Source organism: Camelus ferus, chromosome 3, assembly GCF_009834535.1.
Source record: "Camelus ferus isolate YT-003-E chromosome 3, BCGSAC_Cfer_1.0, whole genome shotgun sequence".
NCBI classification, from domain to species: domain Eukaryota; kingdom Metazoa; phylum Chordata; class Mammalia; order Artiodactyla; family Camelidae; genus Camelus; species Camelus ferus.
Window position 1 is genome coordinate 3,669,380 of NC_045698.1, and position 144,179 is coordinate 3,813,558.

The 144,179-nt window shown below is 46.2% G+C and overlaps 1 protein-coding gene across 1 annotated transcript; it reads left to right on the forward strand.

Annotated features, from left to right (window-relative positions):
* The first annotated feature begins 7,156 nt into the window (after positions 1 to 7,156).
* ICE1 (interactor of little elongation complex ELL subunit 1) lies at positions 7,157 to 55,348 on the forward strand. Its single transcript, XM_032469711.1, has 19 exons — positions 7,157 to 7,480; positions 17,085 to 17,143; positions 17,732 to 17,766; positions 19,994 to 20,012; positions 20,753 to 20,864; positions 22,305 to 22,381; positions 23,399 to 23,436; positions 25,341 to 25,423; positions 25,608 to 25,647; positions 25,736 to 25,792; positions 32,571 to 32,657; positions 34,382 to 34,770; positions 36,971 to 41,707; positions 42,832 to 43,000; positions 43,809 to 43,969; positions 46,821 to 47,011; positions 48,807 to 48,913; positions 52,232 to 52,330; positions 54,321 to 55,348. The coding sequence occupies exons 1-19, from the start codon at positions 7,397 to 7,399 to the stop codon at positions 54,500 to 54,502; spliced, it is 6,726 nt and encodes a 2,241-aa protein (XP_032325602.1). The 5' UTR covers positions 7,157 to 7,396; the 3' UTR covers positions 54,503 to 55,348.
* Positions 55,349 to 144,179: the final 88,831 nt, after the last annotated feature.

The window sequence follows — 144,179 nt, forward strand, 5'->3', positions numbered from 1 at the left end:
AGCCTTGAATAATTCTGCCTACTTGAAAGTTTGCATGATTGTTTATATTTCTGCAAAGGAAAAGGAAGCATTCTTATCATTCCCCCTTTCCCTTTCCTTCCACATAAACTTCAGGTTTCCTAGTTCGAACAAGGATGGACTTAACAGCTGCAATTCCCATTTCCAGAGATCGATGGGGTGTGTCCTGTCTTCACAACAGCCCTTCTCAGACCTTACTTCTGAATATTCAAAGAGATTCCAACCTATGCTTAAAGAGTTATTTAATTTTTTTTTCTTCAACAACCATAAAATTCCTTACTGGATAGAAAAACTCCTCTTTTTAATAGAAATTCAAAATACAACCACCAATTCAACAGGACATCTTCAAGAGGCATGTAGGGTTCATACTTTCTTATTTTTTAACAAACAACATTAAGCTAAGATACATATTTTTTCACTCTAGTGTAACTTAAATGATTGTCTTCAAGGCCTGGACTTCCACCACATACCTGGAACATATTGTTCAAGTTTATTACCATTTTTTCTTCATGTCAGGGATTGAGGATGAGGCCAAAAGAAAATTTCTGACCAAAGACGTTTGGTATCATTTTATCTAAAATTCAAACAATTGCTAGACACTTATTCTAAACGAAAGACTTTTTTTTTTTTTAATTTCCTTGGAAATCATTTGCTGCGTGGATAAATTACAGAATGTTCTATATTCTCATGATGTTAGAATAAAACCATCCCAATTCACAATCTGAACCTCCAATTTCAGAAATAAGGAAGTTTTGAGAATCATGACTTCTTAAGGCCAGTAAGAAGCTCAAAACCTTACTTTTCAAAAACTTTTTGTCATTCTGGGGCCCAGATAATTTTATTGTGTGATCTTTCCTCGTGAAATCCATAAACACTTCTTTTAAGTTACGTACGTCTTTGAAGCCACACATCCTTGATTTCCTGTCCAAAGTTGACGCTTCTTTACCAATTCAGGAAGTGACAGCCAGTCTCCTAGTGTATTTCCATGTGACAGCCAGAATGAAAAGTTTTTCATGTGAATCAGATCAGCCCACCCCATTTCTTAAAAGCGTTAATGGCTTAAAATCCAAACATTTCTACCCTGGCTTATAAGACCTGTATGATCTGACCCGTGCCCACCTCCTCAGCTCAGCGAATACCACCCCGGCTTGCTCACTACACTCCAGACACCCTGGGCTGATTGCTGCTGCTTTAACATGTGAAGTTGACTCCTAACTTGGAGACTTTCTATTATCATCCTACTGCCTGCCATTCTTTTAATAGACTTTAATTTTTAGAATAGTTTTAGATTCTCAGCAAAATGGAGTGGAAAGCACAGATTTTCCCCTTGTCCTCACACCTGCACAGCCCCCCTCATCATCAACAGCCCACCGCCTGGGACATTGGTTACAGCAGATGAAGCTACATTGACACATCATGATCACCCGAAGTCCACAGTTTACGTTACGGTTCACTCGTGGTGGTGTATATTCTATGGATTTGGAAAAACATGAGACGCGTACCCATCATTGTAACACCACGCAGAATATTTCCACTGCTCTAAAAATCCTCTGTGCTCCGCCTGTCCATCTCCCCGCCCCCGTGCCTGGCAACCACTGTCTTTAATGTCTCCATAGTCCTGTGTTTTCCAGAATGTCACAGAGTTGCAGTCACACAGGATATAGCCTTTTTATATTGCCTCCTTTCACTCAGAAATGTTTAATTAAGGTTCCTCCATGTCTTTTCATGGCTTGAGAACTCATTCCTTTTTAGTGTCAAATAGAATTCCACTGACGGGATGTACCCCAGTTTATTTAACTATTCACCTACTGAAGATCATCTTAGTTGCTTTCAAGTTTTGGCCATTACCAATAAAGCTGTTACAAACATTTGCATGCAGGTTTTCATGTAGACATAAGTTTTCAGCTCCTTTGGACCACATACTCAGACACAAAGGAAGCCTCATCAAATTTAAGAGGATAGAAACTATTTCAAACATCTTTGCTGACCACAATGGCATGAAACTAGAAATCAACTACAGAAGAACAAATGAGAAAAAAATGACTGCATGGAGACTAAACAACATGCTACTAAGGAAACCAATGGGTCAACAATGAAATCAAAGAAGAAACTGAACAATACCTTGAGACAAAAGTTTTCAGCTCCTTTGGGTAAACATCAAGCAGCATGGCTGCCGGAGCTCTTGGTTTTCAGTCTCACTAACTTGGATTTTTTATCCAGATAAATATTCAAGCATTAACTCACTCATTGATTCTTTCAGCCCTGAGACTTGTTGAATGATTTCCCTGTGTGAGGCATGCTCTTGGGGACACAGAATGAATAAACAGCATGTCTCTCCTCCATGAAGCGCCCATTCTAATGGAGGGAAGCCATCAGCAAAGAAACAGATCACACCAGGTGGTGATGAGAGCTCAGAGGACAGGGTGCACAGACTGACAATAATGCTACTCTGGATGGATGTGTCAGGCAGGCCCTCTGGTCGGGTGGCCCCGAAGCAGAGTCCTGCATGAGGTGAAGGAGGGGAGCCAGCAGATGTTGGGGGAAGGAAGAGCCTCGCAAAGACCCTGGGGTCGAGGTGCCTGCCACCAAGCTGCAACCTGGAGACCTGGAACTGGGGCAGGGTGAGTGGGGGTGAGGGGGGAAATGTTGAGGGGGACGGTGAGGACACAGAGGCAGCAGGCCTTCCAAGGAAGACTGCGACTTTACTCATTCTTGGTCCAAGGAGGAATCTGATACGACTGATGTGTGAAAACATCCTTGGGCTGAGTATATGGACAGACATGGGGGTGTGCGGATGGGAGGTCGGGAGGGAGGTGGGTGTGACACGGAGCCTGGGAGCTGCATGTGCTCTGACTGCACAGCTGACCAGCTGCCCACAAGGTGGACGTGGGTGAGAGAGGGAAAGGTCCTCCTCGGCCTCGGGCCTGTAACTGGGAAGGCGCAGCAGTTAACCTGGGGGAGACAGTACAGATGCCCCTTACCCAGCTGCCAGGTGAGAGCGTGTGTGCTTGAACACGCGCTCCTAGAATTCAGGCCAGAGGCCCAGGCTGGATGGTGTCAGCCGGCACTTAGAGCCGGGGGCTGGGGAAAGCTGGATGGAGAGCGAACGGGGAGGAAGAGGAGGAGGAGGACATGGCAGCTGCTTCTTTAATTTTCTGGTGGCTGGAAAGGAAAACATGGAGGTGGGGGAGAGATGTTTTAAAGGTGGGGGATGCGTATCTCAGCAAGGTGTCCTCATCTTGCACAACTGTTGTCACAGCTGCCTATCACCCTTTCCTCCTTCACCTGGGTCTTCCCAGGGTTCGGGCATGCTCTCTCTGGATGGCCCCCATCCCCCTGGCCGCACCCTGCAGAGTGTAAGTGTGGGCGGCCCACCCCTCGGGGTGAGCAAGGCTCAGAGCAGGTCTGGTTAGAAACAACCCCAAGAAGATTTTCCAGAGGAGGCGGACTTGAACGGGCCTTGAGCTGGTAGGATTCAGTATCTGGGATGGCAGGTGGGTGTCATTTGCAGGTCACGTGCAACCATTCAGAGTGAATGGCTGGAGCAGCATGTGTGCAGGGTGGGGAGCCAGGCACACTCCAAATGGCTGGTGTCCACGGAGATGGGTGAAGGAGGGTGTGGGCAGGGTGGTGGTGAACGGACGAGGCGTCTGTAACTGTGGAGGGCAGCACTGAGCAGGGCCGCTCTGAAGCCACTCGGCTGACTGACTTTTTAATCACCATGTCTGTGCAACTTCCTCTCTGGGAGCTCTGTCACCCTGGGTGACATCTGGGGCGCGCGGCCTTTGGAGTTATCTCAGGCACCACCACTACTTTACTCCTGGCTGCCTGCTTCCTCTCAGCCTTGCCCTGGGCTTCTGGAACACCTGCAAGGCACTTTTTCTCCTCCTGGGTCCCTGGACCGCTCCCACGGAGAGGCCCAAGGTTTCTAGTGGACAGAAAACCCCTACGTTGTCCAACGCTGGTTAAAGTGCGCTCACTCCCAGCCCATCCCACTTCCCCCAGCCCCGGGCATTACTGATCTGATGGCCTCTGGCCTTCCACTGTCCCTGGACCACTCCTGGGCACACAGTCTAGCTCTGAGGGGTTCACTCGACGGCTAGTCACTGACCTGAGGCGAGGGGGAGACACCTTCCTCCCTCTCCTATTCTCTTCTATGGGGTGGGTGGGACGTGCTTTGGCATACCAGTTCCCTGACAATATCCTCTCCCATCCCTGGTGAAGAATCAAAACCTCACTATGACCTAGGACAGTAGGAAACACTGGGGCAAAGGCAGCTTAGCACCAAGCATGGTGGACGTGAATGGGCAGATGGCAAGTTGGTTCCTACAAAGCACCTCCACACCGGATTTCCCCAGAAGATGGCCTTTCTACTATGCTGAGAAAGGGCTGATGTGTCATAAATATGGCTGGAAATTCCCTTTGGGTCTAAAACACAGCTAGGGAAAGACAGACATCTTGTGGGCTTCTGTTAGCATTACATCACAGCTCTGGAAACTAATACAACTCAATCAGGTCATGTCACTGAATTGGAGACTGCGAGAGTTGTCAGCTACTCCATAAAATCTCTCTCAGGGTTTTCAAAGAAAGGAGAAACATAGCTTATTTTTCTTATGGTATAATTCATCAAATGAAAGAATAGTTTTTCATAAAGCAAAATACAAGAACGTTCAAAGAACAAATAGCTTTCTATTGAGTTCTTCTGATAAAAGCCTTGACTTTGAGATAAAATCTATTAGCCATTTCAGTGGAATCATATGCTAATAAATTAAACGATCAGTTTAATTAACCTCATAACTATGCTATATTCTAAAGTTTTAATTCTGAGAAGTTACTGAGTGTCTGGTCCTGAGTAGCTGGCAATGAGGGGTGGAGCGAGAACTGACACTTTTGTAGTTGAACCCTCTAAATAACTGGACTCCACAGGCACAGGGGAGACGCAGAATCTAGGCCAGAATCTAGACATCCCCCAGGTCTTAGTGCACTCTGACAGAAAAACACAAAGTTTTTCTTTGAAGTTTGAGAATTAAAATGTTAAAAAAAAAAAGACACAAAACCCCTCAAACAAACCCTCTCTTTGTATGAGCAGGCTTGAGATAAATTTATCTATTTTCCAAAATCGATAATGCCATCAAGAAACTGTTAACACGTCCTGTCTCTACAGTAGATCCTGTGGACTTGGCCCTGTCCTTGTCATTTTACATTTAAATTATAGCCAGTCCTCTGCAAGGAAATACCAGCTCAAATAGGTCACTTGTTTGAGTATTCACAGCCAAGCGTGTGGTTCCAAAGCCACTGCTCACTACTGCAGTGTAGACATCTGCTTCTTTGATTCCATCAAACAGGACAAAATAGGTGTGGCCCATCACATGGGAAAGAGGAAAAATGTCACTTTTATCATTCCTTATCTAGTGGTCTACACTGATTTCCATTATTAATCAGAATCACACTTGTTTTTGTACAGCCTCCAAGGTGAGAATGATTTTTACATCTTGAGAGGGTTCTTCAAAAAACAAAAAAATGAGAAGACATACGGTAGAGACCTGTATGGCCCCCCCAAAGCCTAAAATATTTACTGTGTGGCTTTTTACAGAAAGTTTACAGAAAGGGGGTAAGTTACACTCTACGTTACGTAAACCAGGCTTTTTTTTCTTTAAACATCTTATAGAGTTCCCAGTTCCAGCAAGGGTAGGTGTGTGGTGTGTTGTGTGTGTGTGGGTGGACAGGAGAAAATGCTGGAGGGTTAGTTGGTGCCTCCTCCACTAAGGTACTCTGGGGAAAAACACTCGTTTGGGAAACCTTAAAAAGGAAGTTACTGTTAAGACCTATTTGTCTGGGATCAGAGACCAGAAATGGAACGTCATCAGGACCACAAGGATCTCCTCTCCCCTTTCTCCAAGACACACGGTCTGTCATGGAAGGTACACCTGCTTCCCCGCTGTGCATTTGCTCTCTTCTCCTTTCCCTTTTAACCTTTGTTTTCTGTGCGTCCCACGGCACTTTCGTGGACAAGTACCGGCCTGTCCTAAGTGTCTGAGACATGCAATCTAGCAGTCTACAGTCCCTCACGTGGTGTATACCTGAGAGCTAAGATATTTGGAGAAGAACCCAGGCTACTTTCTGGGAAGGGGTGTTTTCAACTGCAATTTCCATCCTTAAGATTTAGGAAGGAGTCGGTAAGGTCTGGACATCTCAACACACACAATGCTTGTACTGGACCCTAAGAATTTGGACTTTATAACCAGACGTTTGGAAACCATGGAAGTCTTCTGAGCAAGGTAGCGATGGCAACAATCTATGATAATTAAAAAGGTTCTGGTAGCGGTGGATATTGAAATAGAGAGGGGAAAACCTCCGCTCAAACAAGAGGATCAAGGCCTGAATTTATCCAGGAATTGCGGTCAGGTGAGGATTTCTTTTCCTTTATCCCTTCCCAAGAGATTTTAAAAATAAGACTTGGCAGTGGCTGGCTATTGACCGCTGGCGGGGTCGCCGAGGATTCGGCCATGCGCCGTGCTTGGCACCTGGCTTCACGGACGCGGCGGGGACCGGTCTGGAAAGACATGGAGGAGCGCTGGGTCCGACGGCAAGTGGACACAGGGGGCAGGCCGAGCTGCCGGGAAGAAAGACAGACGTTCCCAGAGGAAGGACAGGTCACTGCAGGCCACGGCCAAGGCGAGGCGCCGCAGCGCACCGAGCGCGGCCGGAGGAACCGCTCGGGCTGCGCCCGCCGCGAGGGGCAGCGGGAACCGTAGTCCTCACGTCTCCTCCTGGGACCGGCCGGACCGGGGCAGCGCGGTTCCCCGCAGCTATAAATCGCGCACTAGCCCGTCTGGTGCGGGGTCCTTCAGGGCCAGGAGGCGCCTGAGTGACGTCATCCCCAGGTCGCCGCCCCTCTGTCGAAGGCTTTAGGTGTCTAAAGAAACCGTGCCACACAGCAAGCCGGCAACGAAAGATGAAACCCTAAACGGTGGGAGAGGGGTCCTCCATTGCCTCTTCTCTCTTCGGCTCTTCCTTCGCGCGCGTCTTCCCTGCCGCACCTGCGCGGCCTCACTCCCTGCTTTGCTCAGGCAGCGCTTCAGGCAGCCCCGCTCCGAGGCGAGGGGCGGGGCGAGCCAGGGCGGGGCGGGGTCCTGGCTGGGCTGCGTCGCGCTCGGGGGCCGCGCCGGGTAGCGTTTCTTTCTAGTGCTGGAGGCGGCTCTGGCTAGGAGAGCCCTTCGCCGGCTCCACGGGGACCTCTGTGCACGGATGGACCCGCCCGGACCCGGCGGGAAGCGGCCTGGCAGGCGGCGGCCCCGGCGGCGTCAGCAGAGGCAGGGCAGGGCCGAGGCCACGGGTCCCTGAGGCGCGCGGGCCCACCGGGCCCGGCGGCGGCACCATGATGCCGGGCGAGACCCACTCGGCGGCGCCCGGGACGGCGGCGGACCTCTCGCGCTGTCAGGGCTGCGCCTCCCTGCAGCAGGTGCGGCGTCTCCCCTGGGCTGAGAATGTGGAGGGGCTGGGTCGACCGTCCATGGCGCGGCGCTGGGGGTCTGGCTGCGCGGGCGACCCCTCCGCGCCGTGCTCCCGCCCCTGGGCTGAAGCTCCCCCTCCTCCCTTTCGTCTAACCTTCTCCTGCAGTCGATTTGGGAGTGGTTTGCGTTGTTTAGCTTTGGGATCCAGGATTCGTTTAATGGGATGCGGTGGTGGGGCGGGGGAGCAAACGAGTTCTGGAGGGCCCTCTCCACTTACCCAGTCTCGTATTCCCCAAGGCTCACTTTTGATGAGTCGTGGTCAAAATGACAAGGGACGCTGCTTCTTCAAGGATAAAGTTTTTTGTTGTGCTGGCTCATCTTAAAATATTTCTTGCCTGGGGGCAGGATCTTTTGCGGCCTACGGTTGGCTAGGAGGTTCATTCATCATTAAAGGCACGCGGATACTGGAGGTTTTTAACAGTAGCGTGGACTGTTCGCTACAGTGACAGCAGAGGAGTTGCAAGTGTCTGGCCCTGGATCTTGCGGAATAGTAGGAATAGTCTCGAATACTCTTTTCCAGCTGGACTCTCCCAGCTGTCTGGTGTCGGGAGTCTCTCTTCAGTATCTTCAATGGTAAAGTGGAGCCATCCACGGCCGTACAAAGGTGTAATTAGATTATCGCTTATTCTACTGAGGGTTCTAGGCAGTAGGGACATGGTAGTGAACAAAATAGGTAAAAAATTGCTTTCATAAGTAAGATCTATGCCTGCAAATAAGACTTTGGAAGGTCTGAAGTGTTAGGAGAAAAAGGAGGAGTCAGAGTGGTGGTCTTGGCTCTTGGCTGGGGTGCAGGCAGGGTATTTTTGAGGAGGTGACATTTGAATGATGAGAAGGAGCAGACTAGAAAAGGTGTGGGAAGAGCTTTCTAGGAGGAGCCTTCTAGCTTCCTAGGTAGGGGCATTAGCAGGTGAATGGCTGTTGAGGTGAGAAGGAGCACATGAGGAGCAGAATAAGGGCTGGTTGGTGTGAAAGCAGTGCAGAGGGGAGAGTTCTGATGAAACCAGAAAAGAATGTAGGCCAGACAGGCCATCAGGAGAAGTTTAGTTTTTTTTTTCTTTCTTTTTTTCCCCCTCCAAACTGCATTGCCTATGAACTGATCCCAAACGTTTTAAGGCTGAACGCAGGGGAGGGAGAAAGTCTCCCTCTTTGTCGTGGGCCGGCACTCTGGAATAGGAGGGCTAATAGTAACATCGTTGCCTGTGCTGAGCTGCCTCTTATAAACATTGTTTATAATCTGCTTTTATGTTTTCCCCTCAAAACCTAGGAACATGAGCAAAGTTCTTTTAAATCTTTAGTAAGTTATATTTCTTCCTTGGGCCAGTTTATTCCCTCAACAAATGTTTACTGATCACCTGTTGTGTTTTAGGCAGTACAGTTACTACTGGGGGAGAGACAAATATTCTTGATCTCTTGGAGCTTCCATTTTAGGAGGTGGGGGGAGGAGGTAGGATAAAACAAGTTACGTGGGAAGGTAGTAAATACATTGGAGATGAGATGGGCAGAAAAGGGGGAGAACAGAAGGGCAAGGAAGGAGCCGGTTGGTGGAATTAAGGCAGAAGTCCTGGGAGGCCTCACAGAGCTTGTGTTTGAGAAAAGGGGGTGAGGTAAGCTCTGTAGACGGCTTGGGAGGAAGGCATCCCAGACAGTGGGAAGATGAGGTGCGGCTGACGCAGGAGCTTGTTTGGTGTGCTTGGGAAGAGAAGGGGGCCACTAGCTGGGGTGGCGTGACCGTTTGGGGCTGTTGTAACGAAGTACCATAAACTGGGTGGCTTTTGAGGCAATAGGAATTTTATTTCTCACAGGTATGGTGGCTGGGAAGTCCAAGATCAAGGGGCTGGCAAACTTGGTATCTGATGAGAGCAAGATTCCTGGTTCATGCTTTCTTCTTGTTGTGTCCTCACATGGCTGAAGGGGAAAGACAGCTCTCTGGAGTCTCTTTTACAAGAGCACTCATTCCATCCACGAGGGTTCTGCCCTTAGGACCTCCTCACCTCTCAAAGGCCCAGCCTCCGAATAGCTATCACGTTGGAGACGATATTTCCACATGTGAACGTCGCAGGGGCACATGTGGCCTGCAGCAGTCAGGGAGTTTGAAGTCAGAAGAGAGAGCCTGATTGTGGGAGCCCTTAGAGACTATTGTAAGGGTTTTGGCTTTTACTCTGAAAGGTTTGTGAATCGTGGGAGGCTTTTGTGCGGGAGAACAACTGCTGTAAACTGTGCTTTTCAGTTGTTGATCTGATTTTCCTTCAAAATCCTGTATACCCGTAGTGGTCCCCATCCTGCTTCAAAGTAGCAACTGTTTGCTTCTGGTTGCTTAGGCCAGAAACTAGGTGTCATCCTTGGTTCCTCACTTCTCTCTCACAACCTGCATCCAGTCCGTCAGCTGATTCTGCTGGCTCCGTCCTTGTTATCCCCCACTGTCTTGCCGTTCCCACTGCTCCCACCCTTGGTGAGCCAGCATGATCTCTGGCCTAGAGGTTATCTCAGTAGCTTCCTAGGACGCCCTCCTTCCACCCTTGTCACGTTCCCCCTCTAGGTTCTGAGAACAGCAGTAGGAGCAATCCTGCTAAGTCTCTGAGTCCAAGGGTCTGCAGGCCTTTTCTGTAAGGGATAAAGTGATAGATATTTAGGTGTCGCGGTCTTGTTCACAGCTCCCCAACTCTGCCTGTGTAGTGTAAGCACAGCCACAGTCATACGGGAGGAATGGGCGTGGTTATGCTCCCTGGAACCCTGCTTTGGAAAAACAGGCAGAGGGCCTTTGCAGACCTCTTTCCTAGACTGTAGCACTCCATTGTATTTGGGTTTTCTGTTGCCTGAAATGCTTTTTTAGCGGAAGGGGATGGTTAGATGTGAGTGGAGTCTCTGAAACAAATCTTTAATATTGCAAAGTAAAGCTGGAAGAAGAGATTCCATGCAGATTGTGGAGGACCTTGAATGGGAACCTGCCTGGAAGTTCTGTACTTACTTCCGTTCGCAGTGCGGAGCAGCAAAGGGCTTGGTGTGGTACCGCACAAGGGCCATGCTGTGGTAGAAATCACCCGTGCTGCGTGCAGGCCTCAGGAGGGGGTAGATTACTTCACTAGCGCATGCTGATAAATGTGTGGCTTCACTGAAGGGTCTTGGAAATGGGACAGCGAAGAAAAAGGTTCTGAGTGTGAGAAACTGCAGAGTGGACAGATCTCAAGCCGGGAAAATAGAAGCTTCAGGGAGTCAAAGCCCTGGTGAGTGTGAGGACGGTGGTAGAGGTAGGAGAACGCGGGCCCCAAGAGGGAAGAGATGTTGGAAACGTGGGCCCGAAGTTTTGGAATGAATGATTTCAGCACTGGGGGTTTTCAGCTGTTTCACATTGTGTGTGGAGCCAAGTGCCTCCAAGGAAATAGAGAAGCAGCAGGTTAGATGGACACCGAGTTCCTTGTAAGAGTTTTGCTTGGGGAGGGGTGGGGAGAGGACAGTGGGGGAATGTGTCCTGTCACTTCAAAGGAACTTTGTAAACCTTGGTGGTAATTAGTGAGACTGCCTGCCATCATGAGGGGTCAGCGAAGAAAACCCACCAGCTCATGACTCAGGGCTACGGCAGGGGGAAAGGGATACACAGGAAGCGGGTAGGAAGTCAGGATGGGGAAGGAGGACTGAGAACAGGCGATGCACGTACCCGTGGAGAGGACGTTTCTGCAGGGTTACACAGCATCACAGCAAGTTCTGTATTTCAGCTAAAATTGTGCCCGAGAGACGAGGCTCCGTACACGGAGAAGGGGTCCGGCTGTGCAGTTTGAACACACTGAACCTCCTGGACTTGCAGAACATTTATGAGCATTTAACAAGCATCCGGCCACACCTCCACGGGAGGCTGGCTGTCCCGGGTGGCCCAGCAGTTCGCCTGGACTGCGGGTCTTCCTTCGTGCCTCAGTCCTCCCTGTGCTTTTTCTCTTTAGTGGGTGCAGAGGTACACTGCCTTTGCTGAGATCATTGCTTCGTTCAGACATTTGTAGATTGACCGCATCTTTTTTCGTGGTCTCACAGATCCTCTCATCTCTGTTTTCATCCTGTTGGCTATAATGGTTCATCACTGGTCTGTAGCTTAGTGTCCATGTGGGTTGCCAAACTTGAGGAGTCCTGAACCACTGGATCCTCAATCTGGTGATGTTATGCTGACCCCAGGCCACCTGGAGTTGGAGGAACAACAGCTCAGACCCCACCTCCTTCCCTAGGGGCCGGGCAGTAGTGGGGCACAGTGTGTGCACCCCTAAAGGAACGTGAGTCAGGGCCCTCAGTGCCCTCTGCCTGGGCGCAGCCGCTCTGCACTCACGGTCCTGAGACTCCTGAGTTAGAGACCTTGGTTGCTACCGACATAATCGGATAGAAGGAAGAAGAGTCTTTATTGTGATACTGCAGTTGCCGACCAGAACTGAGCTGCCGCGCAACCAGGCCATCGGGAAATAGTGAGGGACTAGCGTGCTGTAGGAAACCAAGAAGTTGTCTTCACTTCGTTTCATTTTCCCGTGTAATTCCCCATTTTGTAATTGTAAGTTTTTAAAATCAGAGTTAGACATGAGCATAGCTTGGAGACACAGCTGGATATGCAGCTTGTTAAGCCCCTGCCAGCCTAGCCCGCTTCCCAGGGGACCCCGCTGCGTTTGCACTCTGCTGTGTCTCAGGTTGTGAAGTAATAGACGTGTGTTGCTACTTCTTGTTTTCCAGTTTTAGGCATATTGTTCAGTTTCTGACTTTGGAAGGTGAAGACTGAGCTGTCTTTCTGCCCTGCACCCCAGCACGCCTTAGTCTCCCCTCACCCCCCAAAATCCTCTCCGCGTGGCTATGACTTCCCTTAGGTCACTATTTGGAGGTGACATTATTATGGTGGTTTGTTTTAGAGCCAAACTCTGGAGTCCATTTCAGTTACTTTTCCTTTCCTGTGTGTTTTCTTGTTTCCCCTGGTGAATGATTGTATTCTTAATTCAATGTATTCATCTTGAAAATGTTAACAAATGCTTATTATAAGTCAGAGACAAAGTTAAATACTTATACGGCTCATTCTGTTTAATCCTGGCCAGTTAGGGACCCCCCGCCCCGCCAGCACACCATAAACCAATGTTTCAGTCTCCTTATCTGCAGCGTGGGAAGTGGTACTGAGGCAGGGGTCAGTGAGGTCAGTGTGCCCATGGTGCGCATCCGCAGGGTGCTGGAACAGGACCGTGAACCCAGCTGTGCCTGACTCAAGCCTGAGCTTTCTGGAATGTCTCTGGCGGGGGACTTGACATCACAGAATGGCATCTGGAGGCAAGACTGGGAAGATGAGATGGACTCGCAAAAACTCCAAAGAGAACGGGAAAAAAAAGAGGTTCTTTAAAAAAACAATCAATTTAAATGCGTGATGGAGCCACATTTGCTTGCCCTTCTCTGCCAGTCACGTAGAAATACCACCTTAACGCTTTCATTCCACCCGGTGCTCTGTCGTTTTATTAGGGGAGAACTTCCCCCCAAGCCTTTAGACCGGCTCTAACCTGCACGTGCGAGGCTGCCTCCCAGATTCTCTAGTGCTCTGTTTTGTGTCCCACATTGTCCTCCCTGGATTCACTCCACGATTTGGGTGGAACGTGTTCACGTGCTCGTGTACCTCCCTGAGCAAGGGTGTCTGGGAAGTTTGCGGAGACTACAGATTTGAGAATGCCTTCTAGCATCATGATTGGTTGGTAGCTTGTATGGAATTTTCCTCTGGGATCATTTTCCTGTAGGCTTTTGAAGGCTTGCTTTCTGGTCTCTAGGGTTCTAGGTCTCTGGATTATTGTTTAAGTCTGAAGCCATTCTGACTCCAGGTTCTTTGTGACTTTTAAAAAAAATTTTTCTCTCATTCTTACAGGATCTTTGCTTTGTCTCTGATGATCTGAAGTTTTGTGCTGATGTTTCATGGTTTGGATCCTGTTTGTATCCATTTGCTGGGCTCTTTCTGGAAACTTCTGGCTTCAGTTCTGGGGTTTTCTTCTTGAATACCAGCAGTGTTTCTTTAGCGACCGCCCCATCTCTTCCATCTCTCTCTCTCTCTCTCTCTCTCTCTCTCTCTCTCTCTCTCTCTCTCTGTCTCGCAGGGCGCAGGAGACTCCTTGCGCTGACACTCCGATTGTTTCTATTTTTGCTCTTCCCCTGTCTGTTTTACTTTATTTTGCAGGGCTTTTTTTTTTTCAACTTTACCATCAAATGTTCTGAGTCTTTTATTTTGCTTTCCTGTTTTTAATTTAGTTATAATAAACAGTTTTACTGAAGTATAATTCACATGCCATAAACTTTATACTCTTAAGATGTACAACTCAGTAGTTTTTAGTATTTGCACAGTCAAGCAACCCAGTCAGCAGTGTGTAATTATAAACCATGTTTATCCTGCCCCTGTGCCCCCGCCAAGAAACCCCTTAAGTTTCGGCAGTCATTCCCTCCCCCGGCGCCCAAGTCCTGGGCAGTCGCTTACCTGCTTCCTGGCTCTCTGGATTTGCCTGCTGTGGATGGTTCATATGGATGGGGTCATACAGGAGCCTTTTGTGACTGGCTTCTTTTGCTTAGTGTGTTTTCAAGGTCCATCCATATTGTAGCTCGTGCCATCCATTCCTGTTCATCATCGGTCAGTCCCGTCGTGTGGCTATCTGACGTTTTGTGTATCTGTCCGTCAGCTGCTGACCCACCCCTTTATCAGTTGACACTTAATTGATTTCCACTTTTTGGCTGGTGTGAGGAAATGCTGCCATGAACCAGAGTGGACGAGTTTACGGGCAAGTGTTTCCACTTCTCCTGGGTGTATACCTGGGAATGAAATTGCTTCTTGTATAGTTAGCTGTTTACCACTTTTTGTTTGTTTGTTTACCATTTTGAAGAGCTGCCAGATTATTTTCCACAGCAGTTGCACCTTTCATATTCCACTGGCAGTGTATGAGGGGTCCAGTTTCTCCACGGCTTCATTTTGATTTTAGCCATCCTAGTGGGTGTTTGTTTTTAATTTAAAAAAGATTTCTAAGAACTCTGAATATTTCTTTTAAAGACAGCTGCTGTTCTTGTTTCTTGAATATAACATTTATCTCAGATCATATTAATATTTTTAAAGTTATGTTTTAAGTTTTTATTTCGTCTGAGTGCTTTGGCTCATTTTGTTTTGGTCTCTCATGCTACAGGGTTTCTCTCTGATGTTTGGAAATCCTTGATTGTTTGTTCTCATTAGAAGCAGTGGCTAATACAGTGGTTGGAGACACCTAGTGTGTGGGGCTTTGGGGCCCTGAGCTTCACGTCAGTACCTTTAGATCTTGTCTCCAGGCTGGTCAGATTTCTTCAGAAAACCTGCTTCTAAGTGTCCCGCCTTGAGGGCAAAAGGGTTGGCTGGCACTGTCTGGGAGCTGAATGGTCAGTGTCAGGGCGTGTGCGTGGGTGTACCTTGTCCCTCTGTCTTTGGTGCATTCCACCTGCCCCATGTGTTCACAGTGTCCCAGGCAGAGAACTTCAGAAACAGACCTTCTGCTGCATGAGGGAGGAGCAGTTTCCTAGAGGCAAAGCAGAGGCAGGCATTTGAGGATTAAACGCTTTTACCAAAAAGCTTGCAACTAGTTGCCATTTTAGTGCCCACCTTCCCCGCCTCCCGCCTTTCCAAGGAACCTGTTTCTTCCACTCTTGTTGAAGTTTTTTGCAGTATAAACTGAGAATTGACTGGTTTGTCATCGTCCCCCACCTGCCCCACCCCTGGTTCTCCTGGGTCTGCTAAATCAGTATTCTCAGATCTGCTTTCCTGTTTCCATTTCTGTTTTATCCTGTTCTCATCCTTTGGGGGAAAATAAATCCTGACTTTAGTTTTAGGTGGTTTTAGGGAGGGAGTAAAAACAGTTGCATTATTACCCTCTCTGGTTAGAAATCTGCTATGTAGAATTTATTATGTACATAATGAAAGATTTTTTTTTATGTGGAAAGCCAGATACACTAAAGCTATTGAATAGTCCATTCATTGCCCTTTTCACATACATTGTTCAGAGTCCCTACTGTACACAAGAATAAATTCTAGAATAAAGATAGGAATTTAAAAAGGCATAAAAGTAATAGAATTAACATATAGAAGAATCCTTATATTTTAGCATCTTAGGTGGGGCAGAACTTTCTAAATATATCAGGAAACCAACATTTAAAAAATTAACTATGTAAATATTTAAAACTTCTGTATTCATATGTGGTTTTATTTTAATGACCACTTGACAAACATGCACATATATTTGTATATATGTATATTAGTAACATTTGACAAGATGTTACTATCCCTCATATACTGTAGCTAATAAAAAAAGTACAGCCACACCAATGAGCAAATCATACCAAGGGGCTATTACTGCAAGAAAAACTGTGACTGGTCAGAAGAGATAAGGATGGTTTCTCAGTCTTGTGAAGAAATACGAGTGAAAAATATGGCTCTAAGATTATCAAAGCTCCCAACCATCACCAGTGCAGGGAACCTATTTGGACTTTATCCTAAGGAAAAATAAAAGTGTCTCCCAGAGGATCGGGCAAGGAATGCATTGCCTGTTGTTAGTAAAGGCTGAACAGGATCTAAATGGTCTTTGGTGGAGAGTTGGTGAATTAAGTACATCCAAATGTATTTTCAATATGCAGTAACAGTTCTGAAAGGATATATGCAAAAAGTATGAGTGATTTTTGACAGGTGATGGGATCATAAGAGCATATACTTCTTACTTTATATGCTTTAATGTGTAGATTATTTTCTCAACAAATAACGTTACATGTATGACTGCAAAGAAAATGCACATATTACCATGAAGGGAAGTATCTGTATAATTCTCAAAATCAATCAGATTATCTAGTAAAAGATATTTTGGGAATAACTAGTGAAAAATAAGTTCTTATTTCTGAAGTATTTAACAGTGAAAAAAGGAGGCATTCAAGGGAAAAGTCACTTAAAAGAGAAAAAAAATCTGTTCATTTTTAAATTTTAGGAGCATTTTGAACAATGTAACTAATGTTTTCCCTGTCAAGTTGGTAGCAGTAATTTGGAGCCCAATTTGTAGTTGGTCCCTGAAGTGTAGTATAGCTCTTTATAAAATAAGTTTTTCACTTAATTACAACCCCTTTTTAATATGCCCTTTTGTCTTTCCCATGTTATTTTTATCTTTGCTGGTTTTTTTTTTTAATAATTTGTGTGTCTTTCTGGATTGTCTGAAATCCGTCCAGAAATGATGAGGGTTGACGTGTAGACTGATGGTTAGTAGCAGGGAGTGAACTAGAGTCGTGAGTGTTTGCTGAGCGCTCGCTGTGAAGAAGCGCGTGCAGTCAGGGCGTCTGTGTCGCTGACTGCCTTGTTGGAGCGTCATTCGGATGAAGATTCAGAGAGGGACAGCCTGGGCTCGGGGCTGCACAGAATACGTCTGAGTTTACACACAACATAAATGTTAGATTTACGTATTTCTGTGTTTAATGTAGTGAGTAGTATGTTTATATTTTATAATAAATGTTCCATAAAAATTACATATAAAGTAATTTATATTATAAAAGCAAATAGCTAACTGTATTTTTTTCTTTCAGAATTTAAATGAATATGTTGAAGCATTAATTACCTTGAAGCAAAAAATCATTAATACAGAGTGAGTATGTTTTCATGTGTTTGGCTGGACTCCACGAACCCGACATACCGGCGGGAGCAGGTGGTGGTGGTAGAGCCTCGGGCTGAAAGGGGGACTGGGGTTGCTCACCTGGGGCCTGGGTGGTGTGGGTTCGAGTGAAACCACTCTGGGGCCACCTGCGCAGGAGCCCCTGGTCTTGGTGCTCAGGCTTTACAAGGCTCAGGGTTAGGACGTGATTTTTGCTAAACTGTAATTTTTTTTTTAAACTGTTGTCTATCTTTAAAGTCTTCTTAGCTTTAGGACTGGACCTCAGATTTCCTTGTAGTACTTCATGGCCTTGGTATGAGGGTGTTTTTATTTTAATCCTATAAAAGTCAAAGGAATTTATAGGCTAAGATATTATTTAGATCAAAGGTATTTTAAATTAAAAGCTCATATATCAGTGCAGTGCTTTAAAGGAATTTAACATGATACATGTTACATTAATTAAACATAAATTTGTTGCAGGAAACTTGGGATGAAAGGAGCCTGGCACATTTTGAAACATGATTTTAACACAGTATATTTTCAGGATTAAGAAAAGTAACATAAATCTTTTCTTTGTTGCAGTAATTTGTTAACAGAATATCAGAAGAAATGTGATGATATCCTTTTACTGGCTTTTCCTTTGAAGTTTTAAGAATTCATAGAAATGTGAGAATTTTCATGGTCATCTTTCCAAAGGCAGTGTTTTCAGGCTTAATGTAGGAAGTCCCTCTTGCAGGCACAGTAAGCAGCTGGTTTTCTGTTAACACGTGTTAATGATAAAGGCTGTTCTACGGTGCATTTTGTTTTTGTCTTTGATTTGATTTTTTTTAAGGACTCATAAGCTTTTTAAAGAGCAATTTTTGTTTGTTTGGTTTTTTGTATTGCAGATGTGACTGTTCTTCAGGGTTAGGAATAATGTTAGACTGAATATGGTGCTGTGAGACAGTTAGGGATCTCTGAAGTGCATTGTAGAAGTATTCAAGATGTTTGAAAATTAACTTTTGTTAATCAGTTTTGTAATTGTGGAGAATTAACGAGTATATCCAAATCACAGTGTAGTTTCTCATCCATACAACGGCCCCGGGGCTCAGTCGGCGTTCGTTGAGTTTGGCTGTGTGGAGCCCCTGTAGTGCAGCAGGCCTCTGTGTTTTCCTGGTGGAGTGAAAACTGGGTGTGTAATTGCTTCTTCCTCACCTTGTGGTGATGCGTACCTGAATTAAATCTCTCCCGTAACAGTAAACATACATTTTTAGGGATTTTAGGAACAAGCTGACTTGCAGCTCCAGCTTCGTATTACAGCCCCCTGTGCTATTCACTTGGGCGGTAGCCTGAGGCCTGCTTCAGTGTGATTTCTGGCGCCCTTAAACTTACTTACATGCGATCACCAGTCATCGGTGTTGGTACCATCGTATCTAATTTGTGTGATTAGAGTAATAAAATCAAGATGTAGCATGTAGATTTATCTTTAGTATCTGAATTTTTACATTCAAAAAAATAGGTCATTGAAAATCTCTCGTGCTTTGTTTGTTGAAACTGCCAGTCTGTTTAATTATAAGTGCATGTTACTGCAAGAGTAATAGTTTTGATTTTGAAAGCTGTACAGAAGTAGTTCTTAGAAACATTTTTAATTAGCTAAACAGGGAAATAGATAAACAGTTAAGAGAATATGTGTTCATTATATCCTCTTGGAATAAATAGTATGAATGTTTTAAGGTAATTACACCTGTAATCTGGCAGGGAAACCTTTGATTTACTTTGCTAAAATGTGACTGCAAAATCTTAAAGTCAGAATTATTAGAATAATTTATTACAAATTGCCAAAACATTTTGATTATTCTTGAATTCTCATTCTGTAATGTGGTCATCTATTTTAGCTTCAACTGCAAGTAAATACTGATTTTTTTCTAAATACAGTTGGCTTTTGCCCACCATATGTGTTTGTTGTACCTCAAGCGTGCGGTTGTTTGCTCTACATCCTGAGGTGCTGGCGCTGAGGGTTAACGTGGCTTCTTATGTGAATTGATTTCTCACTCTTATGTAATTCTGACGTGTTTATTAGTTCTTCTTTCTTCAGGACAGAGTATATTTTATTTTGTCAGATTTTTTTTTAACTTTTCTTCCTTGCAAAGACTGCAGGGATGTGGGATGAGCAAAATAGACTCCTTAACCCTGAGAAGTTTACATTCTATGGAGGCGGGTTCAGGTGTGCTGTGACCAACAGACAGCTGTCTCCTGCGACATGAGTAGGGTTGTATAGGAGAGGAAGCTTAAAGGAATGGTTTTTTGCCGCCTTAGAACATTTTACTGGCAGCATGATGAGAAATGAAGTTTTATCAGATTGTGCAAACTGTACAAGTAAAAGGTTGTCTAGATTTTATGTTCTCTCTGTTATTTATTTTCTCGTTGCTCATTAAATGTAGATGTATATGGTTTTAGTGAATACATAACTCTTTTCTGCTGAAATTACGCTGTGGACTGAGAAATGAAGGGTGGGTTGTTTGGGTATTCTGATGTATACAGGATTCAAGGTAGTTTCCACCGGTTGCATATTACTTTGTCTTTATTCTTGGAATTTACTATTAATCATATATTTGACCAAGACTTTCTTAACTTAGAGAAATAGATATTTTGACTTTTGGTACATGTTATGATAAATAGGGGTAACTCAGTAAGAAGCTTTATTGCTATGTTACAGATGGAACTTTGAATGTTGTTTTTTAGGAATTATGATCTTGCCTGTATGTGTATTTAACACAGATTATTACAGATGGTTTTAAGTGGGTTTTTTCTTCAGAACAAATTCCAGCAGATTAAACTATCAGAGTTTTCTTTAACAAGTTTTACAGCTGCAGTTTGCAAGAAGGTAAGCTACCTGTTTTCATAGTCGATTTGGGGGAGATGTTTACAGACTAGGTTTTTACAGAGATTCAACAAAGTGCCACATAGAATTGACCCAATGTTTAGGATGTTTCTTTGATGCTCATAATAAAACAAGATTCACATTTTCCTTACTATTAAATTGTCCAGGTGAATTTCTCACTAAGGTCTTAAATTGCTAGCCTAGAGTTTTACCTTTCAGTAACTTACTGACGTGTGGCCTTTGGGGTGAAGCTTATTGCTGTCTCTGAATTCAGCTCTTTAATGTAGCTGTTTTTTGTGCATATTTTAAACAATTTAAAAGTTCCTGTGTAGAATTCAGTAGTGTTTTATACTCTGATTGCATTTATCACTTAGAAGGCAAAACATGGTTATAAACTGAATCACAAAATTGCCCGTCATTTAATTTGAATCAGTGGTTGGAAGAGCCAAATTACCTTGGCAGATTGTTCTTCAATGTATTTTTCAGCAGATTGAGAATCTATTGTATTTGTTTCTCAAGTGGCTTTTTGATGTACTTTTATTAGAAACAGAATATAATGACAAAGAAATAAAGAGGGATATGCAAATCATTTTGGTATAGAGAGGATGCCTTGAAAAAGAGAGATTCTTTTCTTTCTTTTTTGTTTTCAGGTAGAAATAAAATCCAAACTCACCAGTAGATGTATTTGATAACTCACTGGAGGTACTTTTGTAGTGTAACGTTAATGTATTGTCCATTTCTAGAGAGAATAGTACTCTGCATCACCAAGTGGAACAGATGCTTCAAAAAATTTCTCCTCTGCAGAAATGTCAGGAAGAACTAGGATCTTTAAAAGCAGAGCTAGAAGAGAAAAAGGTACCTAAAGTAATTTTTCTACAAAGGATTATCTTCAATAAATTACAGTCTACTTATTTATTATAATTGGGATAAGGGGACGTTCTACAGTCTTAACAAAGGGAGTAAACGATAGGACTCTGTGTATTACTATACTTAGAGAATATTGAACTGGTTGAAATGGCTTGGTTCTTGCAGGAATTATTAGCTCTGTAATGCTGTATTAGTTGCTTACGCTTTTTGAGAGGTTCGGTAGAGGAACCTCTCAGCAGTGAATTTTTATGACTCTGTGTCCTGTATCAGTTGCCTTTTCACGCTTTTCTTCCTCTAAGTGTAAAATGACATGCGGAAGTGCAAACTTGAAGTTAGAGACATCGTGTTCTACATTTCAAAATCAAGTCACTGTGAAACAGTTATTTTAAATGCTGTAAACTTATTTTTTAAATATAAATTTTGGTTTTCTCTTTACTGGAATTCTTTAAGGAGAATTCATGGCTTTTGTAGTTTTAAAAAAAAAATTCTGAAGCCAATAAAGTTAGGTAGTTTGCATGAGACAAGTCATAGCCAAGCTGGAATGATTCCTGGCTTCTCGACCTATTTTCTGAGCTCTTTTCATGATAGTATTTGTGCTTCTCATCTTCAAATTGTGCCATTTTAGTAATGCCATGGACATCTCTGAGGCTTAAATACTTTAGCAGGGGTTGATTTTCCTGTTTCTGTAGAAAGTCTTTATTGTATATTTAACTCTACAGTAAAAGTTACAGAAACAATCACAATGTTGAATTTTATTTACTTCTGATTATAAAATAATCTTACCAGCCATACCTGAGAGCAAGCATGAACATTGGAGTCAGACTTGAAAGACTGTCAGTCCTTCACTGTGACTTTCAAAGAATAAGTCAGCTTCTGAATCCTCAGACCCCTCATCTGTAAAAGGGGGTCATAATTAAAGCCCTTTTCTCAGAGCTGTGGCGACTGAAGAACTGTCATGTCACAAGACACTGTCATAGGCTCCCCGAGTGTCCTTCCTGTTCCACAGGGGCCGCAGGGTGTACATACTGATTGGTGTTAACGGGTAATGATTTGTTTTATATTTTTGCATAGTAGTGATATTATTTATTAAGCTGTGAAATTTCTTTAGGTTTTGTTGAATTGTAATTGGTTGCGACAAAAATATTAGCTATTCAATATTATGAAGATTTGGAGTTACCTTGTGATTAGTGTATTTTAAGTTTTACAGCTCTGTTTGATTAGACTGTTAGTCATACTACCTCTGTTAAGGATCTGGTTATATCCAGTCGTTCAGTGAATTATACTTTGGCTTCCTGCCTAATCATGTTTATTCATTTGGTTAATTTCATAGTGTTAAGTTATAATAATTTAGCCTTTTCAGGTCATAACCAGTTATCACTGATGATGAGTGGCTTTTAAGTTGATAATACACATTTCTTCCTTTTTCAGAGTTCTCTGAAGTTGTACCAGAACACTCATCAGGAATATGCTCGTGTGAAAGAGGAATGCTTGAAAACTGATGCTCAGTGAGGATTTTTAAAATTATTGTGGAAATAATTTTCATCTTTGAAAATGTCTAATCCTTAAATCAGTAGTGTTTCTCTTTTCTCTGTTTTTGGGTTGGTTGTTTGCAATTAATTAACTGGGTGATCTTGACCTAGTCTCTCAGTATTGGATTCCACATCTGTGAAATGGGAACTGTACCTACATTGAAGGATCAATAGGAGAGTTAAATAAAGCATGTGTTAAAGAGCTGCTCACAGGAAGGACTGCATAAAAGCTTTTCTGTCTGAATGCCTGCGCGCACGTGTGTCTGTATTATGTTTTCCTAGAGAAAACAGTTATCTCCTGTCTCTGTACCAGTCCTTTAACAGATGTCATTTGAAATGGGTGTCTTTGTCCCATTAATAAACAGGGCTGTTCAGAAGAAGTCAGTTGATTGTTTTGCAGTTTAATGCTGTATTCACATTATTTATAGAACTTGTGAGTGACGTGTGCAGTGGTTTAACGCAGGTGTGATGACACGGTAACTCAGAAACTTTCTCAGGGCTTCTTACCTTCTCTGGCTCAGAAATCTGTCCTAAAACAAGGGCAGTGTTCCAGCCACTGCCTCCTGTAGAATGGTGGTGTGAACCCTCCCACCCTGTGTGCTCCTAAAAGTAACTTCACCTAATCAGATGCCAGACTGACTCCGGGAGACCATCTGGACGCATCAGCTTGGCTCAGAGATGGGGCCACAGCAATTCAGGAAAAGGCCCAGACGTGGCATGTCAGAAAAATGCAGATTTCTGTGATCCACTTTGTGAACATGTCGCCCTGAACAGCGTGCTGCTCTTTGTGGGGTTCACTCTCCCCTCAGAGCAGTTGCTGGTAATTGTAGTGCTTGTGTGTGATGCTTCATTGTGGCTGACATTTTCTTTGTTATGTAAATCCCAGTAGTTTTTAAAAAATATGTCCTGGAAATTGTAACATTGAGATTTTTTTTCCTGTTAATTTTTTTTCTTTCTTCTATACCATTTTAATTTGTAAAATTGTATTCTCAGGAAGAAGAAACTAGAAGCCAAGGTGAAGAAGCTGGAAGGTAATTGGCCCTCTGGTTGTCCATCTAATGGAATTGGTTGTCTCTGTACACATGGTTGGTAACTGCTGGTAACTGCACAGGATTATAGTGCTTGGTCAGGCTGAGTCCTGGACTGTGGTGGGGCAGCCCTGGGTGAGTGCATTAGGGCACTGTTAGGAAGAAGTTTGAATACTATTCTCCTCTTGGTTCCTGGATAGTAACGTGGAAATGGTAGAAATGTGGCAAATCCTGAAGTGTTTGTTCAAAATAATAACAGCCCCTACTTTTACTGTAAAAAGCAGCAACCGATAAAAGGATTGAATTTTAAAAGTTGAGTCTCATGGGGCATTCTCATTTTTTCCTAAAGAAGTAAGTGGTTAGTAGAAAAGGTTACTGCTTTTGTACTGAGGAGCTGATGTATTTGGATGGTCATGACGCACTCGTGGAGGGAGTCCCCGGGGACTCCCCACACCCAGGTCGCCGCTTTGTCCCTGGCCCTCTCCCGGCCCCAGCCCTCGGTCAGGGGCTGCTGGCGCACCCTGAGCAGGCAGAGTGTCTGCTCAGTCCTCCTGGGGCAGCCCAGAGCCCTTCAGGAGCTGACCTCAAGATCCTGTCTTCTGTTTAACCATCTTCGTTGAGCGGTTGTGACGTGGAAACAGCATCACGCGGAGACGAGCGGGGCCCGGCCGGCCTCCCAGCTGCTCGCCCTCTCCCTGCGGCCTGGGCTTCAGCGCCCTGCCGCTGCCCCTGCTTCCCGAGCCTGCCCCCTGCACGCGGGCTCCCGGCTGCGCTCGGCCTCCTCTGGAGGAGGGAAGGCTCGGTTCTTCTCAGTTCCGGTGTGAAGTAAGAACTTAAACGAAAGTTGCTGAATATATTTTTAGTCATTAACCTGCCTAGATTCAGCCCAGCTTTTCAGACTTAAACTGTAAATATTTTGCTAACAGCTTTCCCTCTGACTTGCTCGTCGTGCAGCCTGGGCAGGGCAGTGAGCACTCATGGTGCTCTGTCTAAGGGCTGCCTTCTCTTGCTAGTGTGTGGAGAGAAGTGTCTATTTAAGGTCATTTTTTAAAGGGATCTAAAATGCCTGTGAGACTATATGAATCTTTTAGAGCAGACTTCCTTTCCAAGTGTGTTTTCCATGTGACAAAAATATTTTCCTCCAGTAAGTGATGGGACGTGATAATCGGGTGAAGAAATGCCCGAGCTTGTTAGAGGAGTCAGGAGAGGGCTGTTACTGTGGTGTTCGTGGGGATTTTGCTTTTCACAGCAATTGTAATGAACGTATTCAGATAAAGTCAGTACTGCTCAGATTCTTAATAGTATATTTGAACCATTCAGTGCCTCAGAACCAAAAACTCGAGTTAAGAATTTGCTGTAGACCCACAGAAAGGTTATGCAAATAGCTGAACGGTAGACCTGCAATAAAGACACTGGGACTTGGGACTGTTGGCTTAGGGAGAGGGAGTGCCAGGCAGAAGGAGCAGCAGTATAGAAGCATCCAGAAGACCGCCCCTGCCCCAGATGAAGGGGCCAGTGTGAGCTGTACTCAAGGTGAAACCTGGTCCAAGTCTCTGAAACTTCAGTGCTGCTGAGCGTTAAAGAGCAAGGGACCGCGGCCTCTCCCGCTCAAGGCCTGGGCGGCGGGCTGTTGCCTGACTAGAGTCTGGCTGGCTGGGGTTAGGACTGGAGCAGGTTCTCAGGGCCTGCGGCCGTTCTCTGGTCTCACAGGTAGTGGCCTGGACACACACGCTCCTGCACTTCTCCGTGACTCTGACAGTACTGAAGGGACAGCACCTTTTTACAAAACGTGTTTCAATTTCAAGAAACAAAAGCTCTCAGTAGATTATTTATTTTGAGCATTTCGTTGACAGTAGTTGTAAATTTGGTAATGATTTTTCTCTCTTCACTGCACGCTTTAAATAAAGAGGCTGCCGTCAAGCAAACTCAGGACTTCAAGCAACTGAGGAATGAAAAGAAAATACTTGAAAAGGAATTTAAGAAGACACAGGTAATAGCTAGCAGGGGTGCACACGTGTGCCCGGTTCCTGGCCCCAGGGCCCCCTCACGCCCCGGTTGTGCGGGGGTCCGAGCGAGGCCCCGGCGAGGACAGCGGCGCCCTCCCCTCTCGCGCCCTGTCTGGAGCGCTGCATCCTGCACCCGCTGCAGACCCTGCTGGTGTTTTGTTTTCGCAGGAAAGGCTGGATGAATTTTCTAAACAGAAAAATGAAAAGGGTGAGTGTTCAGTTAATACTTATTTAAAAGTTCTATTTTGACCTGCAGTTTTGTTTTTTTTTAAACTGTTATTTCCCCACATTTTTAGAATTGAGACACATTGGAACACAGATTTCAAGTGATTCTTACGGAAGTATCGATAAGAGTGAGTACATTACGAGTTTAGGTTTAATCTCTGTGCGTTACTTTAGTGGTTTGGGAGGCTGCTTGTTGCTCTTACCTGTAATTGTGTGAATTCCAGGGTTTGTCCATGTGTTTTGTTAGAAGAAGCCATGTCCTCTTTCCTGTCTTCATCAGCTCCGTGTTTGTTATCACCACCTTGCTGTCTGATAGAATAATACAGTGAATGAAAAAGTCAAAAAGCAGTATTGTTTGGGAAAGAAAAATCATAAAAGGTATAATTTCCATAGTCTTCAATAAATAAGTGTAGTTTTCTCTTTAGATTACAATTTATCAAGTTAATGTATTAAATTTCTTAGGTGCCAAATACATAAAAATGGTGAAATTCAGGGAGGCAAACTGTGGAGCCAAAGCCGGATGGTGTTTCTGGAAGACAGGAGGGTCAGGGAAGGCCCCTTGCAGCTGCAGGGAGCGGGGCAGTGGTGGCAGGGCGGGGCGTCCCCGGCGCTCCGGAGCGCGTGGGGCGGCAGGGCCGTGCAGATGGGCGGGTGTGGCTCCGCGTGGGGGCTGGAGTTTTCACAGGGGTGTTTCTGTTTGTTGTGTGACCCTGGCCAGCGGCTTCCCTTCTTTGTGTTTTCATTCCTGATGTTGGAAAGGAGATGATGAATTTCTGCTCTGCCTATCTTGCACATTTTTGGTAGAGATCGATTCAAAATGGTAAAGAAGTAAATGATGGCATTTTCATGTCACTCATGTTTTCTCCAAATGGAAGTTATTAAAACCACTTACATTGTTTTGTGCGGGTACGTAGTGTCCCTTCAGAAATCTCCTTCACTTTCAGCTTCTTTTCCTTCGTTTTTTTTTTTTTTTTTTTTTTTTCCTTTCTTTTCCCCGTGGCCCAAGGCTTAAGACTTGGACAGTTCACACCTGTCAGTTGCCTGGGCCCTGATTCTCTGTTGATCGCTGTCCCTGATACATAATTCCATGTGCTTTTGACTCTTCTTCCTACTCTTGTGTGTGGAAAGTGAGACTTTGAGAAATAGAGGACTTGGCTTTCCCAACTCACAGTCAGCTGTTGAGTGTAACCACCTCTGCACAGACAGGTTTGCTTCAGGGTTTGGCGCTTCTCCGGCTTCCCTGTTAAAACAGAGCCCTACCCCTCCGTAGTCTGTCTCTAGCCTTACATTCTGTTTCATTTTCTTCAAAGAACTAGTTACTGTCTCAAGTAAAATCTCTCTCCTTTTTTTTTTTTTTAAATCTACCCTCAGTGTGAGAGAGTGGATATTCTTTATTGTACATTTTACTTTTTCCAAATAAATGAATGAAGTCTTTAGGAATCTGTTGATTATTTAGCTGTGGGCCTTGGTGGGTTTAATTCCTAATTCTTGTGTATATCTTTAACACTTTTCTCTGTTAATGCCTGACTTCTGAATGAGATTTAAAGTGAGGCAGAAAGAGTGTTGGGTTGGCTTCACTTTTAAAAAGACTGCCTAAGTGCTATGTTTGTCTGCCTGCTTTCCTTTCAGATTCCAATAAAAAAATGGCAGAAGATTTTTTTAAAAAAGAATAGCTCTCCTTTATCCTTAAAAAGTGCTAGAAATTAATGAGGAAGATGTAAAGCAGAATGATGTCAGCTGGTGATGAAACCCAAATTACAGAGAAAACAGCAGCCCTCAGAAAGCAGGTTTTCACTGCAGGAGCCTGTGTCTCCCCAAATCTGAGGTGGCAGGAGTGGGGAGGGAGCAGGGCCTTAGCAGTTTGCCCTGGATTGATTGATTAGGGGGTCAAAAATCTATAGCCTTATGGTTTCAGGAACAGTTTCTGGTGAGTCCTACAGGGTGTGGCCCGACATTTAGTTCTCTGAAGTGTTAGGACGTGAGGGGGCCCAGAGTGGGTGTGGATGTCAGGAAATTGTATTAATTATATGGCTGCTTTGAGGGATAGCCTCTTGTGTTCATTCCTAGAAAATGGGACATTTGTGTGTGTGTGCTGTCAGTCCTCACAGCTGCCTTTGCCCTGCTCCCCTCCTCCTGAAGGCAGGGTCCCATAGGTTTCATCTAGAACCGAGAAAAAGCAGGGACGGGAAAGAAAGGCGCCAGACTCAAGAAAAAACTGGTCTCTGAAGAGGTGATATCCTTAGAGAGTGTCTAGGAACATACCTGTAGGCTCTGCTGTGAAATCTGAGTTGGGGGTCCTCAAATACTAACCATACGATTGTAGAAATAAACCCACTAGAAAGGCTGGATTGTTGAGTGGACAAATAGAAGATTGCTGCAGTGAACCAAGAGATTTAGTCGTGGTCGTCTCTGAGAAAGTGCTGTAAAACGACAAGGTAAGGAAAGGTATAAGGGAAAATCTGAGACTGGAGTCATGCAGCCAGGTGTTGTAATTGTTATCTCGGACTTTTCAGAGGTGAGGACAGGGTGTAAGGAGAGAATGTGATCGAGAAATAATAGAAAGAAACCTCCCCGAGCAGAACGCGGGTGTAATGCTTCGTTAGAAAATCCTCCAGCCATAGAGCGTGTTTGTTACGTGCAGCCTCCACCTGATCTTGTCATAGGAAATGCATTTCAGATCAAGTGAAGCAGAAAGATTGAATATAGGGGGATAGGAAAAAAAAATTCCAAGCAGATACTAACTTGAAAGTAGTAATAAAGGCAAAAAAATTCAAGCCTAGAAATGAATTTCCGGGGATTAAAAGGAAATGTCTAGACTGAGTAAAGGTGCAGTTCATCCAGAAGCTGCTGCTCTCATGCCCTTCGAGCGTGAAGCTGCATCCAGTGACATGCTTGGACGTTCTGGGGGGCGTAGCCTGATCTGTTTTCACGGGAGGCCTCCGTGTGTTTCTCAGAATATAGAATAAAAGCAGACAAAGTAAGGGATAGAATTGGACTCCTAATTACACAATGGAAGATTTACATACAGCTCTTTTAAACCACAGACTTTGACGTCTTTAAAATACTTTTCAAACATGTGAAAGATGACTATTTACTAGGCAACAAGAAGCTACAATCTAATACGAGATACTAAGATACTGATAAGTCATAAAATAGTAATAAAAATCTTTCCCACCTGCCCCCCAAGAGACCTGATAACTGAACACACATAAACACAAACAAACCCCTCTTGGGCAACAACAACAACAACAAAAAGAACCTAAAATACCAAGCTGTTTTAGAAATAAAAGTAGGGCAATATTTACTAAAATCCTTGAGGTACTGCCAATATGGGATTCAATGAATGGTTTTGATCTTAGGCTATTATTTTGGAAAGCAGGAATTACGGAAAATGAATGACTAAGAAGATAGGAAAATGCAACAGAAACGTAAGCGAAGTAGGAAGAGGGAATTGGTGAAGGGGAAAACGTAGTATGCTACTGAAATAGAAAAGAAAGCAGTTGGTTTGGGACCATTAAACGTATCAGCTGGGTCTTCACACTGCTGGTGAGACTGACAACCCTCTAGCAAATCGGACTAAGAGAGGAAGGAACAAAAAGCCAGTAGCACCAAGACTGAGAAGGCTATGAAACTACATTTGGAGAATTTCTTAATTTAGAAATTTATATTCAAATTTGATCATGTTCATAAAATGGCTCATTTTGTAGGAAAACATACTCAAATTGACACAGACAATCCTGAACAGAAAAATAACCCAGAATAAATTTTAAAAAATAGGTAAAGACCCAGCACCATGGAAGATGCAGGTGGCTTGCAGGTGAGCAAACCTTCAGTGAAAAACTGATGTCTTTATTATTATTTTGCTTGTTTAAGAACTTACAAGAATATGGAATGCTGTCATTCTCCTTAGACTAGTGTAACCCTGTACCAAAGCCAATTAAGAATAACATGCATACGTATCTTCAAGACTCACAACTCTGTCACCTAGGATTAAAGCTGCAAAAATACTAAATAAAATCTTGAGAATATGAGTTTATGAGTAATTTAGAATATGGACAAATTATGGCTTAAGGATTTATCACAGGAATACTGTAGCAACTGGTCAAAAGAAAATGATACGATCATCTCAATTCAGTACCCGTTCCTCATTAAAAAAAAAAATTGGTGCGGTAATAATAGAAAAAACCACTTTGAACTTGAGAGAGCATAGTGGGTGCTGTCAGAAAGAAGGCAGACCTGCCACGTTCCGTCCCTCTGCGTGCTGGAGACCTGAGCAGCGCGACGGAGCGGATGCAAAGCAGGTGCTGCGTGTGCTAGTAGGGAGAGTCCAACTGTCATTCTTTTAAACCATGTCTGTGTAGAAAGTGGGATTCAGAAGTCCACAAATGACAAATGCTGGAGAGGCGGTGGAGAAAGGGGAACCCTCCTACACTGCTGGTGGGAATGCAGTTTGGTGCAGCCACTGTGGAAAACAGGATGGAGATTCCTCAAAAGACTGGAAATAAACTTACCGTGTGACCCAGGAATCCCGCTTCTGGGCATATATCCAGAAGGAACCCTACTTCAGGATGACACCTGCACCCCAATGTTCATAGCAGCTCTCTTTACATTAGCCAAGACATGGAAACAGCCTAAATGTCCATCAACAGATGACTGGATAAAGAAAATTTGGTACATTTACACAATGGAATACTATTCAGCTGTAAAAACGACAACGTAACGCCATTTGCAGCAACATGGATGTTACTGGAGAATGTCATTCTAAGTGAAGTAAGCCAGAAAGAGAGAGAAAAATACCGTATGAGATCACTCATATGGAATCTAAAAAGAAAAAAAAAAAGAACATAAATACGGAACAGAAACAGACTCGTAGACATAGAATACAAACTTGTGGTTGCCAAGGGTGCGGGGGGTGGGAAGGGACAGACTGGGATTTCAAAATCTGTAGATATTGACAGGCATATGCAGAATAGATAAACAAGATTATACTGTATAGCACAGGGAAATATATACAAGATCTTGTGGTAGCTCACAGAGGAAAAATTGTGACAATATATGTATGTTCATGTATAACTGAAAAATTGTGCTCTACACTGGAATCTGACATAACATAACTCAATAAAAAAAGTTAAAAAATTATAAAACTGTCGTGATTAAGGAAGCATGCTTTTCATGTGGAAACTGACAAATCAGTGGAGTAGGAAAGTCTAGAAATACTGCACTCATAGATTTCTAGATTTTGATAAAGGAGGCATTTTAAGGAATTGGGGGAGGCCTGTGGTTCAGCTGAGAGATTTTCGCAACTAAGTAATGATGCCACAATGAAGTGGTTTTTTTGTTTTGTTTTTGTTTTTTCTGCTTTGCTGAGAATGGATAGCTCTTTTTTGTCAGATTGGAAGTAATGAACGAGTGCTTGGTTAGAGTAAGCATAGCTCTGGTTAACAGACTCCGTAAGGGCAGAAAAGTAACTTTTTTTCTTTTCTTTTAAGGTTCCTTGTTTGCTGCTTTGGGTATACGTAATAAGCAGGGATCCCGGTCAGGTCATTTAAGCAAAGGGGATTACAGTATTTGGAAGCAGGCTTTTGGGTAGGTTAAATCACAACGTAGATAAACTACTTGGTCATAGAATTTTTAAACTCTAAAACTAATGCACCTCACACACACAGTGACAGTGGCTGACATGGCTCAGGAGAGGTTGGAAATGTCCAACTTTTCAAACGTCTCTGTTATTGTGTCCCCATGGGTCCTGGCCTCTTTCTCTGGACTTCACTTCTTGGAGTGATGTAATTTGCCATCTTAAATAGGGCTGACTTATTCTAAAATCTGTGATTCCTTAGAGATATTTTGGTTTAAAAGGTTGGTCTTTTTAGCCTCTCTACAACTGGATTAAAGATTTCAGTATTTTCAATAAATGATTCTGTTTAATTTAAGAACTTTAAGTAAACTGTGATAGAACTTTGAGGTAGCCTGAAATTACCTAATACTTACTGCTATTTTTAGTTTAATGAGTGTGGATTGCCTTTTAAATGTATTATTTGACATAAACTATTGATCTTTATAGTTTTATGAATTTTTTTTTTTTTTTTTTTGCTTTGGAAGGTTTTTGGGAATTTGTGTTCTTAATGTTAAATTTGCTCTAAACCCATAGCATACTGTTCTTAAATGTAACGTGACTTTGATTAGGCCTGTCTTGGTTACAGTTGCCCTTTGCCTTTCAACTTGAACCAGTGGTTCTTAAGCATTTTAGGAATTCAGACCCCTTTGAAAAATCTTTATAAAAATTCTCAAGCTTTCACTTTCCTTACAGAAGCATATGCTTCTTTCTGTGTGTCTGCTCATGTGTGTGATTCTCTCTCCCTGTCCTTAAGTTCCTACACACGCATTTTTGTCTCCCTTCATTTTCCCTTAAGGCCATTAAAGAATTTTCCAAGATCTGTGAAGCCCCTAGGTTAATTACAGCTTTTCTGATAACCTCCTGGAACTGAGGAAATACCTCTCTACTGTTCTGGAATCTCTTATATTCGTCGTTACCCCTGTGCTTCTCCCCACCCCCAAATTTCATATCACTGTAGAAAATATGTAGACCAGAAACTTACCTATCCCATGCATACTTAAAGGTGATCAAAGCTTCTAGCAACAAATAGATTTGGTCTTCTGAGTCCTAATGCTGTCTGCACCGCCCACCCCACCCGCCCCCAGTAGAAGACCCAAGCTTGTGTTCAGCCTTCAATCAGTAGACCTTTCCATCAATAGCTTAACCAAATTGTCTGCAAGGGTTGAATTTGGGAAAGATGTTTAAGTCACCTAGTATTCTAAATTCCTAATAAATCCTGATTTCACCAGAGTAGTTTTGGCCTTGTATAGAATGGCCAAATGACATGACTTTACTATTTTACTCTTTCGCAGGAAAAGTAAAACTGCTTCTGAAGGAACTCTGGCTCTGTGTAAACACAACACGCAGACTTCCTGGTGAAGGCAGAGGATGTGTCCCAGGTGAGAGAGAAGCTTCTGGAAGGACATTTCATACATGCAGTAGGAATGTTTACCGTGGACACTGTATGCCTTTAATTTTTCACATCTCTTGAATCTTGCATTGAAAGACTGAGATAAACTAGGATGTACTTTTAACCATACAAAGCTCTGTTTCCTTCAGCATGACTTCCAGGCTCAGTGAATGCATTTGGTTTTTAATTTAATAGTAGCTTTCATCAGGGAACATTTATGGGATCCAGAAGGACACTTGGGGGAGGCGTATATGGCAGGCGTATGTAGAGCCACGTGTGTCGTTTCCCATCCCAGGACCCACTTTGCATTTAGTGGTCATTCTTCGTTTCCTTCCCCCTACCCCGGGTCTGGCGGTTCATCAGTCTTTCCTTGTCTCAGGTTTTCGACGCTTTTGGAGAATACGAGTCATTTGGTAGAAAGCCTGTTTGCTTAGCTGATGTTTTCTCGTGTTCGAGTGAGTCTGTGTTGTTGGCCAGAGTTCCCCAGCGGGATACTGGGGAAGGGATGTGTCTGTGCGTTACTGCTGGGGATGTTAACCTTGACTGACTGTTTAAGGTGGTGTTGGCCAGGTTTCTCCGATGTGAAGTTACTCTTCCTTATTCGTCGATTAACTATCTTGAGGGAGATTCTTTGACACTGCAGATGTTCTGTTTCTCCCCAGCTCGAGCCCTCCAATTTTGTCACCTGTGGATGCATCCTGTCTGCTACGACTGCTGCTTTGTCTAATAGTGGTTTTTACATTTCCCTCCTACGTGGCAGTTGGAGCTCTGTGAGGAAGAGCTGTACTTTTTCACCATTTATTTATTCATTCACTTATTTCTGTCAGTGTAGTCTTACAGATACCTGTTTTATTCTAAACGCTGTAATTCAGTACTTACGTTATTTCATTATTCAGATTGTACCAGACTTGGTTAGTGGGAGCGTCTTCAGTTTGGCTCTTTGGCTCCTGGGTCTTCCTGCGTTTCTGTCTGTTCGGGCTTTTTTACCCCCGGTCCTGCAGGGTGTTTCAGGCTCAGCTTGTGTTTTCCCCTCCCCAGTTCTGTGATCAGCCACTTCTCCAAGGAGCCCTGAGTTCTTCTGTGAAGTGTGTTTTTACAGCTTTCAAATATGACAAATGGTTATTTCTGGTTATTTCCCAGGACACGGTGTTTTTGCTAGCAGTTAGCACTGCTGCAGTTTACCAAAATCAGACCCCAAAGGGTTTTTGGTGATCTTCCCGCTACGCCTTAATGCAGAGCATTTGGGTGGCCTAGTCAAGTCCCTTAGTTAGAGCACTGCACAAATACGGTCACGGGCAGGCGTGATACAAGTGGATTTTACACAGAGACAGCAGCATTCCCTGTCCACACTCGTGCAGAGAGCCGCTCCTCCCGAGCACGCCTGGCTGGGCGGGAAGATGCCCCAAGAGAAAGAGCGCGTCCTTGAGGCCCGTTACCGGCTGGGATGGAGGCCGCTCCACCCGCGCCCCCACTGCTGACGGGGCCTCCGTCCCTCCGCCTGCCTGCTCGTGGGCTTGTCGTGGGGGAGGCACACTTAGGTGGAACGTGTTCAGGTCTTAGAGAATAATCTTTGGGTGGGGATTGGTTGCCTTTTAAAAACATTACTACTTGGACTTAATATTGCAAGCATTTTTAACTGTTAGAATAAGGTAGTTTTTTTTTTAAGTTCTCTCGATATTGTAAATAATTTGATACTCACTTTTTTCCCCACAGAAAAATCTGCCATAGAAAACCCCAGAGCCATCGAGCCTGGGGGAGACGGTGCACCCCCTCCCGCAGGGGCTGGCCCTCTCGGCACCTCTGCCGTGCAGACTTGCCTGGCGGAGCTGTCCACGGAGGTAGAAGGCCGCTTCCCCCCGCGTGAGGGGCCAGGTGGGGCCGCGTCCCGGGACGGCGGTGGTTTCAAAGAGGACCGCAATCCAGGGGCCTTGCCGCAGAGGAATGACAGCTCTGCTGACGTTCCTGATCACGACCGATGCTTTGATGAGGATCTGCAGGCCGCAGTTGACTTCTTCAAGCTCCCCCCTCCTCTTCTGTCTCCGGTGCCATCACCCCCTTTGGTGTCACCACACCCGGGTGCCCTGCGTTCTTCGCTCGTGTCCGTGAGTTGGCGCTTTAGATTCGCGTGACCGAGTGGCCACATTGTCCGTGTCCGCTGTGCTCGAGGAACGGCCGTGGTACTCAGAGAAGACTGAGTTAGGGAGGAACCTGGGCGCTAACAAGGCGCGCCGCGCCCTCCGGGCCCACGTCTGTGAGGCTTTCCATTTTGCATCGCTCATCTGTATTTGTCTTTATCTACGACGGTTCATAAGCCTCTTGTGGGAGGACTGTTTCTTAATTGTTTACTTTTATCTTTAGTGCCTGGCACAGAACAGATAAGGAACGAGTGAATTAAACAAGTATTTTTAGAGATAGGAACTCCATGTATATAGCACACAGGCCTGTTAACTTCTGTCACTGATTCGCCACCTTCATGTGATGAATTCATCATGTTTTTGTGTTTGCAGGTGGTTTATTATAATTTCTTAGTAAGTCAGACTTGACAGAGCATATTTGTGTGTTTTTTGGCTAAGGAACAGATCAGACTCCTTCGAGTCCCTTCATTCAGGAAACATGACGCAAGCCTGTTCGGTTCTAGACACGGGGCTAGGACCGGGGAGTGCAGTGGTGACATAGGATACGGTTGTCTGTGGTTGGATCTTGTGTGGTGGTGGGACTGTTGGGGAGCACTGTGGTGCCAAGACGTGTACCTGCTGGGAAGGGCCTGGACAGAGGCCGGGTGGAGCGGGGCTGGGAGGTGCTCAGGGAGCTCGCATCCCAGCTGGGGGATTAAGGAGGGAGGGAGGTGCTTCAGGTAGAGGAGCGAACCTCATGCTGGGGAATGGTCAGGCAGACCAGGTCCCCAAGGGACGTGTGTCTGAGAACTTTCAGTTTACCCTGAAGGCAGTGAGAATTCCCGATGGATCCAAAGAAGTGGGCCTAATGCTAGAGTTTCACTTTGAAGTCTCAGGGGTGTCCCAGCATGAGTGGGTAGGGAATGAGGATAGTGGAGAAAGAGGCAAGAATGGAGCCAGGAAATCGTTTAATCAGCAGTTTCCTTCTCTCGACACCTGAACCCAGTAGTAACATTGGGGTTAAGGAGGTAGGGACTGGCTTGGAAAAGGTTATGAGGTTGAATAAACAGCATGTCTGTTAGGATTTGTAGTGTGATTGTTAGAGGACACAGGGCATCAAGGATGTTGGAAACTAGAATTACGGGAAGAACCCGCTTGGGAGGAGGATGACATAGGAAGTGTGCGGGATTTCCAGCGGTTCATGTGCAGGGTGCGTTTCCCATCCTCGGGCATGGTGCTTGCAGGTGGGCTGCGGTGGGCGCAGACGCTGGGGTGCAGCGGGAGCCATGGGAGTGTGTGATGTCATTCCATCCAAATGTGTAGAAGAAGAGAGTAGGGTCCCAGACAGAATCCCGGGGAGCTGTCAGTGCCTACATGGCTGATTAGATAAAGAGGAAGAGGAAAAGAGGTTGAAAACAGCGTCAGGACAGTAGAGGGACCAGGAGGTGATGGTGCTCTGGAACCCAAGGGAGGAAAACATTTTCCCAGTAGGAGTCAGTCTGTGTCCACGGTCCCCTGAACGGGGCAGGGTGGTGCATGGATTGGCTCTCCCGGGGGCCACGTGACGACGGGTTCACTCAAGATGGGAGGGGCTGGTTGGGGGTCATGGAGGGTTCCTGGAGCAGAGACGGGGAGCCGGGCTGTGCATGTCTGTTGATAACAGCTGGGTTGCACCTGTTGCTGTGAGGGAACGAGGCAAGAGACATCCACGGGGTGACCTGCAGAGCCGGGATGCAGAGCCGTGGCCGGGCTCGGTGCTGGGGAGCTGCTGTTCTGGCCACGGGCCAGACGCTTGGGGAGGTGGAGGAACACGGCGCTGGGCAGCTAGAGCCAAAAGCCATTTTACCAGAGAATGAGGAAGTCAGAGTTGAGAAGGACTGTTTAGAAGTCAGGAGAACAAAGGTAGCCCATGGCCGCACGTGGAGTGGAGCTGGGAAGTGTCACTGATTCGGGAAAAGCAGGGCGAACGTGGGCCTCTGGGCAGCGGCGGCTTCCGTGAGCGGCAGCGAAGCAGCGCTGTGCCCCACGAGACCTCCCTGCCCCTCCGAGGCCAGGGTGCAGACCACCCTTGCCTCAGACCCTTCAGGAAGCATGTACTTTTTTAAAAGATGCATTTAATTGATAGTTATGTTTAGTTGGTTGAATTGGTATATAACTGACTAAGTAGTATAATTCATTTATTTTTAAGGAAGCCTACTTTGAAGAGTGTACAGATTCCAGTGACAACGACGTAGCCCCACATAGAGTTTCTGCTGAGTCCGTTTCAGAAGATGATGCACCTGAATCACGGGATTCTTTTAACTCACCTGGAAAAAGTAAAGGAAGTGGGCCATGGGAGGAAACACTCAGATCGCACGAAGCCACCCAAGCTCCAAATGCACTGGAAGTCAGTGAAGTGACCGCTGTCGGGCTTGGGACATTTACAGCAACCCTGGGAGAGCCTTCAGCCACCGTCTCCTTCGCTCGTGAGGAGCGCTGGGCCGTGTCATCCGAGTTCATGAGCCGTAGAGGAAGGGGCGTTTTAGGTGAGGTGACGAGGCAGAGAGAGGGTCGGGAGATGGACTGGTCGGTGCACCCAGAGAAGACCCACCATAACCCCCCGGGCAGCGAGCGTGTGGAGAAGCTGTTGGGCAGCCTGGCTCGAGAGGAGGGAGCGGCGCTCGGGACGGCAGGCCTGCGTCGTTCTCCCCTTGGCTCGAGGCTGTGGAATGAGCCCAGCACATCTGGAGGAAACACCCTGGGGCCCAGAGTGCTAGGGTCACCCACGCCCGGGTGGACCAAGTGGACGCTGGCGGATGGCGTCCCTTCTCAGCCCGGCCGCCTGTCAGTCTCTGGCCGTCCTCAGGGCCTGTGTAGAGGACTGGAGGAGCAGAGAGAAGGCTCGCGAGAGCTCGTCTCAGGAGTCGCCCCTGCACCCGGGGCGGCGGGGGCCGCGCTGCTGGCAGCGGGGCTCGGTGTCGAAGACGAGGTGTCTTCCTCCTCAGCCTCTATAGCCTCGTCTCTCTGCGGTCACCTTGGGTCTCCCTGTGATTTGGAGGATGTCGATGACACCTGTCTTCCCACTGAGGTGGACCTTCCCGAGCTGCGTCCATCCGAACAAAGATTACAGGCCGCCACGTTAAACACGTTCCAGGTGCGTCCTGAGCCCCCGGAGTGTCCCAGAGGAGACGGCGCTCTGGAGAACAGCTTCCGAGCTTTCAGTCCGGTGTCGCGGGCACCTGATTTTCACGGCCAAAGGAGCGATGAGGTAGGATGTGCGACCCTCTTAAAAGGCACGAACGAAGTCTGCTCCCTTCCTCAGTTGGGATTCATGGGAGCCATGAGAGGCGGACTGTGTGAGAGTCGAAGTCCAAGGGCCGCGCTCACGCCGAGTCGGTCAGACTTGACGTTGTTGGCAGGACCTCAGTCTGGCTCGATGGGGAGTGGCCTCGGCTTCGTTAAAAACACTTCGTGGCGCCACAACGATCTGTTACGGCGAAGTGGCACAGAAAGACTGAGTGCTTCGCCTGAACATGAACAGGCCAGACGCCAGTTACAGGAGGTGGTGTCCCCCCCAGAGAACAGGACGTCGGCATCCGAGCCGGAACGCACTGCAGAGGGTCGCAGTCCTGTGGCATTCAGGGCCACAGCGCCCTTGTTGCCGAACCAGGTGTCAGTAATCACAAAGCAGACACGGCCTGAGACCACGCAGAGTGCTGGATGGGAGCCCATGAGACCAGCTCGGACGGAGCCTCCCCTGGCAGCAGATGCTGCCGGTGGGGCTGGTCGTGTGTCACCCCGAGCACGACGCGGAGGGAGTGAGCTCACAGCACAGGAAAGCAGGGAGGCAGCTGCCACAGAGAGAACCTCACCAGGCGTTTCCACCTCCTTGAGGAAATTAGATTTTAATTCTCTGAGTGGTTCTTTACCAGTAGAAAATCCTTGTTGTCCCGCAAATAGTAAATTATCTTTCACTTCTGAAAACATCCCGGTCCCAAACCAAGACATGGTGACGGAAGCCAGGGGGCAAGAGGAGGTGCAGAAGCAGAGTCCGCATCTTCCTGCCCCAAGTGTGGACTCACCCAGGCTGGATGTGCAGAAAATTCCAGCCGCAGAGGTGACACTATCAAGAGCTTTTCCTGGTAGAGAAATACCCACTGGAGACGCAGTCAGGTCTGGCGGGGAGGCCCCGGCCGTCTCAAAGGACCCGCCTGCTGTGCGGCACTGCCCGCAGGAGAGTCTGCCGGCTCAGACCCCTGGTGGTGCTTCTCCTGATGGTGTGGGCGCCGCAGATCCTGCTTTTTCCCCAGTATTCGGCAGGAGAGGTGAAGAGAAATGCTCTGTCCCCCAGAGCAGCCTTCCTGGTACCCTGTGCTGTTACACGGGCATCCGGGAGGTGGCAGGTGGCGACACTGAGGTGGAGGAGAGTGAGGCGCCCAGCTGCAGCGAGGGCGAGAATGAGCCTGAGGCCGCAGTGGAGCAGGGGCGGCCAGAGTTAGCAGCTCCGGGGGCCGCTGCGGCCGTGCCCAGACCTTCCACGGAGGTGGGCTATCTGACCTCAGCTCTGCGGGACTTTAACATCAGCGCTCTCTCCGAGATGGACAGACTTTCCACGTCAGAGGTCGTGATGTTTCTTGAAAGTTGTCAGCTAAGAGATTATAGTTCAGGGGACTCTGTTTCAGAATGTTCTAGCAAAGGAACCCGAAATAAAGGACTGAACAATGAATTAAAGCAAAGCGAACCATCAGGAGACACGTACGGAAAGCAACTCTGTGAAGAAGAAACGCTCGAGACTTCTGAGGAGTGGGTCGAATCCGAGGAGGAGGACGGTCCTTTGAGGAGCCCCAGTCGGCTGGCGCAGTGCTCCTTGGAGACGCTGTCCGAGGTGCTCACTAGGATGGGGCGGGAGCTGCAGACTCCCTGCGAGGATGCTGACGAGGGAGACGCTGCTGAGGTGCTGCTCTTAAATGTGCATGACAGTGTGACAGCAGAGCATGAGGAAGAGCCGGTTCCGCCTCAGGAAACCGCCAGCTTGTCCCCACAGCCTTCAGCTGCGCCCCCACCAGGGGCCGGCTCAGACTCCTCGGGCCCTTCTCCCACCAGCGGCGGAGCTGACCACAAAAACGCCCGAGGCAGATCCGAGGGCCACTTGGATGTGATCAGGTCGGTGGACGGTGGGGAGGAGGTCCCGCCGGAACCCACGGACCCCCTGCTCCTGTGCACTGACTCCGGAGCGGGGGAGGGGGAAGCGGCGTTTCAGTGTCAGATCTCTACGGTGACCTCCGAAATTATCAACGTGCTGATAAATAAGGATCACAACCTCGTCATTGAAAAGGGGGACAACTGGACCATCATCAATGGCGTGGCTCTCATGCCGAACGTGGACCAGGTTATACTGTGTGATGCTCTTGAAGACGCCCCTGTCTCCCCGGATCCAGAGGGGCAGGGGGCTGGCTTCATTTCAGTTCCTTCTGCAGAGCAGTCCCCCGAGACCGGGCACCCTGGCCCTCCCTTTCCGGAGCTCCAGGGTGGCAGTCACGTGCCAGGTACCCAGGAGGACATTTCAAGCAGTGGGCAGAATACTAACTTTGATAAAAGTCGTTTGCGGAATAGACCTGTTAAACCTAGCGTAAGGATTAGCTCTGAGATATACGATCAAAACTTTGACTCTCAGACCGTTCAGTCTGATCACACTTACTATAACTCGAAACTAGAGCCATTCAGCAAAAATAAGAATCGATCAAAGGTTTCTAACAAAGATCAGTCAAACAAACCAGTGAAGACTTCAGCATCAAGCCGGGTTGAAACTACTCAAAGTGAAGATGCTCCACCGTTTTCAGGGGAAAGAGGCAATGCAAAGGCTCCGAGGAGTCAGACGCAGACCATTCTGGCCAACGCTGACACCTCCACGCCTGCAGACTGCGGTGCTGAGACGCTGAGTAAAATACGTCAGGAGGTGGGGCCTCCCCTGCCCCCGTTGCTTGCTCCTTTGATAGCCACGCCTCCAAGGGCCTCACTGCCGGCCTCCCCGCTGATTTCAAGCTCCAGCCCTTCCTCTCCCCTCTCTCCTGCTGGCCAGGCCTCTCCCCTGGCTGAGATCCCGGCGCCTCCTGTGATGTCCCCTCTGCCGGAGGAGCCGGGGCGCCCCTCTCCTCCCCGCACGTCCCCGTCCCCATCCACTGCACTGGCCAGTGAGAGGGTCTTGTCATCTCCTCTGCAGTTTTGTGCTGCGACCCCAAAGCATGCCCTCCCCGTGCCTGGCCGCCTCCCCGCCTTCGCACCTGCCCACCCTGTGGCGGCAGCGCCCTCGGAGAATTCTGTGAAGATCCTGGACACCATGTACCCAGAGCTGTCCGCCCGCGCCCGCACCCTCAGCATCCTAAAGGGGAACGTCCAGCTTGCTCGGGGGCCCCCGGCCGACGGCAGGAGCGGCCCCGGGCCTGTCAGCGCCATCGCGGGCTTCAAAGCGATCACTTCTGCCTCAACCGCCTTTGTTAAAACGGGGGGCAGCGCTGGAGCTGACTGTAAGTACGGTCAGCCGAGGGACGTGGGGCAGGATTCCGGCGGGAAGAGGACTCTGTCGGCGCCCTCACTGAGAAGCGCTAAAAGGCTGCGCCTGGACGGCGTGTCCCCCGAACCGGAACCCACCGCAGAAGGAGTCAGCGGGGACCCCCGAGAGGACCTCTCTCAGGCTGAAGCTGTGAGGACGGAGGAGGAGAGTTCTCTCCCAGCCGCCAGTACGGCTTCACAGGTACCTCTGAACCCCAAAGAAACCGTGGAGTCCCACGACCGAGCCATAGCCGACGCCCTGAGGAAGATCGCAGAGTCATCCTTTGACCTGCTACCTGTCATTCGCAGTCACGTGTATGTGGGGAACATCTCCAAAAAGCCTGTGATGAGAGATCAAGAGAAGGACGTTGTTTATGAATTCAGCACAACCAAAAAGGTACGTGGCTGCTTTTCTCTGAGAGCGTGGGGACTGCAGGTCCCCAGACAACAGGCTGTTTCCCGCGGGCGGAGTGGCAAGTTTAAGCTGACACAAGTTTAATCTCAAAGGTGGGCAGCTGGCCACGTAAACATATATTTCTCGCCAGCGTTTTACCCATTTGAGAAATGATAGGACACTGGAGATTTGATAATGTGCGTTCATCAGATAACTTAAAATTTTAAAGGAAAAAAAAAGCATCAGGACTTAAGATGCAGATCTCCCATTGATCCCGGCGTGTTTAAAGGCTCAGTGATTTGCTTTGAAGTGTCAGATTGCTATGCAATGGAGCCTTCTTTTCTGTGAATAGTGTTGTCCACACATCTGAGAGTTTTGAGAGTCAGAAAAATACATTGTGTGGGTTTCTCCCCTCGCTCCCTTAATGTGTGTCACAAATCAAACAGGAGCAGATACCTAGTTTCAAAAAGGGGCGGGGGAGGATTGTGCAGATTTACATACACGGTTTATTAGGACTTTCATAGGTTTTTAATTTACAAACATTCAAGTTGATACTGTGGAAGACTTCCAGTTTTCCATGGATTTTACTTTATTGGCTGTCTGTGCATCCTTGGAATCATGATGGTGTAAATATTTATTTTTCTTAGAATGCTTACCTTCAGAAAGCATAGAGAGCAGTACAGTTAACTTTGAAAAGATGTTTATTTTCAAATGACTGCATGTATGAAATTATTTAATGCTCCTTTTCCTGAGCAAGGAAAGCGCTGCCCAGTATACCCAGTATTTTAAGATCTAAACAGGATAAATGCGCAGAGTACATTGGAGTTCAGAAGACAGGAATGGGAGTAGAATTAGAGTGGGTTTAACGCACACACTCACACACAGATTATTTCACTGAAAACCAAGAAGTTGTCACGTGTTGGAGTGGCGGTGGTGCCCGGGCGCCACCAGGCGTGCATGGAGCTGCCGTCTGGGCCCCGCGGCACCACTGGCCTCGGCAGCTGCGGGCCCGCTCATACCCTGGGGCCAAAGGCACTTGAGTTTGTAACTTAGCTGTCCTTCAGTAGGTTGAAGATAAATACCAGTGAGCATTGCTTTTTTATTTTCTCTTCTTTTTCCCCATCCAGCATTTAGCAGAGTGCTTGCTTCACTCTATTCTCTCAGAACTGAAAACTCAGAAGACTTCCGTGGAGCACAGCTACATCCATGCCCTCTGCAGGGTGTACGTGGGCATCTGCCGGCAGCTGGGGGACTTGGAGAGGGCGCGCTTGTTTTGCTACAGCCTGCTCAAGGAGGGTATGTTTACAGGGTGGCCTGCTTGTGTCAGGAACGTATTACTGCGTTTTTGTCTGCATCTGTACTTCCAGTTAAGTTATTGCTGTGTGTCTTTTACAGTCATGTTGTTTTGTGCATTTGCCAGAGGAGCCTTAGCCACAAACCCAGCTGGGCCTGATTTCCAGCAGGAGTTTCTGTGGCTGCAGCTCGCTTACGTCTGCGCAGGCATTCCCGCGGGTGTGTGCTCGTCCCTCTCGTTGCCGCTCTGGCTTCGTTCCTTGTGCAGCTGCTTTAGAGTCAGTGACGGCCGACCCAAGATAAGGGAATGGTTTTTAAGTGACAGACCACTCTGCTGTGTCACCAGCTGGAAAGGGAAAAACTCAGTTGGATTCATAAGCTCATGAAGAGTTGCGAGGAGAAATGGAAGGGAGGCTGTCCTTTGATGCTCTTCCTTTCCCTGCTGTTTCTTCAGTCTTCCAGTGAGCTCTGTGTGGTAAATGCACAAAACATGGCCTGAAACGACACTCACCACATGGAGGGTCCTGGGCTCGGGGGTCTAGAGACGGGAGGTTTGTCTTCTCTTCTGCTTTGGGGTTTATTGCCCTTTTCATGTATACTTGCGTGTTGTGTTTCAAATCCTATTAAAGAAAGTTTGCCCAAAGAAAAGGGTGAGTTGGGGTTGGGGAGAAGCAGATTTAAAACGACAGGGCGGGACTCAGCCTGCTCTCTCCCGTCAGGGTGGGTCCCCTCGCATCACACAAGGGGAAATTGTTCATACTTCACTCACCTCATCAGACATAAAGATTTATTATCTTGTTTTCCTTCTCAGATTTTCCAGAGTCTGAAAAGTTGACTTTGTTCATCGCGAACATGTGGCATGATGTGTTTATCTCTCAGTCGGTGATCAACAAGGCGATGCAGTTAGTGGCCAGGCAGCGCGCGAAGGGGGAGGTTCTGAACTGCTTGAGAGCCTTCCTCAACTGGGAAAAGGTGAGGTTTCTGTCTGCTTTCTGTAATACTGCACTTGCAGGTCTTACGTAAATGTTAGCGTTTAGTTTTGTTAAGTTTAGTCTTGTATTACCTCATGAGCATTTTAGAGATAGTATTCTTCATAACAGATCCTTTAAAATGCCATTTTAGTCTAAGCTTATGCATTTTGCTCATTAACTGTGCAATGAGACTCTTTGGGAAGAATTGTAGACCTATGTACTGTGTTAACTGAACAGAGTTTATTTGTGTACTAATTACGGCTGATGGAATCCATACACACAAGTGTGTATGTGTGGGCTGAGAGGAGATGTAAATCGTCTGCTTCTACAGTAGGTAGGAAGGTGAAAAAAATGGCATCTCAGCTCCTCCCTGTTGTGATTTTTCTGAATCTAATGTTCTGTGTTTTTCTTTCCAGTTGGTGGAATTTGTCTTTGTTCTAAATATTGTGTTTCTTGTTTCCTTTTAGCATTTTGATTTGTTTAGTAACAGATGTGCTAATTTAGTACCTAGACTGGTGTTCTTTCATTCATAGATTTCTCCAGCGAGAGTCTCTGGATGCCAGGTGGATAGTGGTAAACTTTAAGAAGAGGTACTGACATCAGTGAGGGGTTGACTTTCATTTTGTTCTACCCTCTTCTAGTGATTGTATGACTTCCCTCTTTTAAAAAAACTCTGGCCATGCGTGTTGTAGAATTTCATATGCCACTTTGCTTCCCTTTAGTACTTTTTGATGTTTAATATTCATTAGACTTTTATTTTCTTATGAAAAGAAAAGCAAAGGGCTATTGGTGGACAGAAGTTAGGGGAATGTTAAAAAGCAAGTTTGTAATCTCTTCATCAGTCCATCTGGACAAACCAGAGTGTGTCCGTGTGAGGTTCCATCACAGTCCGGTCAGTCACTTAGAAGAGCACTCCTGTGTCCTGCCGGCAGCCGCCTGCTGCCACCCGCCACACACACCCTCCCCCACCACGAGGGGACCTGCAGGGCCGCTTCTGCCCCTGCCTGGTCCTCCTGCTTGTACAGGGGAGCCATCTCCTGGGGCCCATTCAGAATGAAGCCAGATGTGGTTTGATGATAAAAGACATGATTTATGAAGAAGGTAGAATTTTAATAAATGTATTTAGCCTATATCAAATAAAAATATAAAGTCAAAGCTGTAAAAACAATGAGGAATACTTGGGGGAAAATACCATTATAGTTCAGTTCTCTTTTATAGAATTCAACAGATGTCCTAGACAAAAATAAGTCAACAGACAGTGAAATTCAATCATATAGAAAGTAAACTTGAATGAAGGCTGTATTTATTCGTATGTCTATGGCATTTACAAAGACCAATCATGATTCTGGCCACACAAAAACCTTAATTTTTAAAAAGTGAAGAGTCTACCCTCAAAATTCTCTAGTAAATTGGTAAAAATTCAGTCAAATTAGACATAAGTAATGAAGAGATTTCATTAAAATTCCCTGGAAATTGAGATGCACAGTCTCAGACAATCTGTGAATGAAGAGAAACTGAAGAGTAAAATCAATTTTTTAAGTCATTGATGTGGAAAACCCTTCATACCAAAGATCTCTCGTTTTTGGAAAACTTTACATTCATTAAAATAGTTTAAATGTTTCCATTATTAAACTTATAATAAAGCTGGCTGATAATCTTATAAATTAAAAATTTGAGAAGGAATCTAGGAAAAAAGAATATAGTTTAAAAGGTAATAGTAATGAAGTAGAGAACAAAAAAAAACTTCCTTTAAAAAGTACTAGTGAAACAGGTAACTCAGTTCAGATTAATGAGAAAAGAGGAAAACAATAATAGTCAGGGTTTCGCAGTGAGAGCGGGTGTAAGCGGGCACAGGATGGAGAGTGAGAGGACTGCCACCTGCAGCTTCACAGCGACAGACGTGGGAACACAGGATGGTTTCTTAGCAACATAAAAATGATGAAGGCTGGTTTTAGGGGCAGAGCACTTGAATAAACCAGTTGTTTTCAATTATAAAAAGTAGAAAAGATGATAAAAAATTTAGTATACAAGACATATGTATAGGTTCCACCTGAATTTTATCTAATCTTTAAAGAACCAACTAATTCCAGTCTTTTTCAGATTATAAGAGAAGATTGAAAGCTGTCTTCATTTTTAATAACAAAACCCGGTAAAAAATAACACGAGGAAAAAGGGGACCCAGGGGAAGTCAAATTTATGTCCACCAGAAGGCTTATCCATGAGTGTTCACAGCAGCAGTACTCATCACAGCCTAAAGCTGGAAGTAACCCAGACGACTGTCAGCACCGGGTGGGCAGGCGAACCGCGGCACGCCCACCTGGTGGGCTGCTACCCAGCAGTCAGAAGGCACGTTCAGACCGCCTGTGCGCGCAGGCGCGTGGAGCCGTGTCAGAGAACGCGCACACGCACTATGGAAGCCAGACGAGGGAGTCCCGTACCGGCGATGCACTTTTATCAGTTTCTAGAAAAAGCAGATTGATATCTAGGGTTAGAAAAATGACAGAATTTTAAAATTTCTTTAAAAATTAAGAAATTTTTTATTATATCTTAACTTTATAACTCATTCTCTGATCTGAATTAAAGGAGGCCTGCATTCCTATCTGGATTGCAGTGTCTTCTTCACGTGACTGGATCCTGCATTCTGCTGGACTGTTTTTGTCTGGCCTGTCAGCTGCCAGGCCAGGTATTAGAACCAAGGTAAACATAGCTCCTTGCGCAACACAGCTTTCAAAAGGTGTCTTTTAAAGGTAAATGATTATTCAGCGAGTGCTCGTCATACTCTGAGATGATGCCCATAAGGTATGTTATATTTGAAACTCTACGTTTTCTTTTTCTCTTTTTCTCTTTGCTAGAATGCACCTATAGACGTTGGCATCATGGTTTCGAAGCTGCTTTTGACCATACAGTTATGTCCAAAGACGGAATTTCAGACCAGTGAGCGGTTTGGGGAAGACCTGAGTGATAACACATGGGAGTACATCTGTGCCATCGACCTGCTCTGCTGCCATCAGAAGTGGATCTGGACCCACGACAACATCATAAGGTGCAGGGCCACCGGGCTGGCTGGCAGTGGGGCTCCCTGGGTCGCAGGGTCTGTTCAGTGACAGCTGAGTTGTGGTTTGAATGTGTTTGCTGTTGAAGGCGGCTGAAACATTTCCAGGTGACGTTTTCATTTGGGTAAGAGTTAACAGAACTGCCCTTTAGGGTACCCGCATCAGTGTCCCGTCCCCTTGCTTCATTTTTTTTTGTGATGCCTTCACTGCTTTTCGTCATACCTGTTTATTACCGTCTCCCAAGGAGGAAGTGAGTCTCAGGCAGGGGGGACTCGGGCTCACTGGCACCCCCCTAGCGTGTGGAGGGAGCAGCGCCCACACAAGTGGGTGGTCGGCATATCTCAACGTGCAGATGCTCTGAAAGAGCCCACAGGAACGGAAATACTCAGACTCTGGGCTAGCCGCCCTTCTCCCTGGGGCTCCGGGAGAGAACCGAGCCTGACGCGCTCGGGCCTCCGTCTTAGGAATGAATGGACGTGTCTGCGGCATCTATCTGGGTTGCATCTTTGGAGAATGGAGAAACAGTCAAACAATGTTCTGGAGTTCTTAATTTTCTTACACCCCTGACTGAGAAGGGCTGATTTAAAGGAATTTATGACTTTGAAAAGGATTCACCGAAGGATTGCACGTCTCTGTCTTTGAGATGCCTGCCAAATATATTCTGTGGAAATCTGTTCTTTCTCTTTTTTTTTTCTCTCAACACTAGAGAATGATACATCTAAATGTCAAATAATAGGTAATTGAATTATGGAGCATCTTTATAATGAGATGCAGCCATATTAGAATAAATAGCTATGCACAGATTTTTCTGTGTTGACATGAAAGCATTTTGCAGTCTGTTACTGAGGAAGTGACAGGACAGTGTATTCAGTGCTGTCTGTGTCATGGTGTGTGGGTGGCCACCCTGGCCTCATCTTCCTGGGAGCACAGGAGACAGCGGCCCTTCCGTCCCAGTGACAGATGAGACCATGGGGGATGGTGCCAGTCAGAGATGCTTTGGCCAAGGTCCCTCTGCTGGTGGTGTGGACAGTGTTGAATCTCAGGATCTCTGCCTAAGCGGCTCTAGACTCTGATTCCTAAGCACTGTGGTCACTTTGACCATGTCTTCTGCACACGTGCACACACCAAGGATGTGGCAAGAAAAGCTCAAAATTAGAAGAGTGGTAGTTATCTGAGAATGTGTTATTTGGAGTGCTTTTAATTTACATTTTTGTTTGTATTTAACTTTCTACTATTATAAATACTGTATAAGAAGTTAGTACGTATTATTTTCGAAAGACGAAACAGAGGAACTGCCACTGTTCCCAGTCAGTAGAAGGTGATTTAATCCGTGTAGGTGTGGTTCACTCCCCGGTTTAGTTCTTCCTACAGATACAGCTGTTTGTCCCTGAGCCTCCCAGGGAAACTCAGCTTCTGGAGCACAGGTGTTGCGTTAGTGTGGATGGTCCACCTCCAGTGCTGTGACTTGGGGATGTTATTCAGCATCTCAGCGCAAAGCACTGTAAACAGTTAAAACAGAATAAAAGTGCAAGCATGGGAGTCTGTAGCCTCTTTTCCGCCAGCATGGGCACGGAGATCCTCCACAGCTGGAGGGTGCGTGAGCTCCAGTGTCTGTTGTCGTGTTAACCTGAGAAGCCACATCTGCAGAAGTTCCTCCTCTTCCCTAATTGTCTGTCTCTTATGGACCATTTTTAAGATAAGTTCTCGGTGTTTGAGTGATGGCGGGTGTGCAGACTTTCATACACGTGCATACGTACATATGTGTGTGTTACTGTTGTCTTACAGTAAGGAGCTGTGGCCTGTGATGGACAAGTGGATAAAATACAGGAAAGGCCATGCAAACATCGCCTACACTCCGGATATTATAATAGCATCGATCCTGAGGCTCATTGGTGAGTGGTCTGTGCTGTTACATTTGTTCTCGTTCTTGATGATGTCTTGGTGGAAGGATAAGTGTATAATAATATATGGTGACTGAGACTTCACTGTGGTAACTGATTTTACAGCCATCACAGCAGGTGCTTTTGCACTAAATTCATTTTCATTACTCATACTCTTTCTTTAAAAATCAGTGCTTTATTCGACTCTGCCATAGATTAAGACTTCTGATGTTAGAACATTTTATTGATAATTGAACTCTTGATTCTCAGACATTAATTTTAATACGCATGCATGCACACACTTACATATACACACCAGGGTCCATAAACTGCTATAAATTACATTATAGTCTAATGTGATTTATAAAGTAAGTGTATCTTTCCTTGTTCATACCCAGGTTTTTTCCTACTTGCTCAGTAAGGGTAACATAACTGTACTTTCATAATTGGAAACTAGTTTCATGTTGTTTCTGTATTTTCTAAGCTGAATATAGAAAAACTAAAATCATTGTTTAAAAATATTTTAAATGTTTAAATATTTTAAATATTTTAATTGTTTAAATATTTTAAATATTTTGATCTCCCAGCCTCCCTCCCCAGGCCCTCCGGAGTGTGGAGCGTATTGTCTGACACTGAGGTTAGCTCCGCGTTTCTCATTTGAGCTGTCATGTGGCTGAGCTGCCCTGGACTCACTCACTCTCCTCCTGGAGGGGGACTGCTCTTCCCATCTGTTTAGCAGATTTTTCCCTCATTTTGTCAAGTCATCACATATGTGTCTTTTTACCCAAACCATGTACTACTTCAGATTCATGATTTTCTCTTATTTTATCTCTGATAGCTCTGTCAACTTAGGTAGCTTATAGAACCTAACCCATTAAGCATTTTTAATTAAAAGGAAGGGAGCCATTACACAGTCATATATCATCTGGAAGCACGTGCGTTTCCCACAGCCCAGTGATCCCGTAGCTGCGTTAGGCATACGCCCTGTCCCTTTCTCTGCAGTTATTCGTGTGCTGAGTACTCCTAACAGATGGTCTCAGATGACAGGTCTGGTGGCATGCAGTTAGCACTTTGATCTAATGGCAGGGAGTTACTTAAGAGTGATCAGTACCTTGAAATTTCTGATCTCTGAAGTACGTTTCTTTTTAACCTCAGTGCAAGACTTCCTGGGGGATTGTCCAGATGTTTACAGCTTCATCCTGGATTAGGAATTATCCAGGGAGTCACTAATCAGTAGGAATTTACTGAATGAAATGCCTGCTGTCTGCTGACTAACACTAAGCTCGTTCCTTTAGGGGCTACAGAGAACTAAAAGTCCTTTAGTGTCCCCATGCCTCGGTGTCTCCATAGTCAGCCCAGAGATGAGGTGGACGGACAGGTGTACGTCAACCTGTGGGGGGTCTGTAGTGTTGAGAATGTGGACACGCACAGTGGGCCTGTGAGATGAGGCTGCCCTAAAGCATGGGACGAGGACTTGGATAAAACTGCACCCAGGCTCTGTCCTGGAGTCCTGCCCGGAGTCCTCCCAGGGGCAGGAGGGCGTGAGGCTGACCTTGAGCGATGGTGGGGAGAGGCTTCTGCTCTGAAGCAGGCTGGGGCCCCCAGGGCTGTTCGGCAAAGGAAGGCCCAGATGGCTGGGGTTGAAGGGAGAGGGGCTGTCCCATCTGGGTCCCCTGGAGAGACCCCAGGAGGGCTTTGTGCGCCACGTTTCCTGTGTCATTTATTGTTGTATCAGATGTGAAAACTGGGCCTTGGAAAAAATAGTTATTCATTTGAAATTAATAATAATAAACTCATGTTAACATAATTGATATTTTTAATGGAAAATAACTATTTTGAAAGCAAAAAGAAAAGAAGAATGGAACGTTTTCTTGTGGCCGGCCTCTTCAGTGTCTGGGTGAGTGGAAGGGCTGGTTTCCTGTTGTTGCACTGCCTTCTGTCTCTGGCTGCCTGTTGTTTTGATTGAAGTGTTTGAGGAGAATCCAGTCTCGTGCAGATGTGTAGTTGATTTGGGGTACTTCAATAGCCTTTTCAGGCAACTGTGGATATTCTTCTTCCATTCAACAGTGGAACTCAACAAGTGATAATTTCTTAAAGGCTGGTGGCAGTGTGCAAGCTGAAACCTCGTCGGCGGACTTTGCTCCTTTGTTGTCCGAAAACCCACTGGTCTAGCTGACACCGAGGAGATCTCTGCCCACTCAGGGCCTTGTAACGTGCGCTGCTCTCGTGAGAAGTACTGATTTGCACAGATCTTCTGAACGTCAGCAATGTCAGAACAGACGTTAACATCTTCACCGATCTCATCAGAGAGATCTTAAGTATTTGAAGCTGTCAAGCTTAGGGGAGCTGATGGAACTTTTTCCAAAATTCTAATCTTGCTTGAGAGCTCAGATTTTATCATTGACAGCAGTGATGCATTTCCTGCAATGACAGGTTCACTTTACTCGTTTTTGAGAAAATGTCTTTCTCGGTCTAGGTAGCCATGTTGTCCGTCGTTCTTTCAGTGGAAGTGGGTGTTTGAGGGAAGGAGCAGCCAGTTCCCCCCACAGCGAGGCAGCCGCACAGGGGCTGACCTGGAGACAGCCAGTGCTCTGCTTTGCCTGCCCGTCCACAGAAGACGGCAGTCGTGTGCCTGGGGGTCTGGAGTGGGTAAGAACCGCTGTCACTGCTTCGTCAAGGACAGTCCACGTGGACTCAGCTTTTTTGACCGTGAGCTCCTGGCAGCGGAGAGTGACCCGCATGCAGCATTGGTGCCACGGCCCTGATGCCGCCTTCGCGCCGTCAGTCCACATCTCGGCGTGGGGAGGAAGCACGTAACTGCTGAGCATCCTGGAGGAGCAGCTCTGACCTCAAGGGCTCCCGGGTCCGTAGGCAGCTGAGAGCTGCTGCCCTGCAGGGGGTGGCGGCTGTGTCGGCCCTGCTGCAGCAGCGCGCAGTCTGTGATGGGCCACGTCTTGCATTTCGTCTCCCCACCCCGCAGACGTTAGTCATTTCACACTGAGCCTGCTGAAACCATTCATTCTGCTGAATTCCATTAATTATATGACACCTGGGAAAGCAACACACTGTGTGTCGTGTTTGTGTGAAAAACAGAAGCGGTGGTGAGTCGTGTAGCCAGCAAGCCCCCGCCCAGGACAAACGGAGCCCTGCTGGGTCCTGACGCTTTACCTTAATCTGTTTTCAAGCATAGGTACCCACTTTAACTTCGGTTCATCGTGAAGCTTAATGTACCTAATGTTATATGAAGGAAAATGTAAGTTTTAAATTCCTATGAGAAGTTAACATTTAACCAAAGGTCGTTTACATTTTGGTTTATTTTTTTCCCTCTAGGTCGTTTAGGCCAATTGGGTTTGAAGGAAGGGTTTCCATCTGCTGTGAAAAATATTAGTGCGGTTATTGGTATGTTTATACAGCATGCCCAGGATGAAGGTAAAACTTTTGTTTATTATTTTTAAATCATTTGTGTTCCTCTTGCTGAACCTCTTTTTGAGTTCCTACTGTGGCCCTGCTCTGCTGTGCCCTGCTCGTGCGTCTCTGCTGGGGGTGAGGAGTGGGTGATTGTGGGAGCGGCGGTCTGTCTGCGTCCTCGGCGCTGGCATCTGACTGTGTGTGGGTTTCCTGTGGTGTCAGTGTGGCCGCGTGCCCCATGGGGCAGCGCCTCCCCGAGGAGGTGGGCTCACTGGCCGTCCAGCGCTGACCTCCTGTCTCAGCATGTCGGTACTCTCTTCCTGCTGCCCCGTGAACCCCGAAGGGTGACTGGACCTCAGCCACCTGCAGGGGCCCAGCTGAAGCTGCGTCGCGATGACCAAACGAGGTCACGTGTGGAGTGCACGGCAGCCCCAGTGCAGTGCCAGCGGTCATTGCTCAGCATCGGGAGGGAGCGGGGACCTGGATGCCTTGTGAGGCGGCCTTCATGGTGGTGGCGTCCTCTGCTTCGTGTACCGCACGGCATGTGCTCTTACACGCTTACTCTTCTGTGGGAAGAGCTTAAAACTCAAAGTAACCCCTCAAAGTGATGAGTCTTTTATTTGAATGTTATGCGATCCAGGAGTGATGCAGTTACCCTCTTCCTTTCAGAGACACATGGGCACACCTGAAATTTAATGCCAGGTGCTCCTCCCGTGGGAAGTTCTTTGTCTTCCGCTTTCAGGGCGAGGCTTGGCAGGTCGAGCTGATGAGAACTGCTTTCTCTTTGACTTTAGCAGAGCTGCTGAGGGTGCGCGTGACAGTGCCCCCTTTCATGGGCTCAACCGTGTATCACCGTCAGAGAGCAGCCAGCAGAGCGAGCGGCTGACGGGTGTCTTCCCGCCGCGCTGTGGGCGCCCCTCTCGGCAGCGTGGCCCCGCTCCCAGGAGCCAGGGCCTCGCGCTGGGTTAGGCCCTGTGCTGGGCCCTGCCCCACAGCGCAGCCCGGGAGCCCCAGGACGACTGTCCGAGGGGTGGTCTTGACTTGTTTTATGCACAGGAAACAAGCCCCAGGAGAAGAGGGCTTAAGGCCTGGGGCGGTCAGCGCCGCCAGCCCGCGGCCGGGCTCCCCGCGCCCAGCGCGCAGCCCTGCACGGGGCGCGCGCCCCCGCCGGCTGCAGTCGTCGTGAATTGCTGCTTCTCTTACCGTTAGACCCGGGTCTCTGTCTGCACCGCGTGCCGGCCCTGTGCTGCTCTCGCTGCCCTGCAGATTAGGGGAGGGCAGCTTTATATTTGCATGTGTGGGTTTTGTGACGGCGTCTCTTCGCTTTTAAATAGTAGTAGTTTGCCCTGTAGGGTATTGCATCACTAACAGTATATACTTAATAATAAATTTTAATGAAATAACTCCGAAAATTAAAAAAATTAAATTTGAATTAAGTAACTGCTAAATACACTTACGAGAGTCTAAATGAGAACTCTATACCGTAACCTCTAACCCAGTCTACAGTTAAATGCCATGATCTGTAATCTAGTGTGTGAAGGTGTGGTGTGAGAATAGCTTCTCGTTTGCTCTTACTTTGCTGGTTTCCGTTTCCAAAGTCCACTTACAAATACTTCCGGTGGGTATTTAATGGAGTCATTTACCTGATAATGCTCTGGGGCCCGCATTTTGTCAGAACTTAACCGTGTGGGGTGTGATCCTTCCAGAACTGGCTGGCAAGCCTGGTCACGAGAGGACGCAGCTTCAGGCTGTGCCCTCCACCCCGGCTCTCACTGCCCTCGGGGCGACCCTAGGAACCTGTATCCAGCTGCTCTGGTTTGGGGATTTTTTCTCTATCTATAGAAGGGACTTAAATGAATTTTTTCATTGTCGAATTTATTTTTAATTTTTGGTTTTCATTGCTGGTAGATATTATTCTGTATTTGAGTAGTATTTCAGTAGATTAACAACATAAAACATTTTGAATAACGAAGATTTTCTCCTTGTTGACTGACATGAAAACTCTTTTCAGATATACCGTGGGGTATACAGCTGGCAGCCGTGTACGCTCTGTGTGACCTGAGTCCCAGCAATCCCGCGGAAATATCCAAGATCCTGGAAGCCTGGCGCAGAGAGACGGCGCACAGCGTGCCCTCGGCCGTGGTCGGCTACCTGCAGGAGGTCAGCGCGCTGTGCGCCGACGAGCTGGCCTGACCCGGCTCGCGCCTGGAGAAGTGCCTTCCCGCGTCCCAGCGGGAGCAGATCAGTCCGCGTCAGGATGCAGACCAAGGTTGCAGAGAGCGAGACCTGAGGGAGAAAAAGGCGCCGAGAGGCTCTCCTCTCTGTGGCAGAGGCAGGGGAGCGCGCAGAGGCTGTTTTCCCCCAGACCACATACATCTCATCAGTGATCTTGTGACGTATGCATTGTGTTTCGTTGTGTCTTGGTCAAACAACAAAAACTTGAACTTAGCCCTTTTTTTGCTGCAGAAAGTGTCCTTTTAGTCGCTTTTTAAAATTGAGTGGCATTTTGTAATGAATTTAATATAAAAACATTGATTTGGTTCCTGAGCCAATTTTGGACTTTGTGCCCAAATGACTGACTAGGAAAAAATGAGGTGGCCCAAAAGCTGGGAGGCCCGTCTGCTGTCTTAGCTGGAAATGGGCTGCAGAGTTCCCCTCCAGGTGTCGTGCACAGCTGATCAGAGTAAATAAAACAGGGAGAGCCTTTAGAAACCCACGTTAGTGCATTTCTTCGTATCTCTAAAGTCCTTAAAAATATTTAACTACGTGTCAGTAAAAGGAGCAGAGCAGACGTCTCCGCGGGCGCCTGCGTGAGCGTGTGCAGACAGGCGCGGGCGGGCGCGCCCCTGCGCGCGCCGTGTGCACGTGAGCAGCTATGATGTGTCTCACATTTGATGGTGTTCCACTTTCGGAATTTTAGTGTTTGTACATAGAAATGGGTTTAATAACTCACCATGGTCCTGATTGTCGTATTTTCATCATTTCTTAAAACTCTTGTATGTGTTTTTTATAATAAAAAATAAAAGTAAGCCATGCACATTATTGTCCTGATGAGTAGAGTCGCACATGGCCTTACTTCTGTTCCAACCAAAGTTGAAGAGAAAACCCTGCACTAAAGCAAAGCCACAGAGCAGCGGCCTCCAGAGGAGACCCCCCGGGTAGAGGCGCGGTCACTGCCAGTACTTAGCTGATTTTCCGTGTTCTCCCGCGGGCTCTTAGTGATAGCAGACACCGCTGGCCCTCCGTCCTTGGTTTGTCCGTCTAACTGCAGTCACTGCCCTTTGACAATTGTGTTGTCACTCCCTCCTCCTGTTTTTAAGTGATTATCACGAACAGATTTATAAACAGCTCTGCCTTGCCCTTTGCACGCTGTAGTTGGTGTGTTGCTTCTTTCTGCCACTGCTTAGTGAGCACGTGCTCTGAGCCAAGGCCTTGCTGAGAGGAGCTGGTGATCAGCTGGTAGAGAAGAACCCTGCCCAGGCACCCTGATCAGTGAACAGTCAACAATGTCAGTAAGTGCAGTGAGGGAGACATGGGGGTCTGTGGTAGGAGAGTGGGAGACCCCTCTCTGTCTCTTTTGGCTAAGGAGGGTCCCTCTGAGGCAAAGGGACCTGCCTGGAAAGGAGGGCACCCTGACAGGTGTCCGGGACAGGTGTGCACGGCTCTGCTCTGAGAGGGCAAGAGCCTGCCATGCGTGGGCAAGAGGCTGGTGTGGGCAGAACATGCTATGTAAGGGGGCGAGCTTCCTTTGTTCGGTGACACGGGTAAACCGCCAGTCACTGGGACCTGGGCAGCCCTGGGCTTGGTCACACTCGCTGGTCGGGAGGTTTGAGCAGAGGCGTCAGATGAGCACAGCTCACCAGGCTGCTCTGTGACGGGGAAGGGGGGCGAGGCGTGGAGCAGGCCTATCCAGGAGTCAGCGCTCATCGTGCTGGTGGCTGTGCAGACCATCGGGGTGGGTGTCACATGGGTCTTGGAGGTGGAATCAGTGTTGAGTTTGTGGCCTGGGGGTGAGGGACAGGTGGGAATCAAGATTGCCAGGGTGTTGATTTCGGCACCTGGGCTTGGGGACACAAACCCTAGGTATATGTTTGGGACATGATACATCCAAGTGGAGGTGACAGGGAGCCTTTACTGGCAAAAGGCTGGAGTTCAGGCAAGAAGGGGCAAAAGTTAGGGAGTGGGTAAGAGCTTGGAGGCTGTTTAAAGCTGGGAGTGCGTGCGCATGCGTGCGTGGTAACCTAGGGAGAAGGGTAACTTCCTGGCTCAGCACCTCTGTGGTTTGAAGCTGTGTGGGAGAGGGAGGAGGAGGAGACCCCCCAGGGCAGGAGGTGGCCGTGCAGCACCTTGGCTGCTCCCTTGCCCCATCCTGGAAGGCCAGAGGTAGGCAGCCGACCGCCGGAGCCGCCAGTGGAGGAGCGGGGCGGTGGGTGGCCTCTGCTTCCTGCGGGGGTGGTGAGCCCGTGGGCATTTCCCAGGGAAGACGGGCTTAGAGAATGCTGCCGGGTCAGAGGGGTGAGGGAGAGAGCGGGTCTGCAGACTCAGTTTTGGGGAAGATGCTCCCAGAGAACAGGTGTATCACATGGTTCAAACGTTAGTTTAAGCTCAACAGTTGCACGCGTTCTCACTGGGGGTGAGGTGCACCTGACAGCCCCCCCGGGGTGCGGAAGCCCCTCGTCAGCACGGCGCTGACTCCACAGGCCTGAGCCTGCTCAGGGTCTCCCTCAGAGGGTGAAGCAGTTTTAAGCTGTTGTTAAGTTTAGTTTCTGGTCCCCAGGCAGAAGTTGTAGAGTTTTATCGTTTAAAAAAGCTGAATAAACACGAAAAGGTGGGTAAGCCTGTGAGCCTGGAGTTGGGCGGGGCTTCAGGCCGGCGTCGGCCTGTGGGCCCGGGAGGTGCACGGGGCCAGGGGCTCGGGCTGGCCCTGCAGGCAGCCCGGACGGGGCGCAGGGGGGCCTGGCCCGCCCTGCCTGCAGCCGTGCGGCTAGGGCAGGTGACAGCAGTGTTCTTAGTGGACGTCTGGGCCTTGTCCTCATGCACATTCCTAGGGAGGTCCCCGCTTTTCACTACAAGCACAAAATCAGCCTGTAGGTGACACTTCAGGCTGTGATCCCCGCCGCCCCCCAAGAATACCAGGTCACACTGCTTGCTTTGTTTATTAAGGTGGGATGTGGCCACATCTCTCAGATTTTCACTGTAGCGACGCTGTGTCCTTGGACGCGGCGGCCGTTAGGGGGCGCCATGGCCCCACTGTGAACAGCAGCGTCGGGCGCACAAAGGGCCCCTCGGGCTGCAGTTTGCTCTACGGGAGCCTTTCCGTTTGTATTTTGAGCCTTGAAGAGAGTGAGCTTTACTGCCTTGGCCCATTATGTCCAGAAGCAAGTAGGAAAAACAGGTGGAAAGAGTAACATGTGGACTCAGTGGTATTCGAGGTAATAGCCCCCCTGCCCCCACCCCGAATAAGTAGAAGCAAATACTTTCCCTGTTTGGTCAGATTCTTTCCTGGGCATTTTTTAATGATCCTAAAGCAAAATGCTTTGACCAAAAAAAAAAAGTGCCAGGTGTGAGAGTGACGGTGGGAGGACGGTTCTGTGACACGCTGGATGGCGTGGGTCCCCTGCCCACAGGGACGCATCAGCTGCTTTCACACCGCACCCCGACACCTGCTGTCCTGCAGGGCCACGGCACGGACTCCGTGGTGCGCACGGCTCGGTCTGACCAGCCCGCCTCACTGCGACTGAGGACCCAAGGGTCTCCCTGAGGGGTGTTCCAGAAATTTGAGGGACTTCGGAAAGTAAGACAGAGCCATTAACTTAAACGCTTTCCTCTCTTCATCTCTTCATTTGCCTGACACTTTCTCAGAGAAATTCAGTGTGCTCGTTTTGCTTGTGAAGCAAACGAGAAGTCCCTTTTCTTGCCTCTAAAGAGAATTTTAGGGAAGACCTGCTTTAACGGCGTGACATCTGCCTTCGTGTGCTCCCGTTACTGTTATGAACTAAAGAGCCGCCGCCGTACTGTAGTCAGTTTGTTCAGCGAAAGCATTGTGACCATGTAGCCAAAGACAGAATGGTGAGTGAGAAGCTGTGAGACAGGGTTCAACCCAGTTTTATGAAGATGGAAGCATCCATTTATGAAGGACTTCAGGTCTGGGGAAGGACTGTAGGACCAGGGCTTCCTGCCCGTGCTTGGCACCGGCCCTCTGCGGGGCTCTGCTTCTGCTGGGAACCGTGGTGCTGCCCGGGCACCTGTCCAGGGGCTGGATCCTGGGGACAAGGCGGGATGTGAGGCGGGCTGACCCCCAGACCAGCGGTTCTCACAGGGCACGGCCTCACCCGGGGGCTGTCCGGTGTGTGCAAGCCTCCAGGTGAGACGCGTGCTCCCTGCAGCGGGGGAGCCCTGTCCTGCCCTGGGCACCACCTGTTCTCCCGGGCCCCTCTGTGTTCAGGTCAGATCCCCGCTGTCCAGGTAGCCGGGCCCCTGTCCCCTTCCTGACCCGTGTCAGTGGGAATTTGGGAGAAGATGAGGTGTGCACATTAACTGCCTTCCACCCTCTGGAACTGAATCTAGTCCCTGTCTCTTGTTTTTCATTTTTTTATGTCATCTTTAAGAATGTTATTTTTCCCTAACAAATAGCCATTGATTGCTGCTCGGGAGATAATTTCACCCTAAATCGTGAGCGTTCAACTGACAAAACTCCACAGAGGAGGAAACGGGGGGTGGGAGAAGTGAACCCCGACCCTGGCCCCACCACCCTTGGCTTTCACAGAAGGGCCACTCTTGGCTGCCGTGTTCTTATATATAAATTTGTATTATTAAATATCCATTTTAATGGTTTAAGTTTCAATTCAACGTGTTTTATTATTTGATTTAATCTTTTCATCCTAGTTTTGTGTGCATGTAGTGAATGAAATGTCAAAACAGGTCACACACTGGAATGTCTGTCCCTGTCACTCAGGCCCTGATTTCCCAGGCAGCTCTGTGACCAGGCTGTGGGCTTCCTTCCAGAGACCCCAGGTCCACAGAGGTGAGGGTCCTGTGCCCACCCCCAGCTCCTTCCGATGGAGGCAGAACCTAAGGGCCTCACCTGCTCTGCTCCCCTCCTGAGGTCCCTGGAGGGTAGCAACAGACTCAGACACTTCCCCCGTCTCCCACCTGCTTTTCCACTGGGGAAGTTGTCCCCAAGGGTGGAAGGCGCGGGCAAGGGAGCACTTCGGGTCAACTGAGCAGCCGATCCTGCCAGGAGGTCAGGTCTGGAGGGCTGTCCCTCTGCTCTGCCCCTCTCCCCGGGGCTGCTGTCCTCTTGTCCCCCGAGGGAGGAGAGCCCCACATGCCCACACCTCGCCTCTGCTCCCCACTGACTTGGGGGGCAGGCGAGTGTTGCGGGGTCTCCACCCAGCTGCCACCCCAGGCAGCACGAACACCGCAGCTCCTGACTCCAAGGACGTTTGTTTGTGTTCCCTAAACTCCAGGCCAACCTCAGTTAGCTTCTTCAAAGCAGCCTTAATAGAGACGCAGCAAAGCCTGAGAGGAGGTGACCATTCTGATTTCTGAATAAAAACCGCGTTTCATGTTTCGTGACAGTTCTTAAAGGAAAAGAGCGCCTGTGCTGTCTCGGGGGCTGGCTTTTAGAGGCAGCCGGCGCCTTTATGATGAGGTCACCTTGTGCCGCGCACGGGTGAGCCTGCGTCACCGTGCCCATTCACACCTGCTCCGCTCCTGCTGTGCTGAAGGCGCCTTGGTCACTCGGACTCAGGAGGGGCCTGGAGCTGGGAGGTGACTGACAAGGTGGTGAAGCCCCAAACACGAGTGCCCGGCACTGCCCTGCCCTGCCGGGACTCCTTGCCCGGCGTGGCCCTCGGTGGGGGGACCTGGCCCACCTGCCTCCTCCGGCCTGTCTGTCAGGTGCCTGCGGATAACTGGGGGCTTTTTAAGAGAAAACCACGGTCATGTTTGCAAGTGTTTGGACAGTCCAAATCCGACCTCCAGGAGCGGCCTTCGTAGGAAGACCTGGGGCGTCAGTGTGCTTCTGCAGGAGGGAGATCTGCTGACCTATATCCCTCTATTTTTTTCAACCATTGCTTCACCTTTGGAGAAAAAATAGTAAGTTTCTGGAGAAAGAGGAGTGAGTTCTCACAGAGGCATTTAGCCTGCAGGGGCTTCTTTTTCTGAGTGGAGTCCCCTGCCCCCACTGTCCTGACCCTGCAGAGGAGGGCCAAGGTCACGTGACCCCAAGGCACCATCCCTTTGGGGAGCGCCCATCGGTCGTTGATCCAGAGGCCAGCAGGACTTCAGCTCAGGCTTCTGCTCCCACATCACCCAGAGGAGAACCTGCCAGTGTGGGGCGTTTCCTGCCTCTGGAGTCTTGTTCGCATGCAAATATCTAGAAAAGTGTATGTGGAATCTAAACAATGATACAAATGAATTTATTTTCAAAACAGAGAGAGACTCATAGACACAGAAAACAAATTTATGGTTACCAAATGGGAAAAGGAGAGTAGGGTAACTTAGGAGTTTGGGATTAACAGTTACACTTCACTGTATGTAAAATAAAGAACAAGAACCTCCCGTACAGCACAGGGAACTGTATTGAAAGCTTGTAATAGCCTATAATGAGAAAGAATCTGAAAAATTATATATATATATATATACACACACACATACATATATGTGTGTGTGTATATATAGACAATCTGAATCACCTTGCTGTACACCTGAAATTAACACAACATTGTAAATCAACTATACTTCAATTAAAAAGAAAAGAAAAGAAGAGCATAGTTGGGTTCTGTTGTGGTGACAGTTGCGCCCCAGAGTCATGCTGTCAGTTGCGGAGCCATGTTATCGAGCAAGGGTGGACCAGGAGAACCAAACATGACCCATGTGCCGCCTTAAAAGCTGAAGAAGTGCTTTATGCTCAACATCATTCGTCATGAGAGAAATGCAAATTTAAGCCACGGGCACTAATCTGCCTTTTGATGGCTAATGTTGAAAAGACACATCTTGCCAAATGCTGGCAAAGTGATGCTGAGCATTTTCATGCGTTTTTGTCATCATACATCTTTCTTTGCTAAAATGTCTGTTCAAATCTGTTGCCCACTTTTTTATTGAGTCAGTTTTTGCCTTTTTACCATAGAATTTGAGAGTTCTTTTTATATTGTGGATACAAGTTCTTTATCAGCATGTGATTTGTGCTTTTCCTTACCCTGAAGAGGAAATGAGTTTTCTGGATTTTCATGCAATTTTAAAATGCATAACTTTTAATTTCTAAATAGAAATATTGGCATCAAAAAAGCTACAATTTCATAAACTGTAAGTTCACTTTTTTTCTGGCTTTCTTTAGCTGTACATCCCATTTTTAAAACACTTAAGAAAAGGAAATCTGATTGTGAAGGCTTTGTTTTTTTTCATACGTTGAGCTTTGCATTTTGTCCTGTGAATGAAAAATATTGCAGCCATGTAGTAAACAAAGGACGCTGTCCTCAGCTGCTACCGCCACCCCCGACAGCAAGGGGAGGGGAGGGAACTCAGGATGGAGGCCAGCAGGCAGCCGGGCCTCTGCTGTCGCCCCCACGGTGCCCCCTGAGGGGCCTCAGGATGGGAATGAACAGGACACCAGCCCCGGACACCTCGGTGCACATCAAAGGAGAGGTTTCAGTGAGCGCAGACTGTTGTATCTTCCCGTACATAGAAAAGCACCAAATTCCGTAACTTGAGATACCTTGTTTTCTTTAACAGAAATCTGATGTCCCAACTACCTGATCTGTGTTGCAAAAACTCCTATATATCCTGGATCCTCCCTGGCCTCTTCGGAGCAGCCCCTCAGAGCCATCTAAAAGGCTACACCTCAGGCTTAAGTCCTCAGGAATTCCCCCAAGTAAAGTATAACTCTCAACTTCTAGGTTGTGCATTGTTTTCAGTTGACAGTCCTCGCCTGGCATTCCTTTCCACTCAGTTCCCACCATCTGACCGAGTGCAGGGAAAGGAGAGAGAAAAAGCCATCTTAAGAAAACCCTTGTGCCTGCTGTCTCAAGTTGAGTTTTTTTTTTTTAAATCCCACGCAAGTGCGTTTCAATGTTGACCTCAGTTCCCTTCCTCTCCTCGGAGCTGGGGCCTGCAGTCACCTGGCCTTCCCGGCAGGGGGCGCTCTGCACCTTGGTCGTGAGCCCAGAACCATCCACTGGTCCGGAGACCCTCCTACACCCAGACACATAAACACAGGCTCAGGAGAGAGAAGAGACAAAAGGACGCAGAGGTGTATTTCACATGAACCTACTGCTTTCTTTTTTCCAAACATGCTCCCGGTGTGTTCTAAGGAGGAAACGTCCATGGAGCAAAGACTGCGTCAGCTGGTGGTGGCCGCGCTCTGGAGGACCTGGGAGGGAGCGTCCTGCGCAGAGGTTTTGAGCGAGTGTTGTGCAGTTACACCGTTACCTTTCGGCCTGGTCGCACACCGCAGCTCACCTGGAGCTACAGCGGTGGGGCTGGGGGGCGCGGGGCGGGGCTGGGGCAACGCCGCGTCAGTCGACCTGTCTTCCTTTGTGACTTCACGTGGCTCTTTGCACCCCTGGGCCTCGTCTTCTGTCTTAGTGTAGCAATGATGAAACAAGCCGTGCAGATACCATAAATATTTTTATGGGTCACCCCGGAAATCTTGGTGGGGCTCAAAACTTTTTTCTCTAGAAAATACAAATAACGCGCCAGAAGAAATCCGCTGCAGACACTGAGAATCTGCGCGCAGGAGATGTTCAGCCTTGGCGACGTGTCTTTGTGTTGGCAAAGGCCACGTTTCAGTCTGTGACCCCAGTGGGGTCCTGGTCGTTTGTCAGTGGACACCGTTAGTGTTTGCTCACCATCGGAATGAAATTCCTGTGATTGCTTTATTTGCCTTTGTTGTTTTCCTGTTGTTGTTTCTGTTGTTTTTCTTTTCTTTTTTTTTTTTTTTTTTTGGACGGGGGGTGTTGGGAGAGTGGGGGTTTGCTTTCAATGTGCCAAGTTCCTGCACAGGTATCACAATATTCTTTGTTAACTATCAGCAATTACGTGCCACTGATTTCAACTGATTAACTTTTTATAGATTTTTCTTGGTAGTTTGTCAAGACAAACTACTGTTTTTTAACATAGAGGACTGCTGTATCTCTGTCTTCCTCGGAGCCTGCTGGAAATCAGGCACTGCTGTGATCCCCGCGGGCTTCCCACGCCGGGCCGGGCGGCGAGGTGACCTCAGTGCCGGCGGAATGTGGCTCGCGAAGAACACTGAGTGGAGCCGAAGAGACCTGCGGCCGCGGCTGGCCTCCCGGGCGGTGCGCCGTGCCGGGCGTGAGGCGCGCTTCCCGTCCAGAGCCTGCGTTTCGCCGCGTCAGGCTGAGCAGATGGGGAAAGTGGCAGAAAGGCCAGACGTGGTTTACAGCCACTTCCCTTGTCTCTTGAAAGAAGATAGATGGGGGCCTGGTGCTCCCCGCCTTTAGAGCAGGACGGCCAGCCGACTGCTCGAGGCAGAGGACACGCGGTGGCCCAGAGCGCGATCAGCCCCGGCTGCTCCCCGGCCCCAGCGGCCGTCCCCGCGGCCGCCCTCCGCGGTCACCTCAGCACCGATCGGGCGCCAGCCAGGTGCGAGCGCCCGGGGGCGGCGAGGAGCTCGGGGCAGGGCTGGCGAGGCAGAGGCCAGGCGCAAGCTAGGCCTCAGGCTCCCGTGCGGAGCCGGCTCCCCGCCCCGTGTGTGTGTCCTCGGGGCAGGCTTCCTCTCCTCTGCAGAAAGGGAGAAGCCAGCACGTATCAGGAACCTCACAGTCACCTCCACTCTGTCGGATGAATTTACCCCGGACTCGCTCACAACGTGTGTGTGGGAGTCCAGATTTGACGATGCATTTCCCTTCTCAGTTATTAATCTTGCACAGATTTATTCAACATTTTACTCACAAAAGCCTCTGAGAGCAATTAACAGCAGCTTTTTGTCATTATTTAAAATACATGTTTCTGCCCAACAATTAATTTAAAATTAGAAGTAACTTAAGTATTGTCCTTTATGTCATAAGGGCTTATTTGAGATTTAAAACAGTAACTTCGTAGTAGTGACACATTTACTTTTAAACTTAGTAAAGTATCTACTTTCATGTCGGCGTTCACAGCTACCAGACGAAAGGCTACCGTGACGCTCACTTTAACGCGGCGTTTGTGAAGCCGCAGTGGGCCAGCAGCCAGGGGAGGGGGCAGGCTCTGCCCTGGGGAAGCTCTGCACAGCGCACACCCACCTGAGTGTGTAGCTACCTCGTCCCAGGACACACACTTCCGCCCACGCACCCAAACCCTGAGGTGTGCTTTAAAAATATGCCTCCGGGGGCCCCTGGAACCTGTGAACACGCCCACCCGTGGTCAGGAGAGCAGGGCGGAAATGGGAGCTAAAGGGGGGACCCTGCAGAGGTGCACACAGAGAGCACAGCTGAAAATGCTGGATAAAATATTTACAATATAATGCACAGTTGAGCCCACAGAAAATAAGGGACTCTCCCACAGGGAAGAAAGGACAAGGAAACTGGAATCCACAGTGGGAGGGATCACAGGCCTGGACGGGAACGGAAGGGAGGAAACGGGTCTTGGATGGCAAACAGGTTGAGGTTTAACGGCCTTCCTGTTGAGGACGGTCACAGGAGACAAGGCCTTGGGCCAGAAGAACATGTTCTCATCACCGACAACTCCGCCCCATAAACTCATAAACCCCTGGGTCAAGCCAAGAAAAAATCCACAGAAGGAGAAGGCAGGTACGGGAACACCTGCACCTCCCTCCATCCTAGCTGTGGGCAAAGCTAGAAAAACTACACACACACACACACGCACACACGCACACACACATGCACACACACTCACCAGTATCTTGCATGAGAATTTCTACCCGAAGTCCCGTACTCATGGGAGCCTGGGCAGGAATGACACCACCTACGTGGCCCCAATCTCTCCAAATTAGTTTACAGGGCCCCCAATTCAGCAGCACTAATGCCCCCAGGAAAGGCAAGTGCACATCCTCGTCAGAGAAAAGCTCTTTCTAAACCGTCTTTGAAGAATCACTACAGATAAAGTTCCAAGGAGCATGAATTCATACCCATACCCACCAAATTATTAAACAGATGAGAAATAAACCCAGAAACAACAAACTGTTGTCAGATTTATGGGATTTGTATATGTTTTATTTATGTGGTTTAGAATACATAAAATAATTGTCTTTAATTTGTTTTAAAAATAGTAGGGGAATATGAAAGTGTGACAAAAGAATAAGAGATTGTAAAAATTTATGAGACAGCAGATTTGAAGAAGAACAAAGTAGAACTTCTAAAAACAAAAAAGATACAGATACGCCCACACACGTTTATTTCCAAGTATGAAGCCAAGGGACAGGATAAGAGCAAATTAGTTTCAAATGATGAGATATTGGTATAAAATTTCTCTGGCAGTAATTACCCAGAAAACAACTCAGAGAGACAAAATGAGAGAAAACAGAGAGAAGGTAAGAGATGCAGACGATGTCTTTTTGGTTAGAATGTAGAAAATAAGAGACTGTTGCTCTCAGGAACCCAAACAAGGTGGATGAGCCGCAAAACCATGGTCTTTCTAAACCAGAGAGCTGATGCAGCAGCCACGAAAGGGGGGAGAATCAGAGTGTGAGAACTGAGACAGGGCAGCCAAAGACTGCCTGGAATTGCAGCTGCCACGACAGGGCACCAGCAGGAGGCCCGGGCGTCCTCCCCCCGCCCTCCCCCAACACTTCAGGGTCCCCACTGACCTCGCTGCAGGAGGGGCAGGAGCGCTGAAAGGGACCCCTCCAAGGCCGGCCAAGCAGAACCAGGCCTTCACACGGGTCCAGGGCCTGGGGCCAGCCGGGAAAGCGAAGAGAGCGCTCCAACAGCCTACCATGCTGTCGGTCAAGTCGTAAGTCAGAAGGCAAGCTATCATGGTGTGGAAAGCATGAATCGATTCGGAGAATCTTGCTGGCGTTCACGCCAAAATTACCGCAGAATGGAAATCCTGAGCCCACCCTCAAAATACTTGCAGCTAGCAGTGAACTTAAACCAGCTAAGCTTGCCCAAAAGTTCAGACCCAGCTTAATTATAGAACAAGATGACTCAGTCACTCCAGGCCAGTGACCTGACACAAGAAAGAAAGCTCTTTTCTAAAGGAAAACATTTACTTCAGCCTCTCCTGTTCTGACATCTCATGAGGAAGGAAGAAGACAGTTAATAGAAGCAGAACTGTAGGGAGACCAGATACTGGAATTATTCGAGAGGAGCTTTAAAATACCTAGGAATTTGCTAAATGATCGACTAGAAATTGTGTACAGTATGGATGAGGAGATGGTGAATTTCAGCAGATACAAAGCAATTACAAAAATAAACCAAGCAGAAGTTCTAGAAATGAGAAATACAATATCAGAAATACATATTTTATTGGGTCTAATAGCACAATGACTCAGCAGAGGAAATAAGGCATGAACCTGAGGATGAGGACAGGTGAACTGAAATCATTCAGACTAAAATGCAAAGAGGAAAAAATAACAAACAAAAAAAATAAACCAGACCAAAACAAAACAGAATAGATAAGTATGTCTTAACCTATGGGACAGTATCACATGGCCCAATATATCTGTAATTGAAGCCCCAAGAAGGAGAAAACAGAAGAAATATAAATATTTAATGAGATATTTGCTGAGAATGGTCTAAAATTGATGAAAAACATCAACCCACAAATCCAAAAAGCTCAGAAAACACCATTCAGGAAAAATACAAAGGACACGCATGTGTGCACACACACACACATCCCATACATACACAAACAAACGTCAACCTAGAGTTCCATATGCTACAAGAATAGCCTTACAAGTAAAGGTAAGCCAATCTCAAACTGTTACATGTTGTATAATTTCATTCTTGAAATGGCAAAATTATAAAATGGGAGACAGATTAGTGGTTACTAGGGGTCATCGATGGGGGGAGAGGAGAGAGGGCAACATGAGAGATCCTTTCAGTGTCGGAAGTTCCACTGGCATTGCATCTGTGCCAACATCCTGGCAATGTTGCACATGGTTCTATAAGGCGTAAGGTGTTATCGCTGGAGGAAACTAACGAGTAAAGGATACATGGACTCTCTGTATTTCTTAACCTTACATGTGAGTCTGCTATTGTCCCAAAGTAAAAAGATAAATTTAAAAATTGGAGGCAAAATAAATACATTTTTAGAGATGAAAGCTGGGAGAATCTCTCTCCATCAAAATTTCTCTTCAAGAAACACTGAAATAATTTCTGCGGGCTAAAGAAAAATTATATCGGATTCAACCCTGAATCTGTAGGAAGCAATGAAGATCACCAGAAAAGGTGCATATTTGTATAAATTTAAAAGACCTTATCAATGTGTGTGTATTCTTGAAACTGCACATATATATCTTTGAATAGTAAATTCCAAAATTTTAGAGTAGGAAGGGAAAGAAACCAAGAGAGGTAATGGCATCTGGAGACGGTCACACCTGCTACGCCGCACGCAGGAGGGGAGAAAAGAAGTGCTGTTCTGACGGCAGGAGACGGACAGTGATAAACGAACGTGGTTGGAAAGTCAGAGTGGCCTTGCTCCTGCTGCAGAGGAGCTTAAAATGCAAGAGGAGGAGTTGCATCTTGTGAGGTCATCCAGTGCCCCCAGGTGTATCAAAGCCAGTTGTCAAAACTTGTGTGAAGAATCAAACTGAGGAAAGATTATATTGTTGCTCTATATTAATACCCTGTAAGCCAGGTTTTAAAATGTGCTTGTTTGAGTTTCATTAAAAATAAAAAAAAACCTCAGTCACTAATTCACTCCAAATGAAAATCTATTTGAGATAAACTGTAGACCTAAATGTAGAGACTAAAACAAAAAATACATAGAAGAATGTATTTGTGATCTTGAGGCAAGAAAAGCTTTCTTGTGAGGCAAAGGTATGATCATAAAATCAAAAATGATAGATTAGACTTCATCCAATACAAAAAGGTGATAAAGGACCACAAAGCATTATCAATAAAATAAACAGGCAAGTCACAGACTGAGGATGTGTTCATAAAGCAAAGTATTTGTATCCAGAATACATAAAGAACTCCTGAAACCCAATAACAAGAAGACAGCCCAATTTGGGGCAAAGGCACACAAGTACGTCACGAAAGAAGACACATAAACAGTCAGTAAGCACGTGAAATACTGCTCAACATCATTAATCATCAAGAAAATGCATACTTAAAACCCAGTGAGGAGTCACTACATTCTCCACTGGAGTGTCCAAACTTGACCGGAGCCAGCGCTGGAGAGCCCTGGGGCAGCCGGACCCTCACGTGTTGCTGGGGGGAGTGTGAAATGGAACGACCACTCGGCAAAGTGTCGGTTTCTTGGAGTGTTAAATCTACTTATCTGATGACCCAGTAATTCCATTCCACTTAGGTATTTGTCCAGAATAAATGTGTATGTCCACACAGAGACTTCTGTAAGACGTTTATAACAGTCAAATCTGGACTGCTGATCAACAGAATGGATAAACTATGTTTGTTCACACAGTCGAAAATTGCTCAGTGAAAAGAAAAAAAAGAATAGATTACTGATGCACACGCACTACGTGTTAAGTCTCAGAATAACAGGCTGAATGTAATAAGCAAAGACAAAAAAGACACACTGTATAATTCAGTAGGAATAAATGTCTGGAATAAGCAAAAGAGACCCACAGTGGTAGAAGTCAGATGAGTGCTTGCTTCTGGGTGGGAGGAGGAGATGAGACTAGCGTCTGCTGTTGAAAGTGCTCTGTGCCTCTTCACAGAGCCTCATGGACTAGTCCACTTGCTATCTGAGCATTTCAATGTGTGTAAGTTGTATTCAAAGACACCTTTCCTTGTGTGCATTTGGGTAATGCTGCCACCCCCAGCAGAAAGAGCAGAGCTGATACTTGAAGTTTCCTTCACATGGAAATTTCTAGAGGGAAGAAAAAGAACGGATTTGAGAACATCACCGCAACGACCAGCTCCTTCTGCTCCTCCCTCAGAGCCTCTGCCCTCTGCAGGTGCCCACCTCCGTGCTCTCTCTGGTTCAGGGGCAGCGAGGCAAGGGACCCAGCAGCATAGCTGCTTTCTGGGGGAACATGACAATTCTCTCCCTGTGGAGTTCCAGAAAGAAAGGAATATCCACCAGCTGCCATCGTCAACTTTAGGTGTCACCTTGGCTAGGCTGGGCTGCCCTGTGCTTTGGACAAACACCCATCTACATGTTGCTGTGGAGGTACTTTCTAGATGTGATTAACATCTACAATTAATTGACTTTAAATAGAGGAGTTTCCCCTTAACGATGTGGGTGGGCCTCATCCAATCAGTTGAAGGCTCTCAGAGCAAAGACCAAAGTTTCCCAAAGAAGAAATTCAGCCTCAAGATGGGAACATAGAAACCCTGCCTTGCCTTCCAGCCTGCTGCCCTCTGGAATTCAGACTCAGGACTGCAGCATCAACTCTCAGCAAGCTGAATTCCCAGCCCACTCCATGGACTTCAGACTTCCTGGCCCCCACAATGGTGTTAGACAATTCCTTAAAATAAATCTCTCTCTCTGTCTCTCTATATCCTTATCTGTACATAGATATAGAGAGAGGTGATGTGTGGGTGTGTGGAGATACATAGACATTGATGTAGGGATCCCTACATACCTACATGTCCCGGGAAATATGCAGACTGTGGCTACAATCCTACTTGTCTGTCTGTCTGTCTATCCTTTCACCATATCACTGCTCCCCAGAGACCCAGAACCTCATGTCCATGATGAACATGTCCTCCATGTCTCTGAAGAACCCAGACTGACACACCTGCTGTACCTCCCTCTGCACCAGCCCAGCATCCTGAGTCAGAGGAGCAGGTGGCCCGGTGTGAAAGGTCGTTTATTTGGAAGAACGCATTCCTGAAGTGATGGATGAGGGTCCCTTCCAGCTGGCACCTTTGGGGACAGGACATTCATATTTCTGGGTCCAGATTCCCTGAAACGGGGTGCTGCGCTGCTCACCACCTCATTCTTCATGGGGTACCTGTTCATTATTTCCTCCATGAAAAATAGTGGTGAGCTGCAAAATTGTTAACCACATTCTCTTCTCCTGGGGGCTGGGGGCTTTTTAACCACATGGTGCCTCTTCCAGCTGAGGGCAATTACTCTAGAGTGAACTCAGCAGTGGGTGAAGGTCGGCTTCTCACAGTCGCCGTGGAGTTAACTGCTTCGAGTGTGACTGGAACCCCAGATGCTCCAGGTAAGGGGAACAGCTCGGGGCAGGGGGCTTTGTCCACCCTCCCTGGCCCACACCCACGTGACGCAGGCAGCCCTGCTCCCCCAGCCCCTCGGGCTGTATTAAGCTCTTACTTCTGTGTCCCCAGATCTCAGAAGCTCTTCTTGAAAGCCTCGAGCTTGGTCACTCGTTGGGGTCACATGTGTGAGGTCCCTTCCTCCCCTCCTCGGGCCCTGTGCCAGCACCAGGCTTCACACCCATCACCTGAGTCACTGCTCCAGCCAGGCAGGGCTTTTAGGACCCCAGTCCTGTGGACAATGTGGTACCCACATGCTATTCCTCTGAGCACAGCGCCATCAATACACTGATCAGCAGGCCTCTAGATCCCCATGAGGGACGGAAGGCTGTGGACAGGGCCCAGCTGACCTCACCCATCGACAAGACCTTTTCTGGTGGGGAGGCTGGTATTCGGCTGCTGGAAGCTCTCATGTGTCCTACAGCTGCTAAGGGCGGATCCGTTCTCCTTGGTGATGGCAGTGCCATTGAGTCACTGAACATTTCAAACACGACGTCTCTCGTAGCTACAGTAACCAAGTTACCATCATTATATGCAGCTGGTCTTCAGTATTTGTGGATTCAATTCTGTATTTGTGGATCCACCTGCTAACATTTATCTGTACTCCCAAATAACACTGTCAGTGCCTTCGTGGTCATTGGCAGACGTGGTCCTGACACACGTCCCCTGCTGAGGGGAACAAGTCGTTCTGCCTCCCGGTCCCAGCTCTCACCCTGGAAACAAGTGTCCTTTCCACCGTCTATGTAGTGACTGATGTTTCTTATTGGTGTGCTTCTCACTGACGATTTTGCAGGTTGAAATTGCCCTCAAGCCTCTTGCAGGTGTGCTGTCCGGTGTCCAGAGCGCAGGGAGGCCGGCTGTGCCTTACGGAGAAAACCACGTGTCAGGTGAGCTTCGTCCAGGCGCCAGTTACAGAGATGCTGGCGTGAGTTCAGCGTCAAGCACTCAGCTCTGTATGAAACCAGTGCCTTTGAACGAGACACCTAAAACCACAAACCACGTTATGTATTGATGAGTTGACAAAAATGTGTGGCCAGAGGCCCAGGAACCTGACCCCGTTTCCCCAGGAGCAATGATTCAGCGCTGACCAACCCCGTCTTCGGGGTGGTTTCATCAAACGCCCAGCAGCCCTGCCGTCGCCTAGACCAGGGCTCAGGGGTCTCTGCCCTGGGCCACGCCCGGTCCACCCTCTGCTCAGCCACCAGGCCTGCTGGTTTTCACACTGTCGGTGGCTGTTCCTGCACTTCAATGGCAGACTCCGGCAGCTGAGACAGAGCACTTACAGCCCTGAAAGCCTAAATAACGAGCTTCTGGTCCCTTCCAGAAAATGTCTCCACCTTGTACACAACATGTACACAAGCTCCCAGGGAATCCTGCCACCTCTGGCTGTGGTCAAGTCTTCGCAGGCAGTGTGGTGCAGGTAAGGGGCCATGGCTGGTGAGGGAGAAACAGACCCAGGCTCTGGTTCCCACTCGCCCTGACCCCTGATCCCTGATTTCAGACCCCAGCTGTGCTGCTCAACAGCCAAGGGCAGGATGCTCAAACTTCCTGAGCCTCAGTTTCCTAATTTCATGCTAAAACCCACATCCTTAAGGGTTGTTTCTTAAATTTCTTGATATTATAATCCTGTTGAAAGAGGGACATGGCATTATTTTAATTGAACTTTCTCCTGCAAGGTTACATGTCATCATCCCACTGGTGGATGTCGCTGGTGGCCCACCCAATACCTACTTTCTTTTCTTCCCTTCCAACTGTGTCAGGCTGGAAAAACGACCTCTCCCCCAAAAGTATCCAGACCTTAATTCCTGGAGCCTATGACTATGTCACCATACATGGAGCAGGGGAATTAAAGCTGCTCATTCCTTAATTAATCTCGAGATGCTGGATTATCAAGATGGAACCAAAGTAATCTCAGGGTCCTTAACAGCAGACAAGGGAGGCAGGGGAGGAAGAACCAGGGATATAAAACTTCAGGAAAGACTTGCCTGTGTTTTGCTGGCTTCAAGGTTGGAGGAAGCCACAAACCAGGGAATGCAGGCAACTTCTGGGAGCTGGGAAAGGCAGGGAAACATTCTCCCCTCACCTTCCAGGGAGGATGCAGCCCTGCCTGCCCCCTGTTTGGAGCCCACTAAGATGCAAGTCAGACTTGACCTCTAGAACCGTAGGAGAAGGAATGGGTATTGTTTCGAGCCTCAAAATTGTGTTAATTTTTCACAGCAGCAATGGGAAACTCAGACACCCACGGGACCCTCATTCTGGAGCAACAATGAACCCAAGTAAGGAAGGTATTTTCTAGTCTCCTTTGCATGGGGGGTGGCCGTGTTACTGAACCTGGACTTGGGTCTGCTCGCCCGTGTGCCGTAAAGCCAATCTACTGACGCCGGGGTGTGAAGGAAAGTACAGCCTTTATTGCAGGGCCGAGCAAGGAGAATGGAAAACTCAGCTCAAGAGACCCAAACTCTCTGATGGCTTTCAGGGAGGGGTTTTTAAGGGCTGTATGAAGGAGGGCTGCCAGGTACATGACCAGCTCGTGCACAATTCTTGGACTGGTTGGCATAAAGGTTGTTTTGAGCATCACCAATCTTCTGATTTCAACCAGTCTGAGGTCTACATGCTTGCGGTCAGTTTTAATCTGATGTGGTCTGAGGCCTCGGGTGCAGGTGGCGTCTGAGGGCCCAGGTGAGCCAGGAGAACATTGATTTGAAATCAAATCATGTGGCAATTGTATAATTCCTCCCCCAGCATTGAGCTACCCCCACGTAGGCAAGCAGTTGGATTTATTCAGGACCAGGGCTTTGAAAATCATGGAAACATTAATAGTTTTGTCAGAATTGTTGTGCTCATGAAATGCGGTAATTCATGCAGGTCACCTTCACCTAGCGCAGGTCAGTGCACAAGCACAACTGCTCACACCCGCCGTGGAAATAGGGCTTGTGCTACAAACTGGAGTTCTCAGTTTGCCCGTTTCCTGGCTAAGCGGAAAACACAACGCTCCCTTGTTGGTATATGTGACCTGTGTGTGCCAAGCGCTGGAGTGTGACGGGGGCGGGGGGGGGGAAGATCTGTGTCTTTCTGCAGGTCCAGCAGCCTTCAGTGTCCTAAATTACATGGGTCCTTGAGGCCAGCCCAGAACAGGGCTTGAGCGAAGCTGATTATTTTATCTCTGGTTCTCCTCTTGTTTAGAAGACTTAATTGGTGCTTCATCTCACATTGTTCTTGGAAAACTGGGTAGCCGATGATACCAGTTGCAACTGTGTGATGCATTTTTAAGCTGATATTTATGTACAAAATGTACTGCTACCAAAAACAAGCTCCCCTAGACCAGATGTTTTTATCACAAGTCCTTGGTATCTGGGAAAAAATAAAACAGTGCAGTGGGCTGGTCGTTAAACAGTTAAATTTCAGGGACCACACTCTTGAAAGTGCCGCTTCGAATGTTCTTACACATTTCTTAGCGATGGAAGTGACTTTTACCCCAGAGAAGATGCAGTGTTATTGTTTCAGAAAATGACGCTAAGGGTGTTTGAATCTGCTTGGCTGAATTTCCGCCCCTTCCAAATATATTTTGTTATTTTTTTCCCTAATGCTTTTTACCTAAAGCTTGTGTTTTCTCATCCTGCTGCCCTCGGAGGAAAGTGTGGGACGGTAAGCAAGGCGAACGTTCTCTCTTAGGGCTGCCCCTTGCAGAGAGTGTTTTTCCCTCATTCTCTTAGTGACTCTTGTTTGGGTCTGTCCCATACCGTGGTCTACTCCTCGGACACAGCTGTCCTGAAGACCCCGGTGAGAACTCTTCACTACGCTAAGCAACGCAACCGGAAGGGAGCTTGGGCGGAGCCTCATGACCCCTGCGGGCCGCTCGGCGTTAACCTCTTGTTGGCTCGCGTGCGCGCTCTCTCTGTCTGTCTGTCTCTCTCTTTCTGTGCGTCTGGGCTTCGCCAGGGTCTGAGTGTCCCTTCTGCCACATTCCTCCATCTCTTTTTGGCTCTTTGTTTCTCTCTCTCCTTCTGTGGGTTTCACAACCATTCCTTTTGCTTTTTTAAAAGTCTTTTTAATTTTATTGTCATCTTTCATTATGTCCTTTTATTTTTAATTAATTAATTACTTATTTTTCGTGGGGGGAGGTGGACAGGTTTACTTATTTTTTTCCTTTAATGAAGGGACTGACGATTAAGCCCAGGACTCCATGCAGGCTGAGCGTGCACCCTACCGCTTGAGCTATACCTTCCCCCCTTCCTTTTGCATTTTTTCTCTTTCTTCTTCTAAGTCATATTTTGTCTATTTTGGGACCTCACGCTGTAACCTGTCTGTGATTCTAGGTGTCTTTGTCATTCCACCTGTCCATGAATGTGTGATAAGTAAAACCATGAATTTTATGATTTACATGAGTACTTTTCTTAATTATAAAACTTGACTCGCCTGGACAGGGTACAGTGGCACAGACATGCTCATGTTTTATTGGTGAAACTAAATTGTCTGACTCTGAAAATAGATTTGCCAGTATGCCTCCAGAGCTAAAGTCATTCATCCTCTTTAACTCAGTAATTGACCTTCTGAAAATCTACCCTTTAAAACAAATCTGAAACTCAAGCATAAAATCTCATACAAATATTTGTGATGGCATTATCCATAATTACTCCAGATGGAAAAGAAGGGAAACATCTCAAAATAGTAAAAGGGTTTTAAAAATGGAAGTAAATACAGCAAAATATTACAATGAGAAAAACAGGAGTGTAAAACGGGGTGAGTGTTAAGATGGAAAATTTGCATGAGGACTGACAGAGAATTCAGGATAGAAATGGATTGAGAGGTGGCACCCAGGACAAGTTTGAGTGATGTGGGCAGAGGCAATGGTGGGTATGCTGGTTAAGTGCCACGTAACAAACAATGTCAAGCTTTGTGGGGTAAAACAGCAATTATTTTATTAGGTTCACAGATCCTGTGGGTTAGGAAATTGTGTAGAACACAGGAGGGAGGTCTGGGCTCTCATTTGGAAAGACTTAAATGTCTGGGCTGACCCGAAGCTGGGGACTGGAACCATCTGGAAGCTTTCTCACCCAGACACTTGCTGCCTGGGCTGGGCTGGCTTGAAGGTTGGGCTCTTCTGGGACAGTTGAGTGGAGCACCTGCACATGGCCTCTCCCCCGGCTCAGGTTTTACTGCACGGGGCTGGGTTCTGAGAAGGAGCACTCCAAGAGAGTGTTCCTGGAGACCACATGGAAGCAGCATGGCTTTTTTGGCCTCGCTCCAGAAGACACAGTATCTCTCCCCCTGCATTGCTGACTGGCTTAAGGGGAGGAGATACAGACTCAGCTCCTAGATAGGAAGAGTGTCAAAGAAGTTGTGAACTGTCCTCTTTTGCCTACAAGGACCTAAGCACCAATCACAAGTGGACGGAAGGAATGTCACTGCTAAGAGTGTCCATGTGTCCCAGACGTTAGAAATTAATAATGTAGCCAAAGTCCCCCTCCCCCCGCCTGCAGGGGACTTGTTCAGCCTCAGGAGGAGCCAAACACTGGACGCAGAGGGCTCTCCGGCCTTGTTTCCAGGAGTGCTAAGGAATGAGATGGGTGGAAGTCCATGCTGGAAAGTCTAAAACATTTCTATTTAAAAGTAAGAGGAATGACATCAAATTCTTGGTTTCTGTGATTCATTTGTAGAAACCCATTTTCTCTTTTAGTAAACTTTGAAGATTTATAAGTAGAAATTAAAATCCACACTATGAGTCCTGAGAGTAAAATGGGTTTATTAGCGAACGCTTGTTATATACAGCCCCAGAAGGCTTCTAGGAGATGGACGTGAATACATCGTAGACTGGGTTTGCGCCCACCCACCTGAGGATTCCAGGTAAAAGAAAAACATACAGAATCGGAGTCAAACCAGAAAACTGACAGAATTCCTTTCCCCCCTTCTCTTTTTTTTTGCTTTCTTAAATTCGACAGTAAATTTTATATACTTACAAAAATGTGATTCATTCAATCATCATGCTGAATGATTATTTCCAAATCTCCTGACTCAACGATGTCCCATTATGTTTTTTTTTGTGTTTCTCCAATGGCAAATATTATATCCTGTCTTGGATTATAATTATTTATACATTAATCTAACCCATACTGGATTATATTCTAGTGTATTCTATGTGTTTAGCATGTGGCCCAAATATGTATTTTTAATTTAGTTAAACTGCTCTTTTCCTGCCTTGTTTTGGGGTATGCACGAAAATTAGCAGTAAACGTTTTCCATCACGAAGGCACCTTTTATATTTCCTTCTGTGTTTGCAGCATCAACTACAGTTGACCTTTGAACAACACGGGGGCCAGAGGCATTGACTCCCAGTGCAGTAGAAAATTCACATAAAACTTTGCAGTCTGCCCTCTGTGTACAAAGTTCTGCATTTGCAGATTCAACCAGTCACGGATTTTGTGGTGCTATGGCAGGTTATTTACTGAAGGAAAGCTGTATATAAGTTCAAACACATGTTGTTCAAGGGTCCACTGTACTTATGTTGTTTCATTTTAATATAAAAAGACTTTATTCATGATCATTGATGATTTTTATCTTTTATTTATGTTCTGTTTAATTTTTTGACATGAATGGACAGAATTGTTTGCTACTCTTCAGGGAGTATTCGTTGTGTCCTTTGAGAGCAATGCTATGAGCATTACTGCATAGTCCCCTTTCTTATGTGATGCTCTGGTCCGCGAGTACTGACTGCCTTCCTTCCAGCTGTGGGAAGACGGAATAGGAATAAACGTGATGGTAAGTAAGGAGCTATGGACTATGGACTAAGTTATGTGGATTATGAATTATGTGGTTAAATCCTGTTGCATCCCATTCATGTAAAATGGGATTTATGATACCTGTCTTCTCTACATCATGATGTTCCCCGACATACCACAGTGACGTGTAGGGTGACTGTCATCATGCACATTTGATGAGAGAAGAGGCAGACTCACAGCACCTGCAAGGCCTTGCTCCCCCCAAGCCTGTGGCTGGTACCACTCCTGTAGTCACCCCCTTTGTCGCTGACCCTGATTCAGCCTCAGAGGCTTTCTCAGCACGGTGCCAATGAGTTATCTTTGGCACATGAGATGAATTAGTTTTAGGGAGTATGTTTTCTGAGTGAGCTAAAATACTCATTAGGCACAGAACTTGTAGTTTTTCACGTCTGTTCATTCCTGTAGAGGCAGGTCCTCACGGCCCATCTCCACCTGGTACAGCGAGCTGCCCTCCTGGCCTCCATGCCCCGGGACGCCAGCCCTCAGAAGCAGGTGGCTCGGGGGGGTCTTGAGAGCAGACCTGGGGCCGGAGCTGCGCTGATTGACTCCAGCCAGTCTTCCATTCAAACTCATCACTGACTCTCATTCTCCGAACTGAATCTGGAGAGGAAACGGCTAATAAAAGAGGTTCTGAAGATTGACTTGCTTGATTACATTTCTCTGGTCTGTCATCTTGCTTTCTTAATTAAAATGTTTTTTTTTTCCCTCCTGAAAATGCATTATTAGGTTTGAGGTTATGTTGTACATCCTGAAACTCCTTATTCTGTCCCAACCACTACTTGAAACTTATAATTAAATAATCTGGTATGCTTTAATGAAAGATGAACAATTTTGAAGAACCCTGAGAGAGATTTCTTAGTTTTATAAAAAATTAACTCTTTAGGCCCTTCCTGACACAAAAGGAGGCAGGAAAAAAATTTGTTAAGGAAATTACTTGGAAGGATGTAATTAATGCACTGCACCATCAGACGTCACGTCTGTGGGCACTGGCCGGTGAAATGTGTCTTTCCAGGCATCTGCCATGCTAATGGGCTGTGGAGGCTTATAAAACCCATGTGAAATGCTGTAAGCAATTAAGAAAGGACTCCTATTTCCTGTAACGAATGATGAGATCACGCAGACTGAACTCTCCACCGGTAACAACAGGAAAAAGTGAACACAACGTAAAGAGAAAAGGCCCGCCTGTTTATAGCCATTGCCGAACTCCCAAGACAGCAAGGACTTGAGGACCAGGGCCCCAGAAGGAAGGGGAGGCACTGAGGAAACCCTGAGGAGGGTGCCACTTTTCTCTCAAGGCCCTTGTACTAGCCGAACACCTGAGTCTCTGAGCAGAGCTTTCAGTGGAAACCAGAGATCAGAGCCCAGCATGAAGGAGAAGACCTTGGAGATACCTCAAGCCTTCAGCTGGGAACCCTTCAGGGTAGCACTTCAGAGTAAGAGTGAACCAGAAATAGATCAGGTCTCACAAAGAACGCAGCCCAGCGCCCCCTCACCCCCGACTGCCTGTCGGCAGGGAGAATGATTCCCTGAAGAATGATACCATAAACCAGCACCCAAGCAGTCTCTGATTTCTCCTACCTGATGTTCTACATGCAGAGTAAAACCACAGGGGTGAAAGTAAACAGGGACAGACCAAAGACAGACAGAGAGAAGCCAGGAACCCAACCTCTGGACATCCAGAGATTGAAATGATCAGGCACAGACTTTAAAGCAACTGTGCTTAATTTGTTCAAGAAGTTAAAGCCAAGTTGAGAATGTCACCAGAGAACTAGGGAACCGGCGAAAGAAAATATCCCAGCTGAATCACAGAAAGAGTAAGTGATGAAACTGAGTGGCAAGAGGAAAAGGCCTGTCATTTATAGGTTTGGTGCCCCCAAAGGTGAGAGAACAAGAATGAACTAGAGGCAATCCTGAAAGAGACAATGGTTGAGAATTTTCTAAAACCAATGAAAGACATCAATTCACAGATACAAGAGACTTGTTGGTAATTATCACTTTGCAACATTCATCAAGCCATACATGTCTGAATTCTGATTTTCCTGTATTTAGACTATACCTTAATTAAATTCAGAACACTTGGAAAAACAAAGAACTAATGCTTTAAAACATTAATAAAATAATGTTTTAATAATAAAAACAGTGCAATGAAATGTGGTGTTAATGATATAACAGCAAAGGGAATTTAGAGCAGACATACAATGTAATAGGTATATATAATGCAAAATTCCTTATTAAGTAGTGACTGAATGTAGTGGCGGAAAGATCAGTGTTTCCAAGTCAGCTAGACCTGGATTTCAACACCAAATCATTGTCTCACCAGCTCAGAGGTCCTGGGCAATTTACTCAATTCCTTTCCTTACCTTAAAGAAGGAACAACGCTTCACAGGGCGGTGTAACTAACACAATGAGCTGCCTTGCTCCTCTATTTCTGCATCTCGTGTTCTTTGTGAAGCCCCAGGCCCCCTTCATCTGGGCAGCAGAATAAGGTTGGACTAAAACACAATTGCCTGCACTCTTCTATCCTGGGACTCGTGAGAGCTGACCTCTAGGGGCCCTGAAAGCTGCCTGGCCTTCTCTTTACACCCCCAGGTCACGATGTATACCTTCTCGTCCCTCTCGAAATACTCACCACCTCTTCCTCCATCCTCGACATGAACTGATTTCTTGCTTCTTTAGTTTCATGGAGAAATTAGGGATGATTGGAATAGAACAGCAGCAAGTTCCCGCCGTGTCTTCCACCGCCGTCCGCCAGCTGTGCCCACACCCCCTGACTCCCTGCTGTGCTCGGGTTGGCTGTGCCCTAGACCCCATCCCCTCTCAGCCCCTCGAAGACATCACACGGGAATTCTCCTCTTTCTTCCTGATGGTGTCTCTCTCCCTGCTGGGTCATTTCCATCAGCAAGTGAACCTGCTATTCTTTCTAGCAGTGCTGAGAAACAAACTTCCTTTTATTCCACTGTTCCCTGCAGGACCTGCCCCAGTGTTTGCTCTTGAAATGACTCAGATCAAGCTTTTGTCCCCACCTCTTCAGTGATCTCTGGTCAAAGGCACAAACAGTGGCCCCAAGGCTACATCCAGGGGTTAATTCTGGGCATTCCTCTCACAGGGCCCCCAGCTGCAGGTGCTCCCAGCTGAGCCTTTAACAATGCCACCTTCACTCAGCTCCTGGAACACGCAGCCTCCTCCTGTCTCCAGGGTTCCCTTCAGTCTCCTTGCAGAATTTGCTTTCTCCCTCTGATCTCGAAGGCTCAGTGTGCCTCAGGCTCTGTCCTCAACTTCTTCCCTCTCTGTCTGCACTTAGGGCTCCTGGTGTTAACTACCCCACATCCACTCTTGGTTCCTATTTCTATCTCCAGTCACAACCAGTATCCTGAAACACAGACTTTCATATCTAATTATATAGAGTCTTTACCTGAGAATCTAATGGCATCTGAGATGTGACATGTCCAGGTACAGCTCCTGCACGTGCCCCAAATGATGGACCAGAAAGAGGGGAGGTCTGGGGACCCGCTGGGAGCTCCTGCAAGACAGAACCTCTGAAAGAGAGCATGGTCCAGGAATAGGTACCAGATGGGCCCTAGTTCATTGACTGATGCTCTGATCCATTGACTGATGAGGAGGGAGAGACAGGGACCAAGAGACATGCCGGGAGGACGCCATGCAGTGATGGAGATCATCACCAGGTGCAGCTGCCAGCCAAAGGACGCTGGGCATTGTTGGCAACACCAGAAACTGGGGGTGGGGCATGGTGCTCGCCCCTGGGGCCTTTGGACACCTGCTGACACCTCCGACACCTTGGTTTCAGACCTCTGGCCTGCAGAGCTGCGAGAGAATACAATTTTGTTGTTTTAAGCCACCAAATTTGGGACGCTGTGTCACCGCAGTCCTAGGGACCTGACGGTTCTAGGCTCCTCAGAGGCAAAGGCATGGCATGCAGGTTAGAAGGGGCGGGGGTCAAGGGAGCCTGGAGCACAGTGGGAGGAGCCTGGGCACATTTCGGCACAGCAGGAAGGGCCGGGGGGCGGGGATGCAGGGAAGACTAGGGAGGGCACGGGCAGCCAGAAACACCAGCGGGCAACCCCAGAATCTCGGCTAAGAGCCATTTACTGTCAACTGAAAGACATCTCGGGCCTTTGAAAATACAGGTTAGATGATGAGAGTTCTCTATAAGCCTGATCAAGAGTAAAATGAGTGTACCGCACACAGAGGACTGACAGAACTCACGGAAGGGAACGTGTCTGTCAGAACCCCACGCGCGGCGGGGTCACTTAGGCGAAGCACTGTTTAGTCCACTCCACTAGCGTCTGCCCTTCACAGAGTTCAAAGGACACGTGAATGTCAGGCATTGATGGATCCCTGGATGGGTGCTGGGTCTGTGGGCTCCATTCTCCAGGCTAAGGGACCTGGTGTTGCTTTCCCCGGACTGCTGCAACAAATTACCACAAATCTGATGCTTTAAAACAGCAGAAACTGATTCTCTCCCAGCTCTGGGGCCAGAAGTCTGAGAGTAAGGTGTTGGCAGGGCTGCGCCCCCACTGAAGGCTCCGGGGAGGGTCCCTCCTGGCCTCTTCCAGCTTTTAGTGGTTGCCTGGTGGTCCTTGGCTTGCATGAACGTCACTCCAGTCTCTGCCCTTGTCATCACACGCACTTTTTCCTGGTGTGTCTCTATTTTTTCTTTCTATTAGGACAAGAGTCGTTGGTTAGAACCCAGCCTAATCCAGAGTGACTTCATTTTAACAAATTACACCTGCAGAGGCCTTTTATCAAGTAAAGTCACAATGAGAGATTCAGGGTAGACGTGAGTCTTGGGGAGACACTTTCCTTCCCAGCCCAGACCACACAAGTACTTATCTTCTCAAGCTCAGAAGTCCTGGTGCCCCTCAGCTATGTTCATCCTGCTTGACTGACATTCTTTTTTTCCTTATTAGAGTAGAGTTGATTTACAATGTTGTGTTAGTTTCTGGTGTACAGCACAGTGATTCATTTATATATATATATATATATAAAATAATATAGAATAAAGAATATATATATATTCTTTTTCAGATTCTTTTCTATTGTGGGTTATTACAAGATATTGATTATAGTTTCCTGTGGTATACAGTAGGACCTTCTTGCTTATTTATTTTATATAAAGTAGTATATATCTATTAATCCCAAACTCTTAATTTATCCCTCCCCATTTTTCTCTTTTGGTAACCATAAGTTTGTTTTCTATGTCTGTGAGTCTGTTTCTGTTTGGTAAATAAGTAAATACATTTGTATCCTTTTTTTCAGATTCCACATATAAGTGATATGATATGATATTTTTCTTTCTCTGTCTGACTTCACTTAGTATGATAATCTCTAGATCCATCCATGTTGCTGCAAATGACATTATTTTATTCCTTTTCATGGCCGAGTAGTATTCCTTTGTATAAACATTCCACAACTTTATCCATTCATCTGTCAGTGGGCATTTAGTTTGCTTGACTTATTCTTTTTGTAATTAAAAACCTCCTTGAGATATTGATGGGTTTCATGGTACAAGTCATTTGAAAACAGTAGAGCAACTGGAGAGATGGCAGAGTTGTATCTGCACTCATACAAATCAGCTTTTAAAAAATAAAGAGTGACCTGGCAAAATTTTTTTTTCTCTTCTAGTTGGCTAGGAAAAATTAGAAATCCAGAGACAGTATGTTTTCTATACATTATCTGTCTTCTATAAAGTCACAAGACCCGAATATTTTAAGAAATCAGATGTGTTTTCTTACCAGCATCACTGAACAGATCATCTCTCTCTCCTGCCTGGTATGAAAAATCTTGCTGGCTCCTGTCTGCTCCAGCTGGAAAGGAGCTGCTCTTGGGCATTTGCCTCTCAGGTTTTTCCTGAGCAATCACAGAGGCTGATGTGTTTCTGGTTGCTTTTTAAGATCATCACCCAGTTGCCTCTATGCTCCTTTGTTGCAGCCTGGGATGTACCGGGCAGGATGCAACTTCACCTTTCTTGTGGGTGTGAAGTCTCTTCTGTTGGTAGGTAAATCCACACTTACAACATCCTCAGACATGCTGGGCTCTGCTATTCTGTTTATCATTTTGTGCCCTCACACTTTATTTATTGTCTTGACTTCTTGTGGTTATTTTGTAAAATCAAATTTGCCTCTTATCAGCCTGAGTCTTGGTGGCCTTGAACCCGGCATTATCCTGTGTTGCCACCTTCAAGGGGCTTGTGTTGTGTGATGGTTCCTGTGTCACAGCGAGCTTATTCTTCTTCTTTCTTTTCTTTCCTGATTCAAAAAGACAGACCTATTCAAGTATTTTATTGTGAAATTAGGAACATATAGATTGCTTTTCAAGAGTGTTCTCTTTTTAAAGGAATGTAAGATTAAGGTGCACACATCTGCCATCTGTGAAGGGCCTTGAGGAGACACCTTTCTGTAAAGAGATTGTCTTTTTATTTGCTTTGATTAAAAACAGCAGCATTCCCTGCTGCCAAATAACTCACCTGGGTTTCATCTCATCACTATAAATAAGTGGAACAGGCAAGTATCACAATGAGCTTCATTCAAAACATCAAGGCAAAAGAGTCTCAGAAGGGCTCCCTGAGGGCCACGGGTCACTGCACTTTCAAGATCACAGGCAGCCAGCTTCTTAACATCTTCATTTTCAGCCATCTGGTCACACTACCTCCTGGGACTGGGTTCCTCCTACTCTGCATCCATTGAGCTCAAAGCCAGGCATCCATCTGCAGAGTGTCTGGCTCAAACAGGGCACAGTTGGCGGTTGACATGTATCCCTGCCATTTTCATATGGTCAGAGAGGGAGAACACACCAAGGTTAGGAGCATTTAGATTCACAGATCTGGAGTGGAGCACTCGGCAGTATGTGAGGTTGGAAAAAAAGAAGGCAGAAGGAATCCACCAGCTCCAGCATGATGATGATGGTGGTGGTGGTGGTGGTGGTGGTGATAACAATTACTATGATGGTGACAGTAATAGAGATGATGATGATGGTGGTGGTGATGATGATGATGATGATGATGATGATGATGATGATGATGATGATGATGATGATGGTGATGCTAATAATATGGATGATGATGGGGTAACAGTGATGATGGTGGTGATGATGGTGGTGATGACGGTGGTGGCAGTGATGAAGACAATGATGTCAGAGGTGATGTGACACCTGTCACTTATAAAGAATACTCTGTTTCAATTGCCTGCCTCCAATTTAGCCTTAAGGATCAAGCCCTGTTCTAGTGTTTAGTAGCAGGTTATTAGAACACTGTTTCTAAGTGAAAACCATGTTTTGCTTATAGAACTTTCCCCCAGAACACAATCTCTATTAAATCTGAGTGTGTCTCCAAAGGCTTGGGATTAACTCAATAATCTCTTTACTTATTCATATGGACTGTATTAGTCAGGATTCTCCAGAGAAACAGAACCATATGATGTGTAAATATATCCTCTCTCTTTCTCAGAGAAAGAGACAGACAGACATTTATTTTAAGGAATTGGCTCACATGATTGTGGGGCTAGCAAGTCTGAAATCTGCAGGGCAGTCTGGCAGGCTGGAGCCCCAGGGACAAGTTGACGTTGCAGCTCAATCTTCAACATTTTCAAATGGTCAAAAACACTCTATGGACAATATGCAAGTATGTTGTACAATACGACGGTTTCTGAAGCAATATAGAAGAATTTTAGGCAATCACAATACCATAACATTTTAGGTGGAGAGAAAACTTACATTTTGGCAAAATACCTCTCATCTATAAGAAAATAGAGGACAGATTAAGGCTTGGCACTTACACCTAATGTAGGGTCCTTGCAGGTGTATTTAAGATAAGGTCACACTGGAGCTGGTGGCCCCGAATCCAGTATGACTGTTGTCCTTACAAAGAGGGGATATTTGGACTCGGACATGCACGGGGAGGAAACCAGGTAACAATGAAGGCAGAGAGCAGGGTGATGCTTCCGGGAGCCAGGAAAGAATGAAGACGGCAATGAACCACCGGAAGCTGGGGAGAGGCCTGGAACAGGTCCTTCCTCACCGCCTCAGACGGGACCGACCCTGCCAACAACTTGATCTTGGACTTTGCACCTCCAGACTGTGGGAGAACACATTTCTGTAGTTCAGGCCGCCCAGGGTGTGCGATTTTGTATGGCAGTCCTAGCTGACCGGAGCAGGTGCACTGTGTATTTTATATCCATCTTGGTACGTTCATATGAGTGCAAATACGTGCACACATGTTCACTGCACACCGACACATATTCAGTGGATTTTCCAACTTATAAACCCCGCAGTGCACCCCACACCCCTGTACCCCAGGTCCTTGTCAGCCTCCGCTGTCCCTCCCCTGAGCCCAAGGAGCATCCTGGCATTTGTAACCAGCCCCAGCCTCCGCATCAGCCCCTCCCTCTCTTCCCGGGTCTGCCCTGCCTGAGTCCTCCCACCAGACCCAGGTGAGAGCCCTGGTGGGGGAGGACGGGGACCCCCAGCAAGGGTGAGCACCCACGTGGTCCTGCCTTCTGTCCTGAGAGAGCTCCTCTGACCCTGGTTCCACCAGCAGAGGATTGAACGTTTGGCCCCGTCTTACAAACAGATCAGCTTCCTCAGGAGGAAGGAAGACGAGGAGAGGGAGTCCCGTGGGTCTGTGGGTTTGAGTGGGCAGCGGAGGGTATGTAAAGCAAGTGCCCCCTGCTGTGTCTCCCCAGCACAGAGGCCAGGGCATTCAGTGAAACCAAGGCCCTTGCCTCTGCTAATGTGACAGAGTGATCACCGAACAGCCCGGAGGAGCAGGTGGCCCTCCATCCATATCCCCTCCATGTGTCTCCAGACGAGCGTGGGCTGCACACTTCGGGAGCCTAGAAAAAGATGAATAGTTCTCCGAACTTTATATATTAGTCAGTTTGTTTTCTTTTCCGCTTCATTAAAGCCTTCTGCTGTTGTTTGAACATTCAAAGTAAAACCCATTTTAACATCTAAACAATCTTAAAATGGAAATTGTTTTTTCTTCATGGTTGGATAGCTTCATGTTGGCCATAGTGATTTTTAAACCCTGCTCCAAATCAAGGAAGAAAACACCCCAGTCTTGCTGTTAAAAACAAGACAGCAGCCCCAAATGGAGTTGCTTATGCTGAGCCCCAGACTGAGACAACTGAATTAGACTTTCGGCTCTCCCAGACCTGGGACCCTGCGCCAGTCAATCGGGAATCTCCTGACCAGGGCTGGTTAGGCAATGTGCCTGGCAGACCCTGCCGTCCCCTCAAGGAAAGTGACCTGGCCATAACCAGCCCACTTTGATCGATCTATCTATCTATCTATCTATCTATCTATCTATCTATCTATCTATCTTTATCCAGTCATCTGTCAATGTGCATTCAGGTTGCTTCTATGTCTTGGTTACTGTAAACAGTGCAGCTATGAACATTGGCATGCATCTTTTTGAGTTAAAGTTTTCTCCAGACATATGTCCAGGAGTGGGATTGTTGGATCATGTGTAACTCTATTTTTAGTTTTTAAAGGAATCTCCATTCTGTTCTCCAGAGTGGTTGCACCAATTTCCATTCCCACCAGCAGTGTAGGAGGGTTCCCTTTTCTCCACACCCTCTACAGCATTTATTATTTGTAGAGTTTTTAATGAAGGCCATCCTGACTGGTGAGAGGTGGTACCTCACTGCAGTGAAACCACTTCTATTTAGAATGGCTGTGCCTTTTCCTTCTGGTCCTCTTTCTGTGAAGGCCTCAGGGCTCCCCAGTTTGACCCCAGCCTCTGCAGGAAGCACACTGTGGTTTAGGAAACTCAGCTGCTGGGCACTTGTCCCATGAGCTGTTCACTAGCTAAGTGTTGTGCAAACTTAACAGATACATCTCATGATACTGTCTCCTCCCCGGGAACATCTACCCAAGGTTTCCATTCCAGGGTTGAGGACCCACAGGTGCCGGTGGTGGAATTGTGCCTGGGGAGGAAGATCTCAGAGTCCTGATAGACAGGCAGCCACTGAGGCCAAAGGCGGGTGTTGACCATGATTATACACAATTTTCTGAGTCACAACAAAATGAAGATGTGTAGAATGATGAAAAGTGCGAGTGGCAGGCAGGGAGGGCATAGCTCAGTGGTAGAGCGCGTGCTCAGCATGTGCAAGGTCCTGGGTTCAATCCCTAGCACCTCCATTAAAATAAAGAAATAAAAACCTAATTACCTCTCCCCCTAAAAAAGAACAAATAAAAATAAAAATGTGAAATATTTTTTTAAAAAGCTCAAAAAATTTAAAGATTAAAAATAAGTGGGAGTTGCACAGCAATACACCTGGCTAATGAGATGAGGAAGGACTTGTGTTCAGTGATGTGTATTAACTCATCCTGGCCCAGAGCGGTGCAGCCTAGCACCAAGCGGGAAGAGCTAGTTAATTTACATCCACAAACTCCGTGCGTGTTGACAATTGTTGCTGTTTGTTTGGCTTTATTTTTTCATAAGTCAATAGATCCTGAATAAATTTTTCATACTTAACTGCCCTCTCATTCAAGGGAACTCATTTCATCATATATTTCCCCAAGTGAAGTTTCCCAGGATATTCTTTTGAAATTGAGATAAAATTCATATAATGTGAAATTCACCATTTAAACAACTTTCAAGTATACATTTTAGTGGCTTTTAGTACATTCACAGCATTATGCAACCATCACCTCTATCTAGTTCTGGGACATTTTCACCACCTCGAAAGGAGACCCTGGGCAGGGGGAGGGTACGGCTCAGTGGTAGAGCACGTGCTTAGCATGCATGAGGTCCTGGGTTCAAGCCCCAGTATCTCCATTAAAATAAATAAATAAATACGTAAAGCCCTAATTATCTACCCCACCAAAAATGGGGACCCTGTACCCCTGGCAGTCACTAATATGCTTCTGCCTAAATTGATTTGCTTACTCTGGACATCGCATACAAGTGAAATCATGCAATTTGTGCCCTTCGGTGTCTGGTTTCTCTCACTTAGCATAATGTTTTCAAAATTCATCCCTGGTGCAGCATATTTCACTACTGCATTCTTTTTTATGGCCGAGTTATATGGATACACTGAGTGTGTTTATTCACTCAGCAGTGAATTGATGAAGGCTTTGGGTGTTTCCACATTTTGGCTATTGTGATGGGCAGGTTTTTTAAAGGCCTTTTTCTTTGTTGTTTTTGCCGCAAAATTTTAAAACTATACAACTCACCCTTCTAGATTCATTCTAGACTCCACTTCTCCTGTAACCTCTTGACTGGGATTACGGAGCGGCCTGCACCTCCTCAGCATCCCCGCCGCCCCCGTCAACAGCCAGCGCAGGGGAAAGCGTCCAGAGGGTAGCTGGCTCCGTCAAGTCCGGCAAGACTTAGGCCTTTGGAATGCGGGGTGCAGGTGAGGATGTGGACCACTGGAATTCCTGCGGAAGAATTAACACGTGTGTCTCTGATGAAGTTAACTCTTTGCAGCTGGTCCCCTCCCCGGCGACGCCCTTCCTCACCACAGCCCCACCCCCCTCACTCCCCACCCCGCGCACTCGCACATTCTGGAGCCGCCCCTTCCTGCTCTTCAGCGCCGTGTGCTTCGGACTTGAGTATGAGGACAGCAAAGGGCGTCACCTACACGCACCCCTATGTGGACATGTGATTACTGGAAGCCAGTGTCTGTGAGAGAGACAGGCCCCGGGGTTTGGGTGTGAGCCAGTCCCTGTCTCAGGAGTGGCAGAGGACGACTCTGACTTCCTCGTGTCTCCCAGTTGATCGTGGTCTCTCAGCCTCTGCTCTATGGACACAGTGGCCCAGATATCATCCTAGGGCCCACGCCTTGCAGGACAGGGAGCTGTGTCCCTGGCCTCTGCCCACTGATGCTAAAAGCACCACTCCGCCTCTTCCAGCTTGATGATCAAGCATGTCTGCTGAACGTCCCCGGGGAGGCAGCCTCATCTCTGCGTGAGAACCTCTGGGTCCGAGAGAGTACTCAGACTCATTACTCCCAGGACCTCTAAGCCTGGTCCTTGGTGGGGAGGAGGGGACAGGGACAGCACCAGGAAACTACAGGCAGAGGCGGGTTATCTGGAGAGAGGAAGCCGTCCCGGTGAGATGTGTGTTTGTGTAGGCCCGAGGGCTGTCTTCCTAGGGGACACTTTTAACCGAGCAGCTGATCACAGGGTCAGGGCCACCCTGACTGCCCATCTGCCACTGCTCACTAGGAGACTGCCATCTGAAACCCGGTTCTGGTTTCTGCCCTCTTTGGAGAGAATAGCAGATGAGGTCACAAGGGTTAATGGGCACTAAAAGCTACTCTGTTCTGTTATTTCTCCAAGGAAAACAAGTCACCATGGTTTTTGAATGCAGGTCTCTAAAATAACAATGCTAGCAGTGGCTGCTCACGACGAGTCGCGCAGTTGTCTGTGGACAGCCTTGGATCCGCTTTCATGTCCTTCACTCAAAATGGTCTTGGGAGGTAGGCGAAAATAGGTAAATAAGGCATGGCAGCAGACGCTTTTAACCCAAAACAGTAAAAAAGCTTTCATCAAAGTCATGGAGGCATGAGTCGCCTGTCCCGGGGTCCCTCTGGTGGCGTTTTCCACGTTGAGTCAGCGCCGTTCCCTGTGCGGCTGTTTCTCATGTGTTCCCTTGCAGGTTTCCCCATCACCAGCGGTAGTCGCTGCTCTTTTGACGTTTGGCGTCCGTGTTTTCAGCAGCTCACTCTGCACTCTTTCCCTCCACCCGCTGCCATCTTCCCTGGCACCCACAGACCCTGTAGGGCTGGGCTGGCTGCGTTGTTAATTTATAGAATGAAGCCCTGTTCCTGTCCCAACCTTGCCTTTTTCTTCTCTGTTCAAAGATTCTTCCCAATTTGTTTCCTTCCGTGTTTAAACGTGGCCTCTGCTCCAAGCCATTCTACAACCCCCCTTCCATTCGGCTTCTACCTGGGGCTCTTCCTTGTACCTTTGTCTTTTCAGCACTAGCTGATGAGCCAGCAGGAGCCAGGGACCTGCCGCTGATGAGCTCTGGGGCCTTGCTTGGGCCACCGGATGAGTCTCTCCTCATCGCTTCACCTGAAAAGAAGGGCTCATGCTACCTGCCTCTGAGGCATAGCTGGGAGAGTGCAAGATGGTAATTTTTAAAGTGCTTTGTGAGCTGAAAATGTAAATGGAAAGTAGTGTCTAATTGTTTATGTTTCTTGCTACTTACCTTGCTTCCCGAGTTCATCACAGACCACTTCTTCCATCACTCTGTCTTGCATGTTCTTGTTACCCTACTCGCATCTAGCATCTTTTGAATTTCTCCTTATTTCCACTGTTTCCATCTGCTTTAGGTGATATTCTTTAGAGAGCATGGAAATAAATGCAAACTCCAGAAGCTCTGAGCTCTGAAATGTCCTTGGTACTGACTAATGTCCCTGGCACTGATGGCCAGAACCTATACCCCTCAAGCAAAAGTGCCAAGATGACTTAAATGGATGGTCCTCCTTCTGGATGGAAAACATCCCTTCCCTTCAGATGCACCTACTGAGCATAGCCTCACCTGCAACCGCAGCAGGGTAATCATGTCAAGAAAATGTGCTAGGCTCTCCAGCTCCTCCCTCATCTTCTCTCTTATTCTTTTGTATTTCTTTCTGGGGGAGAGGTGTGAGGGGAGAGGGACAAGGACCAGAAGTAAAGGAGAGATTCGACCCTGTAGACCTGGAGAGGGCAGCGTCTCACCTTGACACGGCCAACTGGACTCCTCTCGTGTGTCCACTCCGAATGATGGCTCTGGCTCCCTGGCGTGCTGCGGAGAAGGACCAGCTCACCCAGAAGGTGTTTGTTTACCAATTGGTGATGCCTGGGCAGGTGCTGGGCTGGGGAGTGGTGGCAAGCATGCTGGAAGTCCCTTCTCCCAGCTCAGTCCAAACTTGGTTAATTTTTCCTTTGGGGTTGTTCATGACTCAATTACATAAGAAATTTCTTGACACTTTTACTCTTCTGTGCTTTGGTGCTTATAAAAAAAGGGAATATTTAAAGGCTTTCTAGTCAGTGAAAGGCCCTTGGTGAGGAAACTTTGTTGGCAGCCTCTGAGCTGCAACAGGCATCTCAGAATCAGAGAGATTTAGAGCCAAGAGGGTTTACCGTCTCTCATTCTGCACTGCAGCTGCCCCAGCCCCGCTTCTCTTTTTCTCCGCATTCTGTTCAGTAATTGCCACTCTGAGTTCTTTGGCAAAGGAAGCTGTTTCCCTCTCAGTAAAACTTCACAGCCATGCGACTTGGATGAGGTGCAGCCATGGAGGAGGAATTGTCAGCATTGCTTTTCTCAGGGGTCCAGAAAGAAAGGGTTGTCTCTTGTGCCAAATGAGGCGTTCTTTCTCTCTGCTGCGTCGTTCCTGCCCAGTGGGCTTGAGACGGATGCTTTGCCAGCATACTCCAGTTGAGATAGTAACTTTATTTATGCTGAGCAGTTCTGACCATTCATTACTAATCCATCATCTCTGTTCTACAGGCTATTACTGAGCAGTAATATTGCTCAACTGAGATTCAGGAAGCCAACTGTCACTTCAGTTGTATTCGGTGGAGTCAACAACCAGGCGGCAGTCATGCTGCAGCTCAGCCCTTGCTGGCCCAGGACATTAGGAAGGGGGTTTTGGGGCTTTTTCAAGGGAGCTGGCCTTTCTAATCCCTGGGCCAAAGAAAGAAAAAGGGAGTGTTACATTTTCCAATTTAAAATGAATTTTGAAACTGAGAAGGAGAGTTGGTATTCAACTAAGTTGAAGATTGAAAAAAAAAAGATACTTATCTTTGGGGTCCACCTGGGGCAAAAAGATAACTGAGAACAGGAACTGAGCTGGCTTTTCTAGTCTAGAGAGAAGGTACACCAGCAGAGCGTTTCTAGAATGGAAATTGGTAACAGCTACTCAAAGTCTGGGCATTCTAAATATCCTTGAACTCAGTAATTTAGTTCTAGGAAGTTATTCTGAGAAATAGCTGGAGGTAATTTCACTCATTAAACTCGAAGTGTGTTTATTATGATGCTCTTGACAATAAAGAAATATGGACAACCTAAATGTAACAAGGTTGACATATCATGATGTTGCAGAAAAACATTTAGTCTTGCAGAAATTATTGTTTATTAAATAAAACAAAAAAATTAAAAAAGGAATATGTGCAGCTACAGTAATCAAAATGGCCCAGTACTGGCATAAAGACAGATGTGTAGACCAATGGACTAAAACTGAGAGTCTAGAAGTAGATGTGTACACCTACAGCCAACTGATTTTCAACAAAGGTGCCAAGACCATTCAGTGGGGGAAAGAATAGTCTCTTCAACAAGTGGTGCTGGGACAGCTGGAAGTACACACATAAAAAGAGTGAAGTTGGACCCCTATGCAAAAATTAACACAAAATGGATCAATGACCTAAATAAAAGAGCAAAAATCATAAAATACTTAGAAGACAACAAAGGAGTAAAACTTCACAGCCTTGTATTTGGTAATGGAGTCCTAGATGTAACACTAAAAGCATGAGCAATAACAGAAAAAAATAGGTAAATTGGACTTCATTAAAATAAAAACTTCTGTGCATCAAAGGATATTGTGAACAAGCAAAATGTATAGAATGGAAGAAAATATTTATCAATTATGTCTATAATAAAATTATAAATTACATATCTAGCATTCAGAATACATAAAGAACTCTTAGAACTCAACAACAAGAAGACAAACAACCCAATCAAGAAAACGGGCAAAGGACGATGAATGGACATTTTTCCAAAGAAAATCGACAAATGACCAACAAGCACATGAAAAGGTACCCCGTGTGTCACCAGGAAAATGCAAGTCAAAACCACAGTGAGATACCACTTCACACCCTCTAGTATGACTATAATAGTGGTTAAAAAAAAAGAGGAAAATAACAGATGTGGGTGCGGCTCTGAAGAAACTGAAATCCTCGTGGATTGCTAGTGGGGATGTAAAATATTTTGGCCTCTGGGGAAAACAGTTTGGCAGTTCCTCAAAAAGTTAAACATAGAATTTCATATGACTTTGCAATTCCACTCCTGGGTATAGACTCAAAAAAGTTGAAAACAAGTTCTCAGCAAGTACATGGTTATAGGCAAAAGGTAGAAATATAAACATACAATAGCCAAAAGGTAGACCTAGCCCACGTCCATCGACAGATGAACGGATAAACGAAATGTGGTCCATCCATACAACGGTGTAGTATTGGACCATAAAGTGGAATGAAGTCCCGATCCACGTTGTAACCTAGATGAACTTTCTAGAACATTGTGCCAGCTGAAAGCAGACACGCACAACAGGTCACATATCTATGATTCCATTTATATGAAGTGTCCAGAACAGAGTAATCCATGGGGCAGAACGCAGACTGGTGGTTGCCAGGGGCTGGGGGGAGGGGAGGACGGAAAGAGACTCTTTAGCGATGAGTGGATTTAACTTCCAGGTTTGAAACTAGACACAGGTGGAGACCACACAACAGAGAGAATGTACAAAATGCCATTGACTTATCCACTTTAAAATGGTTTATTATATATATGTTTGACCTCGATGAATTAGTTTGAAAAAAGCAGTCTATGCAATATCCTGTTTTTGTTAAAAATGTTCACACACACACACACACACACACATACACAAAGGAAAAGGCTGGAAGATGGTTCATTTGTAAAACTGCTGACCATTTTCATCTCTGGGAGGCGGGATTCCAGGATGGGCAGCAGGAAGGCACAGCCTTGCCTGGGTGCTGGGGCCTGGATGCTGGGGCCTGGGTGCTGGGGTCTGGGCCAGAGCGGCCGGCTCGCTCCTCAGTCCCATGACCCTGGGAGTGTTACTCAGCTGCTGGCTCAGAGTTGATGTCGGGGTGAATAAGACAATGGGCAGCAAGCCCCCCCAGGCAGGGCCCAGCACACATCAGTACTGGTGAGTTCTTACAGTTTTTAAAGGCAATCAAGTTTATTTATATTTTTTAAATTTCCTACAGTGAAAAAAGTGAAAAAACCAGGCTTCGTTATAATATTTGGCAGAAGTGTGGAGAAAGAGGACCAGGCCCCTCAGCCCTGCAAAGCCAGGCCACTGGGACCTCCTCGGGGAGGGGCAAGGGCTTCAGAGTTAGTGTGCGGTAAGGAAGAGAATTGTAAACAGGGCTTGGACCAGTCCCCACACACATGCTATTAGTGTTAATGTGCACTGTTGAAACTTGAAAAATAATGGACATTGAATAGAGACTTTCCAGTGGGGTTTTCTTGCCTGGAAGGCTCCACCCCTTCCCTCAGGTTCATGCTGGGATTTCGGAGCCTCCTGGTACATTGTCTTTCCAGCATTCGTTACAGCTCTCAGTTACATACCGAGGTTTGCTCAGTGAATGCTCCTCTATCAGGACAGAATACTCCACAAGGCCATGCACAGTGAACATTTTGTTCACTTCTTTCCCCAGTTTCTGGCTCAGCACACAGAACCAGTGTGATAAACGTATTTGAATGAATTGGGGTGAGAAGACAGAGACAGGTAATCATTACTAGATGACAGGCTTCCCAATCACTGATCCCATTAGACCATCCCTCACCAGGAAGATCGTCTCATGAGAAGGCCAAGCAAGCTGTTGGGTTGTGTCGGTGCTGTGGGTGGGCAGGTGGGGATCCTGCAGCTGTTTGGGGGGCACAGGCCCCTTCCTGATGCCCCTACACATCGTCCAGCTCTCCTTTCCACTCTGGCCATCCGTGCATCACTGCATACCCCCTCCCCCAGGGTACTTGTGCAAAGTGTTTAGGGCTGGGCAGCATCTTTTAGGTGCAGAGAGCAGTAAGTAGGAAGGGGTGTGATTCTGTCTTGTCCTCTATTGCTCTCTGTACCTACTCAGTGTCGATCAGAAGGTGGAAAATAACCCTCAGCAAAGTCTTCAGCCTGAGAGCTGTCCCTCCAAATACGAAGACCATGACTTAAATTTCCAAACTCATGTGATCTCATGATTCCAGGTAATGATTAAAGACTGAATCAGAATCTTTCGTGTGAGGACCTGGTATTCTGAATTTTACATCACTTTCCCAGGAGATTTTTATGATCAGACAAGTCTAGGAAAAGTTTGCTCAAATGAAAAGTGTAAGAAGCAAGCTGTTTTAGAACCTTGGAAGTTGCAGCATTCACAGGAGCCCCATGGTGGGTATGGAGGATACTGAAACACTGTCATCGTCTGTGTCTCAAGATCCTCACTTCTAGGAACCACTTGGGTTAAAGCCTTGGTCACTAACCTTCTTGTGGACTCTTCCATGCCCCGGAGGAGTGGAGAAGCTGGCAAAACTCACAACATCAGTTTCTTGGATCTCTTCTTTGGTGAAGAAATGGCTTCAGAAAGGGGATGCTCAGGGTGTCCTGTCATTGACACAGAGACCTCGCAAACATGGGCATGAGAGATCTCCACCTTGGTAAGCCTGCTGACACTACTCCGGCTTATCATACCTGAAGGAAACCTATCCTCCAGGGCCCTTTCCCGGGCAGAGAGAAGCAGACATCTGAGACTTACTGTGACTCAACTTTTAGGATGCTCAGATGATATGGAAGACTCAGAAAGGAAAGCTTCAGCTCAGCTGTAGATGTGGCATTTTAAAGCCATTCGTAAAAGGGCCCCTGAAGTTTGTAGAGTTGAATCCAATATAAGTAAAAAAAAAAAAAAAAAAAAAAAGAGAGAGAGAAAAAAAATCTGCAGACATGGTGGGCAGTGGAGGTGACGGGGACATTTATTATTATTTCCTAACACCACCGCCACGGACCACGGCAGAATGAGATGTCATGCAGATCAATCAGGAGATGAAATTTCTCTGTGAGTTCAGGATGCTGCCAAGACTTACTTGTTTCCCTCTTTCTCGGGGCTCAGAAGCCTCCTACAGCCGAGTGGCCCTTTCTGCTCATCTGCGTTTTTATTGGAATGCATTTGTTGGGTTGGTCTCTGAGATTGCTCTGTGTGTCTGTCGGTCTTCAGAGATACCTGGCCCTAGGATGTGCTCCAGAGGCCAAGGGCCAGGGAAGCAGTGAGACATCGTAAAGGGGTCTCACAGGAAAGAGCCAGAAGCCTCAAACCACCCAGCAAACTTGGCCACTGCAGAGTCATTTGGGAATGGAGGCCTCCCCAGAGATAAGGCTGTAAGGAGACCCTTCACACCTGACTTCTCCCTTTCCATCCTCTGTCTTTGGAGGCGAGTCATGGAGTCCAGCCCACACTCAGAGAGCGCAGTGGGGGTGGGTCTATGCCCCTCTCCTGGGGAAGGGTATTTACCGGTGTGACGCTGGGAACCAACTTTTGCTTTGTTAATTTTCTCTAGGGTAGACAAACCCATTTAATTTAATTTATTTTATTTTTCTAAATTTACCCTTAAAATTTTTTTAATGTTTTGGGTGGGAGGTAATTAGGTTTTTAAAAATTTATGTATTTATTTTGATGGTGGTGTTGGGGATTGAACCCAGAACCTCGTGCATGCTGAACAATCACTCTACTACTGAGCTATACCCTCACCCCTATTTTACTTTTTAATTCTTATTTTTTATTGTAGTGTAGTTGATTTGCAATGTTAGTTTCAGATGTACAGCAAAGCGATTTGGTTATGCTTATACATACATATGTGTATTTTTTTCAGATTCTTTTCCATTACAGCTCATTATAAGAAACTGAATATCATTTCCTGTGCTGTACAGTAGGACCTTGTTGTTTATTTTATATATATTGGTTAGTATCTGCAAATCTCGAACTCCCAATTTATCCCTCCCTACCCTCTTTCCCCCTGGTAACCACAAGTCTGTTTTTTGGACTACTTTTTACAAAAGGCGGAGTTCAGACATCAAGGATGACTCAATCCCATGGCTTTCCTCACTGCTCTGTGGACCCGTCTCCATGTTCATCCTCATCCTGAAGGTCACCTCCACCTGGACTTCCCCTGCCGCATCTGCCTTGGGAGCTCTGGCCATTACAGCGTCCTAGGAGCTACATGCCATGTTTCTCTCCTGATGCACTGTCAGCCACGTGGCATCACACCAACCGCAGAGTGCCTGGCGTGGAGCAGAGTGGTTCAGTCAGGCACCAGCCATATTGGCCAATTTGCACCCACAGCCATGCCTTTCTTAAGAACACTTACTCCTTGGTGTCAAGTAATCCCAGAATAACACAGGGAAAAGTGTGGAGTGAGGAAGTGACCTCTAAGCGAAGAGCTGGCTCCGTGTAAGGTTATGCAAGTTTAGGAGGCGTTCGGATCCTTGAAACTGACATGCACCTCGAGCTCTGACAGCCTTTTTCTGTCAGATCCCAGAGTGCGCTCAGCCCCCTCTGATGGGAGCACAGAAACTGACAGCAGCAGACAGTGACCGCTCTTGAAATGGATTCGTTCTGAGCCTCCTCATTTCTTGCCCTGATGTGCCTTGGTTCGGTTTAGTTAAGTAGGAAAAAATTGCTTCCCCGGCTGGAATTCTGAACGATGATTCATTTTGGTGGAAGCGCTTATAATTAAAAACAGTCACAACAAAAACGAGGCATTAGAACATATGAGTCCTGGACAGTCGGCGAGCCCAGGAGGCCCCGCCGCGACGGCAGCAGATGTGAGAGCAAATTAAATTCACGGCTCACTTGTGCCCCCTTCCAGGGGCGTGCGCTCCAAATTGGGCGGTTTATGCAAGTGACTAAAACGTGTGGCATGTCCTTCTTGGAAATGATTATGCATATTTAAGAGTCATTAGGATGTCAGAAATACATAGGTGTGAATATCAGGAAGAAGTGGTGCTTGCTTCGGGCCAGTCAGCCGCAAGCAGACTCCCCTGGTGGGGAAGGAAGAGGGAGGCAGAGAGGGTGACTGATGTACAGATGGTGCAGCATCAAGGTGGACTCAATGTGGGGACGCCCGGGCAGCATCACGGTGACATTGTGCAGACAAGGGATGCAGGGAGCTCATTTCCGTGCTCCTCAGCACACGCTGCTCCTCCAGCCGAGGGCAGGGAGACGCCGCCGGGCGGTGCAGCACTGTCTGGGCCGAGTGGCAGGAAGCGGTGATGCCAGTGCCCTGGAGGGAGGCTGAAAGCTTTCCGGCCCTTTCTCCCAGCATGGGGCACAGTGGCTTAATGGCCCAGGGGTGCTCAGGGCCTGTGCCTGGGCAACAGCACGATCACTCCAAGGCTGCAGAGGTGAATCTGAACATTTCCTGTACATTCCAAAACAGCACTTTTGAAATCCTTTCGTTGGCCTAGTGCCATGGGGGTTAGTGCCTGGGGTGGTCCCACTGTGGTGAGCTCCACGGTGGAAGTATTTCTGGACAGGATGTCTGAACAGGGAGATTTTGGGCCAGGAGAGTGAAGGTCTCAGCCAGGGCCAGGCCGGGTGTGGGGGGTGCTGGCTGAATGGGGCCGGCGGGGGCAGCTCCCCGCTGGGAGAGTCTGTCAGCCCCTTCCTGCTCTCCCTCACACTGCTCTCCATCTCATGCTGCTTCAGCTCGACTCTCAGCACAGAATTTATGGAGGACACAGTCCTGAGGGTCCTCTGTTGCTGCTGAGCTGGTCCCAGAGCAGGGAGAAGAGCCCTTTGGGGGCTGGGCAGGGGGTCTCTGTGGAGAAAGAGGGGACTGGCTTGAAGGTCTTGCCCAGGGTCCAGCTGCAACTCTGCTGGGTGGTCTGCTGGGGTCGGGAGGCGTCACTGTCGCTCCCACCCTCCATGTCAGACCCTCCGAGCCTGTTCCTTATGGCTGTGGGTTTCCATGGCGGGGCTGGGTGGGGACAGGCGGCCAGATGGCCTCGCTCACCTCCTACCTTTTCAGAGACAATGCCTCACCTCGTGCTTTGGAGGCAGGCGCACCAGCTGTTGCCCAGCCGGGGTGCTTGAACGTCCCAAAGAGGTTGGAGCTGAGACGAGGTGTGAGCTCCACCGGAAGGAGGTCTCAGGTGCTCGTTGGTGTTGGAGTTGCCAGCAGGGCGGGCTTGGCCAAGCTGGGGTAGTGAACATTAGTACTGAAGATGCCAGTGACCTCAGGACCCGCCCCCTGCCCCCTCCCCAGCGGCCCTATGCCCACACAGACCAGCGTGTTCCCTCGTCCTGGGTTTTAATCCTCAGTCTCAATGAAGGGGGTTGGGACAGGGACACGGGGTGGTTCTCATCCCTGACTTGGTGGTGTCTTCCTTCTCTGAGCCCTCACTGTGCTTTCCGGCTAAATCTGCAGGGTGCAGCCTATTTTTCAAGGATTCTTTGCAAGTCAGCCCTGTGCTCCTGGGGCACAGGCAGCTCACATAAGGACCACCTCCTGCCTCCTCTGGGAAGCCCCACACTGAGTGCAAGAGGCTGGGAGAAGCCAGGTGTAGGTCCTTGGGAATGTCATGAAGGGCTGGTACAGCTGTGATGCAGCACCAGCGAGAGGGCAGCTTCAACAGCATAACTGTATTGTCTCACGGTCTGGAGGCTGGAAATCCACAATCAAGGTGTCAGTGTTGGCAGGGATGGCTCCTTCTGAGGCTGCTTCAGGCCCCTCAGTCCCCTGGTTTGCTGGCCACCTTTGGAGTTTCATGTCTTGCTGAAGCATCATCTGGATCTCTGTCTTCATGTTCATGTGGCATTCTTCCTGTGTGCATGTCTGTGTCTAAATATTTCCTCTTTATAAGGACACCAGTCATGTAGGATTAGGGTCCCACCCCACTCTACTATGATCTCATCTACATTTAATTACATCCACAGGGACCCTATTTCCATGCGAGGCCACAGTCTGAGGCACTGGGGGCGGGGCCTCAGGGAATTCTTCAGGGACCCCACTCAGTCCACGACAGACTGAGGCTGGCTTTCAGGGCTGGGGGTTTCCTACTCTCAAGTGCACTGGTTGGACTGGTTTCAGCAGAGACAGAAATGACATCACTTCTAATTCCTGTAAGAGTAAAAGTGAGGTCCATGCCAGTGTGCTTCCTGGGCATGAGATAGCTTCAGTTTTAGAGGAGCTGACAGACGGCTTCTGGGATCTCACATTGTTCTCCAAATAGAATAGCAAATTACTCCAAAAATAGTTAAGTAGTCAGTACTGTCTTCATTCAGATTAAAGGGAAGACCAGTCCTGAGAATTGGAGTTCCCTTGTAGAATTCCTCGAGAAATGCAGTTTTATCTTTTTAGCCTGGATACAGCCCAGCTCCACGTGACAGAGGCCCTGGGTGTGTGCGAGGTATGGGGTCGAGCAGGAAGCAATGGGGGCTTGTAATGGTTCTGTCAAAAACAAGCTGATTAGAACTGATTGGGGAAATGAGTTTTTCAATCCTTTTTGGTAATATTTTAATTTTTAATAATTGTTTGACTGTGTACTTTATTTATTTCTATTAAAGTATAGTTGATTTACAATGTTATATTAATTTCTGGTGTATAGCATAGTGATTCATAGTGTGTATCTATAAACATCAAACTCCCAATTTATCCCTTCCCACCCCTTTCCTCCTAACTATAAGTTTGTTTTCTATGTCTGAGTCTGTTTCTGTTTTATAAATAAGTTTGTGTCCTTTTTTTTTTTAAGATTCTACATATAAGTGATATCATATGGTATTTTTCTTTCTCTTTCTGGCTTACTTCGCTTAGAATGACAATCTCCAGGTCCATCCATGTTGCTGCAAGTGGCATTATTTTATTCTTTTTTATGGCTGAGTAGTATTCCATTATGTGTGAGATAGATACAGATACACACACACACACACACACACACACACACACACAATCACAACTTTTCTATCCAGTCATCTGTTGATGGACATTTCAATAGCAAAACACAAACAACCCAATAAAAAATGGGAAGAAGACCTAAACAAGCAATTCTCCAATGAACACATACAAATGGCCAGTAGAAACATGAAAAAATGCTCAATATCGCTAATTATCAGAGAAATGCAAATCAAAACTGCAATGAGGTATCACCTCACACTGGTCAAAATGGCCATCATTGAAAAGTCCACAGATGATAAATGCTGGAGAGGTTGTGGAAAAAAGGGATCCCTCCTACACTGTTGGTGGGAATGTAGTTTCGTGTAGCCATTGTGGAAAACAGTATGGAGATTCCTTTAAAAACTGAAAACAGACTTACCCTTTGATCCACCAATGCCACTCCTGGGTATAAATAAGGAAGAAACTCTAATTTGAAAAAAAATACACGCACCCCAATGTTCATAACACCACTATTTACAATATCACAATTTACAATTAGGTTTCAATGGAAGCTACCTAATTTTTGACAATTAGACAACATTTTTCCTCATAGAAAGGGGAAAATGTCAAAATCCTGGACTCTGGGATTTCACTTCTCACGAGATTTAGTTGTATTTCAATAAGACATACAGATGATGGGATGGGAAGTCAGAAACTTGTGGGGCCTTGCAGGGATGGGCCAGAGTTATCGCTTAAGGAAGTTTGAGTCTCGACTCCCCTGGAAGCGCCCTGCACCTTCGCTGTGGAGCAGCAGTCGGCTCCTCGCCTCCTTTCTCCTTGCTGTCCTGCATGAGGGGGTGCCAGAGAGCCTCACGCATTTCAGTGAACATTACCTTGACGCTGAACCTGTAGCTTACCTGGCTTTCTTTCCTTAAAGTTTTACAGAAGGTATTGCATATATGCTTCTAAATCAGATTCTATAAACATTTGTGAGCCCCTGCTACGAGGAATGGGGTTTGTACTTTCTACTGGTGACAAAGATGACAGATATCTTCTTCTAAAACTCCCTGGGCAGGGTGGCTTCGGAGAAGAGCCGATGAGCACACTCCCTTTGGGGACCTGCCTGGATTTTTGTGGCAATTAATTGATGGAAGCTTGAGTTCATCTTCTAGCCAGAGAGTTGGGGAGCCCAGGGCCTTGAGCAGCTGCTTCTCCCCTGCACAGTTGCCCCCCTGATGAGGGTGACTTTTCAGGCATCTTGCAGAGAAGATTAACTGCCAAGGTAATAAAGGCAACTGCTTTTAATCATTTTAATAATTAATGCATTTATTGCAGCTCCTTGCTGCTTTTTGGGCTGAACATAATGAGCAGGAAGGAAGTAAGGGTCCCAGGGATCCCCGAGATCGTCACCTAAAGGTTAATTAACCTGGATATTATCTGGGCAATGACACCTGGCCCGCACTGGCGGGGGCCGTCACAAGGACGGCGCCAAGCACATGTCGAGCCTGCACACAGAGCAAGGTCATAGAGAGTGAGCACTTTAGATGATGGGATGTTGCCTTTGAAAGAATGTTAATGTAGATATTGATTTAACTCAAAGCTGAGCACATTCCATTTGGAAGCTTCTAGTAAATGAGAAATGGAAGAAAGGAGTTGCTGAGCAGAACTGCAAACTGAAGAGGTGTTTCTGTGCTGGAACTTGAATGAAAATAGATTTACTGTCAGTTTACACAGTGGTTGGGGTTCGTGTCTGCCGTCTGCAGCCACTCCAGGGCAAGGGGCTCTCTTCAAATAAAGCCATTGACAGACCTCGAAAGCGCGTCCTTCCCACAAGCTGGTGGAGCTTCCAAACGGGTGTGTTTGTCTGCGGTGTTGCTGAAGGTCCAGGTTCAGGTTTCAGAAGGTGGAGCATCCCAGCGCCACAAGAGCACCTTGCGCTGTTTATCCTCAGTGGTGCTGAAGTTCTCCTGGTCCACTTGAGAAGCTCGGGAAGAGAGTGAGCCTTGCATTTCTGGGCCCCCTCATTGGACCCATTGGACTAAAATTGTGGTGCATAACAGGGTTAGGAAGGGAAGAAACAGCAGCATGCCCCCCACTAGCCAATGAGAGTGAAAACCAGGATGGGGCACAATTTAGGAACACGCGCAGTGAAATTCTTCAAGATAAGCACGTGCTTATTAAGCTCAGAAATCATGCTTATAAAACATCATCCTAGAGGAATAATCACAGATATGCAAGGGTGTTTGGCCATAAAGATGCTCGTTTTATGAATTTTTTTTAATATTTTATTTTTGGTGGGGGGAGGTAATTAGGTCTATTTATATTTTTAGAGGAAGTACTGGGGATTGAACCCAGGACCTTGTGCATACTAAGCATGCACTCTACCATTTGAGCTACACCCTCCCCAGTTCATTGTATGAGTTTTTAGTAAAACATTGGAAACAGCTATGATTTTAGGATTTTTGTAGGAAAACCTGCCAAATGTACAGGTTTCTACACCAAGCAATCCTCCAGTTCTCTGTAGACACCAACCTACGATCTGATTCAGTTCTGACACCAGTTACTCAGACTCAGCACAGACCCTGCTGGTCAAGGGTTCAGGCTCACGAGGCTGCTCCCCCTCCACCTCAGATACACTTGCAAGTCCCGAGATGTCACCTGTATTCTGACCAACTAGCTAGAAGTCGGGGGTCCCCCAGCCCCCTCTTTAGGTTTGGGAATTTGCTATACAGGCTCACAGAATGCAGGGAAAGACTTTACTGATGTTTGTCCATTTATTGTGAAGGACAGAATTGAGGGTACAAGCAAACAGCCAGGTGAGGAGGTGCACAGGGTGAGGCCCTGGGGGCCCGAGCACGGGAGCTGCTGTCTCCATGGAGCTGGGGTGCGCCACCCTCCTGGCATGTGGCTGCCTTCACCCACCCGGAAGCTCTCTGAGCCTCATCATCCAGTGGTTTTCTAAAAAGGAGGCTTCATCCTGTAAGCATGATTGATTACTCACTCAGCCTCCAGCCCCTCTCCTGGAGAACGGGGGTGGGTGGCGGGGCTTCTAATCAAAGTTTGGTCTTTCTGGTGCCCTGAAGCTATCCAGGGGCTCACCAAGAATCACCTCATTAGAGCAAACGAAGCTTCTACCACTCATGAAATGACAAGGGTTCTAGAAGCTCTGTGCCAGGAACTGGAGATGAAGACCAGATCCATATTTCAAACTAGGCCACCGTGTCACAACAGCCTAGTGCGTATTATCTGTGTGACGCTGAGTCACCCGGTGCCTCAGTTTCCCCACTTGCAACTTGCTAGTGTTGCTCTGAGCTTTAAATGAAGTGATGCCTGTGAAGTGCCAAGAATGATGCCAACCCCCACAGGAAGGTTATTATCACTGCTGCTGGTGTGACTGGGTAGTCAGAGGTGACACAGTGACCAAGGGCTGAGTTATTAAAGTGTTGCTGATCCTTTGCTGAATAAATAGGTGCTCACAGTTTAAGTGGAAAGATTGAGTAATTTGATACGATTCTATTATCAGATGAAGTTATGCTAATATATGTATATATCATACATGCCTGTATTATATATAAAGAGAACCAATGCAACATTTTATTTATTCATCTTCATGTATATATTGCATACTTTACATATGATATGTATACGTGTATATACATGTATGTGTGTGTGTGTGTGTGTGTGTGTGTGTATGAAAACTAAACCAATACACAGTTAGCAGTGGTCCTTTCTGGGTATGAAAAATAGAAGTGATTTTAAATTTAGTCTATGTACTTGCCATAGCTTCCAAATTTTCTATGGTGAGAATACACAATAATTTTCCTTGAGAAAATGTTCTTTAAAATAATATTATTTAATTTAACTCAACATCAGATTCTGAAACTGAGAGTTTAGGATTGAAACTAAAATCTATGTATTGTGAGAGAATACTGCTCACGTATTTATCATAAACATATAGCCTAAGTTTTGATGTTATTTGCCTCTAACGATGTCATCAGACTGAAGACAGGAGAGTGAACATGTTGGAAAAACAGGCATCAGCCTCTCAGAGAGCTGGGTTAGGAGTTGGTATGTAGGTTCCTAACTTGCTCAATATAGTGAGCACATGTGTGCACGTCCCACTGTGGGCACCGCTGGTTCTCAGGACCGAGTGGCAGTCCTGCAGTCCCAGAGGGCAGTGTGGCACGTCTGGGGGGCAATGGGGTGCGGTCTGGGTGAGAAGGAGTGTGATGTGGTGTGATCCTTGTTGTGGGTGTTTTGGGCCCTCTGACAGTAGCTTCTTGGTGGTTGAGATAAGTCAGACAACACAGAAAGACACGAATGAAGGAAAGTGAGATACTTAGCACCACTTTTCAAATTATTCATAAAGCATTGATTCATAAAGCGATAATAAAAGACTTTGTTAATATTTTTTTTCTTAAAATTCACTATGTAGTGTTCAAGGTGCCCAAGGCTATTTCTTTATTTAAAAACAAAAGCAACGTCTGAATGGGATGTAAAGTTTAGAAATGCTAATGGTTTTTCTCTAAGCTGACCACAGAAGACAGCCTTAATTTATCAGGATGGGTGAGGAGTGGCAGCAAGTAGAATGCGATACAGGAAATAGGAGTGTAAACAAAAATTTAGCAAAATTGGCTTCCTTGTTGGTTTCATTCTCACTAGACACAGGTCTTAAATAAAGATAGTAAAGTAAGAATAGATTTTCCCACCTCTTCACTTATGCTAAATAATCACATCCTTAACTTATGGTCACGTGAACAAGATGTAATGAGAGTCAATGAGAAGAGAATCAATGGGTTTGTAAGAATCACTTTATAAAACCTTCCCTGCAAAAAACCCACCGCCTTTGAGATCTCCCAAAGGATCTCAGTTCTAAAGAGAAAAAACTGACAGGTGTAGAACCCCAAAGCACTCAACCGCTTTTCGCAAAGCAGGTTGCTTTTGCTGAACAAGGGGCACTACTCTGACCAAAGCAGGTTCTTGGCATGGAAATAGTTAATACACTGAGCTTTTATTTTCCTGTCGTCTCGAATTTGGAAGAGATCATCCTTCAGTGTAAATATTTAAATGCATTTACTTTTCTCATGAATTCCTTGTGATTGTAAATGTTGTAGAACTAATAAATGTTTTGAAATTCTCTTTGGGCTCAGTCTGGCTTAAGAGAGATGGAGTCATGGGCCTCTTCCCAGCTCTCACTGGCGGCAACCTCTGTGTGGCACGTGAGGAGTCAGCCTCCCCTTTCTGTTTCAACTCTCTCGTCCTTGGTTTCTGTATCATGAACTCCTTGGATTTTCCTTCCCCACCTCTGCTGGTCCTTCTCAGGCTTGTCTCCCATCCTGTTCCTCACGGCGAGGTCTTCTCTAGGAATCGGCGTCTGAGCTTCTTGTCTTCTCCCTGACACCTCATTTCATTTAATGCAGTCAGCTCTCACCTGTGTGGATGTATCTCAGTTCCTGGTTTCTGGCCCCAGTCTTTCTCCCCAGCTCCAGGTCTGAGTTCATCTTATCTAGTGAACACCACCCGATTCCCACCAGTATCTTCAGCCTCACCAACCAAAATAGAACCTATCCATTCTTCTCATCTCCATTCTTCCTTATTCATCTGTTTGTGTCAATGCAAACATCCTCTGATCCTCCAGAGTGTTACTAGTCACATTGGTAATTGTTATGCCTTTACTGAATACTTACTATGGTGCAAGCATTGGGCTAAGAACTCGGGTTACCTGCTCCTCAAGCATGTGCTGGCAAACACATTCTACAGCTTCTTATTTGTATTTGTGTAGGAGAGAATTCTATCAAATTTCCTATCATGTTACTTTGTGATTAAAAGTCTCCACTTTCCATTATTGACAATTAAATTCCAGATACCTTGGCCTCAGGTGCTAGCTACTTCGTCCCCTCCTCTCGCACTTCACCTTTCTGCTTAATCCCTGCTCTGCTCAAATTAAATGGCCTGTTATTCTGAGCCACGTAGGAGCCCATCTCTGAGATCTGACTCAGTTTTCTTGTTTTGCCCAAAATCTTTGTCCGTTCCATCTGTACGTCTCCATCCTTCTTATTAATCAATGCATCAAAAGGCATTTCTAGAAACTACTCACTGATCTTTGCAACCAAGTCTCATGTCATCTTGCACGCTATGTTCTTGGAAGCATCATATCACTTGCCAGCATCTTCTTGGCGTCGAGGAGATTCTCTTGTCTACTTAGAGAAAAGCTACTCGAGAGCAGAGTCCATGCCTAACTTGTGTTTGTGTTATTGGAGGGAGGGTTATCTCCACTCAAGGATTTCCTCAGTGAGTAGCACTGAGAAATGATTAGATTAATGCTGTACTTAGCTCAGCAGTCTTATCAGTTAAGTATCTCAGGTCTTCCAAGATCAGACACTGAATTATACAGAATGAACAGTTTAAAAATAATGCATTCTATTTCAGGAAGGTACTTTTGATTAAATTGTGGGGTTTATGTTTGGGGTGCGAACTAACAATGTCCACTGATACCTTTTAATCATGCCTCACTGGTGTTTAAAATTAGAGAAAAATTGGAAAACAAATGGCGCTGGTGTTCCTCCCTGAGAACCAGCATTCCCTCAGTGACTCCACCCCCTGTGTTAGGATTTTGAGGCTGGTCTCCATCTCTAACCCTGACATTGTCTAACGATGCTCAGTGTTGATCTTGACCAAGACCTGGGATCGTCCATGGACTGTGCCTGATTTCATAAATAAAATACAAAACTGCAGTTCTCACTGTTGTCATTAACCCGGTACTTCTTTTAATGATAAGAAGTGAGGGATGTGAGGGAACTTTATTAGCATTCAAAAGAAGAAAATCTTGGCATTGTGATTTAATGAACTTTGTGGAGCTATTGCTCTGAGCATTGTTGCAAAGATGATGTGAAACCTGGAAGTTTGCAGCCAATCTGAATATATTAAGTCCATTGAACACTTGTTCAATACATAGAGCTATATGTTTATCCATTAGGACAAAACTATTGATGATATGGATGACAATGTGTTTTGTGGTTAAGACCACAGCTGTGGAGTTCAGTGCATGAGACTGCTGCAGTTTCCTTGCTTTGCTGTCTCATCTCTCTCATCTGCAAAAAAAAAAAAAAAAGAACATTAGCATCTATCTATCTATCTTGGCAGGTTGTTGTGATAATTTAAGGAAATGGTAAATAGCCAGTATGTAGCCCTGTGCCTGCATATAGTAGGCACTGAAGAAATAAATGAGGAAATAATGAAAAGAAAATATAATGATTGGGAGGGTCATAGGTGAAATCATGTGAGTTTCAGGCGGAGGGGTTACACATTACCTGGCAGACAATGAGCAGTCATTCATGGTTGTTCAGCAGAGGGTGACTTGTTCAAAGCAGGATTCTATGATGATTAATCTTGTAATAGTAAGAAAAAGTGAACTGGAGGAAAAGAGGATAGAGACAGGACATAACTGCAAAAGTTCATGCATGAGTAATGAATATGGCAGTGCAAATCAAAACAAAATGCAGATAGAAGAGGCTTTAAAAGAGGAGACCTAAAAATCGCCTGGTGAAAATATAAAAGGGAGTTATTTAAGGAAACTCTTTCAATTAGGAGACTGAAAAACAGTGGAGAATAGAAATATTTGGAGGTAGAGTTAATTGGGGAAATTCTAAGTTCAACTTCAGAGCCTGTTGAGCTAGACATGATTAAGCAACGTCACTGGGGGGTGAACAGTAGAAAGTGGGGAGCAGGGACTAGTGATTAGGAGAGACTCCGAGGAAGATGTTCAGATCTACGTTTGGGGTCCATGGTTGCAGCCATATGAGTGAATGGGAACTCCGAGAGAAATGAGGAGAGAGGAAGGCAGAGGCTAAGAATTCCTTGACAGCAGTGACGTGGAGGGGAACCCAGAGGGGGAGAACCGCAAGAAAGGAGGTTCTGCCCGGGAGCGTTAAGGCTCTGAAGAGAGGCTCAGAGGTGAAGACCAAGGACAGGCCACTGGATTGGTCAAAGGAAGGACTGACAGCTTCAGTGACATTCTCAGTCGAGTCCTAGCGGTCGTGAAATTAAACTTCAAATCATGCCAGGTTGAGGAGAGAGACTGAGAGGCTTGGAGCTGTCCAGGTGCTGACCTGGTCTCCAACTGCTTACGTTTATGGGCATTAATGTTTTGTTTTGTTTTGTTTTTTTGTTTTGTAGTTATGGTGGTTGGTTCTTTCACAAAGCTTGATCTTTGTGACTTTGAAATAAATACCAAGTGGTAGACTTTTTTTTTAAAAAGCACCTATTGGAAGACTCAGTGCTCTGCTAATGTTTTAAGTGAGAATATAGGTTGGGCTCTATTATCCTTTGGGAAAACTGAGCTTGGAACTAGTTCTCCCACCTGCGCTACACTTGGATGAAGCTTTATAACTGGATTTTAAAAGAGGATATCTTATGAGATGTGAGGTTTTTTTAAAACAGTAAGCCCATAAGAGCAAATCACACTTTTTTAGAATTTAGTTTAGTCAAGAGATTAACGACTGTGCTGTATTAAGATTTGGTCTCTCTTTTTCTCTGAATTGTGATTGCATCTGTCCCTAGAGACAGTGCTCTCCCCTCCCAGATCCAGGAAACCCCCAGGCTTCTCACACTCTTGTTTATCTTAGTTATGGAGCACTTGCATCTTTGAAAACTGGTCAATAATCTGGATTCATAAGAGCACTGGCAGTAGGGGGTGCTATAACCCAGCGATAACTTATATTCTTTTGCTACTTTATAGTGATATTCCTATACTCCTCCTATATGTGAAGAAGCTAAAATGAGATAAACACCAGAAAGGATAGTGATATCCGTGATTATCTTCCCTCCAACAAAACTGGGATCCAGTACAGTTTAGTAGTTGAAGACTTATGATGCACCTTTCCTCATCAAAAGGCCAAGTGGATGTGGGTGCAATCAGAAGGGCTGGAGCCCAGAGAGTGGAAGTGAGGGGGTGTTCAGAAGACTGCAGTTTTATTTAAAGTGCTCATTGTCTGCAGCACAGTTATGAGCCTCCCAGCTGATCTCCCATGGGAAGGTGTGTCTGGCTTGCTGAAATTAGTGGAGGGGGTTGTTAAAAAAATAAAACCTCAAACAACTATCTGATGTGGCCTTGTAGTGTTTTATTCACATGCTAGGTGATCAGTGGACAGTTCCTAATTGGCCTAAAATATCCAGATAAGAGAAGGATAAACTGGAGACAGCATTCATGTCAGGCTGTGAAGGTCAGATCACAGAAAACATTCATGCAAAAACAGAGGAGGATAGCAAGGAGTGAGCAAGTGGAATACCATGTACACATGGGACTTCATGCTCTGCTCTCTGCTGACCTTTTTACTTCATTTCCTACTGGTTTCCCAGAGGCATCTGGAGTTCCAAACATCCTAAAATTTGGGATTTCTTCCTATGAATAGAGTTTGCTCTTACTAGTTAGATGGAAATTTCCTATTTGTTTTATTGTATTGCCATTACAAGGGATAAATAGGTCACCAAGCTTTGCCCACACTTACTAAGTTTTCACCCTGTGCTTCTGGCATCCTTCTAATGTGATTATTGTGCAAAGATCCAGACAAATTACTGTGTCCTCTAAAGCTCCTTGTGTTGTGCTTGCCAGCCACATGCCAAGAAGCAACACCTTCTATCACAAATGACATTATCCAGTGTCACATTTCGCCTTGTCTCTGAAGACACAGTGGTTGAGTATCTGCTTCATCATGGGGAAGATAAGAGCCAGGCCACCATGTCCTGTTACCATGCTCACTGCAGGGTGCTTTCAGATGCATGAGGGGCCATGCAGATGGTTGGAATCTCAGGGCCAGCCAGGGGATGTCCAGGTGGTGTGTCATGTCCATTGGCTGCATCTCAGACTTTTGGTACTAAGCACAGAGTGATGCTGAGAGCAGGCAGGCAAAGCCATCTGTGTGAATTCTGCTTCCAGCAGCTTGCAAGACATGGGTAGCTAAGTGTGATTGGGGGTGGGGGGGGGTCCTTCTCCACAGAGACCTTATCCTGCCAAAGAAGGGGGGTGGATATTTTGGTGGTAGGACTGTAATTAAGCAGACATTTACATGGTTGTTGGAGGAGTAGGCCTTGGGAACTTAGCTGGCTTCCCTCTCTATGGACCCTGACCTTCACTTGTCCCATGGGCTCCAGGTCTGCATGCTTCTTTCTGGCCATGACCCTGGTGAGCAAGTGGAGCTGAGTGACGCCAGCTGGGCAGCTCTTTGGGCATACAGACTTCTGTCCAGCTCTCTCCTCACCCTGGGCAGGTGAGGGAGCATGGTTGTCCAACTCTCAGATTGTAGAAGGACCTGTCTTGGTTCTGTTCCTTCCTGGCTGTGTCACCCTGGACAAATTAACCTCTCAAGTTTTCTGTTTCCTCACCTGCCATCTGAGAATAATTCTACCACTATCTTGGTCATGGTACAGGGGTAATAAGGTGACCCATGTAGAGATGCTTATCCATCATTTACTATTAAAGAGATGTTGTGTCCTTCAACTGTCCTTCATCTGCTACTCACTGTTCCATTCTCACTGTCCAGTGGACTATTTTTTAACCTATGTAAAGAAAGCTCTAATACCTGGCTGTTTAACCTTACTCAATTCTCATCCTTCTTGACAGTAGCTACCTCAAATGCAAGACGTCCCCTCGCCCAAATAATTAATCCCCGAATGTCAATTCAGTGTAACCGCTGAAATGCAAATTACTACTTTTACCAGCTTGCAGTTTCAATCACATCAGTGTTTTTTTTCCCCTTTTGAATTAGAGAAGCTCAAAAAGAACACATTTTCACCACACAAAAATAAATGGTAATTATGTGGCATGGTGGGAGGGTTAGCTAACACTATAGTGTAATCATTTTGCAATATGTAAACGTATCAAATCAACATATTGTACACTTTAAACTTACACAATGCTATATGTCACTTCTATCTCCATGAAGCTGGGAAAACACATTTCTGACTATTGCTCGCAAGTCTTCTTTGAACGAAAATTAAAAAAAGATTCTCAATAGACTAAAGAAGGAATTCAGAGAATAGTGGATTCTTAAAACGGAAAGAGATCCAATAGGCCACATGGTTTACTGTCCAGGAGAAGCAGGAATCCTCGAGGCCACGGGTCTTGATCTTGTCTGGATGTGAGAATCACCAGGGAAACCGTTAGAAATCCCAGTGCCCAGGCTGTACCCCAGACCCACTAAATCAGAGCAGCAGTATTTTATGACTCAGATGGTCCCTGGCAATTTAGAGATGTCTCTGTGGATAGTGACTCCATCCTTGACGCAGGATTCCACTGGTGAGCAACTCACCACCTTGTGAGTTTGCTGATTACTTGATTAGTATCTTAGCTTGGGCTTTTATAACAAAACATCATAAGCTGGGTGACTTACAATCGGCAGACATTCAGTTCTCACACTTCTGGAGGCAAAAAGCCAGAGATCAGGGTGCCAGCACTGTCGGGTTCTGGTGAGAGCTCTCTTCCAGGAAGTCAGCTGCCTTTCCACTGCATCCTCACATGGTGGAAAGAACGCTAGCTCACTCTCTGGCCTCGTCTTATAAAGGGAACTGACCTCATTCATGAGGGCTCCACCCTCACGACCTACTTACTTCCCAAAGGCTCCACTTCCAAAGACCATCACACTGAAGATTAGAATTCAACATGTGAATTTGGGGAGGACACATTCAGCCCGAAACAGTCAACAAACCACAGAGATTACTGGTGCGTGGGGAGGCATGCAGTCAATACACCGGGTGAGTCGCACCGAGAGGTCACCCCCGGCTCTGGCCAGTTGGTGCTGTGTGGAAATGCAGACTAAGCGTTGCCAGATATTTTGCTTATGGAGAAAATCCGGAAATGCAGATGTTAATGCCCTTGGTTTTAAATATGTGCAAGTAATTGAAAGATTAAAAGCTCAGGGTGAGAAAAATGCACTTTGCTCACTGGTTGTTGAGTTTGTAACCTCAGCTCTGCAAGACTGAGTGTCCCGCTAAGAAATCCCGGGACAGCAAGGGCCCTGGTGCTGTCTGCAGAAAAGATGGCTGGGGAGGGTGGTGTACACAAGGACGATGGAGTGAAGATGCTGGAAATGGAGTCAGGAGGAGAGAGAACCACCAGGCCCTGAGAGTGGAGGAAAAGGGTTGCTGACACGTGCCAACCTTTGCACTCTTTTGGTGTGTCTATGTTTTCCCTCCTTGCCAATGACATCTGATTGGAAAGACTAAAACACTTACTACCAAAAATCCTACTGTGACGTCCCCCTTGCTCTGATCCCCCAGAGCCACCACACACTAAGGAAATTGGAGGTTCCCCATGATCATAGGAAAGGCAGATGCCTTCCACTTATGCTGACCTGGGAGGGGGCTTGTGGGCTGCGATTTGAGGTGGGAGTGGGAGGCAGGAGGGGACCTGGAGGACAGGAATGGACCATAGTCAGTTGGTGTTTGAAGTTCTTCAACCAGAGGTCACTTCCTTTGGCTTATCTAGAGGGGTCTCTGGTCTGGACTCTGAGAATGCCAATGATTCAGAACATTAATCCTTCCCAGGTTAAAAAGAAGAGTAAGATTGGGGCAGAGCTGAATGCTGGCTTTGTCATAGGTGTGCAGGTAACAGCGCCGGGGGTGGCCACAGAACTCGGGAAAGTGATGTCACCAGGAGAGCGGGAGAGCCCTAAAGCCGGTGTCCAAGGACCAAAGGGGGGAGAAAAGCCTAGGGGGTCGTCTGGCGTCAGAGGTGGGAGGAGGAGGTCAGAGGTTGGGCAGTCGGGAGAGGCCACACATGCATAAGTGGCCATTGGTTTGGCTATTCCTGGGGCATCTTAAATATTCAACAGTTAAAGTCAAAACGTTAATCCTTGAGGGGCAGAGATGTGCCGAGCAAACACGAGGTCCTGGGTTCAATGCCCAGTACTTCCATTAAAAAAAAACCAATTATTTACCACCCCCAATATACAGTGCTGTATGCCAATCATATCTCAATAAAACTGGAAGGGAATAAAAGGTTAATTCTCATCTTTTTCTCAAAAAAGAATTTGATTCTTTTACTGAGAGCAGATTAAACAGGAAATGGGCAGAGGGAAGATTTAAAACAAAAAAAATGGTGGAAGGAAAGGACGTGGAAAAGATGTAGGTTGGGGACCTTGAAGGTGAAGGAGAAACATTCCCTTTTCTGCTGTTTTCCGATCTCAGTCCAAGAACCAGTTTTCAAGTCAGGTTGGGCTGTGTCGATGACCGCCGGGACAAAGATCTCTAGTGCCCACTAAAACAGCAATAACGTCTTTAATGTGCTGTGTCCTGTTCTGGAAGAATTGGTGGTAAAGACGGTTTTAAGCAGACTGAAGAGCTTTGTAACGGCTAGGATAATTTGAACTAAGAATCACAGAGGAAGCTCTATGCTTGGGTCATTTAGTTGACAACGCTCACTGGATAGTGTGCGTGGGAAGCTAATTTACTCAGATCACCCATCTGACGACAGAGTCACAGTCTCACCTGAGTGCCTGAGGAGCCCTACAATTTGAGAAGCCCTGGATGCTGTGCACAGTGAAGAGCACTGGGGACAGTGGGCTTGAAGGAACCGCAGGCCAGTCCCAGAGGAGCCCTGGGTGTTTGGAACTCGGGACAGGTTCAGGTGTGGAGACAGTTTAGGACAGCTTGATGTTCTGGTCCATGCAGCTTCCCAAAGCGCCAGCTCCCTTGGGGAGGAGGGGATTTATCTCGGCTACAGCCTGGCACAGGCGCTGTTTGTCCACTCCCGCTGAGCAAGGTCGACTCCTATCCTTGCTGATACATTTGAGACGAGGCGAGGCTTTGCGGTGTGTGGCTAGGATTCAAATGGACTTGCATGGAAGAGCTAGAAAAGATTACTGGTGTTTGCCATTGCTTTGACAGTGAGCAGGAAAAATAAGGACCACGTGGAACTCACACTCCCCATGATAGCTTTCATCTGACCTGCATTTTTCTTTTTTTGGCTCCTTTTCTTTAATTTGGAGAACAGCATGGTTGCTGCCTGCAGAGACATTGCTGGGAGCGCAGGTTTCCAAACAGCATGATCATCTAAGGGTACCATTGTGGACACATTTACAACCAACAGCGACGGAGAGTGATGTGTGAACGGTGATTTAATAGTAAACCGACCAAGAGAGGCGGAGGGGCACGCTTTTGATAGAACAAGACCTTCATTATCTGACTGGTCTCCCTGGAAACTCATAAAGAAGGGAAATTAAAACATATCTTCCCTCCACTCTGGCTATCATCCAATAAAAAATATTGCTAATGCTTTGTTTTAGTGCCTGTCTCTCTACACACGATGTGCAAACAGTGAATAAGGTATTGATTTCACTGCAGTGGGTCCCATTTGCTGTCTTGAGATTCGTACACACAAGATAGAGTCTGACACATTCACAATAAGGGAAAAAGCTTCCAAGGAGAGGAGGATCCCACAGGAAGACCTGGAGAGGAAGCTGGACAGCTGCTCCCTGGGGTGAAGGACTGAGAGGGGTGTGCCAAGGTGTCCTTGTATCTAGGGCAGGTGCGCTCCCTGGTCCCAGTGGCTTCTCAGAGACTGAGGCAGCTGCAATGCCATCAGCAATTGGTGTCAAGGGGGCAGTATTGTTCCCTTTCTGGTCGCCTCTCCTTGGCTCCCGCTGGAGCAGTGCACTGACCTTGTATCCATCCATCTCCCAAAAGGCTGCCTCTGGACAAGTCCATGTCAGACAAAGTGACAGATGAAATTGCGCTGAGCACAAGGTGATTAACATGACTCGTGAATCCTGTCAACAGCGTGAGCTGGAGTTGAGGAGCCCCATGGTCAGGAACTGGGCTTGTGTGACTCAGACCCCCGACAGGCACGGCCCAGCAGACTCTGGCTCGGGTGTCCGAGCTCCTCGCTTCTCTGCTCTCCCATCTGTGAAGTGGCGAGAGCAATGACTGTCCTGAGTTATTGAAAGGCACAAAGTGGGATAGTGAGCTGTCTGCAAAATACCAGGCTGTGGTTGTTCATAAGAAATGGGAGAGGCTGCTCTTGTTCTCTGCAGGCTAGAGGAGAGGGTGGTTTACTGCAATGCAGCCCAGGACAGGGAAGGCAGTCACTCACAGACCTCTTTTGAGTGTCCCAGATGTGCCACACACCGGGCTGAACTCCGGGGAGGTGAGCGCAAAGAGGCATGGGCACAGGTGTGAGGGGGCCGCGTGTAGCCAGCAGCACGAGCCGTCTTGGCGGGGGGCGGGGGGGGGGTGCAGCACATGGTGTCTCAGGGCTGCCATAGCAAAGGACGACTCACTGGGTGGCTGGAAACAGTGGACATTTATTCTTACACAGTTCTGGGAGTCAGAAGTCCAAGATCAAGGAAGGGGTTCCTTCTGAAGGACATGGGGAGAATCTGCCCAGCTTCTGGGGATGTGTTGGCATCCCATGGCTTGCAGATGTGTCCCTCCAGTCTCTGCCTCTGTTGTCATATGGCTGTCCCCTCTCTGTCTTTTCCTTTTCTGTCCTGTATAAGGACCCTTGTCACAGTGCCCACCCTAGTCCAAGATCATCTCCTCTCACTAGCGTCACCTCTGTGACATCTGCAGAGGCCCTTATGAGGATAACCTTTTGGGGTTGCAGGTGGGCAGATCTTCTGGGGGGCACCCGACATCTCACTGCACCTGAGCACCCTGGAAGCACCAAGCAGATGCTGGTTTCTCAGAAAGGCAGCCTCTCCGTTGAGCTGGAAGTCCCCAGGGTTGGTGGAGACTGGAGAGGGTGGTGAGCAGGGTGAGGTAAGCAAGGCACATGGAGACAGTGCAGGCCAGGAGGAGAGAGGGAGTGGGCGTGAATCTCCAGCACACCACTCTGGGGAATCTTCGCACTGCCAGGAATTTTGGGAGATCTTATTTTCTGCTTCTTGGTATTAGATTTGGCTCACATTTTCCTAAGTTTTGGGCATCAGCCTGAAATGGTGGCTTTTGGAGGCAGGGAAACGAGTTCGTAGCTCAGCCATTCCCGGGATAAGTCCACCGATCTCTGCATTGCAACGAGATTTTCCTGCAAAAACAGGGATCCTTGTACAAACACTTAGTCTCTTGGAGGATTACATGAGCTAATGAAGGATAGGTTGCTGCATGTAACAGTGGCTCATTGCAAAGCGACTTCCTCCCCTCCTCTTGCCTACTCTCATAGGTCGACTTTCAGGCAGCCCCTTCTATTGAACTATAACTTAAACTAAAAAATAATATGTAGGTATTTCCAGGAGAGTGTTTCCTCATAGATACAACCTGCTCTGTGCAACCAAGTTCATAATCTTTAGCCTCATCCCATGAACTAATTCCTGAACCACTATTTAGTGAACAATAGATGAAAAGGGTCACAGTCGCTGGCTGAGCGCCACCTTGTGCACAGGGCTGGGCCCCAGGAGGGAGGCACTGCTGTGATGCTGGGTCTGTGCTTTGGGGGTAGGAGTCCCCTCACTGCTCATTGTGAGCCCAGGCCTTCCTTCTGTATGGTAGGTAGTTCTACCTCTTACCTATTTTTAGGTCTCATTTTTTTCCCCTTATGATCACATCAACCATGTGTCTTGTATTTGATTTGGGAAGAATCCAGGGATGTTCCTTGTATCCATTAGGCATCTGATTGGTGCTGAAAATGGGAGAGGGACGATAGGACCTTTCTCTGTGGACAGTCCTTACATAAGTTTGGCCTTAAATTGTGCTGATTCTTCCTCACCTGGTCCCCGGCAGTGGCCTCCCTGCCTTTGCCCTGCCCTCCCAGGAGCAGCGGGGAAAGCATCATAACACAGAACTCTCCTGATGTAACGTCCTGGAGACCCTGCTGCTCAGTTCACACCACTGCCTGGTCGTGTGGTGGAGACGGTGCTTCCCCTACTAGCCCGCGAATGTTTTATACTGGACAGAATCTAAACTCTTTAAACTCTAAGACAAATGTTATTTTGGTTGGAGCTTCATTACAGTGAAGCATTTTATTCCAGAATTTTTCAGCTGGCCTTGGAACTGCTTAAAAGAACAACACTGAGAGTAATGCTTTAAAATTGCTTATAATCTGGCATCACCCTAGGGCTACTAATGACTTGTGTCACCTGGTTTTGTCCTGTTATGGAGCTGTAAGCATGATCCGATGTGACTTGTTCTAAGTTCCACTGACCCTTTAGAAAATTCTGATGTTGATTTGTATTCTTTCAAGGTCTTTGAAGATTAATACTGCGATTATCAATAACTTTGTCATTTTTTGAATATAGAAGCCATTCTGATATTGCAGAAAACAAATTCTCTGACTCTCTGACCAACATAAACATTTAAAATCAATAAATACTACTCAGATAAAATAACTATGCATTAGAAACAACTATTAAAAGTATTTTATATATCTCATTGGTCAGAAAAGGATGAAACCTAATGAAACTAAAGACATTTGGAACCAAAGTGTAATGGAAACGTATGTGCTAAAACTTTAAAGATGCAGTTTAGAGAATTCTTCCAGGGAATTTTATTATCTCAAATCTATAGATCATAAAAGAAGAAAGATTAAAAATTAATGAGCCAAGCATTGAACTTCAATTAGAAGAAACAATTAATGGAATAAATTGATGGAAAGAAATAAAACTTAGACAAGAAATTAGTGAAATATACAATAAATAACCTTCAAAAATGTCAACAACAACCATAATAAATCTGGTGCTTTACAAAGAATGTTTGAACATTAACTAATCTTGGGAAAAGTCAATCAAGACAAAGAAAATATAAATTAATATTGAGGGTAAAATGGGGACAGAAAGAGCAAAGTTTAAAAATTGTAAGCCAATATCAACATAAAACATTTTGCTATTGGCAAAAAAGCCCCACAAAAACAAAAAAACCAAATTGACACAAGAAGATATAAAAACCTATATAAGCCCTGAATTAATTCTCAGAACTACCCACAGGAATGTATCTGGGACAGCTGACTTTCCTGGCAATTTTACCAAACCTTCATGAGTTAGATAACTCCTATAATTTTCAAACTGTTCCAGAGCATTAAAAGAGTGGAAAATGTCTCAACAACATTTATAAATCTAAGACAGCCTTGTTCCTAAATGAAACATGAGGCGTCTAGACAAGGAAAAGTAAAGGCTAGAGTCACCAAGGATCATAGATGTAAATGTCTTAAATGATACATTAGAAAATCAAATTCAGTAATGAATAAATGTAAAATGATAAAATAAAATATATAAAAATTTAAAAAAAGTATGTATGTGTATACTCAGACACACACACATATGTATTTATCCATATATGTCTCTATATATCCCAGTAGAGTATATTACAGAAGAAGTATGGTGAACATTATAGACATTTTAAAGTATCTAATGTTAGAAAGTTGTGGTTATGCTATTACAAATAAATACATGTTTTAAAACTACATAAATTTCTATCAATAAAGGTTTCACTAAAGATATTGAGATATAACCATGTGATGGCATTTTTATGGAGAAGTTAAGATGAATAATTTATATCCACATATATCAATGTGGATTTATTTTAAAAAATAGAATTAAAAAAATACTGTTTTTGGGAAATAGTATGAAGTTTCCTCAAAAAATTAAAACTAGAACTACCATGAGATCCAGCAATTCCACTTCCTGCTATTTATTCTAAGGAAACTAAATCATTAACTTAAAAAGATATCTACACCCCATATTCATTGCAGCATTATTTACAATAGTCAAGATATAAAAACAACCTAAGTGTCTGTCAACGTATGAATGGATAAAGAAGATGTGTGATGTATACACACACGCACCAGCACATCCACAGTCACACACACACACCAACACACACATGGTCACACACACACACACACACACAGGAGTATTATTTAGTCATTAGAAAGGAAAAAATCCTGTCATTTGTGATAACATGGATGCACCCTGAGGACATTAAGCAAAGTGAAACAAGTCAGACAGAGAAAGACAAATACTGTATAATGTCACTTATATACACAGAGTCTAAAAAAAAAGACCCCCCAGAACAAACTCAAAGATACAGAGAACAGATTGATGTTTGCCAGAAGTGGGAGGAAGAGAGTGAGTAAAATTTTTAATTAAAGACTTTAAAAAGAAAAAAAAAATGTTTTTCTGTTCTATTTGAATAGAAAAACATTGCAGAAGAACACATTCAGAATTTTGCTATTCATGTAAATCTAATGACACACAAGATCACTCTTATTATCTATGTACATGAAAATATAAAATTAAAAATTAAAATGTCATTAATAATAATATAAGTTCCAGAGTAGTAGTGACTTTTACAAATGGAATCAGAAAACAATTGTGAAAGCTAGTATCAAATATATTGATTAAAAAGCCTTAAACAATTACGGTTACTAGTCAATATTTCTTAACAGAATAATGTGTAAGTGGGTGTTTGCTATCTTTTTTTCTATTTTTTGTATACTTAAAATATTCCAATATTAAAAAAGAGAGAGAAATGCTAAAAGTTTCCATATATTCGAGTTAACTTTTTTTGTTTTGTTTTGTGATAGCACAATCGTTAGGCTGCAGTTGCAAATCCTCAGTCATGCTGGCAGTTGTCCTTGGGATCTAGAAATGTCTGAAAGTGGCTCAGCAGTGGTTCCTCCCAGGCATGTCGCTGTCATGTGGTGTCCTCCTTCCCAGCCGTGGGTAGAGGAGACTCATCCTGATGGGGTGGCTGAGTTCATGATGCTGCCAGCACCGGGCGGAGAAATGAACCTACTTTGGATGTAGAGTGTATATTCTGTGTGTCATGTGCCCCAGCCTCCTTCCCTCACCTTCAAATGCTGCCCTCAGGAAAGATCTAGACTAAGATCAGAGCTGGTAGGTTTGAATCCCTGCCCTGCTTCCCGGTCTCACGTCTACTTCCTGGCACTGTGATATTGTCCTTGGAACTGGAACCCTTGTGCACGGCTGGTGGGAACGTAAATAGGTGCAGCCACTGTGGAAAACAGTATGGAGGTTCCTCAAAAAATTAAAAATGGAGCTACCAGATGATTCAGTAACTCCACTTCTGGGTCTCTATCCAAAAGAACTGAAATCAGGATCTGGAAGAGATATTGGCACTCTCATGTCCATTACAGCATTATTCATGCAAGCTGAGATGTGGAAACAACCTAAACGTCCACCCACAGATAGATGAATAAGGAAGATGTGGTCTATACATACCATGGAATACGAAGTCAGCCTTCAAAAGGAGGAAATTGCTTCAATATGGGAGAACATAGATGAATCTTGAAGACATTGTGCTAAATGAAATGAACCAGTTACAAAAAGACAAATACTGCACGATTCCACTTAAATGAAATACCTAAAATAGTCAAATTCACAGAATCGAAGAGTAGAATGGTGGTTGCCAAGGGCTGGGCAGGGGCGAAATGGGGAGTTACTAACCAAGGGGCATAAAGTTAAGCAAGATGAGTAAGATCTGGAGACTTGCGGTCCAACATTGTGCCCGTGGTCAACACCACAGCATAGTACACTTAAAAATGTGGGTGTAGATCTCTTGTCAAGTGTTCTTACCACAATACAATTAAAAAAAAAAAAAAAAAGAAGACTTGAAGGAAATGAGAAGGAGTGGGGGGTGGAGCGTGGAGACTTCAGGCTGCAGAGTCTTTTCCAAGAATCTCTCTCTTTAATTAAATCTCTCCCTTGTCATTTTTTTCTCTATTTCATTTATAATGACCTGAGGACCCCAGCACAACCCTCTGGCCTTTGATTTGTGTAATTTAAAACAGACAGACACATAAACAAACACATCTACGTCCTGGTTGTCTGGGAGACTTTCTGCAGAGATTTCCATGTTTCTAAACTGAGCAGGAGTCCATACTGACAAGTTGTCACAATTACGGTTGATAGGACAGAAGTTATTTTTAAAATATAATTAAAAATATTTATTTTCCAGTTTTGATGCAAAGTTTCTGGAGACCATGAGGAAAATTATCTTGTCAGTTGGAAATGAGTCACTTATTTTTTGAGAAGATGGATGGAAGTCTATCCCACACCTCGAATAGGACAGAATTTTAGCAAGTGACAAGAGGAATGAACTGAAACAATCCATTTGGACTCTTGGGTAATTATCAAGCCATTTATTGATGACTCAGTGCTGTGTGTGGGCAGATATTGATTTTTTTACGAAGCAATTGTGTCCTGCTGGTCATTTTAATTTTGCTGTCTCAGTGGTTCAGAACATCATTCCCTCTTTCACTCTTGTGATTATTAGACTATCAAGTGTTAAGCTCAGTCAAACTTAAGATAAGTTGTAAAACCAATTGCAAGATCAAAAGCTGTGTTTTGCTTCTAAAGGGAATGATGACAACTAAACGTGGATTAACTTCACATCCAGGGGCTTAGTTGTGCTCCTTAAAAGCGGAGTTCAAAACAGGGATTTGGGTGCTCTTGATTTATGGAGGGAGAGCTCTGCAGGAAAATCTGGAAGGAAGGGAGCAAAGCAGGATAAGGAAGGAGAGACAGCCCACCAAGCGTGTGGTCACAGGCAAAGTCTATGTTTGGTCTGATCTTGAGGATGAGGGGTGTTCTGAAGCATAAATCAACTCCTGATTTGTACCCCCTTGAGTCAAGGGTGCAGATCTGTTCCCTCATGTTAGTCATGCATTGGTTAAGGGCTGCATCCAGGAGGGGTCTGTGTAACTTCCCAGGTACAGCAGCTCCTGTCAGCAGAGAACGCATCTTCAGGGAAGGGGGAAGCGGCCGACACTCAGCAGCTGGGGGATGGGAGTGCCAGCCTAGTTAAGGGGGTCTGCATGGGGCGCCGTATTGCCTCTGACAATCCACCCCATGCAGTGCTTAAATCCACTGTCTCCCACATTAACTTCACTCCACTCTTGAGTCTGAGATCACAAGGCTCAGGGAAAATTACAAGAGTTAGGTTGGTGGAGAAGTTGCACTCACTGCTGTCCCGGATGGCCCTGGCTGAAAATTCTTCCCTCTTCTCGTACCAGCTCTAAATTACTCTCACTGTTAGCTAGGATTTTGGCTGATCCAGGTGGACTGTCTAGTGTGTCGACCCAACCTTCATCCTTGATGGTTCTGAGATCCTGGGGGATCAAACTCTTATCAGGCTACAGCTGCTGCATTTAGCTATTACTGTTTAAACTGTGCACCCAGAAACGCCTTGTGGGTTACCTAAGAGCACTAGTGTTATAATGACTTCATGGTGGGCAGGGTGAACTACCCCAGGGTCAAGGTAACACATTTCTATGCCTGCCGACTCTACAGCATGAGAAGTTCAGTGGTCAGGCAACAGCCCTTGCTCACATTGCAGGGTAGCTTCCTGTCTCCTGTTAACAGCATCTCCTCTTGGTGAAAGGAACTCTAGACTCCCAGTTGAGACTGGCCACAGAGCCAAAAACTGCTGCGACGAGAAATACAGACCCACCAAGCAGGTCACTGGGAGTGGTAGCGGTGGGCTTGCTTCTTCTTCCCCTTGTTTTCCAGACACAGCAGTTGTACCTCTGAGGACATGGCACCAGCTGTCTGGGGTTCCCAAGAAGCAGAGTCTGAGACAGAGATTCGGGTGCCCACGGTCATATTGGCAGTGCTCCTCAGGAGAAAAATAACCTGTACAAGAGAAACTGACTTAGAACAGGAGAGGAGAAATTGAGCAGGCTGTGGTTTCAGGGAACCATCCAGGTTTGCCAGGGACGCTTTGGAACCTAAATCACATCACCAGGTTGCCACCCTTTTGATGCAGGGGAATGTCTTATGCCTCCTATCAGTTAGCCATCGACTGTGGGCCGTGGGTTTGGGGGACATCCCAGCAGCAGCAGAACTCATGGCAGCTGGTCGGTTGGTATCGCCTGATAAGGGGGACCTGGGTGAGGCATCCTGGTGCCTACTATACCTGCATCCTGTGCCTTCACATTTTCACTCCACAACCACCGACTGTGTGAATGGGGACAAATTAGTTAATCTCTGTGCCTGATTTATAAAATGTCACTTAGTAAGCTCCCAGTAATATTAGCTTTTATTTTTGTCATTTGTTTTTACTGGCATTGTTGCTATTCATTGTTCATTTAATGGAGTTTTCCAAGATGCTGAGCGTGAAAAAAATCTTTTGGAGATTAAAAAAAAATTTAAAAAATTAAAATTTGAGATTAAGAAATACAGATTTACAGACACAAAAAACAAACTTTTGTTTTCCAGGGAAGGCAGAGGGATAAATGGGAGTTTTGCATTTGCAGATACTGACTACTATATATAAAATAGATAATCAATAAGATCCTACTGTAGAGCACAGGAAACTATATTCAATACCTTGTAATAGCTTGCAACGAAAAATAATATAAAAAAGAGAATATATATATATGCATATGCACATACATATATGCATAACTGAACCACTATGCTGTACACCATAAACTAATGCAACATTGTAAACCAATTATACTCTGATAAAAATGTATATATGAAAGAAATAGATGAATTTTCACTATGTACTGTTGAATATTTAAAGACACAATTAACCGCTACAAGGTCAGTTCTAAAATTTCTCATGTTCATTTGTTCTTGTAAGATGATACAATTGTTCAACACTCATGCTGAGTAAAATAATTAATAGCCTGTTGAATACAATTTCTCATTATCTAAACATAGGAGCTAAGTATGAAATACATCAACAGGTCTGGTTTATAGGTCAGGAGAGTTTGGTCTCGTGCCCAGATCCGGTCCTGACTCACTGTAAGACCTTGGGAAGACGACTGTCACCTCCATCCCCCAGGCTTTCAGATTAAGTGGGGACAGGGAGAAAACTGATTTCTTTGAGTGTCAGCTAAACCTGGGGCTGGTTGGCTGTGAGGACCAGAAACCCACTTAAACTAGCTCAAGAAAAGGGAGGTTATTTTAATTTTATTGAATTTATCAAATCCTGGATTTCACCATCAGGAATGTTTGTCACAGTTCTTTGCAAATCAATTTAAAATCTCTCAGTCTCTGTGTGTCTTAGTTCAAATCCTCAGGAGACAATATGATTGGCAGCTGGCAGGTCAAATCTGCTGCAGCAGGAAGGGGGTCCACGTGGTAGAGCCCAGCCCCCCTGCTCAAGGCTGTGAATGGGATGTGAACTAGAAGCACAGCAAATACAGTTGATTGACAGCTCTGCTTTGGGGGCACATCACGTGCTAGTCAAGCCACTGTGCTGTCTGCTTTCTTCTTGATGATCTTGCTGGGCAGGCACGAAGAACTCGCTTTATGGATCTGCAGACTGAGTGGGATTCGGTTGCTTTCCTAGCTCTGCAATCGGAAGGGCAGAGCTGGGATAGCTCTCCACCTGATTTCCTGCAGGTTCTATGGATGAGAGCCCATGTCCAGCACTTCTGGGGGTTACCCATGCTGGTGTCTCCGTGAAGTGGGGGAAGATGGCGAGACCCTGTGCTGCTATAGCAGGCCGTCATGACTGCATGGCCAGGATTTCCTTCTGGGTGCCAGGGAAGCTTGCCTCCTGGCCCACAGGAGTCCTTGTCCACTGCTGGAATGCTCTGAGACAATGTCCCCTGTCTCATCCATGCCTACATTTCACTCTTGGGTCTCCCAAGGCGAATCTCCCCTGCAGACCGGAAGTGTGTCTTCAAGTGTTAACCTGGGGCAAACTATGGCCCTGGAGTTCAAGAGCCAGAAGGGGCACAGCTGCTTCCAGGTCTTGAAGCAATCACTCCAGGGTGGCCCCAAGGCCACCCCTTTTCCCTGCTCTTTGATGCCTCAGATCATGTGGTTATCCTGGAATAGTGCTGGGAAAACGCCAGTGTTTTTAATAGTCCTGCTTTTTGCTTATATTCTTTGTCAATTTCATTGCCATTGGCTCACAACTTCCAGAAATTCCTCAGTGCTCTGGACTTCCCGTGAAGTCATTCTACTTTCCATCACCAGGATGCATTTATTTTTGTTTTTTATTCCTTCTTTAGTTCCGTAGGATTTTTGTAGAAGCAGGTGTAGATTTGTGTGCTCAGCTATCTTGAAGTGAAGGCTCTGGACTTCAGTCTACATTACTGATAAAAGCCAGAAACAAAGCTTACCTCCTTGGTGCATTCTGATTCTTCTGCTTATGTGTGGCATGATAATTTTAATCGAGTTTTTTTGTCTGTTAGTCTCGGCCTTAGGTGTTGGTGGTTTTCGTCCCTTTTTTTTCCCTCCAAAAGTGGACCATCATAGACACAGCCTCTGGGAAAAAAAGTGAATTTTTGATAGCTGTTCTTTTCATCTTTTTTTAAGCGATTTATTTCTGATTAATAATAGTTTCAAGAAGAAAGGTAGATTCTGTTGCAGAAAAAATGGTAAGAAAACATTCTCTTTTCTTTGGAAGCTATCTATACACATTGAATGCCATGTTCCCTCAGGTAGCGTTCTCAGAGTGAGGAAAACAGTAGCTCTTTTGAATATAAAAATGTAGAGTCATCTCCTTAGACCACAGAAGGTAAGTATTTTGACAAATAGTGACTTTTGGTCAACAGCAAATTTTATGAGTTACCAGTGTGATATGACTGCTAAGAAATAAAACGTGATCTTAAACTGCAATAAACAAGGTACAATATACTTGGAACATTTCTCTCAGTTTTGGGCACTGAACTTTTGTCTTTTTTTTTCTTTAAATCATCTTAACAAATAATTACGAGGCAAATACCCAGTAAGTGCCACTGAATTAATAGAACTTGACATTCTCACCCGGAGCTCCTCTGTCCTAGTTACAAACTCTTCCTGCCTTGGGAAGTCATTAACTCGCTGACTGTTATGGTAATCAGGTCCTTGCATTTCTCGACAGTTTACCACCCATATACATAACTAGATCCTGAGAACTTTTATTTGTATTTTACACTTATTTTAGTCTCAATTTTCCACGCCATCCTTGCCAAATACACAGCCTGGGATTTGAGAATTGCGTTCTCGTGTCACAGGTCAACGTTCTCCTCTGTCTGTTGTGTTCCCTCCAAACTGGCAGCTGAATCTAGAGATTTGCTGAGACTCAGATTCCATCCTTGTAGCAGGCAGGCTAATGTCCTGTCCACCCCCCAAAGACATCTACAAAGATGTCCACATCAAAATCCTTGGAATCTGTGAATATATTACCTTACATGACAGAAGAGACTTTGCAGATTTGCTTCCATCAAGGATTTTGAGATTGAGAGATGACCCCGAATTATTCAGGTGAACCCAGCTATGATCACAAGGGTACACAGAAGAGGGAAGCAGGAGAGTCAGCCAGGGGAGGAGATGTGATGACTAAAGCAGAGGTTGGAGTGATGCGGCCACAAGCCAAGGGATGGGGGAGCTTCCAAAGTTGGAAAAGGTAAACAGATTTTCCTCTAGAGGCTCCAGAAAGGACCACAGCTCTGCTGCCACTTTGGTTTTGGGCCTGTAGGACTTCTAACCTCAGGGACTGCAAGGAAACAAACTGTTGGTCAAGTCACTAAGTTTGGGACAGTTTGTTGCACAACCACAGGAAACTAGTGCCATCCCTCTGGCAAGAGCGGAGGTGGCGGGTGATGAGTTCGGTCAACAGGAGACACGCGAGGTCTGGGCTCTTTTTCTGTGACGTCAGCTGAGGTGCAGCCCTTTGCTCCGGTCTGTGAATCCACTGAGCCTGCAGAATGGCGTCATTCTGCTTCTGTTATTTCTTGCCCGTGTACTGGCTGGAATAGTTCCAGAAGTGGATGTTTCTACATGGTATCGCGCTCATAGGGGAGATACATACTCACTTTCGCCATTTTATTTACTGGGTTTTAAGACAATGAATTCAATTTCCTTCCATGTTCTGAAGATGCTCAAGTCAGGTTTTTTTATATAAAAGATTTATGAAGTGTTCGGTGCATTACAAACATGACCCTCAATGAAGATCAAATTGTTCTGATTTTGGCCAATGCAAGACTCAGGATGGCTTCTGAATCCCTTTGACATGACCCTATCAGTCTTTGATTCAAAGGGGTTTTTTGCTTTCTAAAATCACTAGATATTCCAGACTTACCTTGTGCGTTTTTGGCCTTAGGTCTAGAATCTGTTGTTTCTCCAAGAAGTCTTGGTTTCTTTCAGTGGAAAATACAATTTCAAAACCACAATAGAGGGTCTAAGTAGTAATAAACCTGTTTCACCTAGGACTCTGGTGTGTTTTCACCGGTGGGTCTTTTTTTTCACCTTTCTTTTTTTTTTTTTTATTGAGTTATAGTCCGTTTACAATGCTGTGTCAATTTCTGGTGCACAGCACAGTGCTTCAGTCATACATGAACACACATATATTCATTCTCATATTCTCTTTCACCATGAGCTGCCACAGGTGTTTTGACTGATTATATTTATAAAATGACTTTTCTAGCTTTCTTATAAGAATGGTTTGCAATTTCTTTAATAGAAATAAAATAGAATCAAATTTTCATTTACCTAAAGAGTAATATTATATGAATTAATACTTCTGAACTAATAAAATTTAGTCAACATTTTAATAGTATGATTTTGATATTTTATATGCACCACTGGGTGTTCTAAAGTTAGAAAAATACATCTTCTTGAACCTGGATTTACAACTGTCTTCTAACAAATATTTCTGTATTATTAACTCACCCTGACTGCTGGTGATTACTTTATTTCTCTGAAACAATTTGACGATTTAAGTCCCTGATCAGCAGTCCCAGACCCCTGTTTCTCCATCTTAGTTAAAGTCTAAATCCCTTGATCTGGGATTCAGACACCACAGGGGCCCTTGGATTTTTTAAACCAGTTTATTTCCTACCCTTAATTCTAAGACACCTTCAGAACATCTCAGCATCCTTACCAGCTGTCCCCAGACACTGGTTTTGGTGCCTGACAGATGGGCCTTTAAAACGACATCTGGGTAAAATGGGACGGTTTTTAATCCATGTGAGCCTCATTTTCCATCCGAGGATAACACCCCTCCTGCTGAAGGAAGGGTTGGTTGAGGACAGGATGGTGAGGCGTGTGTCAGGCATGGTGCTCGGTGCAGAGGGAGTCCTGGGTCACATTAGTTTCACTGCACTGACTATTCTCACCCACTTAGAAGCTTCCCCACGTTTCCTGCGTTCATCCAAATTTTACCCATTTTTCGAGTCCAGGCAGGCTCCACCATCTCGTAACAGATCCTGCTCCCTTCAGTCCAGAAAGATCTGTCGTGTTGGTGACATGGGATGTCCTAGTCTTTGTGCCAGAATGCGGCTGAGTGAAGATTTAACACTCGCATTTGAAGTGATGCTCTTCTCTGCAGTGTCCTTTCCCTGCTCATGTTGTAATTTTCTAAGATGAGAAGGAAGGATTTGCATTTGCCGAGGGAGTGCTGGCCATGGGGCTGGCAGTGTGCCGAGGGCTCTGCACACGTGTGAGTGTAGTGCAGTGAGGTGAGGCAGAGGATTATCATGGACACACACACGTACACACAAGCACATGCACACATGCACATATATCCTCATTCCCAGCGCTCCTGACTCTGCAGAGAGAACCTTGTGAAATAATAGTGATGTGGGGATGCTAATTTAGCTGGCTGGGGAGGCATCTCAGAGGAGACCAGTGCTGAGGAAGCTGCAGCCACAGGCAGCACTGAGATGGGGAGCCTGCCAAGCAGAAGGGACAGAGCATGCAAAGGCCCTGAGGTTGGAAGGACCTTGAAGTTCAGTAGGTGTGAACAGAACTGACAGGCACTTCCTGAGGGGCATGGAGACAGATGGAAGGTGTGTGGACGTGAATTTGATTCTGAATGGGATGGGAGGGCCGTGGAGGGCAGGAGGACACACTGCCCAATGCTTGCTCTGGAAGACCCCTCGGGTGCTGTGTGGGATGAGCTGAAGGAGCAAGGGGGCAGCTGGTGGTAACTCCGGGGGTGGTTACAATGTCGGGGATGCTAAGTGAAAGGATACATGGAAGGTAGGTGGGTGTGAGAGCATGCGACCACCAGGATGAGCTTTGGAATTTTGTCTGCAGCAGGTGGGTGAACGATGCTGTTTACCAGTGGAAACCATTGTCTCCCATGTTTGTCAGTTAAATTCTACAGAAGCCATTTGAAAGCAGTATGAGGCAGGTGGGTGACGTGGCAGGTTTTACCTGGTAACAATGCTGTCGTGGGTAGGGGAGGAGGCTGAGGGCACTGCTCCCACACCTCAGGTTCCGGGGGGCGGAGGGGCTGGCTGTACAGGCTAACTGGGGAAGGGAAGAGGACTTGGCTCGCAGTGCTAACACTTTCCCGTCCTGCCCTTTGCCTGCCGGCTGGATGGGAGTGTGTAGCCATACGATCTGTGTGCCCTTTGACCCACTAGCTTCCCTGGGACAACAGCCTAGCTCACATCTTATCGTCTAGATGTCCCTTTGTCCCTTCTGTGCCCTGTATAAGGCACACTAATTTGACATAGGACTTCATTTCCCGAGCTCTCTCCTTGTTCCTGAGCAAGGTCCCACCACTCACCTGGGAACAGGTTGGATGGGAGGTGGGCGAGAAAGAGGGATGACAGATGAGGAAACACAGAGGTGTGAGAGGCTATCTGTTCTCCAAGGCTCTTCCTTGGGAGGGGCTGGAGCTCTGGGTGGGATTCAGGCCTACGGGGAGTCTGCAGAGATATGGGGCAGACCACTGACCAGGAGCCTGCAGTCTCCCAGTGGCTGCTCATCGCCACCACTGGAAAAGCCACCGGCCACCTACCCAGGCTCCACACACAGGTCCAGCCTTCCCTCCATCTCAGCCCATTTTTTCCAGGTGAGTTTCATAGTCAGCTTCTTTGCAGACAAAAAAGAGATTTGAAACTCCAAGAAAAACTGGGACTTGGGGTCTGGGGACAATCAATTCCATCTTCCCACTGCACGCAGGCCCGCTTGCCCTGTTAGGACAGAGGGAGGCACGTGGGCCACTTGCGTTTGCAGACAGTGGTTCCAGGCTGTCTTATTTCCCGGCTCTCACGTGGGCAATGAGCATGGATGTCTGAGGCTGCAGTGGGGCCTCACTGGGGAGCTGGACCTCCTAATTGTGCGCAATTTGCTTAAAGTGTGTTTGCACAGACTTTGAGGATTGTAACTACTTATATAATTTACATCTTATTTCAGGAATGCTATAGCCAATTAAACTGTCTTCAGCATCAGATTCCTGCAGGAAGACATTAGCAGTGACATTTTCACTTGTGCTCCACAAGTTACTGTGAAAATAATTAGGGCGCTGAAGTGTTTGCTAACAATGTACTAGGTGGGAGAACGGCTGCTATTTCAAGGAATCTCTGCGCTGGTGAAGTTACTTTTTCCTTTAAGTGTAAAGGATAAATTTTCTCTCGTTGTTTTAAGCTATTAATTCTACGAAGAATAATGGAGATGAAATAAAGGAATTTGGTTGATTAAAAAAATTCCTACTCTCCAAATCCTTCTCTAGTCTAGGGGCTAGAGCAGCAGCGTCTTTTCTCAGAGGTCCCGTCTCTGCTCCGTCTTTCAGACCCAAGGAGGGGAATGAGTCCATATGACCCAGGAGCCCACGTGACTCACAGCAGTGGCTCCCGTGGCCATGTGTCTGGTGGTCCTTGAAACGTGCATTCTTTATAAGGTGACTTGTTCCCTAAAGGAAGAGGTGCTGTTAGCTTGTCTGAAGACATTCTGAAGAGGAAGAGTGTAGACTCTGGCACCTATAGGAAGCTTTATGGCTGCGATCTATAAGAGAATTTCCCATCACTGGCTAACCCTGAACTGAATGAGAAGCGAAAACACACTTCATCCGTGGTTCCCTGACCTCATCACACTGGTCCACTGAGTCCGCAGAGGCCCTGCCTAGCGTCACCCTTTCTGTTTGCTCAGTGTGTTAAAGAAGCGTGCAGGCTTTCTCTGCATACGTTCTGCAACCTTGAACGATAAACGGTGATAACCTATGACAACCTCGAAACTTAAATGGCACCGGCATTCACGTGTGGTCTTGGACGCACACTCTCTCTGTGGGTGTGGTGCTGTATTACTGCTCACGTTCAGAGAAACCTCCTTCCCCCAGGAATCACACACAGTCTTCTGGAATTGCCCTTTTCTTCCCACAACTGCCCGTCTCACTAAGAGTGCTGCTGCAGGAGGAATATTTGGCTTGGCACCTTGTGAGTGGACAGAGGACAGGGTTTTCTCAAAGTTTATAATTGTAAGGCCTGTCTGCTCTTGTGGACACAGGAGAAAAAAAAAAAAAAAGCAAGGAAAGGACTTTTGTGAGTGTGGTGCCCTGAGGGCTCAGATTCCATCTGACCCCACTTAACCCCATCACCTGCCCCTCACACGGGGTGATCCATGGGCTGAGACCTTCCACCAAGGCTGTCCTTTGAAGTGTGGGGAGACCAGACAACCTTTCCTACGCTCATCAGCACCAGAGGCGTGGACGGGTCCCTGGGCATGTGAGTCATGCCACGTTTTCTTCCCACTGCAGGTGTTCATGGCATCTGGGGCTATGATGTGACCAGGGGTCTAGCCGAGCTTGCGTATCTCTGAGTCCAGGTGTAAGGGGGGTGGTAGCACTGCAGAGTGGTACCAATAGGGCAAATGTGTATTTGCCTTTAGCCTGGAGGATGACAAGACATTCCACCTGCAGTCCTCGTTGGAAACAAACCGGAGCTCATTTCTAGGCCCAGTGGCCTCATGAAGGACTCAAGCCCTCACACCCCTGGAGCACCATCAGTCAGGTCTCAGCTGCCCCAGGACGCCCGCGGGCATCCCTGACTGCATGCAGCATCCAAGGCAGTAACTGGTGACTTGGGGCAAGATCTCCTCTCTGTCTTCCTACACATGCTGATGTGGATCCACTGGGTCCCTCCTGAGAGCTTCCATCAGCTGAGCTGCAGCAGGTGCAGAAAAGAGCTCCTGCTCCCTGGTCTTCCCAGGTGGCAGCCCCCTGAGGACCTCCAAGGGACAGAGGGCCGCGCAGGCCCAGAGGGCATAGGGAATCTACATCTCCTCTTATTACCACACCTTTTGGACACTTCAGGGCTCCTCCCAGAGAATCTGAACATTGACATGAGGTTCTGGGTGAGAGTGAATCTCGGTCCATGCCCAGCCCGTATTCCATTCCCATCGTGAAGAAGACTTTCCGTGTCTTCTCTAAGGAACGGCAGCGGCTGTATGACGGCCCCTGTGAGAGCGCCAGTCTCTGGTTCACTTGGTTAGCTGAATGGCATTTGGACACCACATATATCGTAGCAGACTCCAAAGGGCCTCGGAGGTAGAAGGTGTTGTATTTATCTGTATTGGAAGTTAAGTGAGCCTGGGAGTAAGCTTTCACAGTCCTTCGGTCTCTCCTTGAGAGCAGTGTATCAGCAGGGGCTGACTGGCTGTGGAGCTGGAGCAGGTTTGGAAGGAGCAGCGCTCCCACTGGACTGAGAACCTTCCTCTTGACCAACACAAGCTCGCATGAGGAGGTGGACCTGCAGAAAATGTGCCCTGACTGTGAGAGGGTGACACCACCCTGGGTATATTGAGAACATGTTTATGGACAGAAATAAATGAAGGCGATGTCTACGGTGGAGAAAAGAAGACACACCAACAGGTTTTATGACCAAGGAAAAAGAAGGGACAGGCGTTCAGAGTTATGGAGACCCCCTGATTGCTAAGAGTTGGCAGGGCGTCTTTGGTCAGTTGTGTCATTTAGTCCTCCCAGTGGCACCAGGAGGCAGATGGGGGAAGCTCCACACCCGAGGCTCAGGAGAGTCTGGTGAGGTGCCCAAGTTCATACAGGCAGTGACTAGAGGGGCTCCTGCAACTCCGGACTGGGTCACTCATTTACCTGTTCCAGAAGCCACATCCCAGGGGCTGCAGCCCAGTGCCCCTGCCCCCGGGCTGGCAGGACCGCAGGGGCAGCCGTGTTTCATGCACAGGAATTAGGGGGACTCCCTTGCCTTTGAATCAGGGGTCTCAACCCTGACAGTCTATCTCCTGGGAGTTGGACAGCCGTCTGGATTCATGGGCAGACATGCCTGGGGTCCCTCCCTTTCTGCTGGCCAGGCCAGGGTGTCTTGTGTGGGAACCTTGAGAGCTGAGACTCTCCATTCAGGTCCTTTCAGTGCACGTGAGTGGACATCCTGAGCATTTGTGGAGCGCCTTGGGTGTGCAGTGTGCTGCATCAGGCTTGAAGACTTTCTCGCCACCACTCTGCCCTTCCACCTTGTCAGGTGGCAGTCCTGCCGTCAGTATTGCCGTCAAGAAAGAGGGTAACACCAGCACAGCTGGCCCTCTGTATCCGTGGGTTCTGCTTCCCCAGATTCTGCATCCATGGAGTCAATCAACGTTGGACTGAAAATATATGAAACAATTCCAGGAAGTTCCAGAAGTCAAAACTTCAGTTTGCTGCGTGCTGGCAACTATTTACATAGCATTTCCATTGCATTAGGCATTATAAGTAATCTAGAGATGACTTAATGTAGGCAGGAAGGTGTGTGGAGGTTACATGCAAATACCACACCGTTTTACATAAGGGATGTGAGCATCCGTGGGCGCCCGTGCTGGTCCTGGAACCGGGACTCTGACGATGCTGAGGGATGCCTGTGCCTAATATTCAGATAGTTTGCAGTTTACCAGATGCTTTCCTGACTGCTCTCTTTGATATAAAACCTTCCTTACATTCTGACCCAAAATCATCCTTCAGGATGATTGGTGACTTGGGTCTAAAAAATGATCTATAGGTAAAAACTAGACAGGGTTTTAGGGTTGGGAGCAGAACTCTTTAAAAATGTGAAGGTTTTTGATTGCTTGTGATCAATAAATGGAATTTATAGGGCTGAGTTTTGGAAAACAGTATTTACCAAATCACCATCTTTGCTTTGGGAAATTGGGCTTTCTCTTTTCCTTCATATCAAAACGCACAGAAAGGACAGGCCTTGAAAGGACAATGAACCAGCAGACGAAGCACATAAAGCAGAAAGGAGATTTTGCAGCAAAGGCTATTTTGGGAATTTTGTTGTTTTCCTTTGTGAGGGTAATTTATCATTTCTTCCTCTCTCTCTTTTTGTGCACAGCGTTTTGTTAAATGGCATTTTGGTAAATTGCCAGCTTCAAATGTGATTAGGAAGTGATTGTTCTGAATTATAAGCAGCCAAACACCTTTGTTTTGCAAGAGACACATGAATGATGAAGAACCAGTTATTGTTGATCAGTAATTATGGCCAACATCAATTTGCAGTCCTGCCTTGGCTCTGGGAGAATGTCCACCATGGAAGAGCATGTCCTGTGTGTCTGCATGCACTCCCACATTCTACCTACCCCCTCCATCTCTGTAAATACTCCAGAGCCGAGGAAGCAGAGATCAGAGACGCAGGCCGATGGAAGACTTTCCTGTCTCCTTGAGAGGAGCCAGACTCTTGACTGTGCTGCCCGGAGCTCTCTCCGAGGCCATTAGGACATGCACAGACCCCGGGTTCTGTGAGTCCCACCTAGAGGGCTTCTGTCTGAGCACTCTCCCAGGTCAAGGAGCTACACAGTTTGGCCACACTGGGAAGACTGTGCAATCAATTGCTTCTGTTATCTTCTCCTCAAATGGAAATAAGGCTGCCACTGGTTGTCCAGAGATGCCCGTGTGTGAATGAGAAAAACAATTTCTAGCACCAGGCACACAGCCTGTGCATGTACAGACTGCAGACCTAAATGAGCCTGGTGGATGCTGTGATGCGTGCTCAGATACCCAGAGCCCCTTCTGGAATGAGGGACCTCCCATCTCAGGTGCTGAGTATGTTGCTGGGAGACAGCCCCCAGGCTGCCTCACCAGAGAGAACTGCCTCGCCCAAGAACACACCCATTCTTATGGTGACCTGTATTCAAGGGCTACAGGATGTCCCAAGTTCGGAAGGCCACTCCCAGCTGCAGGGTTCCCCACAGGTGGGTGGGGCCTTCCACAGAGACTGCATCACATCCTAGTTTCTCCTTCAGCCTGTTTCTTCCCACAGGTCATGGCTGTAGGAACGGTCACTAATAATCCACTTGTGTGCTGATCTCCATCCAGAGCCACTTCTGGCAAACCCAGCCTGCAACAATGGTTGGTTCTCATCTGTTATCCAAAAGCAGCTTCGTGATATTTGCAAAGAGCTAGTTTGATCGTGTCATCCCTTACTTGGCATCTTTCACTGGTTGATCTTTGTTCCTAGGAATGAACAACCCCCTCCTTCAGGTGGCTGTTAAGTAGTTTGATCAAATACGCCATCCAAACTGGGACAGTTTGGGAAGCACAAGAGAGAACAAAAAATAATTAACCTACATGATTTCAAAATGTTTATTAGCTGAATGACAGCTGATTTTATTACATGGATGAACCTCTAAAACAAGTCTATTAAACAACTATTAAAATTGGTCTAAATATTAATATAGCAGGCTCACCAAGGGGAAATTTAACCTTCATATTGATGATCAGAACATTACAATAACATTGGCAGGATAATTATTTTGGCACATATTCACAACTTCTGTCAGTCATCTAGTATGTTTGTCTTTAATATTAGGTGACTGACATTATTGTGTACAGTTTTTTAAAACATGGCCTTATTTTTTTGTAATATTTAAAAAATGAGCTGCACTATTACAGAGCTGCATTTTATGGTTAGTGAATGTGAGGTCACTGATGTCTTTAGCTGGCTCTTCTCTGAAGCCATCGCGTTTTTAACTGAGAAACTATTCTTCCTGGGGATGCTGGTACACCTGGTAAGCTCAGAGCAAGTTCCTCAACAAAGGGGAGAATTCTCAATTCTAATTTTAAATACATAAATGTTTCAGGTCAAATACCTTCAAAATTTCTGACTTTCTTCCTCCATTCAGAGTACTATTCTTTAATAAATATTTTAAATGACAAAATTTGTTAAATTGTCCTTATTTATGAATCTTTTAAATAGTTCACCAAATTTTGATATTGAAAATCATAGGTTTCCATTTCATCCCATTCTGGTGCTAAATATACATTTATGAAATTAAAAGTTCCATCAAAAATCCTTCACAAAACCTGAGACATAAAACATCAAAATTATATTTTGAGCACCATATGAACTCTCATCTTTTAATCGGTTTAGTTGCTTAATTCCTCTTTATGATGAAATTTCATTGTCTTTTTTTTTCTAAACTAGCTTTGTTTTAGATAATTTAAATTTGCTAAAAGTTTCAAAAACTGGGATTTTCTTGCCTTACACCATTAAATACTCTCAGACATGGGAATTTTCAATTTTGTTCAGAGAACTTCAAAACATTCAGTCTTTTTGCAGGACACTGGTGATTTACAAACACAGTGCTTCAAAGGAACCAGTCTCTTTTTTGAAAACTTTTTGTTGATGCGTGTCATATTTAAAGTACGTAAATTTTAATGTGTGCAGCTTAATCTTGATAATTTTAAAAAATAATTAATGTACCTGTATAAACACCACCCAGATAAGGATTCAGAGTATTTCCACTCCCCACGCCCACTTCCCACGTCCCATGCCTCTCCCCGTCAACATTCCCGCAGCGGCGTCCCTTATTTGATCTCTGATCCCACATGGTGGGCAGAAGAGTGGCTCCCAATGATGTCCACATCATAATTCCCTGGAGTCTGTAAAAATGTGTGCTACATGGCAAAGGGGGATTAAGACTGCAGATGGAATTGAGGTTGCTAATCAGCTGACCTTGCCACAGGGAGATTCCCTGGACTCTCCCGTAGGCCCCAGTGCATCACAAAGGTCCTTAGTTGTGATGACTGAGGCAGAAGGTCAGAGTTAGCAGTGCCATGTGAGAAAGCTTTGAAGACAGACAAGGAAGGGGCTGGAAGCCAGGAAGTGCAGGCAGTGTCTGAGACCTAGAAGAAAATGGATTCTCCCCTAGAGCCTGCAGGAAGGATTGCAGCTCTCACAACAACTTGACTTTTATCCAAGGGAGACCCATTAGATCCCTGATCTCTAAGATTTGTGTTATGTTAAGTCACCAAATTTGCAATAATTTATTGCAGCAACAATAGAAAACGGATATACCCTGTCTTAAGTCAGTTTGGGCTGTTATAACAGAATAACACAGATGGGGTGGCTTAAAAACAAGCATTCATTTCTCACAGTTCTGCAGACTGGGCACCCCGAGATCAAGGTGCTGACAGGTTCGGTGTCTGGTGAGAGTCTACTTCCTGATTCATAGGTGGCTGTCTTCTCACTGTGTCCTCAGGTGGTGAAAGTAGGGGGAGCTCTCTGGGGTCTCCTTATCAGGGCATCAATCCCATGATGAGGGCTCCACCCTCATGGCCTACTCACTTCCAAAGGCCCCACCTCCTAGCACCTAACAGTGGGGATTAAGCTTCCACATGTCACAAACATAAAGCCCATTACACACTCCATATATTAAATTGATCTGCCTTTGCAACCTTGTTGTTTTTGCTTTCTTATATAACAAAGTGAAACATACACATTATGCGCTTACATTTAGTAAGTGTTAGCAATGGTACAGGCACCTATGTAACCAACATCCCCATCAGACAAAGACCAGTTCCCATTTCCCAGAAAGTTCCCTCGAGCTGCTTCCCAGTGCATCCCCAACTCCATCTCCAGAGAGACCACTGCTCTGATTTCTATCACCATGACTTAGACTGCCTGCTACTGAACTCCATATAAACGGAGTCATAAGTCATACGTGTGTATTCTTTTATGTCTGACTTCTTTTGCTTAGCATATTTTATCTAATCTCTGGTTGGTAGACATTGGATGGTTTCCAATTTGGGGCTATAATGAATAAAACTCCTATGAATATTATTTTACAAAGCATTTTCTTGTCACAGCCTAGTATTTCTCTTAGATACATGCCGTGGAGTGGAGTTGCTGGGCTGCATCATAAACGTATGCTTAACCTTATAAGGAACTTCCTATCTATTTCTCAAAGTGAGTGTACATTGCATGTATGAGAGCTCTAGTTGCTCCTAGTTCATAAGACCGATTGTCAGTCATTTAATTACCACCGTTCTAGCGGGTATGGAGCGGCACCTCACGGTGATTTTAACATGCCTGTCTTTTGTGACAAATGATGTAGAGTTCTTTTTCATGTGTTCACAGACCAGCATGTATTTTCTTTGGTGAGTTGTCCATTCAAATATCTTGCCTACTTTTAAGATCAGGGTGTTTGTTTTTATTATTGATTTGCTGGAGTTAAAAAAAAGAACACACTCTGGACACACGTCTGCTGTCAGACACACACGTATTTTGAATATCTTCCCTTGCTATGTCTTACCTTTTCCTTAACTGTGTCTTCTGAAGTTCATAAATTAATAGTAGTAATGAAGTCCAATTTATCATTTTTGTCTTTTTCGGTTAGTGCTTTTGTGTCCATAGTTATTATGAAGATGAAAGCTTACATTTTGCTCTAGAAGCTCTGTGGTTTTAGCTTTATGTTCAAGTCTATAAGCCACCTTGCATTAACTGTTTTATGTAGCATGATACAGCAGTCAAGGGTTATTTATTTCTATTTCCCTGGCTATCTAGCACTTTTTCACATTTACTGTCATCCTTAACCAGAAGATATATGGTTTAGTTGCTCTGTGCATATATTAAAATTTTTTACGTCTAATAATTAAGCTCCTGTTTTGACCAGTAAACTATCTCAGCCAGCTTGAATGCAGTTATGAATTATGGATGCATTATAATCAATTTGAAAGTGAAATTCTGATTCATGGATTTTTATTTCAGTAAGAATTTTGCTTTTGCCATATTTTGTTCCACCAAAATTTGTATTCACATCATTACACAAAAATAATTATATGTTCAGTGTTAAACTTGTAACTGAATATACCAGAACATTAATAATAATGTTTCACCTTCATCAAAATAAACTTCCAAAAGCTTTTCGGTGACTCCATGGATTGCGTAAAATATTTAACAATTATTGTAGTTACCTTGTTTTCTATTTGAAGCATCTGGTGAAACTGATAAAAAAAGAAAAAAAACTGCATCATTTAACTGTAAAGGTTTTCTGTCACGGAGCCAGCAAACAGATACTTCTTCACTTTTTGCCCACGCACAAGAAAACTTGGAACTGAGATTGGGAAATATTAATTTAAAGAACAGCCATTTGATTTAAAGTCAAGCTACTCAGAGTGAAAAGTAACTTCTGCAGCTTTTCTGCAGCTGCTTGTGTTAAGTTGTCCCCTTCAGGCATCATCTTGTCAAAATCCCTGATACTCTCCAGGAGGATTTTGTCTTTGACTTTTGTGTGGGCTGCGATGTCCCTGTGTCCTTCATGGGCACGTGGATGATAGATATTGGCAGACATGCAGTGCATGGTTCACATTTACTATCCACGTTCTTGAAAAATAAGAAATTTTCACCAAACATGTACCTTTATTTTTTAGCTCTTTGCTGCTGAATGTGTTTAATGAAAAAAGTCAAATAAAATAAGCAGCTAATTGTGGAGTTTTATAAAAGATGGGGGAGCTGCAGCAGCAAGAGCGTTCAGATGCTCTGGGTCATGTGTTCTGCCTCTTCCTGCACCCCTCGTCTGTGATTTCCCACATTCACCACTCACCTGCTGGCGGTAGGCTGGTGACAGGATGCATCCTGCAAGCTTGGGCAAGCATGTGACGAGTAAATTGGCGAGTTAAATCAGTGGACGGCAGGAGCAGCAGGTTTACAAACATTCCTATAGTGAGGAGAGAAGGACTCAGCTACCCCTGGTTGCCTGTATCTAAGCATTGTCATCAAGTGCCCTGCAGGCTGCCCTTGAGAGGAAGGCCGGCAAATCTCACGCGCACTTTGGCTACGCCACGCTCACAGCCGCAACCATAAAGAAGAGCAGTACAGAGCACTTTTTACTTTATTTTGGTGCAACCAGCAATACAGATACTTTGCTAAACCCTGTAAAAGTTGAGACAAACACTGAATCAAATGGGAAGACAGAGCAATGGCCGTGGTCAGGACTTTCCCTCTCTAAGTGGGACACATGGCGACCCTACGTTGTCATGCTGCAGTTCCTGGCCCCTGCTGACACTTCATTCACCTCCTGATACAAACGCTCGTCACCCAGTTACCGGGACCTTCATGTAAGCATGTGATTCATGCTCGCCTGCACTGCTAGCCTTCAGCTCTGCAGGCACAGTGATCGCAGTGGGTCTGATTCACCACCGGGTCCCTGTGCCTGGCAGGTGGAGGATGCTAAGTCCCGTTTGTTGAATGAATCGGAGTCATGAGAAGCAAAGATGCAGGAGGAGAGCATCTCCTCTCTGGGCTCGCAGGAGAGAAGGCCCCCCCCCCCCCCGGAGAGCTGCGTGCAGTACACTTTGAGGGCGGAGGCAAGATGAACTTGCAGGTGTGTTCCAGGGACCAAGAGACATATGTACTGAATGTCTGATGTTGTTTAACTATTCTTTTTAGCTACTTCACTTCCACTTATTATTTGGTGATCACATTACATGAGTAATACTGAGTGCAGAGTGTGAGGTTCAAGGGGAAAATTGCTTCAAGAATAATCTAAATCCACCAGCCGCTTCTCTCCTATATCCCAACACACACACACACACACACCTGGCAGCGGGATGACATTCCAGACATAATTTCAATAGATTTAATTACCACAAACTCTTTTCAAATTACACATACAGGTATAAATATATGTATATAAACATATATGTATGTTTTCAAGTAAAGTTACTATGTGCTGCGGCAACAAATTCACTCAAATCCCACAAAATCAGATGTGGGCTTTGGGGACTGTATCTATTTGGGGAGGTACATAGCTTTGCCAGCCTTCAAAATATCTGTACCCCAAGTTTCAAACATCCACATGCTTTTCTAGGCCAGGATCACGGTTCACGTGGCAACAAAATTGCTGTGAAGACTCAGTGAACCGCTGGTCTGTTTTTTGTGGACATGTTCTCACTTCCTTTCTAGACTGGCCGAGGAGAATTGCCCCGGATAGAGTTAAACAGGCAAAGAAGACTGTATTTGAGACTGTTGCAATGGGGGAGAGAGGTTGGCCTCAGCTCGGAATACAGCGAGGGCAGCTGGGGACCTCAAGTCCATGGGCTGAGTCTGTGGATGGAAAATCACCCAGACGAACTGGTTAGAAACCAGGGTGGGGGAGGAGCAACTTGATTGGATATCAAGGCTGGGGGGACTCTTGATAACCTGGCTTAGCAGGAGTCTTGCTAAAACTGGGCACAGCAGGCCAAGGACCAGGCCCAGCCTGGTCCAGGAGGGCGCCCTTGTCAGGGCACGGAGCTCGAATGCTCCCTGTTTCTTTGCTTTGTTACCCCCGTGTACCCTCTTCCCAAATGGAGGCTGCTTTGAGGTTGTATTGTGTTTTCACCCCTCAGTCTTTTAAAGTCCCACCTTTTACTCTTCAGAGTCTAGAAATAATCAGATCATCCCAGGCTGCAAGGGCCCCAGATTCTGGACTCAGAATTTTCTCTCACCTGTGTTTGCAAATTAGCTAAGTTTCTATGACTTATTTGTCTTTCCTGTAATACTTTTTTGAACCCAAGTGATAACTAAATGCACACTTTGCCCCTTTTCTGTTTTGTAAAATGGATCTCCCTTGTTTCAGCTTCTGGAATCAGATCCCTTGCCACGCACTGCTCTGCTGTTGAGCCAATGTCATGAATTTTCATTTTTTATTTCTGCAGCACTCCACCTTTGCACAAAGATTCATAATATTATGATAACACTCAACTCTGCTGTGGTAGCAGATAAATACTCAGGTGACACTGGTTTAATACAATGAAACTTTACGTCTTGCCCACAGGACACATCCTACGCCGAACAGTGAGATGAAGGATGGCAGGTTGGGAGGGGTGTCAGCTGAGCTGGATTCCGCCTGCATGTGGCTGCTCATGTGGAGCCAACAGTCATGGTGGCAGGTGTGCAGGAGAGAGGACTGCAGTCTCGGGCTCCTGCAGGCCTCCGCCTGGAGCTGCCAGGCGCTGCTCTCACGCCCTATTGGCCAGACATGGCTACAGGGCCCGGGGAGGCTGGACGCTGGCAGGGGACCGAGAAGCATGGTGAGGCAAGTGGACAGTTGATGTATCTACTACAGTAGGTTTCAAAAATATGATACATAAATAAACATACGTCAGTGTGCTCTCTACTGTGGGCTCACTCTGTTTTGAAATAACCTTTGTGTAAAGGCCAGATCTTGTCCATCAGATGCTCATGTTTCAACACGGGCAGTAGGTTGCATTTTCTGAGGGTGGCCTCAAGAGAGTCTCCCGTTGCCATGACGTTGTCACCCTCCTCGCCTCTCACGACAGCTGGCCCACACCTTGAGTCCAAGCTGGCTTCAGGGACTCACTTATCACCAAAGAAGGGGCAGGAGCGATACTGCATGACTTTTCTTTTTTTTTTTTTCAACAAAGTCTATTCTAGGAAGAGCAACTCATTGAGAGATAAAATCATTTTAAAATGTACATATATGTACTGTTCTTTGTTTCTAAGAACAGTTTAGAACTTTAGCTTTTTAAACTTACATAGTTATCAAAGGAATAAAACCAACCACAAAATAAGAATCAACAGAATGCAGTAATCCAATCATAAAGGAAAGTCAAATGTGCTTACACACTTTCAAGAAATCAGTCAGTCAATGCATGACTTTCCAGAATAGATCCATTCAGGATTTGCAGATATTAGCTACTATATTTACAATAGATAAACAGCAAGGTCCCCCTGTAGCACAGGGAGCCATACTCAGTACCTTGCTCTAGCCTACAATAAAAAAGACTATGAGAGGGGAGGACATAGCTCAAGGGGTAGAGCACATGCTTAGCATGCACTGGGTCCGGGGTTTAATCCCCAGTACCTCCTCTAAAAAAATAAATAAATGAAGTTAATTACCACCCCCCACAAAAGATAAAAAACACGCAAAGGAATATATCTGCGTAAATGAGCTACTATGCTGTACACCGGAAATTAACATAATATTGTGAATGGACTATATTTCAATTGAAAAAAACAAAAAAAGGAATAGATCAGAAATGCCCCTGTGGCCTCTGCCTGTTTCTCTGGAGTCTTACTTTGGATGCTTCCTGCTGTGGACTATAGGTTTGCACTCTTGCTGTGAACCTAAGCTGTGAACCTAACACTGCTCTCAAAAACTTTAAAGAAGGGAAGGAAGGAAGAAAGGGAAGGAGGCAGAGAAGTGGGAGGGAGGGGCCATCCTGGATGCCCAGCGGCCAGAGCAGCAGCCAGCAGCACGGGGAGGGCCTTGCACCAGCCAGGCTGCAGGTGCTGGCGCTGAACCAGGGCAGGAGCCACTCAGTCCCGGTTCCTC

Excerpts from the sequence above, each read along its gene's own strand:
- ICE1 (XM_032469711.1), top strand. The coding sequence starts at position 7,397 with ATGATGCCGGGCGAGACCCACTCGGCGGCGCCCGGGACGGCGGCGGAC. Across the intron at positions 25,424-25,607 it reads AGGAATTTAAGAAGACACAG|GAAAGGCTGGATGAATTTTC; the intron begins GTAATAGCTAGC and ends TTGTTTTCGCAG. Across the intron at positions 41,708-42,831 it reads AATTCAGCACAACCAAAAAG|CATTTAGCAGAGTGCTTGCT; the intron begins GTACGTGGCTGC and ends TTCCCCATCCAG.